Here is a 141,038-nt window from a genome sequence, read left to right as displayed (position 1 = left end):
CAGTAGCTGTGGCTCCTGGGCTCTAGAGCACAGGCTCAACAGTTGGGGTGCACGGGCTTGGTTGCTCCTTCCCTGAGCAGGGATCGAACCTGTGTCTCCTGCATCGGCAGGTGGATTCTTTGCCCCTGAGCCTCCAGCTGTGGCCTTCCTTTCTTTAGTGCTATAAGTTTTTGTTTTGAAGCCCCGATTGTAAACGCACACATGTTTATAATTTTTACACCTTTCTGCTTATTGATTCTTTTAGCAGTACTACTGAAATCCAGTAGTACTGGATTTCACTTCAGTACTACTTCTTTTTGTAAAGTCTATTTTGTGTAATGTTAATAGCGCCACCCCACCTTTCTTATACTCACTATATGCGTGGTACCTTTCACGCCATGACTTTACTTTCAAACTATCATTGCACTTAAAGCACATCTACTGCAGACAGCGTTTAGCTGGATTTTGCATTTTCATCTAGTCTGACAATCTTTGCCTTTTGATTTTAGTGTGTGACCCATTTTTTAGAAAGCTAATTGCTAACTTGGTAGGGGATAGGTCTATGATTTTGGTATTTGTTTTCTGTGTATCTCTTCTTTGTTGTTCTGTTTTTCTTTTGCTGTGTTAACAAAATTTTCTGATGTTTTATTTGAATTCATCTTTATAGCTATATATATCAACTTTGTTTTTAATGGGTGTCCTAGAGATTACACTGGGCATCTCTATCTGCTTAGAATTTGCATTTCTATACCAATTTCAAGGTAAAGTGGAAGAACCTTGAGACAGTGGTTTCCTTTAATGCTATTACATATATTACATCTGTATTCATTATAAACCTAATAATACAGTGTTGTTAGCTTTGCTTTAAACAATTATATGCCTTTTAAAGCCATTAAGACAAGAAATAAATACGTCCTAAAATTTACCCACATGATGGCCTTTTCTGGTGCATTTTATTCTTTATTCTTTCACATAGATATAAATTACCATCTGGTGTCAATTCCCTTCAGCTTCCTCTAGCATTTCTTGTAATGTTGGACTGTTTCTTTTCTTTTTGGCTTTTTTTGCTTTCATTAAAAAATATACATATATACTTGTATATATTTTTGGTTACTCCAGGTCTTAGCGGCAGCATGTGGATCTTTAGATGTGGCAGGTGAACTCTTAGATGCTACACACGGGATCTAGTTCCCTGACCAGGGATGGAACCCAGCTCCCCTGCGTTGGCAGGCAGAGTCTTAGCCACAGGACCACCAGGGAAGTCGCTGCTTTCATTGGAAGGACAGGTGTTTTTTTAGTTGGTAGTTTTATTTTTCTTTGTGCACTTTGAAAATGTAATTTTAATATATTCTAACCATCACTGCTTCTGATGAAAAGGCATTGTTTACTTTTATTCTTTTTCCTTGCTATATAAGGTACCATTTTTCTTGACAGCTTTCAAGAATTTCTATCTAGACTTTCAGCCTTTTCATTATGACGTTCTTGGGTGTCATTTTCTTTGTATTTATCCTGCTTAGAGTTTGTTTAGCTTCTCTCTCTGTAACTTAACATTTTCCACCAAATATAGGAAATTTTAGATCATTATTTCTTTAAAAAAATGTTTTTTTTTTTTTAGAATTTTCTCTCTCTACTCTCCTTTTGAACTCCTTGATTTGTATATTGGACTTGATATTTTTCTGTAATTCTCCTTTTCCTTCAATTTTTTTTTCTCATTGCTTTGGATTGTATAACTTCTAGTCATTTATTTTCATGTTCTGTGATATTTTTCCTTCTCCCATCTTCAAATGGCTGTTAAGCACATGTAATAAATTTTTCTTTTCAGCTCTGTATTTTTCAACAGTAGAATAGTGATTTAACTTTTTAAATAGTTTTGTTTTCTCTGTTGAAATATCCTATTTGTTTACTTATTAAGGTCACATTTTCATTTACTCTCTTAAAACACCAGATCTCTGTTAAGTATTTATAATAACTACTTCGAAGTCTTTGTTAATTCAACTTCTGTGCTCATTTGGAGTTGTTTTCTAGTGACTAACTTTTCCTGGATATATGTCATATTTTCTTGCTTATTTGCATATCTAAAGTTTTTGTTGAAAACTAGATACTATGCATTGGAGAAGGAAATGGCAACCCACTCCAGTGTTCTTGCCTGGAGAATCCCAGGGATGGGGGAGCCTGGTGGGCTGCCGCCTATGGGGTCGCACAGAGTCGGACACGACTGACGCAACTTAGCAGCAGCAGACACTATGGATAACACATTATTTTAGATTCTGTTATGTTCTTCTGAAGATTGTTGTATTTTGGTTCTAGCTCATCAGCAATCTAGGGTTTTCCAGATAGCTCAGTTGGTAAAGAATCTGTCTGCAATACAGGAGACCTGGGTTTGATCCCTGGGTTGGGAAGAACCCCTGGAGAAGGGAATGGCTATACACGCCAGTATTCTGGCCTGGAGAATTCCATGGACTGTATAGTTCACAGGGTTGCAAAGAGCTGGACACCACTGAGGGACTTTCACTTTCACTTTCATCAGTAATCTTCCAGGTCTCCATCTTAAAACATTATCTCTATCCTTAGTTTTTCAACTTTCTAGCTGCTATAATTTTAGATTGGATTCTGGAGTCTTCCCTGTACCAGCCTAAGTTGGTGGTTAGCCAAATTATGAAAGTTCAGTTCAGTTCAGTCACTCAGTCGTGTCCAACTCTTTGCGACCCCATGGACTGCAGCACACCAGGCTTCCCTGTCCATCGCTAACTCCTGGAGCTTGCTCACACTCATGTCCATCGAGTCGGTGATGCCATCCAGCCATCTCATCCTCTGTGGTCTCCTTCTCCTTTTGCCTTCAATGTTTCCCAGCATCACGGTCTTTTCCAGTGAGTCAACTCCTTCCATCAGGTGGCCAAAGTATTGGAGTTTCAGCTTTCAATAATATCAGGACCTTCCAATAAATATCAGGACTGATTTCCTTTAGGATTGATTAGTTTGATCTCCTTGCAGTCCAAGGGACTCTCAAGAGTCGTCTCCAACACCACAGTTCAAAAGCATCAATTCTTCGACTCTCAGCTCTCTTTAGTCCAACTCTCACATCCATACATGAATACTGGAAAAACCATAGCTTTTAGACACACCCATAATTTGTCATCACTCTTTCTCTGACTTCTTTGCTCCTATGGTTTCTGTCTTAAATTTCCAGCTGTTTTTCCAACCTTGAGCTCTGATCTCTATATTCAGTAACAGTTCAACTTTCTAAAGCCTGCTCTGCATACTGAAGAATAGCCTTAGTAAAAAAAAATGCAACAAACTTTCAAATTTCTTCCAGAGCAGTTCTGTCTTTCAAAGGGAGGCGCTTCTCTGATTTCCAAGTGATTTTTCACTAAGCTCCTTGGGCTCTTCAGTATGCATGTAAAAGTGAGCAATCACCCAGGTTTTTGGGCAGAGTTGACACTTAGATTTTGAGCCTTGTTTTTTCTGTTGTTCTCTTGCTTCTAGGAACTTCCCCCACCCCCTTTAAATTTTTAGTTACTCTGCTGTCTCTGAAATAGCTCCTCTACCTCATCAAGCCTGGAAATCTGAAGTTTTCTGCCATAGGTTGTATGGGGATTTGGAGATCACTCTCAGTCACATCAGGGAGAAAAATCAACATATTTCCATTTTTATCCCATTGCAGTGGGCTCTTTTCTAACCAAAGTCTCTTCCTGTCTCTGTTTCCTTTTTATCACTTTAAAATACCTTCAAATAGATTTCCTTTTAATAAATTTTGTGCAGGCTTTACAATTGTTATCTTTGGGAGTAGTTGCCAAACCAATTACCTCTGCCATTACAACAGGCCAGAAGTATAAGTGGCATCATTTCAAAATTTCATTTTCTGATTGTTTGCTGCTGTTATATAGAAGTAAGAATGATATTTGCACACTGAGCTAGTATCTAACAGTCTTGTCATCTTCCCTTCTTACTTTTAACAGTTCATATGTGTATTTGGATTTCTTACATATACTGTTGTGTTATTTGAGAAAAATGACAGTTTTGTTTCATCTCTTCCAATTCTTATATCCTTTATTTCTTTGTCATTCTTTATCACACTGTCTAGAATCTTCAGAGCCATGTTGATATAAATGGTAGTGAGATCCTTGTCTTCTTTTCTATATTAAGAAGCAAAGATAAAGATGATTATAACTATCAGTTTTTTATAGATGATTTTTATCTGGATATGAAAGCTGTGTTCTAAGAATTCTAAGACTTTTTTTTCCTTAGGAAAGGATGCTGAATTTTATCAAATGATATTATAATTTTGCCACATTTTCTGAGAATTTAGTGAATCAAATTGGTTACTTTTCAAACATTAAACCATCCTTGCAATTTTGAGATAAATCACATGTTGCCAGTTTATGAATCACTTGATTCAACTTGCTTAAATTTTGTTTAGGAGTTTAGCATCTCTCTTCATGAGAGGAATTGACTTAAAATTTTATATTCTTGATATGCCTTCATCAGAGTTTTGACATCAAGATAAAGCTGGTCTTATAAAATTCGTCGGGAAGTAATCTCCCTATTTTTGTTCTCTGGAAAAGTTGGTGTAGTGTTGATGACATCACTTCTCCTTTAAATGTTCAAAAAAATTCACTAGGGAAGCTATATGTGCCTGGATATTTGTTTTGGGGAAGATTTTGAATTACAAAACAATGAAAAAATATTAGTATACTAGCCACATTTTCTATTTCTTCTTGTGTCATTTTGAAAAGTTGCACTTTTCCAGGGCTTTGGACATTTCATCTAAGCATTCAAATATTTTGGAAAATGATTATTCTATGCCTATAAGATCTGTACTGAAGTCTTCTTTTCATTTCTAATGTTGGTAATTAATTTTCTCTCTCTTTGATTCTTGATTGATTTTTCTGAATGTTTATCCATTTTAATCTTTTTCCAAAGAACTAATTTTTATTTTTGCCAATTTTCTAGTATATGCTTGTGTTCTTTTTATTTCTGCTTCATTCTTTACTAGTTAGTTCAGTCGCTCAGTTGTGTCCGACTCTTTGCGACCCCATGAATCTCAGGACGCCAGGCCTCCCTGTTCATCACCAACTCCCTTGCGTTTAGTATGCTTTTATTTTTCCTAACTTGAAATAGATACTTAGGTCATGAAGTTTCAACCTTTCAATGTCTTGCTTCGTTTTCAGCATTTCAGGTTTTTCTGTTGTTATTGAATTCTGACTTAATTACACCATTGTTCAAGAACAAACTGTAAATGACTTTAGTATTTTCAGATTTGCTGAGAATGGCTTTACATTCTTGCCTATAGCCATGATGCCTTTAAGAAGAATTTCTAAAATTTTATCTGGATTTTATACTTGTTCTTAACAGACACATTGGTCTCCTGAAAGCTTCTCCATCCTGAGAGCAGAATCCCACTGCATCGTAATTTAATGAATCACTCTTTTGTTGGTAAACATTTAGTTTGTTTCCAGTACTTGTAATATTGGAAAATCCTGTAGTGGACATCCTAGTAATTACTTTTTGCACCCTTTAAAAAAAATTCTATTACAAGAGCATAGCATAGTGGTTGAGGGCATGTGCTCTGAGGCAGATTCCTGGATTTGAATTCTGGTCCTTTATCTTGTTAAAAATACACATTCCAGGACTTCTCATTAGACCTATTGCATCAGTATCTGAGGTGTATCTCAGTTCAGTTCAATTCAGTCGCTCAGTCGTGTTCGACTCTCTGCGACCCTATGAACTGCAGCACACAGGCCTCCCTGTCCATCACCAACTCCCGGAGCTTACTCAAACTCATGTCCATTGAGTCGGTAATGCCATCCAACCACCTCATCCTCTATCGTCCCCTTCTTCTCCTGCCCTCAATCTTTCCCAGCATCAGAGTCTTTTCAAATGAGTCAGCTCTTTACATCAGGTGGCCAAAGTACTGGAGTTTCAGCTTCAACATCAGTCCTTCCTATGAACACCCAGGACTGATCTCCTTTAGGATTAGACTGGTTGGATCTCCTTGCAGTCCAAGGGACTCTCAAGAGTCTTCTCCAACACCACAGTTCAAAAGCGTCAATTCTTCAGTGCTCAGCTTTCTTTATACTCTAACTCTCACATCCATACATGACTACTGGAAAAACCATAGCCTTGACTAGATGGACCTTGGTTGGCAAAGCAATGTCTCTGCTTTTTAATATGTTGTCTAGGTTGGTCATAACTTTCCTTCCAAGGAGTAAGCATCTTTTAATTTCATGGCTGCAAACAGCATCTGCAGTGATTTTGGAGCCCCCAAAAATAAAGTCAGCCACTGTTTCCACTGTTTCCCCATCTACATGCCATGAAGTGATAGGACCGGATGCCATGATCTTAGTTTTCTGAATGTTGAGTTTAAGCCAGCTTTTTCACTCTCCTCTTTCACTTTCATCAAGAGGCTCTTTAGTTCTTCTTCATTTTCTGCCATAAGGGCGGTGTCATCTGCATATCAGAGGTTATTGATATTTCTCCCGGCAATCTTGATTCCAGCTTGTGCTTCATCCAGGCCAGCATTTCTCATGATATACTCTGCGTATAAGTTAAGGTGAGTCTCACAGCCCTACAAATTGGAGAACAACTGTTTTAAAATAGGAGTGGAGGTTATGATGAGAAACTGACTAGGAATGCTAAAACACCAGGAATTACAAATTTTCTGGACAGGAGGGGAGACAGCGAGGAGGGAGCAGGTGTTTTTTTCTGCTACCTTCACTTCCTTGGTTCCCTTTGCATCTTCCCAAGCTGTTCCCCAAATTGTGCTAGAAATCAGGCATTCTTAGATCTTCCTTTGCCCTCCAGTCGTGCCTACTAGGAGAAGCAGTGAGTACACTCAGAGAGAATATTTGGGGAGGTTTGACTCATAGTCCTGGGATTGTGATTGGATCTTGGTGAGTTCTGGTGGCTGCTAGAGAATTTATTTCCATTTCACCTTGGAAGCTAAGGACAGCTAAGTCTCAGACATTTCTTCTGGGGCTAACAGTGCCCTCGTGGAGGTGGGAATAGACTCATCAAAGCCAGGTTTAGGCAGCAGCACTGGAGAGCAAGCTCCAGGGACAGGATGTGGTGTGTGTGTGCGCGCGCGCGCGCTCAATAGCTCAGTCGTGTCCAACTCTTTGCGACCACGTGGACTGTAGCCCGCCAGGCTCCTCTGTCCGTGGGATTCTTCAGGCAACACTACTGGAGTGGGCTGCCATTTCCTCCTCCAGGGCCTCTTCCCTATCCAGGGATCGAAATTGCATCTCCTGCATTGGCTGGCGGGTTCTTTAGAGATCCACTTGGGAAGCCCGATGGAATGTGGAGGGTGCTTTCCATTAACCTTTGCATTCAGATGTTAAACTTGAGGCCACATGAATGCTGCATTCAAGCCCAACTTAATTCATTCCCCCCCACCCTACTAATGCGCTCAACAATTATATGTTGAGCACAACTCTGGGCAAATGATTTATTTAAACGTTTATTGTTAAAATTCTGTGGCAATCCCTGTTTTAGTTGCTGGAGGCACAGCAGAGAACAAAATAGATCGCACTTCCTGCCCTTATGAGCTTATATTCTGGCAAGTGAAGACAGGCAACAAACAAAATTAGTAAAATATACTACGCTGATATATGTCGATATCTGCTACAGAAGAAAAGAAAGCACAGGAAGAAGATGGAAAGTGTCAAGAATGGTATTCAATTTACTATATCGACTAATTACTTAACAAAACTTAAGAGTTACAGTCCATGGGGTCACAAAGAGTCGGATGTGACTGTGTGACTGAACAGCAACAAAGATATACAGCAAGATTGTAAGAACAGTACAAGTAATTTTCAGATACTACTCATCCAAACTCCTCAAATGCTAATATTTTGCTACATTTACATTTCTCTGTCCCTCTCTTTCTCTCTCCTGAATTATTCAACAGTAAGATGTAGATATGATGGTTTTTTATCTCTAAATATTTCAGAGTCTATACTTCCTAAAAATAAGAATTTCTCATGTATACATATATATACAGATACATATCAGTGTATTTATATATCTATCTATCCATCTATACATATGTATATGTATCCACGGTCCGGTCATCAAAATCAGGAAATGAATATTGGTGCAAAACTGTTATCTAAATCATCGTTTAGATTTCACCATTTCACAAATTGTCCCTATAATGTCCTTTATTCTAGAAGGAAACCCAAGGTCATCTACTGGACAAATTTATCACGCCTCTTCAGTCAGCCTCCTGTTTTATGGCACTGATACTTTTAAAGAGCACAGGTCACTTATGTTTTAAAATGGTTTTTATTCTATGCATTTATTCTACTGATAGAATGGGTTGTTATCATTATTACTACTACCAAATAGTGATTTTCTAACCATGTCTTCTTTCTTTATTAGTTGACTTTCTACTGTAAGGGAGTCCTTCTTTTTGTTTATTTATGAATCATATGGACTCAGAGTCTTACTTTATTCTGTAGGTTATAATCATTTGTTGTCATTATTTATTTTGATGCTTGGATTGTCCCAGACTGGCCTAGTGGAAACCGCTTTGGTCTGGTTTTTGTACTTTTGACATGCCTCCATCATTGTTTTGAACATTTTCTTGCTTTTTGCTGTAAGTTGTTCCTCTGTGCTTCCCTTGAACCAGTGGAATCAGCCAGTGGTAACTTTGAGTGGAGAATATTATTTATAAAACAAGATCTCATCTTGGTGTATGCTCATTGCTACTCAGCTCTGTTATCAGCAGAGCTGGGAAATTTTGTACACACACACACACACACACACACACACGTCCACATGGCTTTATACTTCTGTATTTAACTACCTATACATATATTAAAAACTATGAGTTCACACTAACAACTCCAATTTCCACCAGTATCTCATATTCATGTCCTTTCCCTCTTTCCATATTTGTATTTTTAAAATACTTATATTTTTAATGACTTTCCTTATTTGACGGCACTGGGTCTTAGTTGCCACATGCAGGATTTTGATCTTTGTTGCGGCACGCAGGATCTTGAGTCGCAGCATGCAGACTCTTAGCTGTGGCATGTGGGATCTTGTTCCCTGACCTGGGATTAAACCTGGGCGGCCTGCATAGGGAGCCTGGAGTCTCAGCCCCTGGACCACCTGGGAAGTTCCCCTCCCTCTTTCTATATTTGTAACTCCCTTCTCAACAGTGGAAAGCCTGGCTCCTGTTATCAATAATCTACTCACTTATTTGTCCCATCCTAGAATGTGCGGAGAGTAGTTTCAAAATTGCTAACCCACACTGAATTGTAATTAGTAAGCTTCCTTTTTGCAGAAGCGGTTGCTGTTGTTCAGTTGCTAAGCTGTGTCTGACTCTTTGTGACTCCATGGGCAGCAGCTGCAGTCCTCGGGGTCGCGACGAGTCGGACATGACTTAGCGGCTGAACGACAACAACCACCTCTGCAAAAAAGGAAGTTTCCTAATTAGAATTCAATATTTGCTTCAGATTCTTTTTTCTATTGTCTGTGGGCATGTAATGCAAATACTGGGTCCAGAAGTTACTTAGTTCTCTCCCTTCAGTGTAGTTATTTGTTTTAAATACAGCTCTTGTTTGATTTCTATTCTAATTTAGGTCTCTCCCTCCATCCTTGTTGATTTTCATCTCTTTTTTGAGAGTGTGAAACATTAATATGGTCAGGATTATATAAAATAATATACTCAGAGAAGGGTTTCCCAGTAGCTCGGATGGTAAAGAATCTGCCTGCAAAGTAGGAGACCCGGGTTCCATCCCTGGGTGGGGAAGGTCCCTGGAGAAAGAAATGGCTATCCAGTCCAGTATTCGTGCCTGGAGAATCCCATGGGCAGAGGAGCCTGGTGGGCTACAGAACCTGGGTTTGCAAAGAGTCAGATGTGACTGAGCGACTAACACACACACATACTCAGAAATGTTCTCCTGCCATCTGCCATCCCCTCCATCCTTCCCACCCCATTCTCACCCAGGCTCTGTAGGTAACTGTCACGGACTGAACTGCAAAACTTACAAGTCCTATGTTAAAGTCCTAACCCTTAGTACCTCAGAATCCTGCTGTATTCAGAGACAGAGCCTTTCAAGATATAACTCCGCTGAAATGAGGTCGTGTGGATGGGACTAGTGCCCTTCTTCAAAGAGGCGAGTGAAACACAGACACGCCTCCAAGGGAAGGCAGCCGCCCACAAGCCAAGGGGAGAGGCTGCAGAAGAATCCAACCCTGAGGACACCTCGATCTTGGACTTCTGTCCCCCAGATTGGTGAGGAAATCAATGTCAATAGTTTGAGCCCCTCAGTCTGCGGTACTTTGTGATGACAGTCCGAGAAAGCTAGTACAGTAATCAGTGTTCTTGGTCCCTGGTTTATCTCTCCTGTTCTTTTTGTTCAGATGAGCAGATGAATGTATATTTTCTTATTTTTCACTTTCTTTTACACCAAATGTAATATACTATAGATACTCTTTTACTTTATCACCCTCTACTATATGCTAGACATCATTCCACATCAGTACATCAATTGCTGAATAAGGAGGCAAGTACACATTACTAGAATAAATTCCACTTGGTCATGGTGTATTTTCCTTTGAATACATTGTGATATCAAGTTTTCTAATAATTTGTTTAGAATTTTCACCTTTGTGTTCATGAGGGATAAAGGACTGTCATTTTTTTTCTTATAGTATCTTTTTCAGGTATAATTATGAGCATTATTTGTCCTATTGCTTCTTGGCCTTTTGTCTAAGATCAAGTGTATCATTATATTTATCCTTATCAAATGAGTTAGGAAGTGTTATCTCTTACTTTGTTTCCTGGAAGAGTTTGTGTGAAATTGGTACCATTTCTTCCTTAAATGTTGGGAAAAATCCACCAGTGAATTCTTCTGGACCTAAAGGTTTGTTTTTGTTTTTGCTTGGGGTGGGGAGAGAAAGGGGAAGAGGCAGGAGGGGAGAAAGATTTTAAAGTACAGATTTAATCTTTAATAGACACAACTGCTGAGATTTTCTGCTTGCTTTTATGTCAATTTCGGTTGTCGTGTTTTTAAAGAAATTAGTTCATTTCATCTAAGTTATCTGTGTTTCAATGTAAAAATAGGCCGGAGGTGGGGAGGAGCAGGGCTCACTGAGCAGAGACCTGAAGGAAGGAGGCAGATATTGGGGAGGGGGCCGGGTATAGCAGAGAGAGGAAACAGGAGGTGCAAAGGCCCTGAGGCCTGCATGTCCCCTGTAAATTGAAAACAAGAATGCAGGCCAGTGGAGAGCAAGAGAGATGAAGAGTGATGAGGTGAGGTCAGAAAGGTAATGGAGTCCAGACCACCTGTGAGCATCCAGGCCACTGCAGGGTCTTTGGCTTTTACTCTGAGTGACTGAGGGCTTTGAATAGAATAAGCTGAGATCTCACTTACGTTTCAAACAGTCAGACTGGCTATTGGGAGCAGACTCAAGGGTAGAGAGGGAAAGCTTAGAGGAAGGCTCTTGGTCCAGGGAGGTAACAGAGGAGGTGGTGAGAACTGGTCTTGTCTGGAATGACTTTAAAGGTAGAACTGATAGGATGGACTGACAGAGTGGATGTCACGTCTGGGAGAAAGAGAGAGGTCAAGATGGACTCTCTGGACTTTAGCCTGAGCTATAACCATTTGCTCCGTTAGGGGGACAGGTTTGGGGAGGACGTTCAGGACGTAGTTTTGGAGAGCTTAAGAGTCAGGTGCCTGTTAGGGACCCCGTGAGGAGATCAAGCAGGTGTTTGGGTGGATGGAGTCAGAGTGTAGGGGATGGTGATATAAATTTGGGAGTCAGTGTCATGTAGCTTTGAAAGGACTTGTAAAGTTGATGTCACCAAATGGGTGAGTGAATTGAGAAGAGGTCCAAGACATGAACCCTGGGGTTGTTCTGTGTCCAGAGGTGGAGAGATGGGGAGGGACCAGAAAGAAGACCGCTGGCTAGTGCAATGGGTTTTAAAAAGACTGGGGCCCCGTGGCCTCCTGGAAGCCCACGGAAGAACGGGCAGTGGTTGGCTGAACTGTAGGCTGCTGAGGGGTCTGGTACCATGCGGACCGAGCGTGACCACTGGGTTTAGCAGCATGGAGGGCAGTGTGACCTTGTCAAGAGCAGCTGGCTGGAGCTGACTGAGCCAAAGCTGATGGAGTGGCTTCTGGAGGGGATGGGAGGCAGCAACTCAACTGAATAAGAGTAGATCTGCATTTCTTGGAGAAATGGGGTGGTCCCCTGGGAGAGGTGTGCGGAAATCACAGCATGTTTTAATTATAACCCCCAATACAGGAGCTGTTTACTCCACACCTAGGATGTGTCATTCACATGAGACTCTGGGGACTCAGAGGTAAGGAGACACCATCTCTGCCCCTCCATGCACTTCAGCAGCACTGATGGGCCTACAGAGATTTACACCCCAAGGCGGGTTGGGGTGAGAGGGAAGAAGCCCAGGGGCTGGCGGAAGCCCTGTAGAGGGGCCTGACCCAGCTGAGCAGGCACAGAAGTCTTCCTGGAGGAAGTGGCACTGTGCTGAGTCTTGAAAGGGAGGCAAGGAGCCCCCGCCACCAGGAAGCCTTCCCTGACCTGCCTACGCAGAGGTATCGTGCCTTTCCTTTTGCACAGCATCCCGCATCTTCAGCTACTTGGAACTTGCTTCATTCTGCGGCCTACGTATGTGTACAGGACCTGCCATACCCAGATGCTTAGTACGTTCCCCTGTTTTAGCCTGGTGAGTTCTCAGGGGCTCTGAGGTCTGGTTAAGACTCTAGCTTTACAGATGAGCAAACTTAGATGCTGGAGGTGAAGTGCCTTGTCCGAGGTCCCCTTGCCAGGCAGTATCAGCTCTGATACGAATTCGGTTTGGTCCCTATCTAGCAACCTTTGTACTTCACGTCAAAGGAATTTATACATAGCAGGGGCTCAGGAAATGGTTTGGTTTTTTTTTTTTGAGATGACACAAAAACGAAGTGAGGCTTTTTTTCAGAGGCCAGAGGAGGAGACTGTCTCCTGGCTGCACAGATACAGCTCGGAGGAGGTTTGCATCCCTGGTAACCCTTCACAGGACCTGCTGCGGGGAGCTGAGTGGTTTATACCTGGTAGCCTGCGCCAAGAGGTGAGTGAGCCTTGGGGAAAACTGAAGCTAACTCCAGGGGGCCCCGTGTGGCCTCTCCCCATCCCTCCCCTCCCCTCCCCTCTCCTCCATCCCCTCCTTTTTCTTAAAAAAAAAAAAAAAAAGTTTACTTTTATTTGTCTGCACTGGGTCTTTGTCGCGGCGCGCGTGCTCTTTGGTCTTTGCTGTGGTCTGCAAGACCGCTACTTGCTACTCGCGAACTCCTAGTTGTGGCGGCGGGATCTGGTTGCCTGACCAGGGGTTGAACTTGGGTCCCCTGCATTGGGAGCTTGGAATCTTAGCCACTGGACCAGAGGGGAAGTTCCCTTCCTTCCTTCTTTCCTTTTTCCTTCTTTCTGCCTTTAAATCTTGCTCTCCCTTTCTTCTTTTTCTTTCTTTTCCTTTTATTAAAAATGACCGAGAAGATTTTCCTTCATACGCTTCTTTTTCTTAGCTGCGATCATGCGGGGTGTTGGGTGCTGTGTTTGGTGAGGGAGCAGACTGCCTCCTCCTCCAGGGAGGGCAGCCCCGCGCTGAGTCACTCCCGTCCGGCCCGCATCCGGCCCCGCCCCCGCTGGCGTGTTGGAGCCCCGCGTCCTGGCGTCCACCTGCTGCCCCTCCCCTCGCGGCTCCCTTCATTAATCCTAGGGGCCTCCTTGGAAGGAAGGCTGGCCACACGCAGGCAAGTGAGCCCTGGTCTCTGCCCGCGGTTAATCTGGGCCGAGGGAAAATTCTTGAAGACTGGGAAGGGGTGGGGGTGGCAGCCCCCGGAGCGGGGCTAAGAGGTTTGGAGGCAGGAGGATGGAGCCAGCCCCTGAGGAGGGGGGCGGTGAGGGGGACGGGCTTCCAAGGTGCAGGAGCAGGGCCGGAGCCCCTTGCTCCACCCCAGGGAGAGGGAAGGCGTGCAGGAAGGAAGGCCGGGCTTGGTTTGCAGGGAGGGTGTGGCCCGGCTGGGGATGCGGCTTCAGTGGGCCTCAGTTTCCCCATCTGTCACCAACTGAGGCTCAGCCACTCATCCTGGGACTCCTTCAGCTCTCAGGGTGTCCATTCCGACCCGTCAGGATGGCGAGTCTGGGGCAGTCTGGGGGTTCAGTTTCTCACTTGGAGGGATGCTGGGCCTCATGACCCTCAGGGACATGGCAGAGTGGAGAGGCTCGCCTCTGGGTGGCCTGCGCGCCAAGGCAAGACCCCTGCCCCGACCCGGATATCACCCCACCCCCCACCTCCATGCCCTTGTCCCTCCTGAGTCAGTTCTCGCTTCTTTAGGACCTGGTGGCCTCCCTGAAGGCAACACCCTGCTCAGGTGAGGGCTGCCTGTCTGACCTCGAGCAGGGCGCAGGTGGCACCCAGGGGTGGATGCGGGGGGACGTAGGGGGAGGGAAGCCCTGTGTTGAGTTGCCCTTTCCTTCCCCTGAAGATGGAAGGTTCCCATCACGCCCTTCATTTTCCTGTCACCTATTGTCATCCGAGGTGGCTGAGGTTTGTGAGCTTTCCTAAGCTGTTGTCAGGCTTACGGGAGACAAAGTCCTGTGGCTTCTTAAGCGATCATTTCTCATGTGTTGACTGACAGTTGGAAAGGGGACTTGGGGCCTCTGGGGCTGCGGCCACTGCCTGGGAGCCAGGGGCGGGGGCCACCCCCAGAGCTCGGGGTCTCCCTCTGGGGGTGAGCCCCTCCCCGGCCTCAGATTCCCTCTGAGGTAGGTGGACTGCATCATCTCTTGGCTCCTCCCAGTTGAAAAGTTCTCTGATCTAAATCCATCCATCAAACACTATTTTGAGGGTTTTGAAGTGAAGCCTGGGTGTTTTACATCAACCTACACACCTACCCTGAATATTCATCGGAAGGACTGATGCTGAAGCTGAAACTCCAATTCTTTGGCCACCTGATGCGAAGAACTGACTCATTGGAAAAGACCCTGGTGCTGGGAAGGATTGAAGGCAGGAGAAGGGGGTGGCAGAGGATGAGGTGGTTAGATAACATCACCAATTCAGTGGACGTGAATCTGAACAAACCCTGGGAGATACTGGAGGACACAGGAGCCTGGCGTGCTGCAGTCCATGGGGTCGCAAAAAGTCTTACATGACTCTCAGACTGAACAACAGCAGTTATCTCACACCTTCCAGAGTTTGAAAGTCTCTTTTGACAACCGTCTCAAACGAACACAGTTCTGGACCAGAGGGGCTCTGTCTCGTGAGCCTCTTCTTCTGAGGAGCTGACTAGTCCCCTCTACATCCTGTAGGTTTGTTTGCTCCCAGTGGGAAGTTGCACAGTGAAGAAGATCTCTGTGTTACTCTGAAGGCCCTCATGTCTTCAGTGTGATGGGGGCAAGCTTAGTGAGAGATGGATAAAAAAGCAGTGCCATCAGTAAATATCAGAGGATGGGGGGAGGGGTGTGAGGAAGCTCAGAAAAAGCATCCTAAGTACAGTTATGTAACAAATCAGGCATTCTATTATTCTCGTGGAGCCATACTTCTGCTCCCCAAATTGACCGGTGGAGGTATTTCCAGTTAAGGTCCATTTGCCCTTTTATTCAGGCTTATGCTATTTCTGGTTATGGTGACTGACAGGCACAGCCCTGCAGCATTCCAGATGCTGGTTCATGTTTCCCAGCCTCCCTTGAGGTTATGTTGGGTCACGTGACTAGCTCTGACCAATGGGGCTGTGAGTAAAAGTGACATGTGTGCCTTCTGGGTTGTGGCACTTAAGAGCCAGTGGGACTTTTTGATATCCCTCTTCTGCTATGGCCCTGGAGGCCACCAGGAGTGGCTTAGAGAGTCAGGAGGGCTGCTAACGTGCAAAGTATAGGAAATCAGTGAAACTGCCTTTCTTGTGTCAAGCTCTTACCATTAGCGATTATTTTTTTTCTGCATCACAGCCTGTCTGAGGCTGACTAATGTGAGGATGTAGAAATGAATGGTACCCACATCACCAGACTGGGAGTCCTAACTCTGAAACTCTTGCCTAGAGCACTGGGCTGGCTGTGGAACTTGGTTTCCCCTCCTGGAAACTAAGCGATATCCAACTGGTGGGTAAGGACATTGGAAGGGTAGATGTCAACAGTCCAGCCCATGCTTGGCGCATAGTAGGGGCCCAGATTGTTTCTGTTCTTGTCTGGAAGCCCATCCCTGTGTTTCCACTCCTTCGCAGCCTAACAGGAAGACAGTCCTGTTACATCCACGTCATTCGTGCCTGCGTTTGGTCAAAGCTGCAGACGCCTGTGTCTGGGCGTGGACCCAGCACTTCTCAGAAGTGTGAACTCTCCAATCGGCTCCCCTAGGGCTGCACACACAGGCTGGAAGGTGGCAGAGCCATCCGGATCAGTCCTGCCCAGGCTAAAGCTTTCCTAAGAGGGGTCCATGGGAGGTGAAGGGGGGAGGGTGCTGGGAAGAAAAGAATTTTCTTTCCCATCTGGCACGTGTAGGAGCTGGGCTGGTCTTGTTGGCTTGGATGATTCACTAGTGTGGGGGGTGGTGGGGGAGGAGAGGGCAGTGGGTCTTCTATTTCACCCCAAATACTTTTCAGTAAAACTCCAGAGACCCACCTCTTATCCAAACCCATATCCTTAGTCCTGCGTGGTTGTCGGCTATACTGCAAAGTAGTTAGTTCTCTGTTGTCTCTGACTTTTAAAAATTCTTTGTTTATTAAACCCCCAAATGAAAATGAAACCACACGCTAAGCTAACACCTCGAGTGGCTGAAGGATTTCAGAGGAGCAGGCTCATGTTTTAGACTCAACTTTGTGGAGGTGCTGGGTGCGAGTTTACTTGGGGGGGGTGTGATCTGAAGGCTGATGGGAAGGCCCTTCTGCACCCCTAGAATTTCCCCCACTGACTTTCTGCCCTTCCCCAAGTTCTGCCTTTATAATGGGAGTCTGAAGTTCGTGCAAGTGCCAAGCGGGAATAAGAGGTCAGCAGAGGTGCACACCTGAGGGTCCAGGATGGAAGGAGGGACCTGCCGTACATCATCTCAGCTTCTGCTCTGTTCTCCGTGCCTCGATCCCGGCTTGGCACAGGATGGGAGTGTGTACCAGCTTCCGAGGGCCACCGTGACAAAAGTGTCACAGACGGGGGGGACTTACAACAGCAGACGTTTACTGTCTCACCGTTCTGGGCGGGGAGGCAGAAGTCTGAAATCAAGGTGTCAGCAGGACCATGCCCCTGCTGAAGGTCTAGGGGACGATGCTTCCTTGCCGCTCTAGTTTCAGATGGCTGCTGGACTGATCTTTGTCTCCATGGACATCCTGCCTTCTCTGTATTTCTGTCTGTGCGTCTTCTCCTTTTATTATAAGGACTCAAGTCATGTTGGATTAAGGGTTCACCCTAATCCAGCGTAAGGTTGCCTTAACTAGTGATATCTAAAACGACTCTTCCCAAATAAGGTTACATACCCAGGTACAGGTGTTAGGATTTCAACATATTTGGGGGTGGGCGGGGACACAATTCAATCCATAACAGGGCACAGCCCATATTTACCCAGTGAATGATCAGACACCAGGGGAGCAGAGAGGGCTCTGGAAAATGAGGGGCAGCTGGCTCTAGACAGGGGGGCTCTGCAACTAAGAGGCTCAGATATGTCCAAACACCACACGTGCTCGGATGCCTGAGAAAGGCTGGCCTTCACCCAGTTCACCACGTGGAGGCCCAGGGTCCTTCCCCTCCGAGAGCCACGTGTGCCCTTTTCTAGGCCTTTCTATTCATTAAGTGACTATAGAGAGACCAGACCCCAAGCCGAGTTTTAATGAGACGGAGAAGTAAAAGATACAGTTTCGACTTCAAGGAGCTCCCAGCCAAGCAGGGAAGATGGCTGGGATGGTAATTTTGATACCACAGGCTGCAGATGTAAGTCTCCAATTCGAAGTGGAATCACGGGAAGATGTGGCAGAGCAGGGTTTTTTTAAAAATTGCGGTTTTAAAAAATTTTATTTTATTTTATCCAAGTCAGGCCCCCCTACCCTGATCTGAAGAATACTTGACCTCACAATCTCTGGGGAAAATCTGGGTGGCCTGACTAGGATCCGGATTTTCTCTGCAAATACCAGGGCATGGGTACAGCTCACAGAAGCTCTTCCGCACGATGGCTTGGGGCTGGAAGCAAAAGCATCTCAAACGCTGGTTGTGAAGCTTCCAGGGGAGACTGTCCTCTGCAGGAGGAACAAGAGCCACCCTGTAGCCTTCCCAGTTCCAGAAAGATCCACGGTGAATACATAATTAGGCCCTCTGTAATTACCAGTTTGAATCTGCCTAGGACACTAGGGCTCCCACCCCCTAATTTACCTTATAAATTTATTCTGCTAAAAAAGTCGAAAATGTCAGTCTTCTGTGAAAGCTGCATAAATGAATTATCTCCCCGGATGACAGAAGGTGGGAAGGAGGGGGAAGCTTCGAGAGGACATTCTTTATTGTGCATGTTTAAGAGCACCCCTCCACCCCCCGCCCCACTTAGCACAAACCCTGCACAGAGCCCAGCCAGGCAGCGGATGCTGATGGGTAGGGGACAGCCCCAGCTTCTTAGTGTCCCTGGCCAGTGGGGAGAAGTGCTTTTAACACCTGCCCCTTTGGACTTCAGAGAATCTGGCATGCGGCATCAGGCAACGGAGGCCCCCAAACAGAAGGGAAAGAAGCTGGGAAAGGCAGCTTTTTAAAAAGGGTCCCACCTAACCTCATCCCTCAGTGGCCCCTGACCCCAGGATGGTACCCTGCCAGGACAGTGTTCACTGCATCTCAAAGCCAGGTGCATGCCACACTCCCCCCCCCGCCCCCGCCCCCCACCACCACAGAGCTCTTCAGAGTTCAGTCACTACTCCCCTGATTCTTTTACAAAAAATGCAAGGTAGGTCTTCTATGACATTTTAGAAGGTTTGAAATAATAAGTTCTTATAAAAGCGCTGTTAGTCACTCAGTAGTGTCCAAATCTTTGTGACCCCATGGATTGTAGCTCACCAGCCTCCTCTGTCCATGGAATTCTCCAAGCTAGAATACTGGAGTGGGTTTCCATTCTCTTCTGCAGGGGATCTTCCTAACCCAAGGATTGAACCCAGGGTCCTGCATTGTAGGCAGATTCCTTACCTTCTGAGCTACTAGGAAGCCCCTTTTAAAGCCCTGCTAATCCCATCATCCTAACACAATCTTCCCTTCGCTCAGTCATGTCCGACTCTTTGCGGCCCCATGGACAGTAGCCTACCAGGCTCCGCCATCCATGGGATTTTCCAGGCAAGAATAATGGAGTGGACTGCCATTTCCTTCTCCAGGGGATCTTCCCAACCTAGGGATCGAACCCGGGTCTCCTGCATTGCAGACAGACGCTTTAACGTCTGAGCCACCAGGGAAGCCCTCCTAACACAATAGTGGTTGTCACTCCAGTCTTTTTTTCATAGGTGGTCAGTTTTTCTCCCTTCCTGCTCCCTAACACAAAGTATATAGAAGCCACAACTTTTAATTTTTAATTTCTTGTGGCTGATTATCAAAACGTAAATGTCGACTCTGGGGAATTTGGAGATTAACAGAAGGAAGTGAATGGTGAGCCTCTGGTCCCCATCTCCGAGATGACGCCGCGCAAACCTCTCAGCCGTAGTTCTGTGCGCTTGGCTTTTTCAGGGCCCCTGTGCAGGCATTTTTAGGTCTTGCTGCCTCGTTCGTTCAAAGCCACTATGTGTCTGTCACTGTCCGAGGAGAGGAGGCAGATCCTGCCATCTGCTTTGAGGAGCTCAGAGCCCAGTGATTTGCAACAGCCTGCGTGCTGATAAAGACACGGTCTCCAGTACATAACAGGTGCTTCACCAACATAAATATGCTCATGAATGAAGTCCAGGGAACTTTATTCTTTTCACTTTGAAACAAAATACTCCAGTGTATACCAAAGGTTGGGTTGGATGTGAGTTTCCTCTTGACCTCAGCTTAAGGCTCCATGATAATAATATCTATAATTTGCTCTATTCCTACTATGGGCCAGGTCCCATGCTCCAAGCTTTCAAACAGATTATGTGATGTAATCCTTGCTGAGAGTCTTGGAGGACTGGGATAGGAGGACCTGGGACGCTGGGAAGGGAAGCAGCTCGCTTGAGGTCTCCCAGCAAACATCAGGGGTAGTGGGGACCCAACCCCTGTGCTTCTCGGAGGTGTGGATCAAGAAGCTTGTGCATCTTGCGAGGTTGCTGGAAGGCACAGATCCAAGTCAGGGAAGGGACCGGGCTGTGCACTCTGTAACAATCTGTGCCAGGATTAGTGATTTGTCTGACCTAGACTTTAACCAGCAGACCCCTCTGTCCACCCCCATTCTCTTGTGCTGCACGTCAAGCCCCTTTCCTCTGCTGAGTCCTTTATGACACTCAGCATCTCCAGACCTTATTATTATTTTTGCTTATTATTTTCCTTATTATTTTTGCTCCTTCGTCCCATTTCTAGATGATTTGGTTTCAGAGCCGTGGTCATGTTTTCTGAATTTTGCTGTTTCCCCAGGGTATGTGTGGGGGATTCCTCTCCTAACCTCATCTTTGGTCCTCTTTACATTTCCTCTTTCTCCCTGGGTCCTGGTCCTGCCTGCACTCACTTTCCTTTGCTGACTTAATCCCACACCCAGCGGGGCCCCCAGGGGCCGCCTTGCAGGGTGGCTGGGAAGCCAGTCTGGCCGGAGGCTGGTGGCATGTTTGTACCAGACACCAGCCCCGCAGTGATTCTTGCTCTGTGTCTTCGAGACTGGCCTTGGACTTCCTGGGGATGAAGGTCCTTCTCTTCCCAGGATCAGATAAGATAAACTTCTCGAGTTTCTGACCTAGCAGGCCTTGAGGGTCTGGGAAGAACTCTGTACTCGGTGTTTAGGACCCCTGACCCCTTCCCTGCTTTGCTCCCATGGCGCTTGGGAGGCACGGCAATGGGAACCTTCGGTGGGCTGTGACAGGCCACTGTGGTCCTATCCTGTGTCTGCTTCCCTGCACAGTCCTCGGAGCAGGGGTGGAGAGCAAATTCAGGTCTGTCTGGATGAGGAACCATATGGCTGTCTCGGTGCCACGGACGTGCTCGGTGCGTGGCAAGCCCCCCATCCACGCCATCCACGTGTGATGTCGATGCGTGAGTCACAGTGATGCTGTGGGCTGACTGCTGGGTGCCAGCGACCCGGCCAGTGCTCACCTCTGCTCAGACAGTCAGCCCACAGGTGCTCTGGAGCTCCATCGGACCAGGGAGGTCACTGAGCTGAGAAGGAAGGTCCTCTCCCCTCTCTCTGGACCAACCGGCCCGTGGGCACCTGGTACACAGCCCAAGACCCCAGGTCTGCCCCCCACCCCCCATAGCTGCACGCAGCGGCAGGATCCGAGGGAGAAACTTTGAGTTGGAGGTGGCAGACAGCTCTCCTGGGCACCGACAAGAGGTCTGGCCTTCTCTCCTGGCAGGCAGCGTTTAAGGGGCCGATGACTCATCCAGAACCAGCCTCCATTTTTCGTGTGGAGGAGAGCCTTGATGGGCGCTGGAGGCTAATTGCACAGCGCTGGGAGCGATGCGGCTGCTGTAATTCCTGTCACCTCTAACGACGCAGTGGGAGCTTCCGGGGGATCATGCCAGGCGTTCGGGGGCCATCTGCATTCTTGGTGAGTGTCACTGTCAGAGGTCGGGCAGGGCATGGGGCAACCAGGGAAGCGGCACCTTCTGGCCACGTCTTTAATTAAACGAGGCCCTCTTGTGACCACTGCTCAGCCTAATAAGTTGTCTCCAGTTGCGGAGAAAGTTGCTATTAAAGACCTGATGGGAAGCAGCAACTCAGAACAGCCCAGCTCATCTCAGGACGAGACTGTCTTTCCTAACAGTTTCCGGGAACGACATCGCCACCGGGTCTGGATATTCCAGCTTTTGGGGGTGTGGGGGGGAGTCTCCCTGTGGCCCTCTCCTGGGAACCTGGGGGCTGGCCTGCGTTCACCCCTTTACTTAGGAAGTGTAACCCTCAGAGATCGGAAGAAACCTGGGAATAAGACAATTCAATAAAGTCACAATAAAACATCCAAAGCCTTTCATACTTTTTCACTTTCTTTAACTCAATTTATTTTTCATTTTGTGGACAGAGATTTAGTCTGGGTATTAGTTTATGATTCTTTTTTTTTGCTGAAGGAATTACTCAACACACACACATATAAAAAGGAAATATTATTTTTATCATTTATTTTGTGCCATGTATACCATAGAAGAAAAAAAGACGGAGCGAAATCACTTCAGTACCGCTGTGTTTTTCATTACAAAGTTATTACATATAGAAATTACTCCAAATTATCTGAAATGAATGGAAATTATGAGGTTTAAATTCCCCAGGTTACTGCAGGCACAGCTCTGGAAATTTATTTTGTCATCTTGCTGAACATAATTGCTACAACAAAATTTCTTCCATTTTACAACTGCAGCATAACTTATTTATACCGGTGTAGCTGTAATTTTACATCAATAAGTTGCATGGGAAGGAATACACAGGTGGTAATTGAAAACAATAATTTGTGCTGAAGTCCAGGTGGAACGGCTGGCTGAGGAAAAGACTTCAGTTACCGTCGGCAACGGCGCGTGTCACTGTGGCCTCTTCCCACCCTGGTGGCGTACACCCATCAAACCGTCCAAACACCCTCCAGCTTGTCCCCTGTGGCTGTGGCGGCAAGAGCCAGGGCTGGTCTGACTTTGCACCATGGCCTGTGCATCCTAGTCCCCAAACTGAGGCCACGGGACCCTGGGGAAGTCAGGGAGGCTTGGGCACCCCTGCACAGCTCCTGCCTTTGTCTCCTCCTGCTATCTGGCTTGCTTTGGGTTGGGGGCCTTTAGGTGTGTGCGGGCCACGTTGCTTCAGTCGTGCCTGACTCTTTGTGACCCTATGGACAATAGCCCACCAGCTTCCTCTGTCCGTGGGATTCTCCAGGCAAGAATACTGGATTGGGTTGACATTTCCTCCTCCGGGGGATCTTCCCCACCCAGGGATCGAACCCACGTCTCTTCCATCTCCTGCATTAGCAGGCAGATTCTTTACCACTAGCGCCACTGGAGCTAATTAAGGTGTTTGATAGATATCAGTTGAAGTATGAGTTCTTGCCAGAAACAACGACAATTCGATTCCCCAAACACGATGCAGAGCGTTAAATCCACTAATGCTTTCTACATTACTGTGTTCCTACCCGGCTGGAATGTGTGGTCTGGGTACAATACCGAAGCGGTCCCCAAACAGGCGTCCTCACTCCTCAGTTCTCTAATTGTTCCTGTTAAGCAGATACAAATAATGAAACTGCAGATGCCTGTGCTAAATCCTAGCAGCTGATGAATCTATGCGTTGGAATCCGGAGGTCCAAATTCAGATGTGGCAAAAAATCGACCATAAATCTGCCGTGTGTAGATGGTAGACCATCAGAGACAGGTCAGAGATCGGTGTCTTTGCTCCTGTGCAGGGTTCCATTTCAGGACACGTGGGAGGGAGAGAGAGAGAGAAAGATGGGCAGAGGGAGAAGCAGAGTGGCTTTGTCGCAAGTTCAAATGGGAAACGTTACTGCCACATCCATATTTTAGAAGCCATTCTTGTTTCAGTGATTCCAAAGGCTTAGAATCACACCGAAATAATTTTTTTTTTAAAGGACCCAGTTTAAACTAATACCAGAATGCACAGCAATCCAGCATCTCAGTTTTCCCTGGGCAGCATTAATTACCTTTTGTTGTTGCAAATTGTCTGCCTTGTAAATTGAGCTTTGTAGATTGTGCGTCTTCAAGAAGAGGCAGCGTTTTAGAATGCACACAATGCAAGAACTTTGACAACTTCCACCTTCTGTAGACATATTATTCCATCTCTACCAATGCGTCTGCAGTTCAAACTTTGAGTTGCAGAGGTTTGTTTATTTGTCAGCTTGCAGCCTTCACCCTCCTCTAGTGAGTGGAGGGAATGGCCCTTAAATATTTTCTAGGATACAAGCTACCTTTGTTGAATTCACTCGAAAGCGTACGTGGCTGCTTCTAAAACTACGAGACTGCAGATGAGGTCTCCCAGATCCCCCTGTCTTTTTCAGCTCTGGAAGGCAGCGCCGAAGCGAGGTGTTGGCCGGTTTTTAGTTTTATTTTTTGGTAAGCGCCCCCTTGCAGCATCTTCAGTAGCGGTGCCTTTGCCTGACTCATGCCTCGCTCTCCTCCGTTCCTGCTAAGTGAGTGCTTCCCCCTCACTTCCCTTTTTCACCACTTCCTTTGTAGAGCATCACAGCGCAGACAGGAGTGTTCAAAGCCTGCGTTCAGATTGGGGGGTGGGGGGGCGAGCTCACAACTGACTCAGACGCATCTACAACTCCAGCTTAGCATTTACTGAAACTTCCTCTTTCTCAAACTGCTTAAGGATACAAACTAATTAATCCTCACAGCCTCATAAAAGCCTTGTTAAGAAGGTGATCATTATTGCCTTCTTTGCCGGCCACCCCCACCATTTCCTATCACCAGACACCTCACTGTGCTCCAGTTCCAGCGACAGCCTCTGACAGCCAGAGCTGGGTCTGAAAACGCTCTTCTGAATCCCAGTTCTTTCCCCAAATGAACCATTTTAACTCTCTCTTCCTAGTCCGTGCTCTAAAGAGGGTAGATAGACGGTCACTAAACCACTGACTTCAAGCTGGTGTCTGTGTGTGTGTGTTTTGCATTTTCAGATATGCAATTTGGAGAGTTGATGACAAGACAGAAAGCAGCGGAGAGACCCTTTCTGTGCAACACACACACACACACACACACACACACACACACTCACCACAGCCGCACTGATCTCTGTGGACATGGTGGGTGGGGTCTGGTGAAGTCTGACCATCCTTGTGAACAGTATTCCCACCAAAACGACCAACTGGGTGATGCCAATCCCGACCAAATTTGAATTGATGACTCAACTAAAGAATTAAAATTAGCAAGGCAAGAAAATTCCAAATGAGGTGAGAAAGCTGTAGAAATAGTTCCAGATCCCCTAGTACTGAGCCATTCAATATCATTTCTGATGACAGGGACAGAGCTAGGAACATTCGATGTGGGTGTAAGTCTTTTTCATATACGGAGAGCTGGGTAAGTATTTTTTTTAAGGAAAATAATACATGAATCAGGAACAGCGACTTTGGTTTAACCCCTCATAGGCTGCAGCTATCAAAACAGCAGGCAGGGAAGCCTCACAGATTTCCAAGAGCTTCCATCCTTCCGGGAGTCAGAAATCTATAACTGTATCAAGCCCAGGTATTACTGCAGAAACGAAGAAGGTGTGAATGATGTCATGCTTTAAGAAAAGCAATGCTGCTACATTCGGTGGATGGAAAGAATCAACCCAACACTTGTTGGAAGGCAAGTTTTGTGGTTCAGCCTCTGCTATAAGGTGACAATGCAAAAAAAAAAAAAAAAAAAAAACCAAAACAAAACAAAAACCAAACTCCAAATCTAGCAAAGCTTTCATTGAGAGCTATTGGGTCGCAGAAATTTGCTGTAATATTCAGAAATGGCATAAAATAATTCTAGAAGATATGCCAGGAAGCTTAAGGTATCTTTTTTGTCTTTTGGAATTGAAAACTCCTAGAGATTCGCGAACAGTGAGGAAGGGGATAAGGACCATCTTGGGGGCCTTATTAATATGTACGTAAATATGATTTGCTTAGGACTTCCACTGTGGTTTCCTAAAAAGTTTAAAACAAGTCAATCCACTGATCAGATGGATGCATTTTATTTATCGTCACCTTCACAGTCAATAGCGTTTATAGACGCTGAGGAACAGAAATCACTAGATACAGTTTGCTTCTCAGTTTGCCCACCTGTGAATATGAAAAGATTTGCCTTCTCTTTGCCTGGATTTTTTTTTTTAAGCACCAGAAATAAAGCCCAAGATAATTTGATAAGACAGGACGTTGAGTTTTTATGTTGCCACAAAGTTATCTGACTACATTTTAGAGGGTGGAGCCTTGTGTAAAAAAACAAATGAAACACCCATTTTCTTTCTGCAGAAATTTTGAGAATTCCCATTTTTACTGACACTACACATCTTTATTGGTTCCGGTTTTTTGGTAAAGCCGTAATACAAAATATAACTGCTCAGAAGGCAAAGATAACATTGCAGAATCTCAAATAGTGCTAAGAGTTAAGTACTGTGAATTGTTCAAAGAATTTTTAAAAAGCCTGGCTTGGGGGTAGGGGGTGTCATGTGACTGTTTAATCTGCCCCCATTGCATGGCCTGGGCCCTGCAGCCACACTGGGAACCAGAGCCCCACACAAGGTTAATAAAAATGCACTTTGATTTGACAAAACGATTTATGATTCTCGAACTATTCCTCAATAAAGAAATTTAAAGAGACTGAAAAATATGAAGGATTATCTGCTGGAGTGCATTGCGAAGCTAGAAATATTTGTGAGTTCAAAAAGCTTTCTGACACCGTCTTCTTTATTTTAAAAGAGTGCAGAAAATGTGGCATTTCTTTCCATCTGATTCCTGTCTGCACAAAGACCCAGCTCTGGGCCCGGCACACAGTAGGTCTGCAGCAGGTTTTGGAGAACCCAGTTGGAAGTATTGTGGTATTTAGCGCCATATTTGTACTTGCACTTTCCCCTTTTCGTTTCATATGTTAAGCACCTGCACCCCCTCCCCTCCATTTTGGGGAAGGGAGTGACTTTTATTCTAAACAAAGCCTCGGTAGATCAGGGTATGGTGTGTGTTTGTGTGTGTGTGTGTGTGTGCGCGCGCGCCCGCGCGCGTGTGCAGTAACCTTCTCAGAAGGATCTTGGATCGCTGGCCTGCCAGGGGTCCTGGGGAGGGTAACAGGGCTGGGGCTGGGGCCCGAGCTCCGCCACCCGCCTCCCTCTCCGCCTGCCTGTTGTCTGGGCATCAAGCGAGTGGGGAAACATTAGCGCGGGCCAGCTGCCGAAGCCGAAGTCGGGCGGGGTCGAGGGAGAGGTCAAGGTCGGCGGAGAGGCGGCTATTGATCCGGCTTGGAACGCGAGACAGGGAGCCCAGCAAGACTAAAGGGGGAGCTGTGAGACCAGACATTAACAGCTTTCAGCGCTAATGATGCCCGTGCCAGACGGGCAGAGGGAAAAAAAGGAGACTGGAGCGGCAGCTGGGATCGCTTGCTGCCTGCGCCCGGCCGCCTCTCCCGAGAGGAGGAGGAAGGCGAAGGGGCCAGCGCAGGGGCCGGGCAGGGGCAGGGCAGCCTCTCCCCGGCCGCCGCGAGGTGGAGCGCGCCGGCGGGCGGCGGCGTGTCCAGCCCTGCGCCGGCCCGCCCGCGCGTCCTTCTTCCCGCCGTCGGGGCAGCGCGGGGCCAATGAGGAAGTGCTCCCCGGGTCAGTCGCGGCCCGCGCCGCCCCTCGCCCGCTACTTCCTGCTGGGGGTGGGGCGAGGTGCCCCCTCCCCAGACGCCGCAGCTCGAGCGCGCGCGACTTGGCAGCTGCCGCTGCGCCCCCAAACCCCCGACCCCGGGCGCCTCGTGCAGTCCACAGGAGGGGGGGGTCCCTTTTTAGGAGGGGGGGTACCCAGTCCCACCCCCACTGCCCGCAGACCCGAGTCCCCATCCTTGCAATCAACCCCGGGAGGGCGAGGGTCGGCATGCTGGGATTTCGGGCGCCTGGGCGCAGTCAGTGGGGAACCGCCGGCAATTTGAGTCCAGACCTGCCTCCGTGCGCTGTGTGACCTTGGGCCACACGCTCACCCTCTCTGGACTTCACACCGACAGTTCTCAGCTTAAAAAAAAAAAAAAAAAAAGCTCTCCCAAGTTTAAGAATGTGGGCGAGTTGGGATGGCCGGTGTATGGTATTCTTGAGAAGTTTATTAAAGGTGCGTGTCGGCTTTTTTTTTTTTTTTCTTTCTTAGGCCACTTTCCTGGAAAGATTTTCGTGGCGGGGCTGGATGGGAGGAGAGGGAGGTGCTTCCAGACTTTGGACCACGTGGAGGTGGGGTGTCGGTGGTGGGTGGTGGGCATGCAGCCCCGGGTGGGGAGGTCATGCGGACTGGCTCTTCGCCCGCCCCCTTTCACCCCCCTCCGCCCAGGCTACCAGCTCGTCCCCCGACCCTGCAGCCCGGTCCGCAAAACTGCCTGCTACAACATATTTTATTGTTATTTTTTAGTGGGGGGTGGCTTGGGCAGGGAGCTCTTTCTGTCCTCGCTAATGGGCGCTGCGCTCCGGTAAGTTGTTGGTGCCGTCGCCCCACCCAAGACCTTGGGGGCGAACAACGCCCCCCTTCCCGCCCCCGCCCCGTACCCCTCCAAGGAAAAGGCCCCGAGGGAGGCGGCGCGCCCGGAGGCGTCACAGCCCAGCCTCGCGCTCCCAGGAGGCCGCCAGAGCCCGGCCTGGGGGCGGGGTGGGGTGGGTGCAGCTGGGCTCGCCCGCGAAGCCCAGCCCCGAGCCAGGCCCCGACCCGCCCTGGCCGCCTCCCGGCCCAGACCCGAGAAACCTGGGAAGGGCGAGGGGGCCGGCCGCGTGGCTCGTCCAGCCGGGAGGTCAAGTCGCGAAACGGATGAAGTTGGCCGTGGCCGGAGGAGGGACGGGGAGGTTGGGGGAGAGGGTTGTGGATGTCCCCGCGGACCGCGTCCTGGCCTTGTCCCCGGGCCACGGACAGGCCCCCACACCTCCTCTCAGCCTCGCCGGCTGGAGATCAAACGGCTGACAAGGCAGCTGTGTCCTTCCTTTCCAGACTGACGGGCGATTTCAAGTCCTGCCCTGGGCGGAGGAGCCCTGGGGGTGGGGGGCGTTACTTCCAGGCTGCAGTAATTGTCAAGGGGTGGGAGGGGACTGGGGGACGAGGGGGGTCACCCACGCGAGTGTGTCCAAAGATCGGCCACACCTACTTCTGGGTCGGCAACTATGAGACGCTCTCCCACGTGGAGCACTCCTGCCCCTCACCCCCATGCTTCCGAGAAACCTTGGCGTTAGGGGTGGGCTCCGTGTTTGACCCCGAGACTGAATGGGATGAGGTGCAGGGAGCGCAAAGATTTCGGGTGGACATGCCTTCGGAATGGGACTCAAACAAGGTCTCACGTTTCCCCGCCCCTCAATGTGCCCCGAATTCTCTCCTCTTAGTATCTTTTATCTTGTCCCCTTGGCTCTCCCAGTTTGAAATATCAGGATTTATATGGAGACACTTTTTGGAAGTTTAACCCCGACCCCTCAATAAAATCAAAGTGAAAACAACCAAACTACTTTCCTAGGGAGACGGAGTAATTGACCATGTGGTCCTAGTCCCCGTGTAGACCCCAACACTCTTTCATAGCCATCCCCCACCCCCCAAGAGCTTTCTAATGAGGGGGTGGGGACTTGTGTTGCTTCAACTTACTTCCACGCACACCGCACTCCGCCCCCCTTCTCTGGGGGTCCAGCTCCCTAGAGGGGAGGAGGGATGGAGAGGATTTTCTTTTATTTAAAAATACCTTGCCCACGGCCCTCCCTCCCTCCCCCCATTTTGCGCTGCCAGTGCACCGGGAGGAGAGGAGCGCACACACACACAAAACGCCGCACGTGTGGCCGGCCTGAACTGCGGGTGTGCGCACGGGCGAGTGTGTGTGTGTGTGTGCGCGCGCGCGCGCGCGCGCGAGTGTGTCTCTGTGTGTGTGTGCTTTCTTGTTCTCTTACAGGGTACAATGTTAAAAAGCCACCGCTAGTCGCCCCCAGTGCTCCGACTCTCTGGGTCTTTTTGTCTCTAGTGCAGATTAAACGTCACGTCCGCACTTGAACTTGAATTTTATCCCATTGTACAGAGGCAGCCCCAGCCATAGAGAGACCGAGAGCTCCCAGAGAACCCGGACTCCGCCATCTTCACGTTGCAATCTATAGCTCCCAGTCCGCGCCCGCACCGACCCAGGCGCACTGGGCGAGCCGCCCCGCAGCCCAGCTCCCCCCGGGCCAGCGGCTCCAGGGGAGCGCTGGGGAGCGCTCGCGGGGACCCGGCAGCCTCTCCGGCCGGCGCCAGCCTGCCAGGTGAACTGGGAAGGAGCCGCTCCTGGAGTCCCCCCAGAGCCTCGGAAGGGTCAGTCTCCGAGAAAAAAACAGGCAGCCCGCAGAAAACCCAGAAACCACCGAACCGGGGCAGTTTTACATTGCTTTGGGTTTTTTGAGGGGGCGGGGTGAGGGGGTACGAGACAAGTCCTCAAGTTTTCTTGGCTTTTTTCCTTTTCTTTTCTTTTTCTTTTATTTTTTATTTGTTTGCATTCCCCCCCCCCTCCCTTCCCCCCGCCCTTCCTGGTAGAAGTGCGCTTTACACCTACCAGACCCTGAAAGTGTCAGGAGCCGGTGCAAAACCCGGTTTAAGTTCGAGACATTTGGAAGTCCAGGAGGCCAAGCAGTTTGAAGAAGTGTATGCAATTTTTTTTTCCTTGAAAAGAATATATTTTTGAAGAAGCCAGCCAGTCCGCGGCAAGCAGCAGCAGATTTTTTTTTTTTTTTTTTGCCTTTCTCCTATTTTAGATCGAGAGGTTTTGCTTTTTCTTTTTCCTTCTCTTTTTCTTTTTGCAATTAAAAGAAAAAACAGCATAGAAGAAAGCGCAAAATAAAGAAGAAGAAGAGGAGGAGGAGAGGGCAAGAGAGGAAGGAAAAAAAAAAAAAAAAACCCAAAACACCAACCCGGGCAGAGGAGGAGGCGCGGCGGCGGCAGCGGCGCGGCGGCAGCGGCGGCGGCTCGGACCCCCTACCCCGGCTCCCCCCATCGGTCCAGCTCTCCGGGCGATGTCAGAATAGATGCCGGGGCAATGTCCCGCCGCAAACAGGGCAACCCGCAGCACTTGTCCCAGAGGGAGATCATCACCCGTAAGTGTCTGCGGCGTGCGTGCGAGGGGCCGGAGCGTGGGGCTCCGGGCGCCCAGGGCTGGGGACACCGAGCCGGGCACAGCCGGGCCGGGTGCCCGGGCGGCCCGCGGGCTTGCACAGGGGCAGCGGCGTCGGCCCAGAGCCTGGTTGGGGGGGCGGGAGGGCCTTAGGAAAGTTTCGTTGCAGCCCGGGGAGTCCGGGCGCTGCGCAGTCCGATGCGCCCGGGGCTCGGGGGCCTGCGGAGCGGGCTCCGGGGCCGGGGAGGGGGCGCGCAGGCTGGAGGAGGTGTGTGTGCGCGCGGAGCCCGGCTGGACGCTCGCCCCTCCGAGCGGCGTGTGTGGCGGCGGCGGCGCTGGTGGCGGGGTTTGGAGAGGAGGGGGGAGGGGGTTGGGGGAGCGGAGGGGGAGGGGGGAGCCGGAAAGTGGGGAAAAGTTGGCGAGCGCGTGGGTCCGCGCTGACGGCGCGGGCGGAGGGGAGCGGGGTGCGCTCGGGCCTGGGGGAGACGCAGGGCGAGGGGTGGCCGCCGGCTCCGAGTCCCCCCAGTCGCGGCACCCGGCCGGGCAGGGCGCCGGCCACGCCGGTTCTCGGATTCCGCTGCCGCCTTTCTCTCCCCTCCTCGTGCTATTTGCAAAAGAATCCAGCTGCGCGGCTGTTTGCTGGGCTCCTGCACCCCCACCCCCATTTCCCCACCTCCGTCTGTCTCCTGGGATGTTCTTGTCTTCTTTCCCCCCCTACTCCAAAAAAAAAAAAAAGGTGGGGGACATCGGGGGCTGGTGAAAAATCCCCGCCACGAGGGGGCTGGGGGGAAAGGGTTGTCAGCTCAGAGTGGGAAGAGAGGGACGTGCTTATAAAATAGTGGGGAAAAAAATGAAAGAAAAGAGGAAAAAAAGGGAAAGAGACCTATCCATCTCTTACCCATCCGCCTATCTCAGATCTTTCATCTTCCCCTATCTAAATAAACAAGGCAGGTCGCAGTGGAAATCCACCCGCTGAAATCGTGTGGATTTCAAGCAAGTGGCGGGGAAGGCAAAGTCAGGCAAGGGGGCAGAGACGCAGCCGCTTCCAGCGTCCCGGTCGGGTTTATTTAGCGAAGGGAAGAAGCGTGCGGGAGCGGGCCAGGTACGGGGTTGGCAGGGGAGCTCGCCCGGGTGCCTGCAACTTGCACCGGGAAGGTCGGCTCGCCGCTCTCCCTGCCCACCGCAGCCCTCGGGGCCGCTGCTCCGCCGCGCGCAAACCTTTCCCCGCGGTCCTTTCTCTCGCGGTGCCGAGTCGCCGTTGCTTTTTTTTTTTTTTTTTAATTTTTCTTTTAAATTGCAATAGAAATAAAACATCCTCTGGGTGCCATCGAAACCGCGGGCAGGTTGTGTTCCTTGCCATCCTCAGATCACCTTGTCAGGCTGGGGCCCGGCTGCCGGCGCGGAGCTGGAGAGGGCTGTGCGCCCATCCGTCGCCGAGGACTGGCTGCGGGGCGGCCGAGAGCCGAATATTTATGTTATATTTTAAAAAATTTAAATAAATAAATAAATATATAAAGGGGTTCTCCCCTCCCCGGAAAACCCAGCATAGGAGCCATCTGCTCGGAGCCTCCGCTGCTGCCATCTCTCCTTTGTTACAGCACATACATTAGTAAGAATTTGTGGATTTATGATTATTTTTTGGGGAGGGGAATAGATATGAAAGTGGGCTTGCCTTGGGAGAAGGACGCCTTTCTGGAGGGAGGGAAGAGGGCTTCTCCTATATTTTTCACCATTGTTACATCAAAGAAGACTTGCTGGTTGCATTTAAAACAAAATGTTCTGCAACCAGATTTGAGCCTGGTTTGATCAAGGTCCTTTTCGCCCATTGACATTTAGTCCTTTATGGAGCCTTTAGCAATCTCTTATTCTACACCCCCACTCCCCCCTTTAGATGGTGGAGCGGCTGTTAGGATGTCTGTAGTTGCAGACACCTAATTTCTCCAGGAGACAATTTGCCCCACAGAACCTCTGTATAATTGCAAGGGTTGTTTTTGAGGAGGGGGAAGTTGGGGGGGGTGCTCTGGTAAGGGGGAGTTATGGGGGGGTGCATTGCCAAGCTGGCAGCAGCGAAGAAGCCAGGAGTGTTTGCACTCGTGTGTAAAGGGGGAAAGAAGCAGGTAGGTTCGCTTTGCTTTTACTCTCTCCCCTTCTGGCATTCCTGGGACCTCGGGAACAAGCCCTGGCCGGGAGCACTGGTGGCGGCTGGGTGGCGTGGGGGGCCAGGGGTGCCTGGTGCGACATCCTTCCCTCCTTCGTTGGCTCCATGGCTGTCTCAGCCTTGCTCAGAGCAGTGCTAGGGAAAGCCCGGCTGACGCTGGAGCAGTGGCTGGGAAGGAGAGATGGGGAGAAGGAGACCAGGGGGTGGGGGGCAAAGGATATCCTGCCTGCTTTTCAGGGGCCCATGGAGTCCAGGGCATGTGCAGGGGTTTAAGAAGGGAGAGTGGTCCAACCAGTTCTCAGACAAGGCTATTTATTATCCCCAAAGCAGCTGGCTTTTCTGTCTGTCCTGTGTCACCCAGGAGGTGGGAATGCAGGCAGGGGAAAGGCAAGAATGGGATGCAGTTTAGGCTTAGGGCCTGTTCAAGTGTGTCTCCTCAACGATGCAGGAGTTGTGGGTCTCAGGTGCTCTGGAGCCCTGGCCTGCCAAATGGGTCTGTCACAGCCCTGATCGGGGACCCACGTTTTAGCTTGTAAATGTGGAAAGAAATCACCTAAAGCGTGGTACATCTTTAGTTGGGTGGCAGCCCGCTGGCTTCAGGTTCTTTCGAGATGATGCAACTTGGGATAACCGATGGCCTGAGACACAGAAGAGCACACAAACGGCGTCGATAATCTTGGGGGTGGGGGTGGGGGGCTGGCAAGGCGGAGAAGGACTCCATAATGAGCTAGTTAAATTTACAGACAGGGCCAGAGAGAAGAGGAGCCCGGGAGGAGAGTGTGGGAGACAGCTGGGGATGAAGACCTAGGCTTCTGGTTTGTTTCAAAATGTTTGACCCAGATGGATGTGGCTTTTAAAGCCAGAGGACAGACACAGCTATTAATAAAAACAAACACAAACAACTCAGTGACAATAGTGAAGAGGGGAGGATGAGGGACAGTGGACTGACCAGGCAGAGAGGGAAGGGCCATGAGCCGGCTGTGCCAGGCAGGGCGAGTGGAGAGGCAAATGAGCCCCAGCCTGAGACTTCCCGAAGGAAATAACAAGCCCGGGGTAGATAACTCAGCTCCAGTGCAGGTGATTTTATTTTTCAACAACACCCCCCCACCCCCGCCCCAACAGGTTTCCTTGGAAGATTAGTAATTTTCCGTATGAGTTCACGATTTTGCAAAACAACTAGAGAGACCCAAGATTTGATGCAGAAGTTAGGCTCACCGTGTTAATTCCATGGTTGCCTTTTAAATTAGGTTTTGCTGTAGCTGTATGTTTTGAAGGCCGCTGTGCTTACAATTATCTTAACTCCCCAGGGTAGAGTGTATCTCCAGGTGTCCACGTATGTTTCAAAATTGGGCCTCTGATAAATTTCATCAGATCTGGGCCCCTCTGTTTTTTTGATAATTCTGGGAGGCGGGGGTGAAGTTTGTCCCCCTTCTGCACAGAAGGGAACCCCATATCATTAGAAGTGTGACATAAGTCAGCTGCTCTGATTCTAAGGGAGAGTAAAACCGCGTTCATCCAAGGTGTTATGCCAGGCTGATTTTATTCATTTGTAATTCACACCTGAGAGGAGACGGCCATGAGCATATTTTAACAACCCCTAGTATTTTTAATGGGTAGTCTTTCCCTCCCTGAAAATTATGTACAGTGGCATTTTTTTTTTAAATTGAGGGTGGGAGGTCAGGTGGGGGGGTGGGGTGTTGCTCTCTGTCTGTGCTTTGGCCTTGGCGATTTTTGTCTGGCCTTCAAAATATGTCGTAAGAGAAAAGCGAGTCATTTCTCAAACGCCGGAGTGAATACAGCTGCTTTGGGGAAGCCGGCCTTTGGAACATGGATGGAGGCTGAGGTCAGGGATGCTTTGGTGGCCACTGTGCAGGGCTAACTGGGTCTTAGGGTTCTAAAGGGCAGGCCAGCTTCGGGTGCACTGGGCAGTAATTAGCCTTCTGTCTCAGGGGAACTGGAAGCAGGCAGAGCAGTTGGGTTCCCACTTACCAGTTTCCCGCTGCAGAGCGCACCAAGTTTCTAGCTGCTTGTCAGAATCGAGCTCTTGGCGCTTGCCTTTGGGCTCAGAACACGGCTTGCCCTCACCTTCCCTTTTTCCTTTTCATCTCCTTTCTCCGATCGCTTTGCATTCTCTGTTGCTTGTTGTGATAAAAAAGACTTTCCAAAATAAACTTTCAGTTGAATTGGCTTTTGGTGGATGGCAAGGCTGCAACGCCCAGCGACGCCTGGCGCCACTTGGCAGCTAGGGGGAGCTCGGTGCCCGTGTCATGCGCGGAGCCAGCGCCGTGAGGGGCCGGACCGGGCTTCCATCAGCCGCGAGAGCCGTTTACTTGCTGCAAAATGTCTTAAGTGTGAAGTTGTAATATTGATTTTCCTGCAGAGAGTCGAGCAGGACAAAATGAGAATATAAGTTTGAGAAATCTATTTTCAAGCTATCGGCATTGATTTACAAGCCTTCGCTAGGCAGATGGGGGGACAATTTTCTTTTTAATTTTTTTTTTGGAAAACAATTGCAATGCTTAGTTTTGAACGGGTGTGTTTCCTCTGGTTCCTCTGTGGTCTTGACTTTATGAATTCCATTAGGTCGTCGAGGCACACGGGATGGGCTGTGGGGGAGTGTCTGGGAAACGTGAAGCTTGTTTTGTCCGTTCCTGTGTTGTATGTCACAGACCCCGGGATCTGCCGCTGCCTTGGGGAGTCATGTGTCTAAAACAGCTTGATGAATGGAAATCCTTTCAGCTCAGATTTTATAACACTCGGATTCTCAATTCCATTTATTAGGTAATGTTCCCACTGTACTAAGGGAAAAAGCATCAGTCCCCAAAGAGATAAAATGCCAACTCAAATAACATGTAAAACTTTGTTTGAGAGGAGTATGTGCTTGCGAGACCCAGCTTTGCTAATGCTTTTCACCCTGAACGGTGCCCTTAATGGACGGCCTTTAATGAGACGATTTCTCCCCTAACCGTGTAATTTCGTGCTAGGGAATATGGGTGCTTTTGATCACAGGATTTCTGGATCTATAATGTCTTCTTCTCCAAGTTCAAGAAATCTGCAGACAGCACAGTTAACCCTGAGTCTCCTGTATTGAGTTCGGTCCATGGGCAGAAGAGGTTACGTGGAGACAGGAAAGGAGTGCTTTATTCTAACCTGAAAGAGAAATAAATTAGGTCAGACAAAAGCCTAGCGCTGTCATCAGCCGGGGAAAGAGCCTTCACTCTGCAGTACAGAGGGCCAGCAATTTATCTGATGATTTCTCTACTTCATTTAATGTTTGAATCAAGCCTGTTGTAAGCACAATGCGGCAGTGAGCTCATTTGACAACTCAGAGATAAAGCACCACTGTTGTCTTGAACCCTTGGGCTGGGGCCGTGGCCTCTGGCCTGCAGAAAACCGTTAAAAAAAAGAAAGTCATTTCAAAAATCCCCAATCCTTTGCCTTGGAACTTGGGGGAGTTTCACAAGCTGTAACTAAATACAGACTACAGGTTCGACAGCGTGTGAAGAAAATAATTATACGAGGAGGAGGGTCAGTATGGGGTTCCTGACCTTTGGGGACCATCTCCTGCATCTCCTATGGCTTAAGGAAGGACCCTCTGGCTGTCTGGTTAGGCCTACCTTTAGCTAAAACTCTCCAAACACTTTGGACTGGGTTTGATGCTGTTGTCACATTTGGGAGGACGAGGGAAAATAAATGCTCTTTGGGGACTGTGGCCACAGTCAAGTTGTTGATGCTGGCCACGCATCCTTCTCTGAAGGTAGTGTTAGCTTTGGGCCTACTGGCTTTTTTTTTTTTTTTTTTTAAGGGAGAGGGCACGGCAGAACATCAGGGGTGGATGTCTGTGTCACCCGGCTGCTGTGAGTGTGGCTTTGTCACTTTCCAGCTCTCTGTTTAATCCCACGATGGGGCCTGGGGGCTTGAGTGTTCTGTCCTCCAGCCCCTGTTCCTCATCCCACAACCCTTCCTTCCGGGACAGCCAAACGTCAGTGAAATCTACCCGAGCTGTGGTCCCCTCCCCAAGAAAAGCCATTTGCTGACCAGCTCCCTTGAGCAGTGGTTTTCCCCAGGCATGTATAAAAAGTGCCGAGAGCAGGCTGTTTGGAGACGCGAAAGCAGAGGGGCACACTTGGAGCGTCTTCCGCACGAGCCAGTGAGGGGAGCCAGGGGAGAAGCACCGTTTTTTACTGGCAAAAGGGACAGCAGATCGCGGTTTGATTAATGGTGCTACATTCACGGGGACTCTCGTCCGGCATTTTGACATATGCAAGTCTTTTGTGTAGTTGCTGAAATTCAAGAAATTCATTCTTTATTTCTTTTTTTCTGAGGCAGCTGATAATCTGCTTGGGTGTTGAATTAGCCAGCCCGAGCTCTGCTACGATAATGAAATCCCAGACCACACCGAATTAGGTAACTTCAAAGTAAAAAAAAAATCCTCTGTTTTACACAACTTTTTTATGACCCCCTTCGACTGAACTGCTGAAATGCAAATACAGTTGAGAATGTTCTAACGAGTTCTATACTAAAACAGCAAGCAGAAATGACTCAGGAAAGTTGAGTGCCAGCGTTATTGTGATGAACGTGCGCCTCAGAAATGGATGCACTGCTGAGAATTAAAAAGCGGGGGGAATCAGGTTTAAATTTCTACCTTGGAAACGAGATGTTGGAAGCAGCTTCCACTCTTGCTGTTCTGCTGTGAGCCTCAGAGCCTCGCCTCCAGTTAAAGGCTCTCAGTTCAGCATCCTGTGTGGATGGTCCTTCTCTTCTGTTTAACGCCTTTGAAAAGGCGCAGCATTAAATAAAACAAATCTCTTCATTGGGCCTCGAAGAGTGCTTTTCTATGTTTTATTATGAGCTCTGTCGTGTCTGAAAATTTAAGGTGTTTGCAGGTTTATTGACTCTTCTGAATGTGTTTAGAAGGATTTCTATAGCAAAGCATTTGTCTTTAAAGAACTATCTGATTTCTCAAAACATAGGTCACTCCATGCTCTGGCATCATGGGCTTGCCTTTTTTCTCAGTCATCTTGTAGGAGTGGATGGGCTCTGTGAATACACCTGAGCGGTGCTTTCCTTGTTTGTGGCATCTTTTTCCTGCTTTTGGATGTGAGACCCGGCCTCTGGAGCTCAGTTTTGGGGGATCTGGAGAGGCGGGCACACTGGGGGAGGTGGGGAGTTTGGACTAAGTCTGTCGAGCAAGTTAGGGGAGTTTTCAGGGAGCCGATTTTAACATGCTTAAGTATCCTGAAACCAGGCTGGGGGCATAGAGGACAGTGTGTGTATGTGGTGGGGGGTGTTCCTCTTACCCTCAGAACGCTCCCCCCCCCCACTTCTTGAAGAGTGCTGACTGGGTTCTTCCTGCGTCCCAAACATCTCCTCGGATCAGGAGTCCCTACTTTCCTGAAATGCAGGTCAAGCCTGGGTCTTGCAGCGACAGGCCCGGTCAGCCAGACTCCAGGTCATCTTCACGGACAGGGAAATCCACATTACAGAGAAGGTTGTGCCCCGGCCTCCTTCTTTCTGTCCAGATGTCAGAAATATGGAAGATTTCACTTTGAGGCGGGTGCTGCTTTTGGCACGGAGCAGGCAGGACCTGGTGGGGTTGGTGGCGGGCCCCGGCCTGTGCCCTTCCCTCCAGTGTGAATGTGGCGCGGGGCCTGGGCCCCCAGTGATGTGACACCTGGGGCAGGCTGGAATCTTCGTCCTGCTCCTCCCAGGAGGACAGGTGGGCCAGGAAGAGAGAGCCCAGACCTGTGGGACCTGCCTGGGACCAGCCTGGCTGCCCCCTCCCCGGGTCCAGCAGCAGCCCCAGGCCTTTTCTGGAGGCCAGACAGGGCTGCGTTGGTGGCCCCTTGAGGACATTGGAAACACGTGCCTGGCTCGGCTGAGGCTCCTCTCCGACTCCTCTGCCGGCCCCGCGTGATTCCCTCCGAGCGGAGAACTTCGTAAACCTCTTGTCGAGCCTTTAGGCGTCCTCTAGTCATAGATTATTTTCTCTGCCAGGAATTGATTCCTTCTCTCTCCCGTCTCCACTGCCCCCCCACCCACCCCCGACCCCCGCCTGCAACGACTGTCATTTTCTCTTGGATCCAATAAATTAAACGTTGATGGCGGTTCAGAAAGTGTGCTCCGTCGAGGGGTGCATTTTGGTGGCGTTTAGGGGTTTCGGCCCCTCCTTGGACGTTCACGCGGAGGAGAGTGACAAATCCTTTCGCAGATTGTTGGTTTGGAGCTGGCTGGCAGAGGCTGTCTTCGTAGGAAGCAGGTGTAACGTGTCCTCCCTTCGGATGCGGCGCTCCGGCGCGTGGATGCTCGTCTCTTGTAAACATGCGTACAAATAGGATGGCGGCGGTGACGTCGGTGGCAAAGGATTTTGAGAGCCTGGCACCCCTCCCCCCACCTCCTTCCCCTACCCACCCCACCCCCATCACCGAAACAGTGATTCTCCATGGGTTTCTCCTGGTCTGTGGCTTAGCCATTAAGGACAGAGATTTGGATTTGAATCAACGCAGGGTTAAGGGAACGCAGGCCTGTGTGCTGTGTGTGCGGCAGGGCACATGCTCTGGGCTCTGGGGACAGCAGGAGGCCGGCCCCTTGGTTGGAATTCCCCGAAGGGCAGCTGCAGGGGCAATTGTTAGAGGAGACCCAGGGCGGGCAGGGCCCTTGGAGCCCAGCGTGTGAGGGGGGTGGGGGTCCCTGGCCAGGTAAGGCCCGCTAAGCCTCTGCAGCTGCTGGGGGGGCCTGTGGGCTGCTTGGCCTGGTTGGTGTTAATGATGTCTTTCCATTTCTGTCTTCTGCCCAAATTCCTTCCTGGCCAGCCCAAGGCATGGGGGAACTGGTCCGAGGGTCAAGTGTTTCCCCGTCCACTTAACAGGAATGTCCATTAGTATCTGTGAACCCTGATTTCACTGCTTCTAAGTGTATTGATGAGCTGGGAGGAGGCCTCGCCTTGTAAATGAAATGTGGTTTTGTTGTAAAAGAAAATGACAACAAATGTGTAACTGTGTGTGTGTGTAAATATATGTTTGTCCATGTGCTTCAGGATGTCACGTTTCAGAACCCATCAGCCAGGTACCTGCTGCTGGGACAAGTCATCAGCTGCACTCAGTCATCTTTCCTCCTGTTGAGTCAAATGTCTCAGCGATCCGTCGACTTTATTCGGCTCATGACAGTGAGGGCAGCAGGGTTTTCCAGAGCTGCTGACTCTTGGGGGAGCTTTGCGTGAAAGCGGAAATCCTCTCCGAGGAAAGGACCTCATCTTTGCCTTCTTTTTTTATTTTTATTTTTAAAAGGCTGGAGTCTGTGGGACGAGGCAGCCAGAGGGGCTGGTTGGTAGGGTCTGGGAGTTTGAAAGGCTGTTTTGTGTATGTGTGACTTTTCTCTTTCCTGGTGCTTTTTCGTCTCTGGGTGGCAGTTTGGGCGACTCTGCCTGTCAGGCAGGGGCCCGGTCCTCTGAGCCTGTGCGGGATAGTGGGTCTCCACCCGCGCCCACAGGACTGAGGAAGGAGGGTTTGGGGGGGCAGGCCCCATCTCGCTGTGCCCTTCTCTGAGCCTGGGCAAGTGGTTCTTTCTCCTTTTATTTCTTCTGTGAGCGGTCGGCTTCTAAGAAGGGACACAGGCACACACGCACACACATGCACCCCTACGCCCAGCTCGGTATCCGCCTGCCAGCGGAAATGAAACCACAGCCCGCCTTTGGGGGTGTCTCCGAAGGCCTCAAGCATGAGATTCAGCAAACTGTCTTGGTCCACCCGCTCTGACCTAAAAGCTTGACAGTTTGGGGGTTTGGGGTGACGTTGCTGCCTTCCTGGGAAGTGCCTCCCACAGCAGCCAGAGCCCAGGGCTCCACGCCCCGAGGGGGTGGGGTGGGGTGGGGTGGGCAGAGGAAACCCCAATCCTTGAAGTTGGGTGAACACCCCCTGTCATCTCCAGGAGTTTTACTTTCAGCACCGCACGTGGGAGGGGAGGGAGATGTTTTTGTTTCTTTTCCTCCTGGGTCCCTTTGGAGGAGGCGGAGGGCTGGACCCTGGGTCTAGGGACCTGAGTTCAGAGCGGTCTTAGGGATAGGACTCCAGCGGAGCCTGGCTGCCCAGGCTGGCTGGCTGCAAGAGGCCTGGAGGCAGAACTCAGACCTGCAGCCCAGTCAACGGCTTCGGATACTTTCAAACTCAATTACTGGGGCTCACGAGGCTTGCAGCAGGAGGAAAGTGAAAAGGCAGAGACTGCCAAATAAAGGAAGGAATACCAGATGTTACCAAAACAAAACAAAACAAAAAAAAGGAGGAAAATGAAAAAGTGCTGGTACAGAGTCCCTTAGCAAAAGATGGAGAGGAGAAGGATGAATACCTATGAACAGGCCTGCGTGAACTTTGCTCATTTTTAAATTAGCCTGTTTCTTTTGCAAGAGAAAAGAAGTTTGAGATTATGTAGTTTAAAATCCCCCAGCAGAGAGGAACTATTCAGGCTTCTTCTCAAAATTCCCACCGGGGAGAACGGACTGATGGACTCGGCTGAAAAAGTTTAATGAAAAGCAAAACCAAGACGGGGAAGCCAAGATGAAATTAGACGACAGAAAACATCTCCCTGTCCACAGAAAGGATGATCAGGTTGCGGTTCGGATGGATGAACTATTGTCTTTTATTTTTTATCAAATGCCCTAACAGATGCTGCCGAGTGCCAGGTCCGCTCAGGAGGGCCAGGTACCTCCACTCTTCCTACCACAGAACTCACCCCTGTTTGATTTGAATTCTCAATTTCATTTTGTCCTTTTTTTTTGCTTTTTCAGCTCATTTCCTTTGTGCCTCTCTTTCTTTCTCTCTCTCTTTTTTTTAACAAAACAATATTTTGACATCCTCCTCCCATTTATTAAGAGTTCCTTCTCTAGCAATGGTGCACAATACGTCCTTATATTTCTAAAGAACTGTTTTCACAGCCTTTCTCCTTTGGCTCTGAAATTATGTATATGTAATTGGTAATTAAAGGTGCGAGCTTTTCAATATAAACAGTATTGCTCAATGTTAGATCATTAAAGGGAAAAGAGGCACCGAATAATTACCTTTAACATTCTGACAAATCGTGTGCGGGGAACCGGGTACCCCTAGAAACACTGTTCGGCGTGAGGGTTGTGATTACATTTTAACCATAGCAAAGCATCTTTTCATAAAATAAATTTGTAAATTAATTATGTAGCATTGTCTTCCAACTCCCTTTTAAGTAAACTCTGGTTTCTTTTTAAAGTATAATTAATGGTTTCTGGGGCCGCCTTTGTGCACACTGTTTTCTCTGACCTTCTAGGCTCCTTTTTTTTTTTTTTTTTTGTTAGAGGTATGCAGACAAAAGATTTTGGATTTCTTCGTCTGTGGGGTGTTTTTGGGCAGCCACATTGCCAGTGCATTTCTACATGTAATTCATCGAGGGCTCTGTTTGCTTTTCTAGAAGCACGGGTGGGATCTCAGATTGTCACCTCCCTTCTCCGCAACACCTGGGCGCCTACCCGTGCATGCATGGTTCATGTGTGTTCCGTGTCCTGTGCCGTCTGCTGGGTCTTCCACACAGACTCTCACAGGCCTTGAAGAAGCTTGTGCTCAGAACACACAGAGCCGTGATTTATAATGTAGGATGGAAGATGCCACAGGATTTTTTCCTTAAATTATCTGTTCTTTGGCTCTGGCCCGTCAATAACTTCACTGCCACGGAATGTGTTTTCCTCCACTCTGTTTCTTCCCTCTGTTCTTCTGTGGTTTTCATCATCCTTTCTTAAATGCCACACAACTTAAAACGTACCTGCCTCCTCGGGTTTCAGACCCCTGGCTGCCCCCTGGCTTCTCGGAAGACCCCCCCCACTGGTGCTGTCTACACGGCCATTGACATTTGCTCTTGACAAATCCCACCTCGAGTTTGTTCAGACCCTGAGCGTGGATGCAACCTTGCTGTCCAGTTGCCTTATTTATGACCTGTTGGTTGGCTGCGTCTCCCAGGTTTTCCTGAGGGGGTTGCTGCTTTTTGAGGTGTTTATTAGCTTCAAAATATTTGGGTCCCTTGCCCCCTACAAAACAAAAATGAAAGGAGGTAGGTAGATCGGCTGCTAAAGAAATATGAAAACGTTCAGCCCATTGCAAGTGTGGTTTGTCATCTGCCAAGAAATGCTTTTGGAGTCTGAAGAGCTTTCTTTTCTTTTCTTTTTACTGGGAGTGAAATAAAAACCGACCAACAAAAAAAGACAGTAGGGAGTTGGTGAGTGTCGGCAAAATCTACAAAGCGATGGAAGTCTGACCAGGAGCAGAGTGTTTGGCAGGGGAGCCGGCTGCCTCGTTCAGCCGGCTAGCCGCGTCTTTTCCCTGCTTTTTTTTTTCCCCTTCGATATTTCTTTCTGAACCAATGCTCACTTGTTGCTTTCTGAGCCCCGGTCCTTTCTTTCTCTCGGAAAGACCAGCCCCGGGACGCCCGTCTGGGTTTCTGTTTTCCTGTCTGGTGTGCAGCCAGGTCTCAGGTAGAGGAATGCGAGCAGGGGCACTCATGAATGGGGAGGACCTGAATGAAAGGTGGGAGGGAAGAGGGGTGTGCGACTCCCGCCAGAGCAGGGAGAAACAGCTCTGGCTCACTGTTCTAAGCCTTGGCTGCCCATTGGAATCACCTGAGAGCCTTTTTTTTAAAAAAAAAAAAAAGACAGCCTGAAGCTTGACTCCCAGTGTCATTGGTCTGGGGTACTGCCTGGGTGCCTGGGGGTTTTCAAAGCTCCCAGGTGGTTCTGAGATGTTGCAGAGTTTTCGAGATGCCTCTCCATCATGCTGCCACCAGGCTGGGGATGGTCCAGCCCCCGGTGGAACCAGGATTGTGCGGATGTGCAGGTGGTCATGCGCGTGTCCCTATGCTGAACTGAGGGGAAATTGGCAGGAAATAAACTAGAAAGCCGTAAGATCCGTACCGCTTAAGGGGCAACCTCTGGGAGCTGCAAGGGCTGTGCCCAGAGCCTCAGTTTGCCCATCTGTGGCACGCAGGATGGCGAACCCCTTACCTCCAGGAGTCTTGGGTGGGGAACGTGGTGAACCCTTCGCATCCCGCAGCGGAGGGGCCTGCCTCTCGGTGGGGAAGGGTTGGAATGAACGATGGGTCTTGTGACTCCTTAAGCCCATCTTGTCTTCTCTGCCCCTCCCCTTGTGCTTTCTCTCTCCAGCAGAGCCTGAGCATGTGGAGGCCGCCATCCTCGAGGAAGACGAGGGTCTGGAGATAGAGGAGCCCGGCAGCCTGGGGCTGATGGTGGGTGGCCCCGACCCTGACCTGCTCACCTGTGGACAGTGTCAGATGAACTTCCCCCTGGGAGACATCCTGGTTTTTATAGAGCACAAGAAGAAGCAGTGTGGCGGCAGCCTGGGGGCCTGCTATGACAAAGGCCTGGACAAGGGCAGCCCTCCGCCCTCCTCACGCTCTGAGCTCAGGAAAGTGTCCGAGCCGGTGGAGATCGGGATCCAGGTGACCCCCGATGAGGATGACCACCTGCTGTCACCCACGAAAGGCGTCTGCCCCAAGCAGGAGAACCTCGCAGGTATGGAACGTTGCCCTCGCCCGGCCGCTGTAGAAGCCACCCCAACCCCTCGGGTCCCAGGCCCGCCCTCGCCCCTCGCTGTGCCGGGGGAGGGGCTCACCCTCTGTCTGAGGGTGGCGGTGCTGGGAGGGCTCACGGGGCTACCAGGATGGGCTTGCCCTTGCCGAGGGGCTGCCATCCGGGTGACCCTCAGCGGGAGAGAGGCCTGGGGCTCGGAGAGGCCCAGCGGGCTGAGGGTTGCTTTGCTTTTGGCAACGGACTCCGTGGTGGGGGCCTTATTCACAGCTGGCCGGGAGGGCAGGACGGACCTTGGGAAGGCTTGCTGGCCCTGACTTTGCTGGTGTTCTTGGCTTAGTCTCTGGCTTTGGAGCCCGAGCGTCTCGCGTTGGAATCTCTTCTTCACATCTTGGACAAAGTCAATTTCCCAATCTGTGAAATGGAGTGAATGAGACCTATCTGTTGGGGGTTGTTGTGAGGCTTGATGAGATGTTGCGTGGGGGGAGGGCCTGCTGGGGGCCCTCATTTTTCTCATCCACTCTCTGGCCTCGGTTTCCCATCTGTCTAAAGAGGCCCCTTCTGATGTTGCCTGGTGCTAGCAGTGGGCCCAGGGAGGGCTCGTGGGAGCCTGGCTGGAGCCGGTGCTCCTTGGGGGAGGTTGGCCATTGCCTCTGGCACGCCTACCTGGTGGGCCACCTGGATGGCTGGCTTTGATCACCTGAAGAACAGGTGCAGGGGCTGGTGTCCTCGGGCAGGCCTGGGGAGTTGGCCTCAAGTTCTGTTCGGGTCAAGGCCACGGCACGCCAGGGCCTCCTCCAGGGAGCTTGTGCTCCATGCAGCACAGAGTGGTGGCTTCCGGTCTGTCCTCCTGAGCTCAGGGCCCAACTTGGCCCGGGTTTCCTAGAAGCGGCGGGACGCTCTCGGAGTGCGTGCAGGGCGCTCTCGGAGTGCGTGCAGGGCTCAGATCCTGCCAGGAGACTTCGGACGAGCTCCTTCGGGGTCTGAGCCTCAGTTTCTCCTGGTGTCACCAGGAGGGACAGTCCTGGCGGGCCGGGTGGGTAGGTTCAAAGAGCAGGAGCTCCATAAATGCTTTGCCAGTGGGGCTTTTCTCCTGGGGGTACTTTCTGGCACCGCACCCGCAAGCAGGTGGCTGGCCGAGAAGATTGTATCCATCTCCACTGCGTCTGGGTCATGGAAACCAGCGGAGATGCTGGGCGGACTGAGGCTTTGGGTGCTACTTGGGGTGGGCGGGTGAACTTGGTGGAACCAGGACACTCTGCTCCCATGGGTGGGACATATGAGCGTGGCCAGGAGACCCCCACCCCCACCCTGCCATCACCCAGGAGGCAGTCAGTCTGGTGACGCAGCAAGCCCAGCTGCTCTAGGGCAGCCACCGGGCAGCTCTGTGACCCTGAGCCTCCCTTTGCCCATCTGTACAATGGGGTTAATGAACTCTGTCTCTGGCCTGCAGTGGAGTGCCGAGTCCTGCAAGCATGGGCTGGGCCCTGGGGAGACCCTGTGCAACCAGACTGGCCTGTGGGGCTGGCCTTCTGGCGGGCGTCCTAGCGTGAAATCTCCCACACTCTTAACTTGCCCAGGGCGTTGAGAAAAGTGTCCGACGTGTTCAGGCCAAAGTCCCGTCAGCCCCGGTTTCTCAGAGCGCAGAGCAGGTCTGAGTGGTCCCGCCTTCCTTAGGGCCGGAGCCCTGACGCGGAGGAAGGTGTTGGGCCCCTGTGTCTGTCTTTCTTTTCTTTGTCCGACGCTGAGAGACAGTTTTCACCGGTGGCACAGACACCTGGCATCAGGGCACACAGACCTTTCGGGAGTGGCTTCTGCCTGCGAGAGGGGCCCCATTCATGGTTCAATGGGAAGGCTTTCTGCTTTCGCCAGGGCCCATCCAAATCCTCATTTCACAGGGAAGGTATTTTCCAATGAGAGGCTGCAGATCATTGTGGGTAGGTTTGTTTAAGAAAGCGACTAAATATGATTTCATAAAAGGCAAAGTTAATCTCCAAGGCGGCTTTGTCCTCAACCCCCACACCCCCCCGCCGCCCTCTGCACCCCTCCCTTTTTCGGGGTTGTAATACTGCAGCGGCCTACAGTATTTTTATTCTGTGTGTGACGAAAGATATTCTTGGCCTTTTCTGTTCAGCAACAGGACGAATGGATTTCTTCATCCTCGAAAAAATATGTAAAATAATCCCTTAGAAGTCTAAGGAGATATGTTTGTTCAAAGCATTTAAAATGTTATTTTAATCAAAGGCACGAGACAGTCTCCATGCTGTGTCAGCTAAAGACGACCATTCCGTTTTAACAGCCCGTCATGATTTTTCCTTCCCAGGCTCCTTTTTTGCCTTTTCCCCTCCCTACTTTGACACCAAGTTTTTCCTTCTTCTTCTTTTTTTAAAAAAAATTTAATAAAAAGGAAAGATTAAAGAATAAAAACTTCAGTAGCTAAATGTTTAAAGTCATTTAATATGGTGGGAGCATTAATTATTTTAGCTTTAATTGAATTCTGAGGACTGCGGTGGTTGCATTTTTGTAGACAAGCCCTGTTTATTATTTCTCTGTGTAGATTAACAGTAAAGGAAACACAGATAACTTTTAGTTATTTATTGTAAAATAAATGTGTCAATTCATGTGTAAAGCAAGCTGCTCAAAGATAATTGAGTCTTTATATTTTAAGAGGGGGACTAGGAATTCCAGGCGCTTCTCCGCCCGGGCTTCCGGAAATCTACACAGCTGTTGCCCCAGCCCCGGGCACTGCTGGCCTTACCCAGGCCTTTCCTGTCCCTGCTTCCTGGCCGTGGCTGGGAGGGGATGCTCCAGCCTGTCCATGCACCCCTGTGGTAGCTGGTGTGGGTGGTGCTGATTCCTAGGACTTGGCCTCTGGCTTGGTGGTCTGAGGCGGGGCACCCATGTGGCCGTGAGGGTCCTGCTTTTCCTGGAGCCCACAGTCTGAGCGTGGTCCAGACAGGCAGGTCCCAACTCTCTTCCTACCAAGTGCTTCTAGAGGCTGGGCTCCAGAGATGGGCTGGGCAGGGCTGATCTGTAAATATGTGGGGGTCCCTTCCACTGTTAGGGGCTTCCCCAGTGGTTCAGTAGTTAAGAATCCGCCTGCCAATATAGGCAATGCAGGAAACATGGGTTCGATCCCTGGATTGGAAAGATCCCTTGTAGGAGGGGGCATGGCAGCCCACTCCAGTATTCTTGCCTGGAGAATCCCATGGACAGAGGAGCTTGGCGGGCTGTGGTCCATAGGGTTGCAAAGAGTTGGACATGAAATGACTGAGCCACGCGTGCACTTCCACTATTAAGGACATCCCCAGGGTGAGAACTGAGCTGGAATTCTGTGAGGCATTACCCCAGAGTGGCACTCGTTCCTTGGGATGGTATTCTGGAGATGGGTATAAAGAGATTAGTTAACTACTTTTTTTTTTTTTTTTTTAATGATAGAGGGGTAGGAGAGTGGAGAGAGGGTGTTTCTGAAGCCTTGTTTCCTAGGGCTGCGGTCCCCAACCTTTCTGGCCCCAGGGACTGATTTCGTGGAAGACAGTTTTTCCGCTGACCAGGGTGGGGGGGATGGTTTGGGGATGATTCAAGCACATTGCATATCTTGTGCACTTTGCTGCTGTTATTGTTACATCAGCTCCACCTCAGCTCATCAGGTGTTAGATCCTGGAGGTTGGGGACCCCGTCCTATTGCATTCCTTCATTCGTTCAACTAGAACCTCCTGCCCTTCCGCCACCCTGGACATCCCCACTGGAAAGAGCCCCCATGGGGCAGGCGCGTGGTGGGAGCAGGGTGTGAGCTGCCCCGCCTTGATGTGTACGGTCGAGTTCTGGGGTGCTGCTTTTTGACAGTGTGCCGGGGCTGGAGAAGGTCCCTCGAGCTTCTGTCCAAGGTCCCCCTGCAGATGGAGGGCTGGTGCTGGCCAGAGGTAGGGGCTTTGGCTGGAGATCTGACCCAGGGGCAGGCATCTGATACACATCTACCTGTATAGGAGTTCTTCCTGTTTCTTAAGATCCCTTCCCACCACGTCATCCCTGCCTCTGAGGAGGGTTCTGATGGAACTCGGGGACCCATCCATCGAGGGCAGCAGGAGCAGTGAACCCTGGGAGGGGAGGTGAGCAAGGTCCAGGCTTTGCCAAGAGCATGAGTCTCTGAGCTCTTCTCTGGGATGAGCGTCCCGAGGAGGGGTGTCGTGAAGCGGGGTTAGGGGTGTCTGGGTTTGCCACCCCCACTGGGGAGCTCAAGTCTGCGGCCCACCCTGCTTTCTGCCGGCCACTTGCAGTGTGACGTGCCCTTCTGAGCTGCAGGGTCCTCATCTACCTAACGATAATTGTGACATTTAGAAAGGACGTGTGTGTGGCATGCATGCTGCGAAAACAAGTGGGCCCCTCTTCCTTCAGGGATGCTCTGCTGTCTCTCTCTGGCTCCATCATCTCCCAGTGTTAGAATGGTGACTGTTGGTCTCCCTGGGATCTGGGAGAAATTTCCACTGGGTTCTGAGGCTGCCCGTCGGAAACAATGGGACGACAGTTGCGTGTCCCATCTGGTGTGTGGCCCCTCCTTTCCCGTCTTCGGTCACATTACTGGTCATCTGGTGACAACTTGAGGGCAAGTTGCCTGGGAGGAGCCGTGTGGAGGGTTGAAGGTGAGAGTGCCAGTCGCCCAGGGTGGGATTTTTGAGCCCACCCAGGCAAGTCGCTTCACTTTTCTGGATCCCAGTTTCCTCGTCTGCACCTGCTTTTTTGGCTTCATGCTTAGAATTCAATGAGATGAGAGTGTTAAGCGCCCACCCGGCACAGGGTCTGGGCTCAGATAGACCCCTGAGAAATGGAAGCATCTGGAGAGCTTTGAAAAGAGCGTGGACCCCGCCTGGTGGTGTGAGATGCTTGCCTTTCAGAGTCAGTGTCCTTAAAACTTTTAATGAATGTCTCTCAGCCATTCCCTCCACGTTCCGCCTTAGAATTCCCACTGTATCGCCCCTGATCACAGGTATTTCATTTTTGCGCGTTATCACCCCTACCACAACCAAATGAAGCTATCAAGGGAGGAATGAGCCATCAGCTGTCAGCCATAGGTGGGCCTTTTCTTTGCTCCTTCCCCCAAACGCCAAGTGTCAGATTTCTGGAGGAATGCGGAGACAAGCAGCAGGTAACAGCGGGTGGCAGGCCCCCCTGGGCTGGAGGTGGCGGGCAGGTCCGTGCCGTGATGGCTCCACCTGGTTCCTTTATCAGCAGCAGGGAAGGACTGGAGATGCTCCTGGGGGTGGAGGGCAGCGTTCACGTGGCGGGCAGGGCACGCACCAGGGCTTCGGTTTGGGGTCCCGGTGACAAAATGCATTGCAGAAAAGGGCTTCTGCTCAGCCAGGGGATTTACACTGCTGCTTGGAGAACGTTCGTTTCAGACTGTAAAAAATAAATAAAATAAGTGTGAGAAAAGAATATTAGCTTGGCCAGTGGGAGAAACTAAATAACTTGCTCGTGCTGGAAACTGGAGATAAACCCCACTTGCAGGTTGTCTTAAAAAAAAAACCCTGCATTTGATATATTTAGAGTTGTTATTTTTCCTTCAAATTAAGATTAGTTAAATCCATGTGTGTTGTGGCATGGATTATATTTTTTTATTATTAAATCGTGACAGCTAATTATTAGTTCTGTCTGCACCAAGGGGTTGTGGACTGTTCTGTCTGACGGACATGGCCCTAGGTTCTGGCTGGGATAAGCTGGGCATTGCAGGACTGACCTCAGAGCTTGGGCAGGGCTGGTGGGTGGTGGGTAAGAGGGGCCACCCACTGAGCTAGGTGCTTTTCTTGGGTTGAAATCTCACCTTGAAACAGATACTGTTAACCTACCACTCTGAAATAGATGTTTCTAATCCCACTTTGAGTTGGGGCTCAGAGAGGTTAAGGACTTGCCCGAGGTCACACAGCAAAGTGGAATCAGACTTGGGTCTGCCTGGCTTCTTCATATAGCACAGAGTATGGAGGCTTTTAGGGAGAGGGATTCTAATTTGCCTGGCTGGTGGAGCCATTGACGGCAGGCACTATCTCCAGACCCCATTCAAGGTGTTCTTTGAAGCCTGTCTCAGGTGTGACCCTTGGAAACACTGCCAGGAGACCTGAGGCCCCCAGAAACCTTGATGCAGTCCCAGGCATGCTCAATACAGTTGCCCACACTTGCTGGTAAAGGTTTGGAGAGACAGGTGGCAGAAGAGCAATAACATAAAAGCAATAATTCAGATGGACCAGGGTTAGAACTGGTATTTTGCCGGTGACTTCTTGTAGGACCTTCAGCTAAGTGTCCACCTGTCCAAATCTCAGTTTCCTGTTAGATGGAGTTAACCTTTCTTATCTGTCAGGCTTGTTCTAAGGTGTGGTTTAGACAACGTATGTGTATACTGGCTTCCCAGGTGGCTCAGTGGTTACGAATCTGCCTGCAGTGCAAGAGACGCAGGTTCGATCCCTGGGTCAGGAAGTTCCCTTGGAGAAGGAAATGGCAACCTGCTCCAGTATTCTTGCTTGGAGAATCCCATGGACAGAGGAGCCTGGCGGACTACAGTCTATGGGTTTGCAAAGAGTCGGACGTGACTGAGAACACACCCATACACACACAGGAACACACACACACACGCCTATGGCTAGGTCCCTATGCATTTGTAACTGTTAAATAGTAGTCGCCAGTGGAGTGAGCGGGGTTCTGGCCTGAGCTGGAAAGATCTCTGCCTTTGCCCATCCTCGCCTGTTAAGAGACATGTCTGAGCTTGCATACTTGGTTGTCGGCAGGGCTCTGGCCACACCAGGGTGCCCAGCCCTGCAGCTCAAGCCAAACTGTTTCCTCTCTTGGAGTCTTGGTTTCCTCTCCTGTAAACGGGGATGGGTGGTCTCAGGGAGGTGGGAGACAGCAGGTAACCTTTGTAATCTGTTCACACCATGGCAAAGAGTGTCAGTAAGCTCCACAACATGACTGTAGTACTACGTCGTAGCTGGAAGTTGTATTGAACTAAGAAGGAGATGCAAAATACTGGTCAGTGAAAGGGTCAGTTCCTCCCCCTTTTAGGTTAGGGACCTTACAATCTGATTTATATAGGTGGATCCATACTTCCAGCAGGAGTGCAGAAAAGGGGAAGGAAAGTAAAGGAAGAGAGAGAGAAAAAGGCACTGGGCTCTCAAGAGGAGAACCTAACCAACATTCAGCCTCAATTATTATTATTATTATTAGGGTTTTTATTTGGCAGTAAATAGTTAGCAGTTGACTTAAGTTTTTTATTAGCCTTTTGACAGCTCCCCACCCCCCATTCCCTAATTTTCATGGCTGACTAATGCATAACCAGCAGCTCCAGAATCTCTCAGGAGTGGGCTAAGACAGCTCCATAAATAAGGCAGCCTGGATGTCACCCTGTGCCCTTGGAGTCCTCTTTCACCGAGGAGACAAAAAGATCTGAGTTTTTCGTATTTGGATTTTTAATTTAACACATCCTCATTAGAGCTTACAACGTGCCAGTCACTGTTTGAAGGGCTTTACACATGTTAACTGATGTGACCCTCCCAGCAGCCTCACTGTGCAGAAGAGGAAGCTAGAGCACAGAGACCTGAAGTCCCTGGCCCAGGGCCACATAGCCAGTGAGCGAGGGCCCCGGGTGTGAACTCCGGCAGTCGTGTTCTTTCCTGTGGTGAAGCCTGTACTGCCCGTGGTCATATTTCATCCCGCGTTCCCATCCACTGTCTCCACCCCAGTAGGGCGGTAAATCAGACCTACTTTCATTTTGTAGATGAGGAAACTGAGTCACAGTGAGGGTAGGTGCCTTGCTCAGCCACGCTGTGCTGTGCTGAGTCGGAGGGCGAGGGACGATGCCTGCCTAACCTGCTCATGTCCTGTGAGTCAGCGGCATGGTCGTGTCTAGAAACCAGGCTCCTGACTTCCAGCCAGGAAGTGACCTTCACAGGGTGGCATGGGGGTCCTCACCCGGTCATCTCCGGGGAGCCCAGGCACCCGGGGTTCCTGTGGGTCTTTGTGGCTGGCAGGGCCCCTTCTGCTCCCAGTTTCCCAAGGATGCAGATGAGGGAACCCGGGGTGCAGTGTGGGGTGCACCCCACTGCCGTCCTGTGCCTGTCTGTGGATTGTTTGTGCCTTCTGCCATCTGTGCAAAAGCCATCTTATTAGGAGCTGACCCCCAGGGTCAGGATTGGGTTAGCAACAGCCCTGTGGATTTATTGCATGAAGCCTGGGGAAAGGCAGGCCCCTGAATGCTGTGTGACCTTGAGCAGACCCTCCCCCTCTCTGGGCCTGAGCTTCCTTAGTGGAAAAGGAGTGACCAGCGGTTTCTAACAGGTGCAAGAGCCTGTGCAGGGTGAGGGGCGGACTCCAACTTCCCACCTAAATTCCCTTCCCCCCCCCCTTTTTTTTAAAGAAGCCTAGAAGTTTAATTTTATCGAATAAAGAAAGTTCATTCCAGGACTTTCCTCATTTGTTACATAGTGGGCTTAGGAAGTAATTTTTCTTAGAAGATATTGGTGACTGAAAATGATAAGTATTACATTAAAGGATACATAGGGTCTCTTTCTGCTCCAAGCTGTGACGATTCTTCTGGGAGGATTTGGTGCTGCCCTGTGACAGGCATCAAGTTTAGACTCGGTCCCTCGAGTGACCTGGCCCCTTCTGGGCACTGTCCCTCATCCTGTAGATGGGGGCTGGTGGTGTGGTTGTTAAGAGAACCTCTCCTTCCCCAATTGTATAAACCTCAGGCCCCACAAAATCTGGACCCACCCTGGCCCAGGCACTGCTAAGCGGCAACCAGTGACCTAAGCGGGTAGGAGTGTCAGCTTTGCTGGAATTGAGCCCAGGGAGGCGCTGCAGATGGCACGGTGGATCAGGCCTCAGGGCTGGGGGAGGCCTTGTTGGAGAATGTAAGACTTCATCTTGTTTGTTTGTGGCAGCGTACAAGATCCTGGTTGTGGACCAGGGGTCTAACCCACACCCGCTGCGTTGGAAGCACAAGGTCTTAATCGCCAGGGACCTCTCAAGGCTTCGATTTATTTTGTTTTTAAGTGGGTTTCCTTAGGGTACTCTTCATCTACTGGTTTTGATCTGGAGGCCTCCTCCCTCCGCCCCTGGGGGAGGGGGCCGTCCCCAGGAAGGAGGAGTCTGTGGGGAGGCTGGATCTTGTGGGAGGGGGAGGCCTGGGGAGGAGAGGTGGGACCTTGTGAATGAGAGACCCTTCTGGGAGAGGGGTTGCCTGTTGCTGTTCAGACAGCATGGAAACTGGGACCCCCAGGCTCCTTGGGGTGGAAAAATAGCAATGCAAGGGTCTTTGGTTGAAGGTGAGAAGTCAGAATCCTCCCTTCCTGGTGGAGAGGAGAGGGCAGTTACTTGGATGTGACTTCCAAAGCGGGTGGACCCCCCAGCCTGCGACAGCCAGCTCAATCTCTAAGTCAGGGCACTGTTTGATCAGGGCTGCTGACCCTTGGGCAGCATCCATGGCCTTCATGTTGCCAGTGTGGACACAGCCTTAGGTGTAGGCAGGTGAGTCCAGATTCAAAGGTGTAACAGGTCCTTGCCCACCCACGATGAACCTTCATGTGCAGAGACCCGCAGCCTGTCAGCCCCAGTGCCTGGGAAGCGATGGTGTGTGGGGGAGTACGTCTGTTTAACCCAGCCGCGTCCAGAAAACATGCTTGTCACCCCTGACACCAGGTACCAAAGGGATCCAGGAAAGTAGCAGAGGAAGCACTGGCTTTATTTCAAAAAATAAAGTGACCAGGGATCTGACCCACATCCCTTGCGTTGGAAGCGGGTAGCCCGCCTGCTTTTTTTGGTACCTGGTCCTCTGGCTTTTTTGGGCCAGAGAATGGCATCTGGAGAGTTTAGCACAAACCCCGCCCCCCCCCCCCCCCCCCCCCCCGCCCCTGCCCCACACAACCAGCAGGGTTCTAGGGGTCTTCCCCTGGGGCTGGGGGTCAGGGACTGCCTGTCCTGGGTTTAGTATCACCACAGTCATCTAGGGTCCTTCCTCAAAGGAGAAGCAGGACAAACCTTTGATGGCCCCCTCCCACCCCAGAGACTGGCTGAAAAGGTTGAGGCTGCTAGACCCCACAAAACCAAGTTCTCCAAGGGAGCCAGTGGAGTCTTTCCCCCTCCTACCCCGAGTTCAAAGCCAGCCAATTAAGAAATCTAAACAGTGCGGTCTTCTCCCGGCATCGTTGACATCACTGGCTTGTAAAACTTTCCCTGCAGAAGGAGGCGAGGCGACTTGATTCCCCGGGGAAAAAGAAGTATGTAATTTTCCTGACCTGGCCTTTGCTTGAGATCGGGAAGGAGGGGAAGACACGCAAACGGGGCCTAAGACACAAACAAGATCCGCGCTCTGGCGTCGGGGTCGTGCCGCCCGCGGCCCCGCGGTCTCAGATGCAGAAAGCAGCCTGCTGCGTGCGGGGAATGCCTGGCTCCCCTAGTCGGGCGAGGCTGCCCCCGCGCTTTGGGGCCGGGGTCGCTGGTGGGGCCTGGGTCGTCGGCCTCAAGCAGGGAGGGTGGGAAGATGGACATCTTAACTCCGCCCAACTCTTAAGACTGAACCTCTTTCCCGCTCTCCTAAACCGGGCGCCACCTGCCCCACCACTAATGCAGTTGTCCGTGTGTCCGGATGGTTGCCACGTGTAAGACGCCTCTGGCCGCGCCCCCCGCCCCTCAGGGTCTCCAGTGACTCCCCCACCCCCGGGCCTGGTTCCCTCCCCTCCCCCGACGGCGCCCACCACCTGCAAATCATCCGCTCCCCCGTGGGAGGGGGGCGGGGACAGCACTTGAGGCCCCGCCCCCCGGGGGGCCCTCCAAGGTGGGGGTCCCTTAGTCCCTCTTCCCAGCCGAGACCAGGCACACAATAGCCTTTTCCGTGGCGGGTAACGCCGAGCTCCGGCGGGGGCGCAGGGCTCCACCTCGACCCCGTACGGGAAATGGGCGGACACTCTGGCAACTTCTTGATGGCTCCGGGGCCTCCCCTGCGGCCGGTGCCCCTCTCCTGATCCGGCATGCCGAGGCTCCGCTCGAGGGTCTTTAGGCGCGTCTGGGTCCCGCTCTCGGCAGCCGGGCTGGCCGACTCCCGCGGCCACTCCGGCCTGCGCCCCGGGCGCGCGGGCTGTGCGACCAGCAGCCATTCCTCCCTGCCCTCCAGGTCCCGGGCCGCGGCGGCGCGCGTAGCCTGTGTCTTCCAGGGGCGGGAGGGCCGAGGGGGGCTCCAGGCCCATGCATAATTCGGGGGCTTAATGGACCAGCTGCCCGAGCTGGGCGGCGAGGGGCGGGCGGAGGAGGCGCAGCTGACCCTGCCCGCGTCTGGCCTCACCGGGAAGGCGCGCTCCTTTCTTCCTCCCGTGACAGCTCCCCTCCCCCCTCGGGGCCCGGGGTCCGAGGAGGGCGGGGGGCGGCCGAGTTCTCGGGTCGGCCTAGGGGAAGGGGGCTTCCTTCGCGCCTCCAGGCCACTTTTCCCTGGGGGCGGAGGCGTGCAGTGTATCCGAGACCCACCAGGCGCGGAGTTGGAATGCAGGTTTCTTGGGAGCACTTGGCTGTCCCGGAGTCTTTCTTTCCGAGACCCTCCCCCCCACCCCACCCCCGGCCCCAGGCGGCCCCCTGGCGGCCCCCTGCTCCGAACCCGCCCAGCGAGCTCGCCCCTGGCCCCGGGCCAGCCCCTTTCCCTGGCAGCGCTCGGAGATGGATGGAGGCGGAGACCCAAGGTCAAGGGCGGGGAGGCCGCCGGCCGGGGGGCCCCTTTGTGCGCTCTGGGCCGCCCCCTCCTCCCACCGCTGCCGCTGCTCCCTCCCCGGACCCCTGGCGGGCGCCCGCGCTGGTGACCTTCCTGGGGCGTGGGGAATTGTATTTCAGGACCCATGAAAAGTCCTGCGAGCGGCCCCCCTCCCCGAGCCGCCGTGCTCAAGGGGCGGGCCTCCTGGGCTGGGGTGGCGTTCCTTCGCGGGCTTTGGTCCCGGATCTTGGGGAGGGGCTAGGGGGGGTCCCCTCTCCTCCTGCTGCCCAAGCTCTGGAGGGTCGTGCCGCCCTCATCCACCCGCCTTGGCCCAACAGAGCCCGGCGGTTCCCTACATTCAGGTGAGGCTCGGTTGGAAGACGCCTTCCTCAAAGAGTCCCGTTGTGCATAATTTGTGTCCGTCCGGAGCCAAAAAGCCCTGTCCAAAAGTGGTGTTCTTCGTAGTGTGTGTGTGTGTGTGTGTGTGTGTGTGTGTGTGTGTGTGTGTTTGTGGGGGAGGAGAGGGAGCCTGCTTTTCTAGAGGGAATTCCTGGGGCTGGGATTTAAAACACTCAAGAACAAAAGTGTTTTCCCAATTGTGTGGGAATGCAACCCTCCACCAGAATGGGGCACAAAGCCTCCTGGAATTACAGGGAATTAATGTCAGCCCTTCCTCCAGGCCGACCTCCTACAATAACTCCCCCAAAGAGAATTTGAATGCAAATGGTCACCTTGCTAGGAGTCTCTCTTTATTTTTGCTTCCTAAAAATTGGCCTCCAATTGTTTAAAGCACTCCAACAGGCCCTTAAAGACCCAGAAAAGCATTGGTTGGACGCCCAATGTATTTACCACAAAGCTCTTAAGAGAATGTTCAAACATTTTCCCAAAGCTGTTGCTCTGGAAATAAAAATGTATGCTGTTTGCCTATAGAAGATTAAAAGTTTACCTTCACCATGACAGCTTTTCTAGCTAGAATTGGAACCATGTCTCTATTTTCCATTATTTCAGAAATAGGTCTGAATCAAGCAGAATATATTTGCTGTAACGAGAGTCAAGATAATTTGAAAAAATATGTATATACATATATATTTATGATTTGGGCTGGCCCAAATCATAACAGAATATTAATATGGCACTTTCTCTGCTCTCAGAAGCTCACGTTTTTTGTAAACAATGCCTTTATGGCATTTTGAGTAAGAGTTGATCTTAAAAAAAAAATCTCATATTTAGCTTACCCGAACTTTTGAGCAGCTTGCTTTTTTTTCTGCTGGAGGAATCTGAAGGCATTTGTCAATTTTTTTTTTGAAAGGCCTACGGAAAAGGTAACAAATTCAACACTTGGGAACTCAAAGCCGCTGCCAGTCCTGGACAGGAAGGTTTTCTTATGTGCCTGAACTTGCTCGTTGATTTCTCAGACGTCCATTTATAACAGTTCTAACAAGATAGAATCTGCCTTTGAATATCTGTAAATACGGGTAAAGATCACAATCCCGCACGCATAATGGTCCAAGACTGAAGAGGCAGATTCTCGTGTTTGATTAATATTTATGTTACCGGATTCCTTTACAAAAAGAAAGAAGAAACACTAATTATGGGTGTGTGTTCCAGGGGCCCCGTCCTGGGTCTGTGCAGTTCCTTTAGAGAGATGTCCATTTCGGGATTTTTGGAGACAAGGTGTGTGTGGGGGGCAGGGGCGTGGGGTGACTGTTCAGGTTTTGCTTGCGAGACAGGTAAACGTGCGATTGGTGATTTAATGGCTGTCACAGGGAGGGGGAGGCCACCTTGTTTCTGTTTTCTTTATTTTGACGACTCAACAGTGAGGAAAATTATGAGTGATTTCTCCCTCTCGATTTCGGTTAAGGTTTGGGGCAGAGTGGTGGAAGGTTCTTGTTCAGAATCCTCAGAGTGAGCCCACAGCCCCCCGAGTCCTCGTCCTCCTCTGGTGGACACACACCTTTCTGTGTCCAAGTGGCCGGTGGGCTGCCTTTGAGGCATGTTGTTCTGAGCCGTGGGACAGGTCTGCAGGGCCCAAGTGGCTAGCCTTGTCATGTGTGGAAGCTTTGCTTGAGAATGAGGGATTTTGTGGGTTGGATCGTGTTGAAATACCCGTGGAATTGGTAGCCAGAGGGACCCAGGGAGGCCTCCTCCAGAGGTACATTAAGCATCTTCAGTGTTACTACTTTGAGCAATCTAGATTTTCTTAGAGGGTTTTCTAGGAGCGTGGCCTCCAAGGCAGCATCTGACTCTGGGTTAAGCTTGTCTTTGCCCTGTGCTGATGTGTGCAGGAGCACCCCTGATGTAGAGACACAAACACCTACAGGGCTGAAATGGGTTTGTTCTTAAACAACCCAGGGCAGACCAGTTCATCTCTTCATTTCTTCATCTGTAAAATGGGGCTATTCCATTGTTTACACTCCTGCCTCCGTCCAGATAGGAAAACACACCATTCTGGAGGAGTGAAGTACAGTAATTGCTGATTGCAAAGACATCATGAAAGTGTTGATTGTTTTTGTTTAATCCACGGGGGCAGGGTGACTAATTTGCAAAAGGGAAAGGAACCAAACAGCTACTTGTATAGCCTGTCATTCTCTACGAGGGGAAGGACTTAGGGGGTTGAGGAGGGGTGTGAGGGGCAGGACTTGAATTTCCAATTGAGGGACCTGATAGCAATAGGAGACCCCTTTCCTCATCTTCTTTCATTTTAAGGAGCTGCCCCCTTTCCCTCAGCTCCTGGTTGTTGTTGGGGGCTGGCATGTGACTCAGAAGCCTAGTACAGAGCTGTTGTCCTTGACCTGAGCACCTCAGAAAAGGTGTCTTTCTTGATATTCTGTGTCTAGCTCCAGGAGAGGAGCGTAAAGAGAGTGTAGATTTGGGTTGGGGAGGAATGCATACAGCAGGCAGCCTGTAAGTGCACAGTCTTGCTTGGTGCAGGTGAGGAAAGTGCTCGGTGCAGACTGGTGAGGAAATTCTCGGTTTGCTATGCCACTGCATTGCAAAGCTAACAGAAATTGGCATTTATGCCCACTGAGCACACAGCTGGCTCCCCTGAAATGGTACCTTCACAAGGGAAATGGGAGGCCCACGTGTCCTGTTGGGGCTTCCTCTTACATTTTTGTTGTTGTTTTTCTTTCTGTGAGGCTTTGAGTCTTTTTTCCAGCAAATCCTGAATGACCTGAATTCGATTTTTAATAGGAATCACCTCTGGCAATGCCCCAAACCTCTGGCTTTTTAAGTTTGCTAGTTGGAAAATACCAATGCTTTCTTGGTATATCTGGTTGGTTCCCTCCAGGAGGGCCAAGACCCCAGACTTGAGGGTGGGATTGTGGGGAGTGTGGCACTCTGCTTTCTCCACGGGGGACATAGTGGAGCCCTGGTTCCCTGGCATCGGCGTGGGAGCTGGAGTCGGGTGGCAGGGGCATGGCAGATCCGCGTAGCCTGTGTTGGTGCAGGCTTGGAGCCAGAAGCTGGCTGGTGCTCCTTAATTGAATACAGATCTCAGTCAATTCCACATGGGCATGCAGGGGTGGGCAGCGAAGGCACTGATATTTCCCCTTGGATTTGGAAGCCCAGAACCTCCCAACCCGGAGGGCTTCCTCCCTGGTCCCTGCACCCAGCTCACCTGTTTTGCAAAAGAGGAAGGCAAATGGGTGGCTGGGTGGGTGGGGGGGCGGTGTACAGGATCGTGCTGCACCCGTGTAAATACTGTTTGTATGAACTGTGTCTTCTATCTTTTGTTAGTGGCAGCTCGTTAATTAAGCAGCCGATTACTGCTGCCTTCTTTTGACACATGCATGTATTTTGGGGCAAAAAGAGTCTTGTTCTCCTAAAACTCTGAACGAAACCATTCAGAAAGTCCTCATCTATCCTGGGTTCCGGGCTGCGCCGCCACCCCCCCCCGCCCCCCGTCTTCTCTCTGTCCCCCACTGTCCCCCTCCCTTCCCCCCACCCCCTTCCTCCAACCCAAGTGGGCTCGTAGTTGCGTGGAGGACAGACGCTAAGCACAGCTAAATAAATCATGTTTACGCTTGGCGTTCTTGGGAGTGAAAAATCTGTTGGCTGTTTTTACTTCCTTATTTCTCAGCATTTGCTTCCTACCTGTTTTTGAGCACATGCCCAGAAATAGTAGTTTTCTCAAACGAGGGGATAATGCCAGCCAGCCTCTCTCTCTGCCAAGGAAGCTGCTGCATTTTGCAAAACAGAGTGACGGTTTTTAAGTGACACTAATTTTTTTTTTTTTCCTCCCCAAAGAAATTAGGATGTAGACTGAGGGTATTAAAATGCACTTTAGGGAAGGGGAGGGCGGAAAAAAACCCACCCAGTCACTCCCACCCCACAGCATGGGGACCTGCGGCTAGCAGATTTAGAAAGGGTCTCACTTTTGTTCGCACTTGGCCGCCCCAGGGGCCAGAGGCAGCCGGTGGATGAGAAGGGGCTGTCTCGGCCCGGAGAGCTGAGTCAGGTTCATTTCAGCCCCAAGACTTAATTTTCTCTGCCATTTTGGATGATGTGGTACACGATTTTTTTTTTTCCCCCTGTTTTTGGGTTGGTTTTGTATCTGTTTAGTTTCAGAGGCCTCCTGAGCAGTGCTGGCTCTGATCACCCTCAGGTTGTAAGCTCGAGTCTGGTCCAGGTTCGGAGAGGGGAACTTGTTGGGATTCTAGCTAAACTATCATTGTTTATACAGAAGAGCAGCCAGGGAGGCGTCCCTTCCTCTGGGTTTTTATCCACGATGCTGTTTGGTCGGTCTCTGAAAAGTCATTTTCACCGTGTGAGGCTGTTTGCTGGGCAGAGAGTTACAGCCGAATATATTAACTACAGATTAAAAAAAATACAGGTTTTTTTTTTTTTTAAAGTTTCAAAATCAAAACAGTGGTACAGAAATGTTGGGTGTTCCTGCCAGGAGGTCGGGCTGGTCTTATCAAGGAGTCTTTGCAGTTAATTCAGTCTGAGTGCAGGACATCGGCTCTGCTTCAAAGACAGCCGAGGGGAAAAAAAAATGACAACAAAATCAAAGTCAGCGTGCTCTGATTTCCCCCCAGTTTCTAATGGGAATACTCTGCAACAGAAATGATATTTCCATTGAGGACCGCATTACCGGTTTCTTTAATTACATTAAATAGCGGTATAAACCTCAGCTGAATGTAAACCCCTGTTACAGCGGCACTGCGAGTGAGGCTAGATTGAATCTCAAGGAGCAGTGTTACTGGTGTTAATGTGCTAACAATCTTTATTAAATTAATCCTGCGAAGTGTTAATTTTTACAAATTTTGTTGTGCACACACTGTACGTCACTGTTGGTGTGTTGGGAGAGGAAAATGATTTCGTGTCAAAAAGGAAGTAAGAAGGTGGCTGTCAGACGGCTCCCTTAGAAGAGAAATTTGTGATTTTCGCCATCAAATGCTACCTGCGTTGAAAGGAAGGCTCACAATATGTATGTGAAATGCCATCTACATACAGAAAACTCAGTTAAAGGGAACTACTTTGTTGAAAGTAATTACAGGCCTGTTCACGTTTTAGTCGGTGACATTTCAGACTTGGCTTAGAAACATAAAGAGGCCATAGAAAGATTTTGTTCTTACGTGATGCAAAGCATTGAACCTCACATTCTATATGTCCATTAGCAAAAGGTAAAAAAGAAGTGAAAGGAAAAAAAAATAGACTCAGTCAGCAACAAATGAAGTGGGGAGCTGGGGTTTTATTACAACAGTAGAGATCAATTGCATGTAACTCTAATAAATAGAGCTAAAACCAGAAAAGGCATTTTTGCTATAGCAGGTTTAAAAAAATTTTTTTAATACAATTAGATTTTTCTGTTTTTTTTTTTTTCCCTTTTCCTTACTCCTTCTCTTATTCCCTTCCTTTACTATTTATTGTTTTTTAAGCATTCCACTAATCGAGTTAAATTTCTAGTCCTTATAAAACAAGGACCTCTGCTGGCCCTTGTGGTTGCGTATTCTCTTACTTCCCAGGTAGAGAGTTTTGTGGTCTGATCATAAAAAGCGGTTGATGATGCTCGTGTGTGCAAGTGCGTGCTCAGTCGTGTCCAATTCTTTGCGACCCCATGGACTGTAGCCCGCCAGGCTCCTCTGTGCATGGGATTCTCCAGGCAAGAATACTGGAGTGGGTTGGCCATTTCCTTTTTCAGGGGATCTTCCCGACCCAGGGATCGAACCTGCATCTCCTGCATTGGCAGGCGGATTCTTTACTCTTGAGCCAGCTGGGAGGTTCACGATGCCTACCTTCTTCAAACCCACAACTCCATCTGCACCTGCTGGTCCCTTTGCCTGCCTGCTCCTCTGGACTGAGTGATCGTGGGAACCTCCTTGCTGGGCGCTGCACTGACTTGAAGTTCTTCTCATTGGTTGTGCTGCTTTGCTTTTGTTCTTAACTTCTCTGGGACTTTCACAGTTCAGACTCCGTCCTTGTGATGCCATCATGCACTCTGTGCGTGGCAGAGCCGGTGTTGGAGTTGGTGGGATCTGCAAACCATGACCACCCGTGAGCTCACCAGCTTGTGAACGAGTGTCAGGATTCAGTATTCCCAGGATTCCCTCACGTGCCAGGCCCAGTGGATGCTGATGCAAAAGATAAACATGCCCTTAGTTGAAAACCCACTGTAGGCACCAAATCTGAAGAATCACTTCCTGGCTTACTTCCCTTCATGTGACACGTGACTTCTGCCTTGGCTGTGGATTCCTCCCCACCCCTCCCCTCTGCCTTAAATGAATGGGGACGTGTCTAAGGCCTGCCTGGCCAAGCTGGTCATTGGACCCTGGCCATCAGGGAAAGAGTCACAGTGTCCTGACCCCAAGTCCCAGATTCTTCCTGCTTGAAATCCGAATGATCTAACCGGTTTCTGATTTCCACATGTAGACTGAGCTTTTTGGCCAGCGTTGCTTTGTGAAGATACGTGTAGTCGACTGTTTGTGGCTCCTGATGCCGCCCAAGAAAAAATTGCTGGAGGCTCTTGGATGTGTTGTGTTTCAGGGCAGAAACCGCTAAAGATGGAAGCCACTGCCCAGCTTCTGATCAGAAGGCCCAGATCAGGGGGAAGGGGACGGTCCTCTGCTAGGTATTGGTCGGCTGTTTTTGCTGGCGAGACTCATAGAATCTGTCAATTTGGGTTTGTCGTTGGCCTCTGTAGTTTGCATGGAATACATGCAGACATTTTAACATGTCCATGTTGCTGATGCACGCGTGCGTGCGTGTATGCGTGTATGTATAATCTCTCTATAATAGATGTGCATGCATACATTTTTCTAGCTAGTGAGACATGTGGTTTCACCTTCTGTTGTCCCCAGGCCTGCCCATTCCAGGACTGTGGGTCCTCCTTTGGCCGACCCTTCCTGCTGAGGTCACCCCAGAGGATTCATACCTGTTGATCTGTGTGTGGCTGGAAGCTATGGTACACAGGCCTCACCTCCCAGTTGGCGGTCAAGTGGTTGTCTTTACTGGCGTGCCAGCAGTTCGCAGAGCTCCACAGATTTCTGCAAAAGACAGCAAAAGGAGAGTCTAAGCTGTGTGCTCTCTCCTGCTGGTGCCCGCTGGGGGCTGGCCTGGTCAGCCCCGAGTAGTTGGTCAGCTGCCTCTGTCTTACCCCGAATGGTCCTCAGGGTGTGGTTCAGCCTGCCTCCCCAGCAGCGCCTGAAGTCTCTTCTGTCCCTCACTGGGCCCTTTGGAAGGGCCATCGAAGGTTCTGGAATTGGTGATCTCAGGTCGTGGGAAGGGTTTCGCCGCCCGGTGTATTTTAGCAGCTGGCGTCTTGCGGAGATTGGGATTGGAGGCGCTGGAACAGTTGCTTCTGGAGCTGGCGGGGGCGGGGCGGGGGCACCATGTGCCTGCTTCTAATTGCAAGACGCAGCTGCTGGGGGGGGTGTTCCCGTTTTGAGCCCTGATGGAGGGAAGACAGCGAGCTTGGTGGTGGGTTTGGGGGGCACGGTTGTTCCTGTCCTCGCTTCTCCCTTTTCTGGGGTGCGGGAAGCAAAAATAGTTGAAGCGGGTGATTCAGCGTGTCGGATTTCGGGAGTGCACGGGGCGGGTGGTGGGGGCGCACACAGCGGGAGGCTGCCTGGCTTGGGGTGTCAGGAGGGCTGTGCTTCTGACCTCCTCGAAGAGGCCGGGTCTTCTTGAGAATGTGCGGGCAGGTCACTGTGGGCTCCGAATGGTCTCTGGATGGTCCTTGGGGGAATGGCAGTGGACGGGGCCTTAAGCCCAGAGATGTTCTTGCAGGCTCCTCCCTCTCTGCTGCCTGGCATCGGGTACCCATGGTTTTTCCTCGCTAAGCCCGGCCCAACCCAGGCTGCGATGAGGGACTCCAAGCAGCCCCTTCCACTTGCATTGGGATTCCCACTTCCCAGCCAGGTAGAGGGTGGCTGTTTGCAGCACGGGGCCCCAGTAAAGGCCAAAATGGATGGGAGCTATGTTTTTATGCCCCTCCTGGAATGACCCTGAAGGAACACTTGAAACATAGCTGTGCACACTCCGTGAGACTTCATTTCTCCCTTTCCTTGCTTCTTTTCTAAAGGATACTTACCCATGTATCCCCAAGCCCAAGGCCATGGCAGTCAAGCACCTGATGGGTGCTCAGACTCGCGTGACTAAATTTGAATCCAGTAGTGGGAGCTGGGACTCCCCAAGTCCCAGCTCACATAGAGGGTTTCCGGGTCCCCCAAACGCTCTGGTGCAGTGACCCAGCCGTGCCTCACGCCCACTCACCCAGGGTTGGGGACCTGACCTTGGGCTTGCAGGTTCTCATGGTGACTTACCACGTCCACTTCCCTTTCTGCTTTGACTTACTGTTACATATTTTATAATGAAATGCAGAACGAGTTCTAGTCTTTGCTGGTTCCCAGAACTTGGTTATTAAAAACTAAGAAAAAGACATGAAATAATACCTGTAGAGTGAAGGAATTTATTTTCCGAGTACCCCTCCCCGGGGACCCATATAGCTCTGAAACTGAGTAACAAAGACTGCTTAGGCTCTGTCTTGTCTCTTCCCCCGTCTCCGCCACTCCCCGACTCCCTGCCTCCTCCCTTGTTCCTCCCCAAAAAGAAAGACAGAGAAAGAACACAGAGGATGGGAAAGCTAGGGCTTGTCGGGTGAGTACCCGCTGCCTGTCTCATTTAAGGTAGCACTCTGCTTCTTTCAAATAGGAAATTGCCAAAGTGGATGTCATTGGCTGCTAATTAGATGTATTTTAACTGCAGGATCGTTTTACCAGCTAATACCCTTATTATGTGCTTCACTGTGAACCCATGGTGGAACTGTTAAAATAGGAGCCTGTGGCCCTGGCAGACAGCTCAGGGAGGCTGCGGGATCCATGGAGCCCTTTCCCTCTGTGGCCCCATAGGGGCCACGCCGGACTCCGTGCTGGAGTCTGAGTCCACTCGCCTCCCAGAGAGGTCCCCATCTTCCCCAGTGACCACCTACCTTAGGTGATTTGACCAGGGCCTCAGCAGAGGAGGCCCTGAGCTCTCCGGGTTGAAGACCCCGAGAATCACACCCTCTCTTGCTCTAGACGTCATGGTCCCCTGCCTTTGGCCTTGAAGCAATAAATGACCATGTGCTGCAGATAGACCTGGCGACCCCAGGCTGTATCCCCGCCACGAGGTGCCCCAGACAGGCAGGCCACAACCTCCAGCGCTGGGTTTTCAAGTCTGAGCTGGCTTCCCTCTGTCTTCCCTCTCTACCAAACCGGACCAGCGGCTCGCTCAGCTGGGTCCGATTCCTTGCGACCCCGTGGACTGTAGCCCACCAGGCTCCTCTGTCTGTGGGAATTCCCAGGCAAGACTACTGGCGTGGGTTGCCATTTCCTTCTCCACTACCTAACCGGAAGGAGTCCCGATTCCCCATCAGGGTTGGAGGGGGGCTGGGCTAGGACCAGAACCAGGATTCTTCAGTGAGAGCGCAGCATTTGACTTCCTGTGGTTCCTCTTTCTTTCTCTCTCCCCTCGACCCCCTCTGCCCTGCTTAATACATAGCTTTTTTTTTTTTTTAAATCATCCTTAAGACAAAGTAGCTGGCAAAATATTGAAGCGATCCGAAAGAAATGTTTTTATTTGCCCGCGTGCGAATTGGGTTATCTGCCTATCTTGTTTATGAAATTCGGGGCTGCCTTTCCTGCAGTCTGTTCGCCTCTCAAATCTTTCCCGGCTCCCATTTCCATATTTCTGCGTGCATGTTCTTTGTTAATCACTTGGCAAGTGCTTATTTGAATATTAAAAATTTCTTTAATCATCAAAGGCAGGAGCACAGTCTCATGAATATTCATATTTTCCCCCTCCTCAGACTGGTGTCTCGTTCATTACCCTGCAGTAAAAGCCAAACAGCCATCAATCGCCCTCATTATAGGCTCTGGCGTTGTGATTGGCTGCTGCTGCCCAGAGCTTTTTTTTTTTTTAATTTTTTTCCTCTTCTCCTATGAGCTGTCTTGTACCTGCCAGCAGCAGCCCCCCCACCTCTAAAAAAAAAAAAAAATCAACAATGCAAGAATAAATTTCTCTGGTTGAAAAACAACTCTGCAAACTTGTCAAACAGTCCTCATGGTTTGCTGCCACTGAAGCGGCCACCAGCGCTACCTGCCCCCACCTGCAAAAAAACAAAACAAAACAAGAAAACCAAACCAAACAACCAGGGGAAAAAAAGTGTGTGTTGCGGGGGGGGGGCGCAGAGAGAAATTAAATAAATAAATAAAAAGGAAGAAACTTGAGCCTCAGAGATGAATATTTGTCAAGAGAGTTGACGTAAGTCTCATTTGCATAATGACTTTGTACTTCTGCATTAATAAAATTTGCATATGAAGCCATGTTAATTACTCCTGATCATGCTTTTTGCATTCATGCATAGTAATTTTCTCCGACTTGTGAGAATTAATGTCTTGGCATGGGGGGAGGGGGCGCGGGGACTGTCAGGTCTCCTTGTCAGTGGTCCGCACTCACACACACTCGCTCCCTGTCTGTCTCCCCTCCTTGATCTATGACTCATTTTTGCACTACGGGTAGGAGTTCTTGGCTTAAAAAATGTATCAATTGAAAGGCAGCAGTAGGGAGAAAAATATACATCTCCTGCACCCGTGTATTCTACAGCTTCTCTTTGCTAGCTAGAGATCTGTAATCCTCCCATGTGGGAGGGGATACGAGGATGCAGCGATGGGAAAAAGGCGAGCCTTCGCCTTGAAACCAGGCTGGGGCTTTTCCAGGCAGTTTTTTGTGTCTGTCTCAGTCGGTGTGGGCGTGTTTGCTGGGTACTGCGCATGTGTGCGGAGTGAGGGCGGAGGACCATCTGCAGGGCCCCCCTCCAGAAGGGACATGGTCACAGACTCCCCCACCGGAGGGAGGCGTTCAGAATCTCCCAGATTTGAAGCTTCGGAAACGTTTTAGAGGTCCTGTTTCTGGACATTTTGTCCCTCCTTGTATGCATGGAGCGAGAGTCCCACCCCTCTGGGCTTTGTGGTTTCGGACATCCAGCCTCAGTTTCCTTGTTTGTGGACAGGAGGCGTGTGATAGCCATCTGATAGGAAAGCTGCTGGGCTTCAACGAGATGACATGCGCAGCCATTGTTGGCTTCTCTTTCCTTTAAGGAAAGTGAACTTCCACGACAAGGAGTGGAGCCAGCAGAGGTCTTATTTCTAAGCCACCTTGGATCCCTCGTAAAGCTGAGATGGCGTCTGGGCGTCCCTCCACCACATACTTCGGTGCACGTGTGTCTTTAACAGGTCCAGAGGGAAGCCGGCCTGGATCTCAGAAGAAAGCGTCTTTTTAAAAGGAGTGACTTGCAGGGCTTCGTAGGGGGCCATCGCTGCCAGGTTGTAGTGGCGGTGGTGGTGGTGGTGGTTCGGGGAGGGGCATAGGGAGTTAGGGAAAGTTCCAGAACGGAAAGTAAATGAATGATAGTGACGGTTATTGGGTGTTTACTGGCAGCCTGGCTCTGGCCAGGCGTGTCCTGACCTTCCTTAAAAGGCGAGGCTCTGAGACGGTGACTCAGCCCAGGTCACGAGGCCGGGAGATGGCAGGGCAGAAGCCGGACTCCGAGGCAGCTGGGCCTCTGCGCTCAGCGCTTGCTCTGCCCACCTGTAGGTGCATAGTCTGGTCACAGGGTCTCGAGGGCTCTGTCCAGGGCATTCTGGATTCCCTGGCTGCACTTTGCGAGGTAGCCACGCCCAGGGATGGGAGATGGTCTGGGACAGATGCTGTGGCCAGTCTTCATGTCGAGCTTAAAAAAAAAAAAATTGAGATAAGGTTCACATAATGTAAGATGCACCAGTTCAGGGCGCGCAGTCGGTGGTTTGGAGTTTGTTCACAAGGCTGTGCAGCTATCAGCAGTCTCTGATGCCAGATGTCTCCATCACCCCCAGAGAAATCCTGCGCTCTTTAGCCCTGACCTCCCGAGGCTCACCCAGCTCCGGGCCCATGACAGCTACTCCTCTCCTTTTCCATCGTCTCCCTGAATTTGTTCTTCTGGACACTTCCTGTCATCATACAATAGGTGGCTCCTCGTATCATCTTTGGCTTTTGCAGCTTCAGATAGAGGCTGTTTTGGAGTTCCGCCTGTGGGCGGGGTTCTGGTTTAAGCTGGTCTGGGTGGAATAGGGGGACCTCCCCCAGGGCAGAGGGGTCTTGTGAGAGCACCCTGGGGGGCCTCTGTGGGCCACTTAGAATTGGAAGCCCCCTCACCCTTGCTGCGCCCTCCTCTGCCTCCATGAAGCGGCTCCTCGGAGCAGGTGGACTTCTAGGAGGCCAGAAGTCTAATGAGGTCACCCGGGAGCCCCTCTGGGGGCCGACCCGGCCCCCCGCCCCCGTCCGAGTTGGAGGATGACTTTGCCTGTAGACTCTGGCCTCCCGAAGCCCGACGTTTCCAGAAGGAGAGGGGTGTGACTGGACTTGCCCTTTGGCCCTTCCTCCCAACCAGGGACACACAGGCTCTGCTCCCTTCGAGCCTGGGACTGGATGCTTGTTACCTGGATGCTCCAGCTGGTTTTCTCAGCCGTGGGAAACAGTGGTGGCTTGTGTGCTGTGGCCTCACCCAGAACCTGGGGGCCAGAAGTTGTTCTTTGCAAGCTCTGGAGGCCCGACTCAGCCCAAGGACCCTCTGGCTTCCTCCCAACCCTCATGGCCCTGCCTCTCAGGATCCTGGGGTGCCCTGGTCCCCCCATCCATGCTGCAGCACTCTCCTCACCCCCTAGGGGAGGCAGGGCACTTCCGTACTTTGGAGACACTCCAGGTTCAAGTCCAGACCTCCCCAAGCCTCAGTCCCCCTCAGCCCCACCCCCTAGATTGGAGGTGGTCTTCTCTGTGGAGCGGGGTGTTCGTGGTGAAATGAGTCCAGCTCCTTGGGACAGGTGCTTGGCACAAAGCCACTGTGTCTTCCGTGGTGTGAGGGCAGGTGTGGACAGGATGAATGTGCTGTCTCCAGCCCCAGGGACTTTCGGGCAAGGGTCGGGCAGGGCAGGCTTCTGGGAGGAGGCCGGGGACACTGGTTTCAGATCAGGTAACCTTTCTTGAGGTTCCTGCATCAAATCTCGGGCACGGCCTTCTGCTCCGCATTTGTGGCTGGAACAGCACACGAGGTCTTGGCCACACCTTCCAGGGCTGTCATGGGCTCAGAAATGGCTCGGCCCAGAGCCTAGCCTAGCACACGGTCCTCATTGGCCCAGAAGGACTGGGTGTTGGTGTGGGTGTTAAGCTCTGGCCTCTTGGCAGAACACGTGCAAGCGGTCTTCACGTGCTCTGATACCCCTGGTCCAAGATAATACCTATTTTGGAGACCCATGAGGTACTGAGAAAGAGCCCTGGTTCTGGAGCCAGACAGCCAGCAGGGTTTTGGTGGGTCTGGCTGCCGCTGTCTGCAGTTTTCTGTGGTCATGTCATCAGTTTCCTGGTCTGTGCAGTGGGTCTGCTGAGCCCTGCCCCCAGGGCATGCTGGGAAGCTCCCTCATGATGAAGACTGGCAGGCTGCTGGCTGACAGAGGGTTTGCAGGGCTCTGTGGCTCCCTCATGATGGCTGTAGAGTGGGCACATCCCCACCCCCCTAGACCTGTGCAGGGCACAGAGCAGCCTGTGGGTGAGGGGAGCGTCCCTGGCAGAGCCGGCCCTGGAGCCCAGCTGCCCGTCATCTTGTTGATGTTTCCCTTTTGTTTCTCTGATGCTTCCCCGCTCAATTATTTACCCAGGGAATTTGGGCTTCTTCACTTGTGGTTTTGGCAAGGGCTTCACACAAATGTTTTGCCCTGGTGGTCTCTTAGCCATTTAAGATAAACGGCCAAATCAAATGCAGGCCTTGCCGGGGAGCCCGGGCTAGCTGTGGGGCTGGGTGGAGACTGGCAGGCCCCTGGCTGGGCGTCTCGACTGTCAGAAACGGGGAGGTGTGAAGAGGGGGTGCTGAGTGGTGCCAGGGCTCTCTGGGGCGAGGCGGTGGACGGGGTTCAAAGCCTTCGAAAAGACCTTGGGGCTTGGGTGCTGTGTGTTGGTGTCAGTTGCTCTGGGCTGGAAAGGGCACTGGCTGGCCTTCCTCCAGGCGGGAGGCTGGGCAGTGCCCAGGCACTGGGAGGGGACCACCTGGGGGTGCCCCAGGCTTGCACAGACAGCCCATCCTGACAGAGCGCACAGTGGCAGCTTGGGACTTCCTGGCTCTTCCAGAGGGGGTGGCCCAGATGTGGGGGAAAACAGTATCCCAGTGGAGTCTGCTCCGGGACACACCAGAAGCCCCCACCTGGGGAGACCTTCCCGGGATCAGGGGTCCTGATGGCCCCTGGGTGCCCCAGCCCCGGCGTTAGACCTCCCGGGGATGGGAGTCTGGTACCCATATGGCAGCTGTAGCCGCAGGACCCCGTCAGGCCCCGCCCACTTCCCTGACCCCGCCCCTAGTCCTGGCTGCCCCCCCCACCCCGCCCCCACGGCAGGGGCTGGCACCCTGCACCCCTACCCTGCAAGGGCGGCCTGCAGCCCTCTCTGCCCCGGGCCCCGTTCCTTCCACTCCCCGAAGCCCTCGCACAGTCCAGGGTCCGACTGACCAGCCTTTTCTATTGTTTTCTCTCCAGGGCCGTGCAGGCCTGCCCAGCTGCCAGCGATGGCCCCCATAGCTGCCACCTCCTCCCACCCTCACCCATCCGCGATTACTTCGCCTCTGCGCGCCCTGGGCGCTCTGCCGCCCTGCGTCCCCCTGCCGTGCTGCAGCGCGCTCCCTGGCTCGGGTGACGGGACTCAGGGTGAGGGTCAGACGGAGGCTCCCTTTGGATGTCAGTGTCAGTTGTCAGGTAACCGACCGCCGCGGTGGGGTAGGGGCGGGCTCCCGGGGGTGCGGGGATGCCATGGGCAGGGCTGTCGGCTGCCTCTCTCGCAGGTGGGCTGGGGCAAAGGTGTGGGGGCCCAGGGGAGAGATGCCAAGGCTGATGACACAACTCTACACCGGAGCCCCGGTCCCCATTGGTCAGGTGGTCCTCCCCCCGAACCATGCCTCCTCCCCTTCCGAGATCTCACTCCCAGTCTCCAAATTTCATCTCTTCCGGCTGTTTAGCTAAAGTTTAATTGGATAACGCTCAACATCTGAGGTTTTCTTTTGCCCTCGCCACTGCTCTCCCCACTCCAGCCACTACCCACCGCCCCCGCCCCGCCCCTCCCTCCAATACAAGGTCAGGAGATGATCCTTTGGTTGTCTGTGTACATCGCCGGAGCCCTCCAAAATGCTGAGTTTCTCTTTGCGAGAATATGTTGCCCATTAACTTTTAGAAAAAAGTTTATCTGGAGGAGCCTTTTAGCTTCGGCTCTGGGAGGGAGTGAAACATTCTGGGGTGTGTGGAGTAAGGGGGGCGGCGCCCACAGGGCAGGGGGCGGGGTTGGTGTAGCCACCTATTATACAGATGGGCAGACAGGGCAATGCAGCTACTCGACCTGTGCTGTGATACCTCCCTTCTCCCTCCACAAACAAAACCCAAACTCTTGTTCCGGCCTGGGGTCCCTGGAATGTGCAGGCGGGGACCCCTCATCCCAGCCTCTCCTGCTTAATATCTCGGCAGAACCTGATGTAAAAGACACTGAGGCTGCAGGAGCCTTGATGCTGATACAGACATGGGTGGTGGCGGGTGCCCCGCAGGGACCAGGAAAGGACAGGGTGAGTGCCCCGCCAGGGCAGGTTCCGTGTGTCCCTGCTTTGGCACTAGGCGTGTTGCTGGCTTTCTCTTGACTCGAGCACTGAAAAAGAGACTTGTGTTTTTTGGGGGGCAGGTTTTACTTTTAGCTGAAGCTGTCCCAAGGGGTGGCCCCTGTTAGAGACGCAGCTCTGCAGAGGACCGTGGGCAGCCCAGCCCCAGGCCTTCCTGCTGGTGGGATGGTGGCCTGAAGCCTTCGGTGCCCCTTCCTGTGACAGATGCTGATGTCATAGGTACTGGGCTTGGGTCCTGAATGCACAGAGCAGAGACTGAATCACCCAGGAAGGCATCTGCACAGTTTGCAAAGAGGGTGGCTCCCTGTCCCGAGCCGCCCGGGTGCCCAGGGCGATGGGGCATTCTGTCCTAGCTCCGTGGGTCTGTGCTGTGACCCCTGCTTGCTGAGTGCAGGGCACCTACTCCGTCTGGGTGGCTGCATGGCTCTCTTGACTTCCCGTAATTCGTGCTGCAGCTGTTGGGCGGGGGGTCGTACTGTTGACGGTCAGCCTGAGTGTTCATGACTGGACTCGGTCAAGTTGGTGCAGGAACAGGCTCTCCCTGGCAGTGGAGTTGCCTAGGGCTTGGCTCAGCCTTCCGCTGTGCTTAATCTCTGGCTCTGCTTAGAAGCTATGGCTGAGCGCGAGTTAATTAATCCCTTTTTACAGATGGGAAAGCCAAGGCTCAGGGGTGGGGGGGCCAGTGGCTGGGCCGGGCTGCGACCTGGGATTTGCCACCAGGCCGTCTCCCAACAAGGCCACCCCTCTTCCCACTGGGCCATGCCCCTCTGCTGACGTCCTGGGGAATGTTCTTACTCTGTCCCGCTTAGCCACAGTGCAGCCTGCTTTCCTTGTAGGGAACGTGAACTGAGGGCCTACTGTGTGCTGCCTTGTACTAGGCATGTGGTGTGCCTTCTTGAATTTAATCCTCACAGTCACCTTAGGAGGTAGCTTTCCTGTTCCCACTTTGTGGATGAGCCCCGTAGACGTGAGGTATCGAGGCTCCCATTCATGCGTTCACTCATTCGTTCACTCATTCTTGTGCAAACTGAGGTGCAGTTGGCGGGTACCAGCCCTCCTGTAACTTTTGCAGTGTGATGGGCCAGGTGGTGGAGCGGGAATGGGGACCAGAGGGAGGGGCTGGGAGGGCAGAGGTGGGCTTTGATCCCCGGCCGCCCATCCTGCACCCGCTTCCCCTTTGGCCTTGGCTCACCTGGCTCAGAGGCCTTCCTGGACTTCAGAACTTGATGCCATCAGGGCTCAGAACTTGGGAGCAGCCCCTGTGGTTGTTGGCAGTGCTGGGGGGTGCGGGGCGAGATGGGGCCGTGTCTGTCCCTTGGATCCCTGGGCCTCTCCTCATGGCCTGCTCAGGGGTCGGCTCTCAGCTTCGGACGCTCTGCCCCGATCCCTAGTCCCGCTCTTTCCTCCTTGGATCTTCGGTAATTAGCCTGGGTCAGGTTGTGCCATCATGTTTTCAGATCAGTGTCAGTACCTGAAAAATATCCTATTCCAGTGATGCTTGTCCCTTTGTGGTTTCTGTCCCTGGCACTGGACTGTTTGCTAAAGTGTTTTTAGTGCCTGTTTAATTAGTAGTTTGAAAGGAGTCATTAAATTCCCAGTAACCCGTTAGGAAGAAGCGGTCCTCTGTAAAGACGGAAAGGGGCTGCCGTCCTTAACTTTGTTTTGTCCCTTTTTGGATCAGGATGCACTGAACCTCTGTCTTCAAATTAATATGGGAAACCCTGGTGTAACCGTGTTCACCCAGGTTAATCGCATGCCTGTGAATGCATTCAAGGTTATTTATAGGAGGATGAGATTTTATGGGGGCGAAAACCACACAGGTGTGTGTGTGTGTGTGTGTGTGTGTACCTTTCCCTCTGGGAGCATCCTAAACAGCCCTGCCTCCCAGGACCCCAATGCCAGACCTTCTGATCATCACAGGAAGGAGAAGGGACTAGGGGTCCCCTTTGCTTTATGCCTGTTGACTTGGGGGTGTTCCTGGAAACTGAAATGTGTTCCCTGGGAAATTCCACATACAAACTTCTCCAAGGTGCCTGGGGAGTCAAAGGTCTGGGGCTCTGGTCCGGACCCTGACTCCACCTGGCTGGTGACCTTGAATAAGTCATTTCCCTTCTCTGGACGTCAGTTTCCCCTTCTGGCCTTGCCAGGTGGCGCCTGTGGTAAAGAACCCGCCTGCCAATTACGAGATATAAGAGATGTGGGTTTGATCCCTGGGTCGGGGAGATCCCCTGGAGAAGGGCATGGCAACCGACTCCAGTATTCTTGCCTGGAGAATCCCTTGGACAGGGGAGCCTGGCAGAGTCGGACACTACTTAAGTGACTTAGTATGTGTATATATATATACATATATATACATATACATATATATATATATGTTTGTATATATGTGTCCGACTCTTGTGACCCCATGGACTGTAGCTCTCCAGGCTCCTCTGTCCATGGGGTTTTCCAGACACGAATCAGGCACTGGGTTTCCATTTCCTTCTCCAGGGCACTTTCCCAGACCAGGGATGGAACCTGTGTCTCCTGCATTGGCTGGCAGATTCTTTAGCACTGAGCCACCAGGGAAGCCCATGTGGTACATGCTGCTGCTGCTGCTGCTGCTGCTGCTAAGTCGCTTTAGTCGTGTCTGACTCTGTGCCACCCCATAGACGGCAGCCCACCAGGCTCCCCCGTCCCTGGGATTCTCCAGGCAAGAGTACTGGAGTGGGTTGCCATTTCCTTCTCCAGTGCATGAAAGTGAAAAGTGAAAGTGAAGATGCTCAGTCGTATCCGCTCTTTGCGACCCCATGGACTGCAGCCTACCAGGCTCCCCCGTCCCTGGGATTTTCCAGGCGAGAGTACTGGAGTTGGGTGCCAGTGCCTTCTCTGCATGTGGTACATGTGTAGCATTTAAAAGCAAGGCTCCTCTCTCATACTGATCTTCAGTTTCGATTCCTGAGATGCTGGGGTTGCCTGTGTGGGATTTGGCTAGGGCTCCCGAGGTGGGGCTGGGGTTTTCAGAGAACCACTGGGTTTTGGACTCCCAAACCTTTCCCTGTTCTGAGGCTTCCATGATGGGGAGGCAGTCATTAGAGAGAGTATCAGACTGCAGAGTGAAGACTGCTTTGTCCTGTATAGCTGTGTGACCTTGGACAAATCATTTCTACCCCTCTGCCTCAATTTCCTCACCTGTAAAATGGGGTCATTGAAAGCATGTTCTGAAGTTTGGATGAGGTCATGCTCGCCAGGTGCTGAGAACAATGCCTCTTGCTGAGCGAACCCTCCAGACATTCTGATTCATGCACAAGCAGGATGAGTCTCACATCATTATATCATTACCTGCCTGGCTCCATTTGGAATCTTACTTGAAGCTGGATCCCTAGTTTCCATTCTTAAAGGCATTTAGCCTCTTGGCTGGCTCAGGCGGTGTACCAGCTTTGGGAGGTGGTGAAGGAACCGAGAAACTTCATTGCATATTTAAAAGCCGCAAATGGTCATCAGCCACAGTGATTAATACATGCGCTTGGTGAAGTTCAAGGTCTCCAGCAAGAACACACAGGATCCCGGCTCGGGGAAGTGAAGTGTTTGGATTTAATAGAAGGAGTCAGTTGCAGTCATTAGTATATGCTGAAATCACAGGGCAATCTTGTAAAGTTAAATTCAATTTACTTTTCTACTGAAATTGTGCTTGCTGTGTTATTTAACCAGTCTGGGGTTTCTTGGCATGGGTTAAAAGGACAATAAAGATAAAAGAATACCTGTAAGTAAATAGTAGGGTTTCACAGTAGAATCTATCGTTTTTCTCCTCCTTCAATTATATCCCAGTGTTCATTTTGTGTTGGTTTTTATAACTGGAGCCTTCCAATGGGACGCCGTGAAGGAGACCACCCTAGCTGTGGAAGCTTGATGCAATTAATACAGTCTGTCTGGAAAGTGGCCTTATTTCTGGAAGTTTTATGTTAATGATATGGTCTGCGCTTTGCACATTTCATACTAGAACGAGAAGCAAGCCGTAGTTTCATTTCGGACTGGGTTTGATTAACACCGGAGGATCAGTGGGCAGCCACAGGGCGACGTGGACCAAGATGGCAGTGCTCATCAGGCCCCCGCTGGGGCACCGCCTCCATTCTGGGGCGGGGGTGGGTGCAGAGGCGCACTGCTGGGGCATGGGGGCCTCCATGGAGACCTTGGAGGGAGGGGTGAGTATGGGATGAGGAAGAGAAGTTGAGTGTGGGCGCACGTGTGTGGACAGAAGCCCTCTGTCCCGGAAGGTTCCAGACACACCCTTGCCTTTCTCCTGATTCTCGCTGCAGAGTCACGTGCCTTGTGGGGTCTTTCTGGGCTCACCAGGTCCCAGGGGCTGTGGTGGGGTTGGCTCACTGTTGGAGGAAGGGCTCTCAGGGGAGTTATTAAAAATGTAAAGAGTCATCTGTATGCCCTGCGCTGATGTCTCCATCGCTGGAGGGGGCCGGCTGTCCCACCGTCAGTGGTGACTGGCGTCTGCTCTGGTGTCTGTCTGCCGGCTTCCTGGGGGCTGCACGGCTCCCCCGGTCAGAGGAAGCCGCCCCTCCAGCCTGGGGGAGGTGGCCAAGGGCAGCAGGGCTTGAGTGGACTCCAGGGAAGTCCCCTGTCCCCCAGAGCTGCAGACCCAGATCTCGACACCACCAGGCATCAGAGGGGGTTTGAGGGCCAGGAGGGGCCCATGCTGCCTAGTAGGGGTCTGGGGCACCTACTCGTGTGACTGTCCTTAGATAAAAGGGGGGTCCCAGCAACATCCCCAAGTGGAGACTGCTGCACTGCCTCGCCAGATTCCACTTGCCTCTCTGAGCCGGCCCTTCAGACGTTCTGAAGGCAGAGCTAAATCAAAGAATTCTGTTCAAAATCCGCACAAGATGTTGCTGTTTTTCTGCTCTGACAGGAGAGGCATTTGGAAGTGCAGTTTCTTTCTTTCTTTCTTTCCTTTTTTTTTTTTTATAGCTGTCTTAAAAAGGAGTTTGGCTGTTTAGCACAGCTGGTGCTCATTACATTATGCACTGGCAATAAAATAGCATGTGTAATTAATTTTTAATGCAGCGCTGGGTGCAGCGCTTTAAAGCTGTTAGTGGATGAGAAGGACCAGCACTGGCCACCGACATCACAGATCTCAGAGCAGGGCGGCCACGTTCTGCAGCTTGAAAGGAAATCCAAACAGGGCGGAGGAGGCTGGGCGCCCTCTGCATGGATGGAGTGGCCCAGAAATGGGTCTGCCTCCAGTGACCTGAAGACTTGAGTTAATTTTTTAATGATCTGGGACCAGGGGTTCTGAGAGATCATCTTACCCAACCTGTTCATCGTCCGGAGGGGGGGCACCGAGGTATAGATGGGGGAAGAGGCCACAAGATGTGCTGTGGCACAGCTCTGTCCTTCCCCAGCCTCTGCCCACTAGACATCACTGCCCGTCTTGAGTTCATATTGGAAACTGGAGAGGGAAACTTATCATCTAGCTGAAGCCATGTGATACGTGCAGTTAGATTTGGCAGCTGCTAGAATTTTTGTTTTGGGGAGCCCTGAACCTAGCCTCTTGGACCCCCAGTTTTGCCACCTGCGGTGGGGACCTGCGTCCATGCGTCCCAGCTTTGAGACTTTCTGTCATTGTCCTTTGATTGCTGGCTGCCCTGTCCCTTCTGTGGCTCATCTCTTCTGTGGCATGGATTTATGCTTGAAATTAAATGCCATTGTGGACACACATTGGTGGAAGTGCTGCAGGCATCGTGGGAGGCTCCAGAGACGGAACCGCGCTCGTTCCTTGTTCTCAAGGTGCGCTGGTGTTACTATGTGACCCTGGGCTAGCCGCTGTCTTTCTCCAAGCCTCAGTTTACCCATCTGAGAAATGGGAACCCTAGAAGTACCCACTCTTCATCCCTGCCTTGGAGGGTCCCCTGATTGGCCTCCATCCTGGGGTGGTCACAGCTGATTGCCAGCATGTGGGGAAGCACAGACAAAGGGAAGTTTGGGGGGCAGGAAGGAGAAGCCTGGCCTTGGGTGCTCTGTACTCCGGTGACTTGGTTGCTATCTCTTTGAACGTCTGTCCTGGGAGGTTTTCTTAGCAGGAATGAAAGAGGAGGAAGGCCCAGTGCCATCACTGCCCCTAAGACTTGCCACTGTGTCTCAGGGGCCTGACAGGACCCAGCACCTTTCTGGGCACCGTATGTACCTCACTCAGGCACCCATCCTCGTGACACCTGGAAGGAAAGGCAGCCACATCTTTTCTGTTTTGCAGACTTTTTTTTTTTTTTCTTTAATGTGACATGTGGGATCTTAGTTCCCGGGCCAGGGACTGAACTTGCAGCCCTCTGCAGTGGAAGTGCAGCGTCTTAACCGCGGGGCCACAGGGAGTCCAGCCCCATCCTTTTGCTCATGAGGATACTGGGGCTCAGAGAGGCTGCGCAACGCACCAGGGCTCACACAGCACACAAAGAGCCGAACTGAGACTGGAACGTGGGTCTGGCCCACCCTGGAGTCGTGTTCTGGGCTGTCCCTCCAGCTTTGCCTTGTTGGGCCGCTTGGTGGCTCAGAGGCAGGCGACAGAAAGGCAGGTCACCCATGGGAAGCCAGGTCGCGTTCGGATATGGTCCTGGGAGAGTCCCCTGTGTCTTCCTTCCTCCGCGGGTCATGCCGCTGCCTGATCTGGGCTGGACGTGGAGGTCCAGGAATGAGCGCCCTGGGGACTCTGCCCTGGAGGACCTCACAGTGGTGGTGGGGGGTGGACAGACACTGGGAGGCACACCCTCCTTAAGGCCTTTCTCTGCTTGAGGGAAATTACGCAACTGGGCTCGTGGGAGCTGGGAGGGTCTCGGAGGACCACTGGGTTCTCCTCGTGGAGGTGAGGTGGGGGGGGACAGACTCCTTCCCAGGCGTGGCCGGGTGACAGATGTGTGCGTGGGGATCCCACTGACCCCATGAGCCCCCCGGTAGCCCCAGCTGGCCCCCAAGGGGTCCGACTTGTTAGTGACTTATGAAAGCACAGAGTATCGAACCCTCAGACCCCCCATGGGGAAGTTTTGACATTGAAGACGAGGCCTGGAGTGTGGGGAAAGATTGTGTCACCAGATTGCCCTTGAGTTCCTTCACGTGCCGGGTTGGCTTGGAGCCCCGTCTCAGTCTTCCCAGCACTTGAGCTGGCCCGGCCCTCTGGAGCTGGTGGACGCTGAGACCCCACAAAGGCGCGCTCACATCTGTGAGCGCAAGCAGACTGAGGCACGCGCGAGTGCGATGCGCTCCTGTTTTTGCACGTGGTTTCCTGGAAGCAATTTCTCCTCCAGAAGAAACCCACTTTTGTCGTCCTTATAGCTGGAGGTGTTCGTGGCTGCTTTTTTTTTTTTGGTAGGGGGAACAAGATGTCCTTGACTTTTCAAACCCGAGGGCCGGGCGGGGCAGAGGAGGGACTGCGTGCTGTACATATTTCACAATCAAACCAAAATCGTCTAAACCATGAAATAAAGTTTATCCAAACATAATCAGGGCTGGCCAATTTAATCCAAAAAGCAGTGGGAAGAAACCCTTGGCGGGCAGGGGTCCCTCTGTGGTGTTCTGCCACCCAGCGTTGTACCGGCGGGGGTGGGGGGGTGGAATCTGTAGCCTGCCCGAGGCGCCCACCCCCTCCTTGGGGGCGTTATTTAATAATAATCCGAGAGCCGGGGTGGGGGATGACGTGTGACCATGTGTGTGGTCGGGGTGGGGGAGGCGACCACGGTGAGTTCCTCTCCCTTTGGGGTCCTTACGTGCAGCAGGGGGCCATCAGGTCACGGCCAGGTCATCATTTCTGTGTGTCCCTGCCCCCCTACTCCCCAGCCTCAGGCTCTCTGCTGGGGGCCTTCCCACACACTTAAGCATCTCTCTTAGGAAGGTAACCTACTCTGTAGGTCACCCGTGAGGTGACCTCGACTAGAGAGGTGATTTGACTTGCCTCACATAGCACAGCTGCCAGAGGGCAGAGGTGGGATTTGAACCCAGGTCCCCTTGGGTGTGGGGGCCACACGCTGCTCTTCTCCCTTTCTGGCTCTGGACTGCCCACCCCTCTGGCCTTCCACCTGGCAGGTGTGAGGGAGAGGGGCAAGGTAATGAATCAGGGGAGCCGCTCGGGGCTGGCCCAAGCCTGGGCCGATTGGAGGACCTGTGTTTTATGGTTTCAGCACGAGGGGTCAGAGGGCTCGGGAGTTCTTCTCCAAGGAGGTCAATGCAACAATGGAGTCACTCCCTGCAGAGACGGGAGCAGTTGGAATCTTTTCCTAAGCCCAGACATTTTTAATGATGGCCTTTTGTTCACGACAGGTGAGGAAGGGCTGGTGGGACCAGGCTCTTGGCGCCTGAGTCGGCCTTGGAGCCGTGTGTAACCAGTGTTTCCTGATGCAGGCGCCCTCTTCGTGAATTTCCTGGTGTTTTATGAACCAGCATCCAGTTTTTTCTTACTTCCCTGGTGGCTCAGTGGTAAAGAATCCGCCTGCCAATGCAGGAGATGCAGGTTCCATCCCTGGGTCGGGAAGATCCCCTGGAGGAGGAAATGGCCACCCACTGCAGTATTCTTTGCTTGGAAAACTCCATGGACAGAATAGCCTGGTGGGCTCCAGTCCATGGGGTTGCAAAAAGAGTCGGATGTGACTTAGTCAGTGAGCTGGCATGCACAATTCTCTCTTGCTTTAACAGCAGGGAAACCATGGCCTGAGGACCCACTGTGTGCTCGGGCTGCATACAGTCGTCTCCACCGATTCTTTCTCACAACAGTGTGAGGCTGTGTGTGTTGAAAATATTTTTTTATTATTGTGGTAAATGACACAAAGCATGAAATTTAGCATCTTAATCATTTTTAGTCAAGTGGCATTAAGTCCATTCACCTCCTTCTACTACCATCACCGCTGTCCATCGCGGGCACTTTGTCACCCCAGATCGAAACTCTGCCCATCCGCCCCGCTCCCAGCCCGCAACCACCTTTCACTCCTTCCTGTCTCTCTGAACTTGACCGCTCTGCGGGCCTCCCGTGAGTGGAATCATGCAGTACTGGTCTTGCGGGTCACTCAGCACCGTGTCCTCAAGGTTCATTCATGTTACGGCATGTGTTCGGATCACCTTGCTTTTTATCTATCCTTTTAAACTTTGCTTTGCTGAAGTATAGTTGATTTACAATGTTCTCTGAGTTGCAGGTGTCCAGCTAAGTGGTTCAGTTGAGTGCATGCCTATACCAATTCTCCTTCTGATTCTTTTCCCATATGTGTTATAACCTTCCTGTTGAAGGCTGACTCATACTCACTGTGTGGATGGACCACGGTTGAGCCATTCATCCTGTGCTGGACACTGGTTTATTTCCACCTCTGGCTACCGTGCATAGTGCTGCTGGGAACGCGGGTGTGTGCGTAATGGTTGGAGACCCTGCTTTCAGGGTGGTCGAGTACCCAGGGTGGAATTGCTGGATCACACGGTAATTCTGCTCATTGAGGAAACACCCACCTGTTTCCCACGGCGTCTGCATCCTCTTACATTCCCGCCGGCAGTGCTCAAGGGGCCCAGTATTTCCACCTCCTCACCCGTAACTGACCATTGGGGTTTATAGCTGAGGACTCCAAGCCTCAGGGATGTGGACACCAGCTGGCCCAGGTTATGTGGTTAGTAAACCTGAGAGTCCGGGCAGGAACCGGCGTCCGGACTCAGACTTGGTGCCTGCGGCTGTGGTCCTGGGCCAGTGTCTTCGGTCCCTTTGAGGGTCTCTAACGTCACTCGTAAAGGCTTCCCCACAGTGGCCCCATCTGCCCGGGTGCTGGTTTTCAGCGGTCAGCTACGCATTCTGTTAGCTTGAGCCTTGGGGGGAAGATTTGCAAATGGACAGTTTACACTGTCCTTTCTGCTGTGTCCTTAGGGTGTTGATTTGGGTTCAGGTCAGCAGGAAGAGCGTGTATTTAGGGTGGGGACCCTTGGGGGCCAGGGAGAGCCGGCTGGTGTCTGAGGATCTGCGTGGCCCCTCTCTGAACCTCTCCTGTCTGCAGGGGTCCTCGTCACACCAGCCTTGCTGGCATGGGAGGGGTTGAAGAACAGGCATCCTGAGCTGGACTGTGGGCAACGCCCTGCATCTGCTCCTCTGATCAAGAGGCCTCGGGTCCTTGTTAAAGGCGGAAGAGTGAACGTGTTAGTCTCTCAGTCGAATCTGACTCTTTGTGACCCCGTGAACTGTAGCCTGCCAGGCTCCTCTGTCCATGGGGATACTCCAGGCAAGAATACTGGAGTGGGTTGCCATATCTTTCTCCAGGGGATCTCCCGGGTCCAGGGATCGAACCTGGGTCTCCTGCATTGCAGGTGGATTCTCTTCCTCCTGAGCCACCAGGGAAGCCCTGGTGGGATAGGGTGGGGGTTATCACGCAGAGCTGTGATCTCTCTCTGTGGCCCTAGGATTGCTGAAGCAAATGACCACAGTCTGGGTTCCTTCGAACAGTAGAAGTTTGTTATTTCACAGTTCTGAACGCTGCCAGTCCGCAAGCACGGTGTCAGTAGGGCCGCGCTCCCTCCAAAGGGGAGAATATTCCAGCTTCCGGGGGATCCAGGCGTCCCTTAGCTTGTGGCCGCATCCTTCCTGTCTCTGCCGCTGTGGTCACGTGGCCTCCTCCTTGGGGATCTGTCTGCTCTCTGGGATAATTAAAACGAAAAGGGCAACTGTCATTGGGTTTAGAGCCCACCCGGATAATCTGGGATGATGTCGTCTCACATCCTGAGCTTAATTCTGTCTGCAGTGACCCTTTTCCCAAATAAGGTCACATTCACAGATTCTAAGGATTTGGTTAGAAACATCTAAGAACGTTTCATTTCAGGGGTGGCCGTGCAACCCACAACACGTCCCCTTCCCGGGTTGTGAGCCCCTCCAGGGCAGGAACCCCAGTTTGGTGCCCTCTGTGAACTCCCAATGCCTGGCACAGATTCAGGCACAGGCAGGGCACCCCCCCCCAAATGTGTGGTGGATTGAACTTGGAGCTGACCTTCAGTGGAATGACCACATGTTCTTTTCCCCAGGAGGTGATGATTCTCTGACAGGGTCCTCTCTGGACAGCACTCAGACCTGCGTGGTTTATGGAAGGCTGTGCGCCCCTTGCCCCCTGCCCCCCCCAATTCTGGCCTCATGCCAGTTCAGAACACACATATTAACAGAGGGGGTGGCTTTAAAAACTAGTCTGCAATGACTGTTATGAGACAAAAAATTAGTAGAGTTGAATAGAAGCTAAAAATAGCTGGACACATACTTGCCTATAATCTTATTATTTTTTTTTTAAAGAAAATACAATTATTTTTGTAAACCGCCTCTAAGAAGCCAGGAGTATTTTTAGTGTGCATCTTCTAAGACGTCCAGCATCTTTTTAGGAAGACGCACATGTGTGATGTCACCATGTCAGGCTGCAGGGGCCTTGGGAGCAAGGCGGGTCGTGGGTGAGTGAGAGCGTCGGCAGCCCAGCCATGTAGCCGTGCGGGTCTTTGCTGGGAGGATAGTCCCTGCGTGGCCTGACTGTGACCACACCTGGTCCACTGGGAGGACTGACGCTGGTTCAGCTCTGGGACCAAGATGGTCAGGGCTGTGATAATCCGGGTCTGAGTGGACCTGCAGGAATCACCAAGACCAGAGGGAAAACGTTCCGTGGCGTTTTCACTCAGAGCCAAACGTTGCCTCATGTAATTTTCTCCCTGGTTTTTCCCATTGCCTCTGCCAGGGTCCTGGGGCCTGGCACAGACTCCGTAATAGAAGGCCCTGAGTGTTTGTGCCTTGGTGTGTATTTGTGTGTATGTGCCTGTATGTGAATGTGTGTCGTTGTGTGTTCATGGGTATGCGGGTATTTGTGTACACGTGAATGTTGTTGTTTAGTGCTAAGTCGTGTCTGACTCTTTGAGACTGTTGAACTGCAGCCCACCAGGCTCCTCCGTCCATGGGATTTCCCAGGCAAGAATACTGGAAAGGGTTGCCATTCTCTTCTCCAGGGGATCTTCCTGACCCAGGGATCAAACCTGTGTCTCCTGCATTGAAAGGCAGATTCTTTACCATCTGAACCATGTGGGAAGCCCTATATGTGAGGGTAGGTAAGTGTATACGTGTGTGTTTATATGTGAGTCTATGTGTCTGTACATGCATTTGGCTGTACATATGTGTGCGTGTGTGTACATGTCTGTGCATATGTGTGTGTGTGTGTGGTGGCATGGAAGCACTGTCAGCATAGAACAGGGCCCTCCCCTGAGCCCCTGTTTCGCCCAGGACTGGGTGTTTATGGTGGAGACATTTCTGATTATTTTTCCTCCCTGAACTTTGCAGTTCTTCCTGGATTGCGGTGTGTGTGATCAAGTTTCAGCTGTGAGGCCCGCTGAAGACTTTGAGGGCAAGTCTCTCCCTGTGGATGAAGTGCCCTTCTCTGGGCCTTATGGAGGAGACTGCGTCCCTAGCCCCACCCCAGTCTCAGAGGGAGCCCGAAGTTCCCAGTCCTGGGAAACCTGGCCAGTCTGGAGGGTGCCCCATCCAGGAGAGCGTGCTGGGGTGAAGGGGGTGTCCAACTTTGCCCTTGGAGAGCTGGGTTCAAAGTCCCGACTCTGTTAGGGGTGCTTTGCTAAATGCTCACTGTGGGCTCCATCCTCAGTATCCCTCAGCCCAGCCCTGTGAGGAGGGCAAGCTGTTATCCCATCTTGCAGACTTGGAAACCAAGGCGAGTCTGACTTCAGAGCCCTTAACCGCTTGATTAGACTTGAGAACCATCCCTGCTTTATCAACTCTATACTGGCTTCAACTGCAGATGATATATGAAAGGGAGGGGTAGTAGCAGGTATTACTCTACTATTTTTATTGTTGCTGTAACTCTACTTATTATCACAAGGCTTACCATTGCCGTTTCCCCGGGTGGAGGGACTCCAGCACCCACGTGGCTTTCCCCCGGTGGCCGAGTCCTGCCTCCTGTTGCCTCTGGTTTCCAGGGGGACCGTTTTCATCCTTCCAGTGCAACGGGCATTCTTCCCTTGCATCGCTCAGTCCCTCCTGCGTCTCCACCTCCCTTTTCAGTCTGTGTGTATTTGAGGTTTGATAATCTTTCTCCTCTAATCGAGATAATGAACACAGTATTTCCAGAACCGCTGCACTAAAAGTCAAGTGCAAAGTGATGGTTTTCATTTCTTGTTCTCTCTCTTTCTCTCTCTCCTCATATGCATCTCTGAAAGGAGGGATTGGCTGAAAGCAAACAGCTAATAACCTATGGATTTATGGAGCCAGCGCAAGCCCAGCTTAATAAGCTTTTATACCTGGAACCAGCGTTCTGTCTCTTTAAGTTGAGACTCCAACTTGCTTGGTATTTTACAGTGCCTGGTTTCATTTATGCTGGAGCCAGACTTACTATGTGAGAGCCGTCCGCATGCTGGAATTAGTCTTAAGCTTGCTTCTGTGGCGTTGCCAAATTCCATGTTTGTGTTTTATTTAGAATTCTTTTCACGGCCAGCCGATTCTGTTCCGGCGCACACAGGCGCTCTCGCGCCCCACGGAGAAAATAAGCAAGCTTGCGTTTTCCTTGGCAGAGGCCGTGGCCACAATAGACTGCGGTCTCCGAAACATTTTTTAAAAGCTATTTTAACCCATAACAGATGCATAAAGTCGGCACAGGCATGCCAGTTTTCTTAGTTTTAATTAAAAAATAATTACAGTCTAATGGGATGTAAGTGACACATTTGGATGAATGGTGGGTGACATTATCGGCAACTTATAAATGAGTGCCTCTCCCTTGGCCCGAGCAGAGGTGGGGAAGACTTGGGGAGGGGGTCTGGGTATCTGTTCTCCGTTGCAAGGTCGGGGCAGGGGTGGCGGCCCCCATCCTGGTCACCGTTGGGTCCCGTGGAAACCTCGGTGAGTGGTGGGCAGGATATAGAAGGGACCCTGGCTGCAACTGGCCAGGTGACAGAGCTGCCAGGATGCGGCAGTGAGCATCTGAGGACCTGTGGTATCTTGGAGCATCCTGTGTCTAGTCATGCTTGATGGGAAATTCTCACCTGCGGGGCCCTTCTGTGGTGTGATGGTGGTACTCGGGTGCTGTGGCCTCAAGCTAGCTCGCTTGATCTCTCCTCCCCTTCAGGAACCATCCCTCAGCTGGAAGCTGTGGGCACGGGGACCTGCTGGGGCCATGTAAATAAGAAAATACAGCTGGGATGGTAAAGAGGCAGGATAACAGGGGCCTGCCAGGTACCGCTGCTTGCAGAAATCTGCACCCCAGATGCTCACCATGGGTCCAGTTTTTCCGTAAAATTCGATGCTCACTGGAATCTGGAGCAGAGTTGGGCGGGTCTGGAAGGTCCCTGGGAGGCAGGGACGTTGTGGGTGTGGGCACAGGGACTGAGCCAGGAGGGAGGGGTTGGGCGTTTCTCCAGCTTCTCGTCATGGAGGTGGGAAATCCCACCTCCACTAACTAGATAGCTGGTGGGTGGTGACAGGTTACTCTGACCTCTGAGCCCTGGTCCCATGGGCCCCTGTTGTGTGTGAGGACCAGTGTCAGGCAGTGAGGGGGTGGGGAGTTTGGGGCTCTGTCTCCTGGAGCCGGTGCTGCTGGGAGGACGGTGCCTCGGGCTCTAGGCACTGAGCCCTTCTGTCTTCAGGAGGTGCCGGGAGCTGCATCATCTGGAGCCTTCGGGCATCAGGAGGAAGATGCCCTTGTGCCTGTCGTGCTGGTGGGCAGCCTCGCATCCTGCCCACATGGTGCGCTGTGCCAGGGGCCCTCCCTGCGCAGGGTTGCCAGGTGCCTCCAGGCGGGCCAGCCTGAGCAGTGCCTCCGAGACGGGAAGGGCTTGGTCCCCGGCCACCCCATCGAGTTAGGACCTGCCTGGTGGACCTCAGACCGCACCCTTTCCTCTGACACCCTGGCCTCTGCCCAGGCCCATGGAGGGTCCACCCGGTGGCTGACGGTGGATTCTGGGAGGCAGCGGGGAGGGGACCAGCTAGGGAAATCTTTATTTTTACTCTCGAGGTGGCGGTACTTGTTGTCAGCGGAGCAAAATGAGTGTTTCTTAGACAATGTTTCCCGGAGCCCAGATTCCTCAGAAGTGAAAATTAAGTTCCTCTATTAAATCATGAGTCATACCAGCCCAGATGAGAGTTGCTTTGGCGTTCCTCGAATTTTTGGAAGGGAAACCTCGCATTCACGTTAATCCTTTCAATTACACCTTATTGCTGAATAATCCGCCGGGCGTTCTGCATCGCAGCCCTCTGCCATCTGATTACAGTCGGGGCTTTGCAGGCGGCACCTGAGCGGAGCAGACCCGGGGCCCCTCTTTCCCTGGGTGTCAGCGCACCTAGGTTGGCACGGCCCTGCTGTTCAGCGCTCCAGGGCCTCCTGCTTTCCTGGACTCATTGCACACCCACTGCGAGGTCTCGGGGATCTAATTGCTGCCAATGATTAATGTCCAGTTGAAAAGACTCCCTATCTTGTCTGCTTATGTGAATTGGAAGCAGATGGGCGTGGGGTGCAGTGGGCTCCCTGCTCCGTGCCTGGCCCCGACACAGAATCTCAGGGTCCCCTCTCCCTCATGTGTTTCCTGCTCAGGTGGTGGGTGCAGAAAACAGGCTAGGTTTTGTTCCCTCTAAGAAACTGGTCTTGGGAGTTTCCTGGTGGTCCAGTGGTTAGGACTCTGCTCTTTAACCGCTGGATCCTGGGTTTGAGCCCTGATTGGGGAAGTAAGATCATGCAAGCTTCCAAGCGCAGCCTTAAATAAAAAAGAGAAAGCGAACAAGAAACTGGCCTCTGGATTTGGTATATCTTTCTTGGGAGTTTCCAGTGTTCAAGTCCTAAACCAAGGTGGAGAGGTGTCCCTGGAGGGAAGGGGTGGACCCAGAGACTTCTTGTCTGCACCCCACTTTGGGGGAACAACACCAAGGCGGGCGGGAAGGATGGAGAATGCAGTGAGGCTGGGGTTAGCAACCCGGGCTGTGGTCTCCTGTGCTGCCCACCTGCTCACCCTCTCACCAGGGGCCCGGGCAACAGGCGGGCTGGCCTCCAGCCCCACATGTAGCTTGCAGGGGCAGGGAGGGAGGGAGGCGGGGTCCTCGGGGGAGTCTTGGCTGGGCCCGGGCCGGGTAAACGGCAACCTTGCATATTGAAGAAACCTGAGATTTGAGCCCCGTAGGGTGCAGCTGTCAGACCAACCTGGAGTTGCGTCTCCGGCTTGGGTGCACCGCTTGATTTTTTTGAAATTTAGTCTTTGTGTGTGTGAGTGTGTGTGAGGGGTCCATTCTGCTTCCGCTTCCCTTTATTCTGCAAGGTGCTCCAGCCTGCCCACTGCTCAGGTGAACCCCCAGGTATGAGGATGGTGCTTTGGGACACATTTGAGACAGACCGAGATGGAAGGGGACAGGGAAGATGGACCTGAAGTTAGTGACCAGGATAGGGGAAGATTCTTGCTTTGGAATTGGACATGGAGTATGATTTCTTAAGTTTGGAATCATCACATCTTTTGGGGGATGTATGTGGTGGAGTAAGAGTGGGCACAGGTTCAAGTTCATTTACCTCTGTCAAGTTGAAGTTTCCTGGTTTTATGAGTAAGAAGAAATGTAGACCATGAGAAGCACAGGCTGGCAAAGCAGGTTGTTTATCCATTAAATTTCCCAGAAAATAAACAAGGGTTTAGAACGGAGGTACCCACGGTGGAGGATGGAATGGTGGGTTAGTGTTTGAAGAGAACCTCTGGGTGGGAAATGGGCCAGCATGTCAGAGCCTTTGGACCCAAAGCAGCAGGTCTATTTATGTTAGGAAGGTCAGCCTGGGGAGTAAGGGCTGTGGACTTGAGTATCCAGAAGGAGGCATGTGTGTGTGCTGCATGTACACATAAGCGTATGTATCCGTGTATCCGCGTGTGTGCATGTCTGTGTGTTTGCATGCATGGATGTGTGTGTGTGCATGAATGGTGCGTCCACGCTCCACCCTGAGGACCAGGATCCGTTGCCGGCTTCTCTGATGCTTTGCGAAGGGCCAGGGAGCAGTGAGACAAGCACAGGACCAAGAGGGAGTGAGGTGCCCAGATGATGCCCTTGTGCACGACTGCAGGCCCTCCTGGGAACCCTGAATCTTTCTCTCCTGGTGCACGCTGGCTGAAAGCACCCTGCTGGTGTGTTCAGGGGCAGAGCTGGGTGAGCAGAGAGCCCTACCGGGGAGTCTCCAGGCGTGGGCTTGTCCTAGCTCTGCCCCTTGCTAACTGGGTGAGGGTGGCCCTTCACCTCGGTCTTGCAGCCTGGGTTCCTCACTTACTGAATGGAGGGGAGGCAGTTACCTAGGTTCCAGTGTGTGCACGGCACTTAGCACGGGGCCTGCCACTGAGGCCCCAGGAAGGGCATCTTTGCCCGTTCTCCTAGGATGATCATTGTCATTGTCGGTAGAGGGGAAGCTGTCTTCTCTTTCTCCACAGTGACCCTGGCTGGGGGTAGCTGGGCTGAGGGAGGGCGTGGTGATGAAGGCTGGGCCGCTGCCCCGGAATCTGCCCCCATGCTGTGTGTGGAGACCCCAGGCTTTAGAGTATCCAAGTGTCCCCTGCTGGACCAATGTGAGCTGCTCTGAGGGGCTCGCCTGGACCTCCTCGTGCCCCTTGGGAAGCTGTGCCCTCAGTACCCTGCTTGGGAGCCCCTGCCCTCTGCCAGCTTCCCAGTTTTGCTGCCTGTGTCTCTACCCTTGAGAGGCCATCTGTACTTTGCCATGAGCCCAGTTCTCAGGATGGTGGTTTCTTGGTCCTTGGGTGCAAGCTGCTTGAGTTCCTCTGGGAGCCTCTTCCAGACCCAGAGTGAAGGGGCTGGAGCCAGGGAGGTGGCTAGCTGAGCAGAGAGGTCTATTCTCCAGGGAGAAAACCTTCTCTGTAAACACCTCTGCAGGCAAGATGGACTAGAAAACCCGTGGCCTTGCGTTTATTGTTGGCTGGTAAAGTTCAGAACTGATGCTTTTGAACTGTGGTGTTGGAGAAGACTCTTGAGAGTCCCTTGGACTGCAAGGAGATCCAACCAGTCAATTCTAAAGGAAATCAGTCCTGAATATTCATTGGATGGACTGATGCTGAAGCTGAAGCTCCAATACTTTGGCCAGCTGATGCGAAGAGACTCTGAGGCTGGGAAAGATTGAGGTAGGAGAAGAAGGGGCGGGCAGAGGACAAGATGGTTGGAGGGCATCACTGACTCAATGGACATGAGCTTGAGCAAGCTCTGGGAGTTGGTGATGGACAGGGAAGCCTAGTGTGCTGCAGTCCATGGGGTCACAAAGAATTGGACATGACTGAGCAACTGAATCACAGTCGTTCAGAGATTTATGAAAATTGTAGGCAACTCTTCTTCCTCCCCTCCCTGGTCTTGGCCATTCTTCTGGACCAGCTGTCCCAGCTTTCCTATTTTCTGTTATCCGTGTTCTGTCTGTGTTTATTTCTCCCTGAAGGAATGCTGTTGTCCAGAGATGTGTTGAGATCAGGTGTGTATATAGCACGTGTGCCTGCATTGCCCCTTGCTGTACCCGTGGCAGACATTACTAGTCAATCATAGCACCTCTGTCCTTTGGGCCTGGGCCTGGAAGGGCAGTCACTACTAGTTGACCACATCAGCCCAGAAGTTGAAATTTCATTTCCACCCTGGCATGAGTTTGCTGTGAGGGAATATGATGGGAGAGGAGATGCACCTTGCCCCATTTCCTCATTGCCTGAGGGGAACCTCTGGGTCTTGTGGGTCTTTCTGGGTTCACTGGACATCTTGGAGGAGGTAGTTGAGAGGCCTTGGCTTAAATGTAGTTGTAAAGATGATGGCTGCCCCGCTGTGGGCCGGCGTGTGTTGGGGCCAGTCTGACCCTCTGGGGCAGCGATGCGGTCAACATGCAGAGAGGGAAAGGCCTGGCCTTTTCTCCCACCTCCCAGAGCTGCCGCTGGGCTCTACGCCTTGCTCCAGGCCGCCTGTTGTAGCTTCGTTTGATAAATTACTTGAATGTTCTGAAGGGCACTGACCGAGAGGCAGAGAGGATGGTTGACCTGGCCAGTTCAATCCTGGGCCTCTCTCCTCAGCTGCAGGTGAGCTCATTGGCGTCCTGGCCCCAACCTTGCCCTCCCGGATCTTGCTCTGACTCGGCTGCCTGGAGAAGTGGGAGGCCTGGAGAATCCACCCGAGGCCGAGGATTCCCCCGACCCGGCACCCGGGGACCTGTGTTCGCCGGTCCCTGATTGAGATTACCATGAGCCCTAGGGGGCGGGTGCGGGAGTGCGGCCTCCTGCTTCTCTCTGCTGCTCGTCATAGCTGCTGCGGGCTGGGGAGGCCCTGCCACTGACCTGATCCTGGTCTGGGACTCGGCTTGTTCTGTCACGTGGCCTCCATGGTCTCCAGGGGTTTCCACCCCAGAGCTGTGGCCTGCTCTTCAGTCGCCTGAGAATTCCCTGCTGATGTCAGCGGAGGCTGTATGTTTTGATCAACAAGAAGAGTTTTGGGGTCCAGTAGGAATGTGAGCTGAGAGAGATGGGGGCTCCATGGGGCCCATCTTTCCAACCCTCTACCTCCTGAATCCTCATCATAGCCTCCCTGAGATGCGGTGGCCACTCCCATCTTACAGATGTGGAAACTGAGGCTCAGACAGGTCAAGGATTTCCTGTAGAACCACAAGGGTATGAGGAAGCAGCAGAGGGAGGCTCGTCCCAGGTTTCTAGGGCCCCAGCCCTTCTTTCCCTCCCTCTAGACGTAGTAAAGAATCCACCTGCCAACACAGGAGACACAAGAGATGCCCGTTCAATCCCTGTGTTGGGAAGATCCCCTGGAGGAGGGCATGGCAACCCACTCCAGTATGCTTGCCTGGAGAATCCCTTGGACAGAGGAGCCTGGTGGGCTACAGTCCATGGGATTGCAAAGAGTCGGACACGACTGAGAACACACTCACTCACTCACTCACTCAGACCTGGTTTGAAGCTGCCTCCCTCCTGTGCAGCTGTCTCTGCTCTCTGCCTGCAGGGAGCCGCTCCTTCTCTCCTCTTGGGTGTCCTGGCCTGGCTGCTGGCTGTAGTGTAGGTTCCTGCTTGTGTGTCCCATCTCCGCTCCGCCCCCTGCCCCAAGACTGAGGCAGGGACCACTCAGTCACTTCTGCCTCTCCGACATGAGCATCCTGCCTGGCTCACTGAAGGGGCCTGCTGAGGTCTGGGGGACGAGTGGGTGGACAGGCAGAGTGGTCCTTCCATCGAACACCCCTTTCTCCCACCCATGGTGCCCTGGGCCAGGAGTGCCGCAAACAAGTCTGGCTGAATTCTGGGTGGAGGCTGTGCCCCCAGCCTCCCTGGATGGGATGGAGGCAGCTGGGCAGGTCACTTCCCAGGCAAGCGCTATTAACCAGAATTCCCAAGTCGAGCCAGAAGGAGCCCAAAAGCCCCTCTCCTCTTGTTAAACACAGCTCCATGCTAGGCTTTGCTTGGGTTAGTCTCCCTGTCTGCGTTGCGAAGGAATGGCTCTTTTATTACCTCTGCACTTGGGGAGAGCTGGAGAAAGCTAGGTGTAAACAGAAGAGCCTGCCAGCAAGCAGTGGCAGCAACCGCCTGATAAACTCCGAGTAAGCAACGCGGTGATTGGTGGACGATGGCCCCGGAGACGCTGGCCTCTGTGGGGGGTAGGCCCCTGTCCACACCTGGGATCCGGGGCTCAGTGAAGTCCCAGGGCCTGTGGCTGACACCCTCGTGACTCCCTATGGGCTTTTCTGCAGGGGGAAGGGATGGCAGCCTTGGCTGAGCTCAGGTTCAAACTGTACTGCTTAGGAGGACAAGGGACTGGACCCTGAGCTCTTGCTTTTAAGTGTCAGGACCCTCCAGGGTGCTCAGGGGGAAGTAAACTTCTCTGGAGCCTCTGGAGTTCACCTCCCAGAGCTGCCGCTGGGCTCCACCCCTCGTACCAGGCCGCCTGTTGTAGCTTCGTTTGATGAAATACTCTAGTGTTCCGAAGGCTGCTGCTGTGACATTGGTGTGAGGGTGTTAGCTCAGGGTGACCCCATCCATGCACCTGGTTTCCAAGTGGAGCTGTGAGATGCTGGAGCTTGGCCAGAACCCCATCGTTCTTCCCTGGTGGTGGTTGGGGAGTGTCTGAGCTTGGCCTCCGGGGCTCCTTTCTGGGCCCTGGGTATCTCTGCCCTTTGGCCTGGCTGCACTCTGCCCGGCGAGCTCCGGAGTCACTCTGGGCAGCCCATTTACTCCCACAGACACGCATCTCTGGAATGGGATTGGCTCCGCTGGGCGGCACTCAGTACACACCTCTGGACTGAGCCCTTCACTGTGCGCCCTTGTGGGGAGGAGCGGGAGGCTCCCAGGGCGTGGGCTGTGTTTGTGTCTCTGTGTTTTGTGTGTCTGTCCCCGGGTCTTATCCCCCAGGCCCTGCCCAGGAGGGTCTGAGTGCATGAGTGTGCCCTTCAGAAGCTGGTAGGGCACTGGAAAAGACCACTAAGTGCCCGGAGCCCACCCAGCTTCATGCAGGGTTTCCTGGTCCAGCAGACTCAGCTGGAGGGAGTTGAGATTCAAAGGGAAGGAATGGGGTTCCTGTCCCTGGGTGAATTCTGAGAATGGGGTCTCTGCAAAGGCTTATCATGGGGTGCAGAAGGACCCCTGTGCTGCAGCGTCTTCCTGTCCCCATGCTCCTTCTCTGTTTAATATTTACACCATAGCTGCTTCCATAACGAAGGAATATGGAGTCTCTTACTGTAAGTAAACCAGTAACAGAAGTGTTAGAATGATGATGAAACAACAGGAGTCCTACCTTCAAGGGATGGGAAAGGTTGTTCTAGTAACCCACACTTCAGTGGAGCACAGACTTTAGTTCTGAGCTTCCTGGCAGCCTTGGCAAAAAGGGAGACATCATGAGTTCTGATTTGTTTATGTAAGGAAGCATAATGGTTTAGGATAGAAAGATTTTTTGCATCAACTTCAAGTCTGATCACAGGGCTTTTTTTTTTTTTTTTTTAGATAAGATAGGGCTTTATCTGAGATAAAGTTCCAGATAGTATGTATTTTAGGCTCTGTAGGCCCCAACCGTCTCTGCTGCAGCTACTCAGCTCTGCCATCACAGGGCAAGAGTATCTGTGGATGATGTGTACTGGATGAGGGTGGCTGTTTCAATAGAACTTTATTTGCAAAAATAGCAGCCAGTCCATGACTTGTAGTTCGAGGATCCCCGAGATAAGGAACAGTGAGTTTCACAGGGACGGATCGCGATGGCATTTTTGCACACAGAAGTGGAGACACGTTCTCAGACTGACGCCGGCAGACGTTGAGACGAAACGTTATGCACGCACTAAATGGCACCGTCAGAGCCGTCGTGTTCTGGGGGGTCTGGTGCTCTTATTCCGCATCCCCAGACGCCATTCTGCTTCTTCATCCCTAGAGAGAGAATCCGGTGAAGGACTCCAGTGGCTCCAGCTCCGGGCAGGTGAACCTCGCTGGTTCGTGTGCTCCCTTGCCAGAGCTGCAGCCCCGGTCCTACAGGCTTGCTTCCTGGCTCCCCTCGCGGGGTGACCTTGACGTTCCTTCAACAACTTGTTCTGCAAAGGAAAGGTGTTTGAAGGAAGACCTTGGGGCTGGCTTTATGGCTCCACAGCGATTAAGAGGTAGTTGGGCTGGTATTTTTTTTTTTTTTTTTTGGTGGTTAGAGGCAATAGATTTCTGTGAATTCTGCTCATTACCAGTTACACTCAGTTTGCTTATTAACTTATTCCTGACCTCATTCTATAAGGGCTGCGAAGGGGCAGGACTGCATAGATATACTTTGAGCTCCTTTTCCTTCTCTGGAAAGTGGAGGTTTGTAAAGCTTCTGGGGTGGGGCCTGGCACATAGGAGGTGCGGGAGTTGACTTTTCCCCTTTCCCTAGATGTCCGTGTGGCCGACACCCTGCAGAGTGGCTGCTTTTAGCTAACTGTTGTCAGAAGTGGCTGGTGCAGGCTTTGGGGAAAATCCGTGAATTTCCCCAGACTGTGTGCAACCTGGATGGGGCACCCAGAGTGGATGGGAGCTCTCCGTGGGCCCAGCTGGCCCTGGTGTCTGTGTTAAGAGTTGTTCCCCGATTCTCACTTTCGGGGTCTGGAGAACCACTGGCCACACCACCCTGAAGAGAAGCCCGAGAATAAAGCACAGTCAGGGTTACCAGCCCCAGAATTCACGCTCACCTTCCCGGGACAATCCCACTGTTCCTTCAAGGACCTGTTTTAATTCTCCCTTTCTGCTGCTGTGAAAAATCACATTTCATTAAGCAACAATCATTTCATCCTCCCTTTAAAAGTAATTTGATGGAGGTGCATCTTCTGAACACCTGCCCGCAGGTCTGGGGCCTGGCTTACCTGTCCTGTCCCAGGTACCCTTGATAAGAGAGGCTGTCACACCACGTGGGCTTAAGTTAGGGCCCAAACCAAGTAACTGTTGTACTTCCCTAGTGGCTCAGACAGAAAGGCGTCTGCCTACAATGTGGGAGACATGGGTTCAGTCCCTGGGTCCGGAAGATCCCCTGGAGAAAGAAATGGCAACCCACTCCAATACTCTTGCTTGGAAAATCCCATGGACGGAGGAGCCTGGTGGGCTATAGTCCACAGGGTCGCAAAGAGTCGGATACGACTAGGCGACTTCTCTTCAGGTGACTGTTCATGTTCCCCGTGTGGCCTTACTGGGGATGAGTTCATGAGTTTATTAAGGTGTGGTTTTTTTTTTTTTTTTTAGCGTTTTTGACCTTTTTGAACAAGGAATGTACTTCATGACCATCTTCAGGGGCCCAAGGGAGTGAGGAAGATGTTAACTCTCAGTTTAGTCTGAAACATTTCTTCCCCCACTTGGGCTCAAGCTCTCCCTCTGCCTGGGTTCATGGGAGGAAGGCAGTCAGTCACCTTTCAGGGAGAAGGGTCAAGACTCTGTTAGGCACATGACCGTGTCTGGCTCCCAGCTGCTCAGCCTTGGCCCCGTCACTGAGGATGCACTGAGCAGCTCTGGGGTGAGCAGCTCAGGGGTCAAGGTGGGCACTGGCTGGACATGTGTGGAGCCTTGTTGGGCGGGGAAAGGGGTCTCCGTGTAGCCCTTACCTGTGTGCTGCTGGGATGAAATGCCAGGGTGGGGGGAGCAAATTCCTTGGTCCCCCACCTGCCTCCCTGGCTCCACGCCTCTGTGCCCACCCTGCGCTGTAGGGTGAGATGTCTTCTGTCACTGCAGACAGGGGGAGCTCAGGGCACTCAGCTCAGGGCGCTCAGCCCAGGGCACTCAGCTCAGGCCAGCTGGGGCTTCACCGGAGCCTCAACCTCTGTCCTGTGCCAGGGAGCATGCAGCCTTCACCCCCAGACCCCCGGGAATGGCCAGTTCTCCAGAGTTCCCCAGGGGCCACTCCACAGCTGAGGCTTGAATCCTGTCTACAGCAACCGCCCAGGACCGAACTATCACCCCCTCCTTTATCCGCACACCCCACCATCCTGCCCGACGCAGACTTTCTGTTCCAAGGTTAGCTTGGACTGAGTGGGGTCCCAGAGGGCCCACGCTCTGAGGACTGGGCAGAGCCTGGAGGTTGGGGGCAGGGCCGGTGATCCCAACCAGGGGGAAGAAGCCTTTCCATCTGCAGGGTCTTGGGAAGACTGGGTGGCTGCGTGGTACCTGGGACCTTTTGGCCATGTTCTTTGGCCCAAAGATGGGGGTGAGAGGCGCTGGGGTGGGGGTGCGGCAGAAGGATGTATCAGGTCCCCAGGGGCAGAGGTGCTTGCCTCCTGCCGTGCTGTAACGCGTGTGTAATGCGTGTGTGTTGGGGGGGTGTCCTGGTATAATTGCATGCCCTGCCCAGCTCAGAGCCCGGGGACGTCTGTGCTGTTTACACACGGTTTATACCCATGATGCTGGGAAGCACTGGAGGTGGGAGGAGAAGGGGACGACAGAGGATGAGATGGTTGGATGGCATCACCGACTCGATGGAACTGAGTTTAAGTAAGCTTCGGGAGTTGGTGATAGACAGGGAGGCCTGGCGTGCTGCAGTCCATGGGGTTGCAGAGAGTCGGACACGACTGCGAGACTGAACTGAGTAATTAACTGGCTACACCTGTGACGGTGGTATGTGCGGAGGCGGACCATCTGATGGGTCCTTGCTCACGTGGCCGTCGAGGCCTCTTCTGCCTACTGAGGCCTCAGGGATGAGAGGGGGCTGCTGGGCAGTGGAGCAGCCGCTGCCTTCCCCCTCGGTGGCTGGGAACCTTTTTCCCATCTCTGAGCCTCAGTTTCCTCCTCCAGGAAGTGGGGAGTTAATTGAGATGACGTATGGAAGGCCCCAGCCTGGTGCCTGGGTGTGCTGGAGGCTTGGGGAAGGCAACTGTCATCTGTTCTGTCCAAGACCCAGCAGTATTGGACGGCCGAGGACAGGGACCAGGGGTGCCCCCGTGATTCTCCCTGGACATAGCTTTGCAGTGGCTGCCCCTGCCCCAGAGCACTTGGGCTGTGGGGCCCTGGGTTCGTCTGCCTGGCTCCCTCTGCAGCCAGAGACCCAGGCCCAGGGAGGGGAAGGGTCTTGCTCAGGCCCCTCTGTGTTCTGGGCAGTGGGATGCGGAGACAAGGGATGTGATCCCTGGAGACAGCAGGTACAGGACCAAGAAACTGTGTGATGGGTCCAGGGACCATCAAGGGAGGCTGAGAGCTCTGCAAGCATGTCTGACCTGGGACATGAAGGCAGCCATGAGTCCCTCCCCAGTCTGCACGGAGGATGGGAGGCCGCTGGAGGCAGAGGGAATGAGTGACGGCTCACCGGGTATGAGGGAGAAGGCTCTCCTACTCTACATGCAGCCTACTTGACTCCGGGGCCCGGCCAAGGTGCAGAGGGGGCGGAGCAGGCTGCTGGCAGCACATCAAGAGGTACCCAGGTTCCAGGCTTGGGGGGTTCTGCTCCAGGGGGCAGCCCTCCCATGGGAGATGGGCTGCCCCCAGCTGTGTGACTTTGGATAAGTCCCTGCCCCTCTCTGAATCTTAGGTTGTCGTCGGAAAACTGGAGGATGATGGTGATATGGTGATGCGTCCTCAGATTGTTGCAAGGCTCGAGTGAGGGTCTAGGTGGGCTCCAGCCTAGTACACGGGAGAGCTGCTGTATCTCCAGTGTCTTCCTCTGCCCCCGCAAAGCCCCAGTGTTTCACGTGTTAATTATATGTGACGACTTTTCAACTACTGATCCGCTTTAAGCAGTGAATGGTCAATTTGTTTTTTAGGCATTCTTTAAAATGAGTCTTGGTTTGGCTTCTAGGGTTAGAAATCCCTGGCTGGAGTTATGTTTTCCTCTGTAGAAATATTTGCCTGGGCCGCTGGCCACCTCTCCTGGGAAACTGGATGCTCTGTGGTGTTAATCCCATCCTTAGGAAAGTGCTGGAGGCCTGGAAAGTTGGGACGATGTGTGTCCATTCTCTGATCTGTCTCAGTGCCCAGGCCTCTCCTCACCACGCCGGGCCTGGCTGTGCCCACTTCCCTATGTCAGCAAAGCTTGGTGTGGGTGGAGGGCCTGCCCGAGGCAGCTGGCTGTGGGCAGGGAGGCCTGGCTCCGTCTGGCCGGCCCGTGGACAGCTGGGAGGCTGCTTCCCATTCAGTATGGGTCAGCAAATATTGACCGAGGGCCTCTCTGTGCCAGGCCTGGGGGAAGGCCCTAGAGGTGACCCGCATGCAGGCCCACCCTCGGGGAGCTCCCAGTCTGGACTCCTTGCTTCTGATTCTTTTCTGGGTTGACCTGGAAGCGGTCATGCCAGCCTCCTGCCCTGTGCCCTGGGGCATGTGGCCCCGGTGGGCTGAGGCCCAGGCCTTTGCAGGGCAGAGTCCTGACCACGATCCTGGGTGGAGGGGTGGGCCTTGCGGTGTGAACACAGACTCCACCCCCACCCCCCATGCCAGCTTTATGGGCAAGGTGTCTTCCTGGGGCCCTGGGCAGAGCTTCGTCCGTCAAGTGCCCAGGCCTCTGGAGGACGTCTGTCGTGGTGGGAGGGCTTCCAGATGTGGGTTCTCGAGCCAAGTGCAGGGAGCAGACCCCTGGCCCTGGTAGCCGATGTGGGTGGGGTCTCAGTCGCCACCCACACCCCCTGGTCCTGGCGGTGCTTGGCACCCACTCAGCCGTGGGCTTTCAGAACAGGGACAGGAAAGCTCCAAATGGGATTTCAGCCGCCCCCCATCCCCCTCCCCTGCCCACCTGCCCACCCAGGTGGGATTGGTCCTCCCTTCAGGTCTGACCATCCCTGGGCTCGGAGCGGGGCAGGGAAGTGGGTGGGCTTTCTTCTCCGTGACGCGGACCCCCACAGTGTCACAGGTTTCTAAACACTCATGGGTGGGCCTAGCGGGTTTCCGAGCTCACCCGTGCTGTGTGTTAATAAGACTGTTCAAAAACAAAACCAAACCCACTGAGCTGAGAGTCCCTGTCCGTGGTGGAATGTGGTGCCTTCCGAAGCAGAGGGATGGAGAAGTAAGGGGGAGCTGTTTCACAAGAAATAGACATTCATATCTTGGGATTTGGGGAAACGGAACTGGCGAGGGCTTTTTTTTTTTCCTTCCTAGGCACTCCGTATTATTAAGACACTCTGTCTTATAAGGGATGTTGGATAATTAATCCTGTGGCAAGACAATAGCAACAAGCGTTCGAATATATTTAAATAATGAGGAGGCTCTTTAATGTGGACCCGTAAAATCACTGTGGGCCAGTGGATGGGGGGGTCAGGATTTATTGAAATGTACTTTTCCCCTTCAGAAGATGGGGTTTTCTTTTGTGTACACACACACACACAGACACAAACGCACACACACACACACAGAACATTTAGCCAGAACCCTGCTAAGTTTTTTCTCTTTTCATTCGAAAAGAATCAATTATGCCTTGTGGTCGCTTTCCAAAAACCACTTTTGATGGTGTGATTTTGTTTCAGTCTAGAGCGCTCCAGTCAGCCCCTTGGAAACAACAGGGGGGAAAAAAGCCCCTCTCACCCAATATCTGGGCATCTGCGCGATTCTCAGCAATTGAGAATATTGACAGCAATCAGAATTCCGCGGCTGTTGAAACTTCGCCTCTAATTGAACTGGGAAAGGTAAACCCAGATTCAGGGCTCTGCACGCTGTAATTGCAATAATTTAATTTAGCTATTTAACCTGTAATTCAGTGGTATTTATTAAGGAGCATGGGAGAAAATGAGGCCATTAGGAGCCAGAGATGAATACATTGAAATGAAAATGAACACTTCTAACTGCCAGTTGACCTTCGGTTTGTAGCAGTTTTTATTAGGCTGGTCACGGTAATTACCAAGACGTGAATCGGGGAGGAAAGTGAATAATTCCGTAATGAACGTTTTTATTCATTATCTCGCATTTTCAGGAAGCGGACGAGTTATCTCGCAAAAGTATCGGGCCGACATGCTCCTTCTGTTTGTTTTTTGAAAAGTGATTGTTTATGGACAATGGTATCATTCCGTGGGGAGGGAGGCAGTGTCCAGGGTGTCCGGAGAGGCACACTGGTGGGTCATTGGGGCTAGGCGTGCTTCCGGGGTGCCCTGGCACACTTCCGGGGTGCCCTGGCGTGCTTCCGGGATGCCCTGGGGAAGACAGCTGTCCTGCACGATGGTGGTGGTGTTGTTCAGTCGCCAAGTCGTGTCCGACTCTTTGCAACCGGGCTTCCTTGTCCCTCACCATCTCCTGGAGTTTGCTCAAACTCATGTCCTTTGAATCGGTGATGCCATCCAACCGTACCATAGATGTCAGACTGGCAGGGACCAGGAGCGTGCGTGCATGCCTGCCAGCCCTGCTGGGAAAGTTTTTCTCCCAAATTTTCCATCAAATGGAAAGCTTTCAGGGATTTCCCGGTGGTCCGGTGGTTAAGAGTTTGCCTTCCAACATAGGGGTTGCCGGTTCAATTCCTGATCAGGGAATGAATATCGCACATGTCTCGCAGCCATAAAAAAAAAGACACTAAAAAACGGAAAGCTTTCTTGACTTGAGAACGTGTAGGTATTCCTGTGCCCTTTAAGGGTGAGTTGACAAGCAGGGCAGTATTTGGAGGGTCGGAGGCATAACTGGGAATAAGAAACGAGATCCCTTAAACCCCTGGAACCAGGAATTCTATTATTACTTCAGGGCCACCATCCTGAAGACTAACCGGGGATATGCCTGATAACGTGGACATGTCCCTGTGGTGTCCTTGTCATGTCCAACCCTGGGACCCTGTGGACTGTAGCCCTCCAGCTCTGTCCATGGAGTTTTCCAGACAAGAAATACTGGAGTGAGTTGCCATTTCCTTCTCCAGGGGATCATCCCAGCCCCAGGGATTGAAGTTGCGTCCCTTGTATCTCCTGCATTCGCAGGTGGATTCTTTACCACTCGCTCCACCTGGCATAGTGGAAAGTTTTGGAAGCAAGTGGATTCCAAAAGGAGGAGAATAATTCCATGAACGGCATTCCAGCCACACGACAGGACATCACGTAGCAATGAAAAGTAATGAGCATTCCAGCCATACGACAGGACATCACGTAGCAATGAAAAGTAATGACATCACAGTGTTTCCAGAGATGTGGGGGAAATGCGTCCAATGTAATATCAAGAGAGAAAAGCACAGACCAAAAATGTACACAGTAAGCGCTCAATCGGTAGCTGTCTGTGTGTCTGAGTCCACTGGAAATGGACCTGTAGGGACAGCCAAATTGTTAACGGCAGTTTACTTTGATGGTTTCTATTTTTCTTCTGTATCTGGTCTATATTTGTAAAGTTTTCTATTAATACAAGAAAAAAGTGTCCCTTTAAAAATCAGAAGATGCAGTGACATTGATTTAAAGTTGTGGTGGCTTTGGCTGATTGGAAAGAGAAGTTTTTAGCCCGGCACCCTGCCTCAGGCTCTGCCAAGCTTGTGGTTTTATTAGCTCCTCCCACTTCCCAGAAAACCATCCAGCCCTTAGATGAAACAGGGGGATACAAGCTGAAAACACTCGTGTCAGCCCGGTGGTGATGGATGGCTCACCAACACGGAAGGCTTGGAGGCATGTGCGTTTGGGAGGTATCTTCTTTTTATTGCCATGATTTCCATTCCCTTCTTGTGGCCCCAACTTGGGAGTCAGAGGGCCTCCTCTTCTGGGGCTGTCTGGTCCAGAGGTACTGGGGCGCATATGGTGAGGACATTTGTGGAGTTGATGGACCCGAGTCTCTGCTTCCCCTCTGCTCCAGCGTCTGCTCAGTCTTTGGTCATTTCCATTTCGATAGAGATGTTAGAAAGATTCGCATCTATTCATGCAGCTCAGAAGAGGGAGCGTGCGGGGCTGTGTGTGTATCTTAGCATCGTCAGAAGAGCCTTATTAGATACTTGGATCATATCCACCCCCCAGACAGGGTCTTCATTTCCTCCCTGAGTGCCCCTTACCCTCTGATACCCACAGGAACCTCCTACAGGCTTGCCTCCTGGAAAAAAATTATTCTTTTTCCAATTTTCAATTTTCCGACTTCACTCCTTTTCTTTATTAAGTGCACCATGGTTATTGGAGAGAAAGAAGGAAAATGACAGCTCTGCCCTGAATTCCGAGCATCTGGACCCTGCTTTGCATACCGACTTCAGCTAGCTGGCAGGAAGGGGCTGAGGGTTCTTTAGACCCTGGGGTGGTGCCTGGCGGGCGCTGGGCTTTGTGTACATGTGCCCGCCTGCCCGTGGTCTTCTTCTCACTCCTCTGTTCGGTGCCACCAACGATAAACCTGCAGTTCCCTAACCCAAGATGACTGACTGGTAGCAAAAAGCTCTGTCCTGAACTGTGGGAAGGGCACAAGTGAGGAAGGCAGGAAGCCATGCAGTTGCCTTCTGGTTGTAGATCTTGGGTCTCAGCATCGTCCCAGGCTGAGAATAAAGTTCACGAGGTTATGTATGCAAATCCCTCCAGCCAGGTTCCTAACCAGTTCCTAGCTCGTGCTACATGTTCCTTCTCTGCTCTCTAGCCCCGATCCTTGCTGTTAGCACCATCAGCGTGATAACCACGACACCCACCTAACCCGTGAGGACCAACATCACCTTGGATGTGAAGACACCTGGCTGATGCCCAGCGAAAGAGCTCTCGAGGTGTCTAACACAGCCTCAAAAGTACTTTGACTTGTCAGAGCGGATGGGCATATGTGCGCCCTGCTCACAGAGCTTCCGTTTTCATCGGTCTAGAACCCCGAGAGCCTTTTTCTGTCTCCTCCCATGAATCCTGGAGAAGGGTATGGCAACCCACTCCAGTATTCTTCCTGGTGGGCTACAGTCCATAGGGTCGAAAAGAGTTGGACACGACTGAGGGAGTAAGCATGCGTGCTCCCACGAACACAGAGTGCTGTCTTTGCAGTCACGTATTTGCTCAGAGTGCAGCTGACTGGGTTGAGCCTTTGAGGCTCCCTGGGATCCTTGGGAGCATTTGTCAAGACAGCTGCAGGTGGCCGGGCCGCTGCAGAGCAAGAGTCTTTTCTGGAAGGAGTGTGGCCTGGGACCTTCTGTTGCCAGTCCGTCAGCAGCTATGCTTGTCATTGGGTTGGGGACACGGAAACCTGTCTCCCTGCAAAGCTGGCCTGGCTCAGGAGGTGAAGGAGGAAGCCAGAGCACTAAAGTTTTCATGGTGGGGGGATAGCTTGTGCACCCCTCTCCCCCCCACTTTTTAAAGTTCACAAAAGGGTGTCACGGCCCTGCATCCCAGGAGCGCCCTCAGCGGAACGCAGCCGTCCGCGTCCCAGTGGAGGAACTCGGGACCCTTTCCTCCTCCTGGTTGCCTGGTTACAAGATCATCTGTCACGAGTTCCCGAGGAGGGGGCTTGGCTGGGGAGAGACAGGAGGGGGAGTAGGGAGATAGTGTCTGCCGTTGGGAATGCAATGAGTACGTTCGATCATATCTAATTCCCATTTATATTACGCTGGACAGCCCCACTGCCCAGCTGCCCTCTCGAAGCCTCGGACTGCTGGGGTATTTTTGATGCATGAATGAAGACTGGGACGTGGGCCAGGACTTGGCTCCTGGGCTTCTCCATCATTTATTAGCTTCTAGTTTTAATTGTTTCCCGACTTCTTTCCAGATATTTATCTAGGAAGAATTGTCAGTTCTTGCTGCGCTGTGCAGACGCGCGGGGCAGGCGCCGGCTGCAGAATTTTAACAGCTCTTCTGGATGGTGGGCAGGATTCGGTCCAGCCAGTGTTGGAAGAGCACCTATTATGTGTCAGATGGTGCTGAGTGATGAAGGGATTCAGGAATGGATGGATCGAGGCTCCCACTCTGGAGAGACCTGTTGTCCTTTAGGGGAGAGTTGGGAGTGCTGTTATTGGGAAACGTATTTGCATTTGGTTTTGAGCGTCATCCGGGCTGTTGGCCCCAGGATGGGTTCCAGCTGTGTGACCTCAGGCAGGTTGCTTTACCTCTCTGAGCTTTGGAATTCTCCATCTGAACCCAAGGCAGTGACCCTAATAGGAGTTAGTGAAGAAATGTGAAGATAATGCAGGTCATAGTCTCAGGGATTCCAGGGAAGAGTCCTGAGTCTCCGTGGGTGTGGAGTGGGGTGGTGACAGGGAGCTGGGTGGGAAGCGCAGGCTGTGGGCCTGCTGTGCGCCTTCTTCTCTCATGTCTCACCTGTGAAATGGGAGTGCTGAGGGGAGCCTCACAGAAAAGGCGTGGGGAGCCATTGGTGACCTCACCTCCTTTTCTTTGAAGGGAGCCCTGGGTCAGAGTGGACCAGCCTATTGGTGCCTGGGGTGAGTTTGCCAAGGGATTCAGAAGGCCGGGTTAGGAACCAGAGCTTGACTCGCTGAACACACGTGTGACTTGGGAAGTCTTTCTTCCAATGGACAGCCTCAGTTTCCCCACCTGGTACCATGGGGAGGGCTGAGTGACCTTGCGGTCACCTCCTTACTTGTACACTTCGGGTGGCCCTTGGGCAGACACAAATAAACCCTCAGGGGCGGGCTCCTCACCCATGGATTGTAGTGAGAGCACAAACCTCGTGGGATGACGTGAGGTTCTGCTGACGTGGTGCCCGTGGGTGCCCAGCACCCCCGAGGGTCTTGTCGGCTCCAGGGGGCTGCAGTTGGCCCCGTGGTTAAGAAGACAGGCTCTTGGGCCATATCGTCCAGGCCTGGGTCTCTTATTTCCTCACTTCCTACAGGACCTCGGGTCAAACACCTAAACCTTTTGATGCTCACTTTTCTTCTTGTAAGAGAAACTTGCTTCCTCTTGGGGCCGTTTCACAGATGGGGGCTGTCTCACCGGATGCTGGATCCAGAGGAGTCGGGCACCTCGCCCAGGGTCGCCCAGCTAACTGCTGCCATGCCAGTAGAAGAAGCCTGGTGCCTCGTGTTTAGCTCAGGGTACAGGGGGCAGCACTGGACGGTGCCCAGAAGGGCCCAGAGGCGACCTCCGTGGTAGGATGCATGTCCAGAAGCCCCAGCCCCTTGGCCGCCCAGGTTGGGAGTGGGCTGTTCACTGCCTGCCTGCCCCGCATCTGGGCATAGTCTGGGGCTGGGAGCGTTTGCTCTGTGCTCGGGTTTGAAGGAGGGAGGGCAGGTGACCAGTGTGCTGGCTTTGCCACCAGCCCTGAGCTTTCCCATGTTGCTGCTTCTCCATTATTTTGGGAGAATTATGGTGAGGACCAGGTGCTTCATGTGTAGGGACATGCACGTTTCTCAGACCTCTCAGGGAAAAGGGAACTCTTTGAACTTCCAGTTTGCTGGGGCGCCATTTTGGTCGGCAGAAACCATCAACATAGGGGCCCATCAGTCAGTCAGTTCAGTTGCTCAGTCGTGTCCAACTCTTTGTGACCCCCATGGACTGCAGCACGCCAGGCCTCCGTGTCGATCACCAACTCCCAGAGCCTGCTCAAACTCATGTCCATCAAGTCAGTGATGCCATCCAACCATCTTATCCTCTGTCATCCCCTTCTCCTCCTGGCTTCAGTCTTTCCCAGTATCAGGGAGTTTTCCAATAGGGGCCAATAAATTGACATAAAGAAATTATTTGGGGTGGCTGCAGGAAAAGGAGGAGAAGACAAAACCCTTTGATTTGTCAGATTGCTTCTTGAACGTGAGGTTAAAAATCCATTTTAGATTTGGGTTTTTTTTTTTTTAAAGACAGATTCCTTCTGAAACTTGGTTGAAATAATTGAAATAAAATGATCCCAGACATGATTAAAAAGTGCTGATGTCAAGCTCTCTTCAGGGTCTGGACCAGAACTTCTGTTAATGGTGGAGTTTGTAAATGTGTGTGTTTGGCTATTGTTTCTTCACTTCGTTTCACTTATTATGTTAGATTTGGGTTTAATCATTTATCTTATATTTTAGAAGGGAAGCGGTTTTGCAGAAAAGGGTGGTGAGAGGATTTGGGGTGGGGGGAGGTCAGCCCTCTGCAGCCAGAATCTGAGTTTTCTAGCATGTTGTGCCAAGTTGATGGTTATTATTCCCCCAGAAAATAATGACCTTTTTTTTTTTTTTAAACTTGCTTTTAACATTCTGCCCTTGGCATCTGTTCCAGGCATTGTGGACGAATGTAGACTGTGTTCTGACAATGGGTTAAAGCAAGCACTTATTGAAAAGCATTCTCTACTTAATTACATTTCCTTCTTCTGGAAGCTATTTTAATTTTTTTTTATAATCACATGTTAATTGTGTATTAGCGGGGCCTTTCTGATTAGTTGAAAACATAATGAAACCTTTGTAAACAACACAGAGAGAAAGAAAGAGGAACGTGTGAAGCAGAGACAGTGATGATGAGCCAGTTCTAAGAGGCCAAAATAACTACGTTTCTTGAAGCCAGGGCAGGGCGGAAATGGTACCTGAAGTCCCTTTTTTGAGTGGCAGCTCCCTGATGGGGAGGGCGGGACCCTGGCTCCTGATCAGTGATGGAGCAGGGTGGGCTCCTGAGGACTCCCTCTCCTCCTGCTCCTCCCCCTGGCCCCTCCTGTTGCCATTCATTCACTCACTCATTTATTCACTGCTCACTCAATTCACTCCCTCACCCAGTCATTCATTCACTCACTGGTTTATTCATTCACCTGCTCATTCGTTCGTTTGCTCATTCACTCATTCGTTCAGTTACTCATTTATTCATTCATTTATTCACCCACTCATTCTTTCCCTCATAAATTCACTTGTACTTCCATTCATTCCCTGACTCACCCATTCACAGCCTTACCCTTGAAGAGCTTCCTCTCTTGGGCACTGACCCGATGCTAAGATTCTTGACACGCCTGCTCTAGATCCTCAAGACAGGTATTAACCCCATTGGTGGAGAAGGAAACCAGAGCTCAGTGTTGAGTTCACGCATTCATGTTCAGCCAAGGCCACCAAGCAGGAGAACCAGATCTGTCAGACCCCAGGACCCAGCCTCAGTGTGGTTCTGCAGCGGCCGTGTCCCTTCCCATCCAAACTTCAGCAGATCCAGAGATAATCTGGTGCCTGTGTGGGCAGCGGGAGGGACGGAGAAACCACTGGGGTTGGGTGTGTGTGCGTGTGTGTGTGTGTGGCAGGGGGTGAGGCGAAAGGTAGCCAGAATGCGCTGGCATTGTTTTCTTTTCCGCCTTTTAGTAGTTTTGTTCAAAGCACCAGCCCCAGTTTACAGTCCCGATTGTGGCGAGAGGGGCCCCGAAAGCCCTGCTCTGTTCCCCGTGCGAAGGGCTGGGCTTGCAGGGGTTTTGCAGCTCCCAGGCTGTTATTAGGGAAGCGTGGCCCGGGCGCTTCAGATGAAAGTGCTACTGTGTGAGCGCCAGGTTCGCCGTGCGCGCTCCAAGGAAACGCTGCCAAGACAGCGTTGTGAACAGCCGCCAAGCAAAACACACACATTCTGTCCAGTGGAGCCAGCTCACTTCTGCAAATAGAGGAAAAATTGACTTTCTGATTTGGAGTGTTTCTGCAACTAAGAAGAATCACTCTAGTGATTGTTCTAAAAATATTCTGGAGGCAGCACGTCCTCCAAGGCCTTGGGATTCTGAGTGGTCCTTAATTGTACTTTTTATTTAATCTCTCCAGATCGTACGTGTGTGTGTATGTGTTTAAATGGACTTAAGCTTGCGTGGTCATCCTCCCCGCTCCCCCTCCCCCTGCTCCCCACGTGTCAGGATTGCTGCCGGCGTTAAAGAGTGGTGTACGCAGCAGAAATTGTATTTTTATCTCTTTGACTTCAGGAAGTATATTTGGGTTTTCATCTCCTGCAGCCGCTGTTGCAAGGCTCACGTCTGAGCAGCCGAATCTAGGGCAGCCCCTGACATCCTGGCACTCATCGGTGGCTGAGCCCTGTTCTGGAGGGAGGTGTCCGTCACTGATGGATTTTTTTTTTTTTTGGTGGTGGGCTGGGGGGAGAGGATGCTAACACATTGGCTGCTTGCTCTCCCTCTGCCTGTCCAGGGTGGCATTTCCCCTTTTCGAGGCACAGAGCTCCCTAGGAGCCCCGGATATTTGCATTCTCCAGGCAGTTCTGGAATTCACATGATTTCTATAATGATGACATTGACTGGGATTCCACAAGTCTGCTTACTGCCAAAAGCCAGTGATGGGGGCCCCTCCTCTCTCTCCCCTCCGGTCTCAGAGCTTCTCTGCACCCTCCCTCTCCTCCCCTGCTCACTCTGCCCCACCCTGATTCCCACTTTGCTCTTGCAGTCAGCTTTCCTAGGTGCAGCCACGGTGCTCCTGGGAAGCCCTGTTAACCTAGGTGGAGCATCTCGCTCAGGACTGGCCACCCCAGCACTGCTGTCCTTTGGGGCTGGACCGCTCTTTGCCACAGGATGTTTAGCGGCATCCTTGCCTCTGCCCATTAGATGCTGGTAGCACCCCCAGCCTCCTAATCACGGCAGTCGAAAATATCTCCAGACATTGCCAAAATCCTAGACAGGGGCAGAATAGTCGTCACTTAGAACCACTGTTCTAGCTCTTCCCCCCCACCCCCAAACCGGCAGTTGTTGCAACCAGGAAGAGAACTGGGGAATATTAGCATCTATTTTTAGGTTCACGAATCACCAATAATAATAGGGTGGAATCAAAGGCCTTGGATATCGAGAGTGAGTTCCCACTGTTGAATTTCCCCCCTCGAAGTATGTTTTATAAAGAAGTCACAGGATGATCCCACTCTGAGGGGTGGTGGATGGTAGGTGGTGGACGGCGGGTCAGCTGTGGTCACACTGGTACCTGCAGGATTTGGAATAGCCAGAATCTGCACGTTCAAGTCATCGAGCAGTTTTCCTCGAGAAAAAATTTTCGCTGACTGCGCTTACGAGGCATATCTGCTAGAATTAGGTATCTGATCGCCTTATTGGTAAATGGACAGTTCTGAGGAATTTGCTAGTGTTTCTGGTGATACATGCTAGGACTGTCTCAGTTATATTGCCTCTCTTTCTTTCTTCTGTCCCCCTACCTCTTCCTCTCTGCTCGCCTCCCTCCTTCCCTGAGAGGCGGTTCCCCCCCACCCCTCCCATGCACGTGTCAGGAGTGGAACCTCGCCTGCTCGCAGGCTGGAGTCTCATGTGGATACATCTGTTGTAACCGTCTCCAGGAATCCTGTGCTGTGCCTTTAAATGCTGACTCGTTCACGGGGCACCCAATAGGGTCAGGTGCCAGGTGCTGGGTTTGCTTTCGCCCATCAGCAGCCCATCTTTGAGAAATCTCGAGTTGGGCCGGCAGCGGGTTTCGTGCTGGGCCTCTCTGCAGCGCCGTGTGGCCAAGTCTGCATGTGACAGCGTGTGAGCGATTTCCTGGGCTCAGCCAAAGCCCAGGCTTCCGCCGGCTTCTCCCCGCCAGCTGGCCGCCCGAGCCAGCCCTTGAGGTGCCGAGCCACTCAGAATCCACGGGGCTCCACCTCCCCTGGGGCCTGGGCTCCTCCGCTTCAGACTGTCCGGCGCAAAGCCCACAGGACTGTCCTGGGGGCCTCGTGCCTGCAGGCACACAGGCGGGTTGGGTGGCAGCCCCCTTGCTCCACATGCCTGCCTCACGCTCGCTCTCCCCACCTCCTTTGTCACCAGACAGCCTCCACTCGCCCCTGCGTACTTCCTCTCACCCCTGGCCTTGCTGCTGCCTCCCTCTGCCCTCGTGGGGCCGGTGGGTGGGCGGTGCTGTGCCAGCCACGGGGCAGGAGGCATGTCTTGCCAGCCTCCTTGCTAGAGCCTTGGTTGGGTCTAGCTACTGGGCCATCCAGCCTCGATGCTGGTGTTTGGAGAGTGGCTGAGGGTTAGCCTGGTATAATTCTGTCCCCTTCCTGAGTGTGTGTGTGTGTGTGTGTGTGTGTGTGTACACCTGCATTTTTGCGTGAACCTGTGTATAGCAGGTGTGTAGCTGGCCTCCTCTTTGCCCTCACCTCCCGAGGTGTCTGGCGCCTCTCCGAACCCTCTGACTTCCGATCGCGCCGGGCAGCTCCACTGTGCGGAGGGCATCCGGAAACCCCGGCGCTGGAAGCCGGGCCTGGCGAGGATGACCATCTCCCCGCTGCCCGCAGGTTGGAGGGAGCTGGCACTGTGGCAGAGGCGAGGCGTCGCAGAAGTGCCGCAGGTTTTTCATATGGAAATGTGAAATAATGGGGTGATTAAATAGAGCTGTATATTAAAGTACATCTGACATTAGAATTACCATAATGTGCTGTAGCCTTAGGCTGAGTACTTTATTTGCCATCTGCGTCGGCCCAAAATCCCCCGGGGAAGCGCTAAAATATTCTGAATAAACTCAGCTCGAGTTCTTATTGAGAGTAAAATACCATTTGTGGCACGTCGTATTGATTCGTCTTAATTGTGGTGCAGAAAAGAACATTCACTTGCTGATGACTTTTGTGCTCGGTGACAAGCTGGCTGCAGTTACTCTAACACTGCAGTTGGTTAACCTGGTTGGGGCCAGCCGGGCACCTCGGTTCCAGCCCAGAAGCCAAGGTGCCTCCTCAGAGGGCAGCACAGCTGGGGCTCCCTGCAGGGCCCCCTGCTCTCCTCCAGGGAGGGCGCCGGGGAGTAGGCGCCCACGTTGGGGTGGAGACCTCCCGCCCCCACCACCCTCCTGGCCTTGGCTCCCAGGCAGCCCAGAGGCACTGACCCGCCGCCCGGGAAAGATGAGGCCTCGGAAGTTGTCCTGGAGAGTCATGACCTCAGTCTCAGCTCTTGGTTGCAGGGACGTACTAGGCATACTTAAGAAAACAGAACTAAAAAGAGAAAAGAAAAGAGAAAGAAAGGAATCTGCTCACCCAGGCAAAGCCCAGCTTGGTTGGTTACCGGTTAGTGGTGGTGAGATCTGTTAACAGTCCCTCCAAGCTCTTTGGTGGGGTGGGCGTGGGGGAGACGGGTGGGGGTGGAAGGGGGAGGGTTGGAAGTGCTTATGCATTAAATATAAATGAGTCGTTGGTTGGGGAAACACTTGGTGATCCAGACAGCGCTGCCCCATTCATAAGGTCCAGTTTTTACCCTATAATTGCCCATCATTATACACAATTTAAATATTCAAACATTCTCCACAAACCTTGGGCTAGCGTGTTTTTATTACAGATTCAGAACAAGGGAATAACCTTTAACTTCAGAGACAAATGAGGCAAATTTACAAGTGCGTGTCTGCTGTTTCCTTGTGTTTTATCAATCCCCGCGGACCCGAACACTTTTGCTGTAACGCCACTCAGAACAATATACATATATTACTGCTTGTTTGTGGTGTGTGGCTATGAGTCCCCTCTGCGTCAGCTAACCTATATAGCTCAGCGTCGAGGCTCTCCATAACGTCAATTATCTCCTCCGAGCTAAATGTACACTCCATTAAAATGAGATTTACTGCCCCTGTAATACTTCTTGGGGTGAAATGTGGAGATTTTTGTGGATTTAAGGAAATGGAGGATGGAGGCCTGCTGCATGAAGGAAGTCGTGAATTTCAGAGAGAGGAGACTTCCTGTGTCAGCCAGAACGTGTGCGTGAGATGTGCTTGGCCTGTGCACACGTGTGTACATGCTAGCATTCACGCATGCAAGCAGCTCACCGCATGATTGGTTTTGCCTCTTAATTTCTTAATTTGCTCTGTATTTTTTCATTAAGTGATAAGGATGATCTGCTCTATGCTTCCTCTTCATGTTCTGTGCTAAATTCCTGTCCCTAGCATTCTAGAATCCTTTCAGAAAACCTTATATTGGGGTGGGGGGAAGAATATATACATCTGTCAGCTTATCAGCACCCACTGGGAAAGTGTAGGTTCTTTGCAGTGAAGTCTACAGAAAGCAGATTTCAGGGGAGTCTGATGATGTATTCGTCTGTCTCAGGGAAGACATGTTATTCCCAATGCCTTTGCATGCCTATGCAACGTGGGGCGTGGGTACTGTATAAAGATGGTCTGGGGGAACGGGCCACAGGTTTCTGAGAATGCTGTAAGTGAGTTGCCACGTACAAAATGACTCCGTGTGTCCTGCCTCCGGCTCTTCCGTCGAAGAGCGAACACCACAGGTCTCACCCAGCCCCAAGATGTCCCCACAGTTAGCCGTGTCGCTTTGTTTTGGGGCCGGCCGGCTGCTTCCTGAGCCTGAACTGCACACCTGGTGTGACCACAAAATCGAGCAGTTGAAATCGAGACTGTTTGGGGAAAATCTGGGGTGCATGGTGCTTGCAGCTGTGGTTCAATTTTCATCCTTCCCTGTTCCGCTGAGAGTCTGGACCGAGCCATTCCTGAAGGTGGCTTCACAGGCTTTGGTGCTCGGATAAGTGGCTGGCTGGCATAACAGAACTGACACGGGGGAGGCTGATTTAGAAGCCTCCTCGCTTCCTAGGCTAGTGATTCTCACAGATGGGGTTTGAAATTCTCTCTTTGTGTTTTCTACCCGCCCCTCTCCCCGCCCCAGTTTCATGTCTTTATGCCTTACGGTTGGATACTTTGGGCAGGTCTGGTCTGAAACCAAACTCTCCCAGAGGTTCACCTCCATCCTTTCGTTGCCCTGAGATTTTGTTATACTGAACAGTTTGTGATTTGAGTAAGGCCTCTAGTATGGGCTTGAAAATCTTCATTTAAAAAAAAAAAAAAGTTTTCATCGTGATGGAATTCGCTGCAGTGGAATGTGGTCTCTCTGCAGCTCAGTGTCTTGCCTGTTTTCAGAGCCTCCGCAGACAGATTCCCACGTCCACTCTTCAGTTCCACATCCAGGCCCTCCCCTCCGTCAATCCAGGGTCCCACCGCCATGCCTTCGGGCCTGCAGTTTCCTCTGCAGGGCACACCCTTTCTTTTCTTTCTCTGCAGCGTGGACTCACGTTTCCTTCTGAGATCAGCCCCAGGGTCTCCTCTCGGGAGAAGTCCCCCTCGTCCTCCCAGCCTGTTACCTTCTCCTCCTCTGGGTCCGGGCACATGCTTTCTTGGTGACCTAGTGGTCTAAGCCTTAGTGGATGCTTATGGAGTCAGTAGCCTCTTGCTCTGGAGTGCAGGCTCTGTGTGGGCATCCCTCTGCTCAGCTTCGGCCTGGCACACAGAACATACTGCCTGCCTGTGTGAAGGAAAGAAAGGAGGAAGGAACAAAGGGATAGACGTGTTGAGAAGAGCCTCCTGGCTTTTGCTTCCTCAGTATGGTCTCTGGGTAGAGATGGAGTGTGACTCTGGGTGCTGTCCTGAAGGGCTCCTGGCTTTTTAGGAGGAGACTAAGAATACTGAAAGCTGGGCACCTTCTTCACACTGACCGTTTAGCCCTGGCTTTGGATGGCGTGTGTGGGTGAGGGCAGACAGCCCTGCGCTGGAACCCTGCAGAGCCAGCGGGGGATGCCTCGTATGAAAACGCCCGCAGAATTTTCCGCAGAGCCTGGCCTTCCTCATCATCTCTCCCTTGGTGCTCCCCTTTGCCTCCGTCTGCAGCCACCAGAGCTGCTTTCTGTTCAGTTCACCCAAAGGTACTCGTGCGCGGCCCCCCACCCTGGATCTGGGCAGGTGACGCTTTCCCTCTGTCTGTCTGGAACTCACCTCCACGTGGTGTTTCCTGCCTGCCTGCTCCCTGGATGCTCTGAGGTCACTCGGCAGGCCCTGGTGTGCCTCAGAATCCTTTGTGTCACTGCTTAGCACACTCCTGCTCCCCGGTCCCCACCTATGGTCTCCTGGGGGTGGGGAGGGGTCGCGGCTGATCCCTCCAAGTAGGTCCTGCTGTGGGTCCTAGCACCCAGCACATGGCGACTGGATGGATGAGCGAATGAATGAATGAATGCATGGGAAAGGCCTGTCCCTAAACCGTTTGGGACAAGATTAGATTTCCTTGGGTGGAGTAACTTCCCAAGATGCCGCTCTCGCTCCGCTGGTGTTTCTGTGCACCTGGGCCGTCTCGGGACGGTGGGGCCTCAGTGTGAGGCTGTGGTGGAGGCTGGAGGCCCAGTCCCCCAGCCCGAGGTAACTCCGGGCACCTGGAGCACAGAGGTGACCTCTGCCACAGGATGCTCTCAGAGTGAGTGGACTGCGGTGGAGTGAGGTTTCTCACATGTTAGGCCGCTCTGTTCTCAGCCAGGCTCCGCGTGGCATTTCCTGCACACAGCCTGCAGCTTGCGGCACCGGTCAGCTCGCCGGGGTGCACGGAAGCCGGTGGAATGGTTTGCCGTGGTGGGTTCAGGCCCCACCTCAAGGCGGGTTACAGCAGAGTCTGCAGGCCCGGTGGAGGGGCAGCCAGGTGTGTGTCGGATACAACCCAGGCCCGGGGCTCAGACCCAGGTGTGAATCTGGGCTCTGCGACCCAGCTGTCTGCCCTGGGGCCCCTCACTTAACTGTGATGAGACTGAGTTTCTTTTTTATGCAGAACCTGGATTAGAACCCACTTTTCAGAGTCTCTGTGAGTGCCCCTTGGAGAGCACAAGGCCACCACTGGCTCGTGCGGGTTGTATGTGGGTCAAGCCCACCAAAGTCAAGGAAAGGTGATGGCAGGCAGTGATGAACGTCAAGTAGCAATCCCCTGAGGCTGTGGGGGCGTCCCAGGTGGCTCAGCGGTGAAGAATCTGCCTGCCAAGTAGGAGACACAGGAGACCCTGGTTTGATCCCTGGGTTGGGAAGAGCTCTTGGAGGAGGAAATGGCAACCCACTCTAGTATTCTTGCTTGGGAAATCTTATGGACAGAGGAGCCTGGCAGGCTATAGTCAATAGGGTTGCAAAGAGTTGGACACGACTGAGCAGCTAAACCTGCAAGGCTGTGGGGATACAGAGGGGCTGTCCTGGGGCCGGGTCTCAGAAGATGCTTGCAGGGTGAGAAGGAAGGGCAGGTCTTCCAGGTGGCAGGGATGGCAGCTGCACGGAGCTGTGAGACGCACGGGCAAGGCAAGCACCAGGAGGGTTGGGGGGGGGGGCCAGGGCAGTGGTGGGCAGTGAGTCCAGCCATATGCTGAAGGCTGAGTGCCTGGTGCTTCCTCTGGGCAGCAGGACCATCAAGGCTGTGACTCAGGAGGGTTGCTGGCCCGCCTACCTGCCCACTCTGCTGGGGTGGCTCAGAGGTGGGTCGGGGCGATGGAAGAGTGTCTAGATTCTTTGGAGTCACCTGGATCCCAGCGTGCTCCGGTGGGTGGAACACAGCCAGCAGAGAGGCGTGGGTATGCTGGGTGGGGCTCTGCCTGGCAAGCCAGGGGAGCGGGGTGTTGTTGAATGCTGAGCTGAGCCCTGCTCCCCAGGCGGCCTCGCCCAGAGGACCTCACCTGGAGGGCAGGTTCACCCAAACCCGGGCAGATGCCCTTCTCCTACCTTTGATGACTCCAGGGACCCCGACTGCAGGGGAGCAAGCAGACAGAACCCAGCTAACACAGGCACGCCTGACTCTGCAGCACGTGTGCGTTCATCACCCTGTGCGTGGCCAGAGTCCTGGCAGTGGACAGGGTCAGCTCGGTTCTCAGGGAGCCTGGACTCCCGTTCCGGTGATGGATTTTAAATAACCTCGCAGAGCTTGCTTGCGCTCTCTGAGCCGCCTCTATCGCAAATGATCACAGGCATAGAGTTGGCGGACTACATGGAGTGATGCAGGTTCTCAGCCCCCAAGTCAGCCAAGCCCTTGCATGCTTCTCTCTCCCGGCACCTTGAACTTGACCCTAGCACTCATATTTTTCATGAAATGATTGAGAGGGTTACCAGGCACTCTCATCTCCTCCGGGATTCGAGAGCTGCATCCCTGGAGACCAGCAGAATAGCTGGTGGATCCAGGGTGGCCAGCTCCTGCTTGTTCAGTGAGTGAATGAAAGGCAAGTGTAGGCCACACCCTGCTTCCTGCCCATTCAGCCCTGTATCCTGGTTCCCCACTTCCTGGGCTTGTGTGAGCTGAGGTCCAGGGATGGCAGTCGCAGCTGTCCAGAGCTCTGGGTTCAAGAGGATTCCGAGGGTCCCAAGTCAGGGGACCCGGGGCAGGAGACAGGGCAGCCGTGTACACCTTGGGATCGCTTACCTTTCCTCCCAGCCACATGCTAGGCGATGTGGAGACGTGTTGTTCTTGGCGAGAACTGCAACAGCTCAGTGAAACCCTGCTGACTATCGAGTGCAGAAGCAGTGGGTGTGCTCTGCTGGGTGTCGGTGCCGGTTGGTGGTAATGGCAGCAGCACCACTGCCGTGTGTGCCAAGTCGCACAGCCGCGTCCGACTCTGTGCGACCCCATAGTCTGCACCCTTTCCTCTCATGACCAGGCCTTTATCCAGACCACAGCTGGCTGTGTGGCTCTGGGCGGATCACCTTCTCTCTTCCAGTCCTCAGTTTCCTCATCTGTGAAGTGGTGCTGATGACAGTCCTTGACCTCAAGGGTTGTTGTGAAGACAGTCCGCCTTAGTTGTGTGCGGCTCATGGAAGGGTTTAACGACGGTTGATTGTTACTGCTGCCGTTATTTCCCCCCATCTCCACCACTTCTCTTGGAGAGGCTGAGGTTTGTTTGGTAGCGTGTGTTGGAAGTACTGATGCTGAAGCTGCAGCTCCAGTACTTTGGCCACCTAATGCTAAAAACTGACTCACTGGAAAAGACCCTGATGCTGGGAAAGATTGAAGGCAGGAGGAGATGGGGATGACGGAGGATGAGACGGTTGGATGGCATCACCGGCTCAATGGACATGAGTTTGAGCAAGCTCCGGGAGTTGCTGATGAACAGGGAAGCCTGGTGTGCTGCAGTCCATGGGGTTGCAAAGAGTTGGACACGACTGAGCGACTGAACCGAACTGTTTCAGAACGAGCAGGGATGCTTGTAGATTTTGTAGATGACTATGCTCAGAAATGATATGAACATGAAACTTACAAAGGTTCCCCCTGACCCAAGGAAACCAATTGACAGTTTTATTTCTGGGATCATGAAAGGGGAGACACTCTTTAATAAGGGGTGTATGTATCTAGAGATAATGTCCTTTGATTGCTTCAGTTGTGTCCGACTCTTTGCAACCCCATGGACTGTAGCCCAGCAGGTTCCTCTGTCCATGAGGTTCTCCAGGCAAGAATACTAGAGTGGGATGCCATGCCCTCATCCAGGGGATCTGATAATAGTGATAATAATTATTATCATTTTGGGACTGAAGAGACGGCACTGTTAGCAGGCATAGATTCTGTTGGAGGACTAGGTGGTTGGCCAGTAAATCCAGCCCTCTTCTTGGGCATTGGGCATCGTAAAACCCAGAGAGGGAAAGCAGCCAGGGTGGGGGACCCTGGATCCAGCAGCCTGCCCTTCCGTCTGACTGCCCAGCATCTCATCACCTCTTCTCCAGGTCCTGAGTGGCCTCTTGTCCTGGGGACTCACCTGCTCTTGTGAAACATCTCCACTCCCGGGACAAGCCCGTAGTGGACCTGACTGGCTTCCACCAAAGGGTAATTGATGTCCTTCACTGGGAGGACACACACAGTGTGGCAGGAGGACCTTTTCATTGTGAAACAGGCCCCAACAAGTGTGCAGAGAACAGTCCATCTCTCAGGTGCTGCTGGGGGGCAGCTGGGATGGAGCCAGGGGTGGGGAAGCCTATGCAGGGGCGTGGCCCTCCCTTTGCTCTTGAGGGGAGAGGGGGCTCTTGCTTCTCAGTTGCAGCATCCTTGTGTGCGGCAGGGATGTGGACCTGGCCTGGCCCCCTCAGAGGTCATATGTGAGCGAAATGCCTTGATGGCTGTTAAAATGCCAAACCAACTGTCAAATGCTTCACAAGCCATAGAGGGACATGTGAAGCCAAGACTCAGTTCGTTCTTCAGCATTCAGTGTCAGGACTCTCACTTTTGCCTCCACCTTTGGGTAGAGGAAGGCCCTGGCTGACGATCACTGCAGGCCCCACTTGAGCTGGGTGGCGGTGTCTGCTTGTGGCTCTGGAGAAGCCCTGAACCACTAAATCCCCCGCAGGCAGCAGTACCCTTCTAGCTGGTATCACTCGGCCTTAGGAGAGCCCTTTTAAACTATTGCTCTCAATTACGGCCTTTTTATTGAATAATAACTCAATTAAAGGTGTGCTTTTTATTGAACATCCCTGATACCTTTATTGGTATTATTAGAGTAACCAGCATAATAGGAACAATTATTTCAGTGCTTATTAACACAAACACACACACACACACACACACACACACCCCTGCTAGCAGAGGGAGAGCAGCATTTCATTGCAGGAGCCCAGTTGTGTGTTGGTTCCCAAGAGTCACAATAAAAAATGATGTTTCCTCAACGTTTGCAAGTTTCTATTTCCCTGGAACCTCTAATGCATTAGGCCGGCTGCATTAAAATTCCTCCAGGGTTTTATTACAGCCAGAGTTACACAGAAGGGCACCATCTGAAACATCCACTGCGAGGTGCAAGGTGGATAATAAAACACGAAACATACGAAGCCCAACCATAATACGTGCATGCGTGGGGATGTGTGGATTTTATAGGGATCGCGTGGGATCTCATTTGCTCCCCCAGCCCTCTTCGGAAGCTGGCATGCTATTCCCATTCTGCTGCTGCCGCTGCTAAGTCGCTTCAGTCGTGTCCGACTCTGCTCGACCCCAGAGACAGAAGCCCACCAGGCTCCCCCGTCCCTAGGATTCTCCAGGCAAGAACACTGGAGTGGGTGGCCATTTACTTCTCCAATGCATGAAAGTGAAAAGTGAAAGGGAAGTTGCTCAGTCATGTCCGACTCTTAGCGACCCCATGGACTACAGCCTACCAGGCTCCTCCATCCATGGGATTTTCCAGGCAAGAGTGCTGGAGTGGGGTGCCATTGCCTTCTCCAGTTCTACCGATGAGGAAATGAAGCTCAGAGAGGTAAAGTGACTTGGTTGACGTCGTTGTTGTTTAATTGCTAGGTATGTCCGACTCGTTTTTTGCAACTCCGTGGACGAAGGCATGGCACCCCACTCCAGTACTCTTGCCTGGAAAATCCCATGGATGGAGGAGCCTGGTAGGCTGCAGTCCATGGGGTCAAAAAGAGTTGGACACAACTGAGCGACTTCACTTTCTTTATTTCTATAGTTCCTTTTGGAGAAGGAAATAACAACCCACTCCAGTGTTCTTGCTTAGAGAATCCCATGGACGGGGGAGCCTGGTGGGCTGCCGTCTATGGGTTGCAAAGAGTTGGACACGACTAAGCAATTAACAGACACAACACACATAGCCTGCCAGGCTCCTCCGTCCATGGGATTTCCCAGGCAAGAATACTGGAGTGTGTTGCCATTTCCTTCTCCTGACCCAGGGATTGAACCTGTGTCTCCTGCATTGTAGGCAGATTCTTTACCACTGAGCCACCTGGGAAGCCCCTTGATTGACATCTTCCTGCAGGGAATGGCAAGGTATGAACTCGTGCCGCTGTTCAGGGTTCTTGTAACAGTGATCTCAGGGAGGGTTTTGAATTAAAGAAAAACACAGGGTCTCTCTTGAAAGCCAGTACAGCAAAGAAGATCCGGTGTGGGTTTCTGCCAACGGATACCAAAAACGTCTGAGGAAGGAAAAGGGAAGGAAGCAAACAAGGAAACACGCTGGCCTTGGGTTCTGAGTCGCCAAGCCCGATGTAGTGATCCCAATGCAGCTGACATTTCTAGGTCTGTAGGCCAGGCTTGATGTTGCTGGGTAAGTTGCTTCAGGGCTTCCCTGGTGGCTCAGATGGTAAAGAATCTGCCTGCATTGCGGGAGATGTGGGTTCTATCCATGGGTCAGAAGGATCCCCTGGAGAAGGGAATGGCAACCCACTCCAGTATTCTTGCCTGGAGAGTTCTATGGACAGAGGAGCCTGGCGGGCTACACCCCACGGGGTTGCAAAGAGTCCTACACGACTGAGCAACTAACACTTTGCAACTTCCAAGTTGCTTCAAAATAATCTAGGCGTTGACCTCTCGGTTGGAACCTTGGTGGCAGCCACGGTGGCAGCGTGTTGGGGCATGGCCCCTGTCTGGGCCATCAGCAAAGCTGGCACCAGCTGGAGCTTCCAACTCACCTCTGGGCAAGTGGCCCTGAGCTCCAGGAGCAGGGACAGCCCCGCATCCGAAGCAGCCCTCTCACCAAGGGGCTTCTGCCATGTTTAAAAATGAGCCGTCCGTGACTGTGTGTTGCCTTTTAAAATATTTAGTGAGTTTTTGAATAGAAGAATGTTCTGAGTGGCTCTTCAAAGCCTTTCTGACATTGTTCAGTTTTCAAAAGTGAGCAGTCCCAGTGCTCAAGGCTACTTCTAGGCAACAGATAACCGTGAAGTGGAAGTATGGAAATGAACATTGTATGGAAATGAACATTTTATTTAAAAAAGAAAGTTACGGGGGAGAGTGGAAAGAGCATTGTATAGGAAGGGCCTTTGAGGACTGGGAGATTTAAAAACACTGGAAGCTGTCAGATCCTGGGATAGACTGTCCCCTGCTGTGAATCTTGCCCTGGTGTGGAGGGAAGTGAGGGGACCAGATTGTTCAAAGGCAAGGAAAAGCGTTTACCCTGGCATGATCTGGGACCCTGGAGTCCGATTTGGTGGGTGCACAGAGCTCTTCCCCACCTGATGATAAATTCCAAACAGGTTAACTTCCTCCTCTGGCTTCCCTGGTGGCTCAGTGGTAAAGAATCCGCCTGCCAATGCAGGAGACACAGGTTTGATCCCTGGGTCGGAAAGAAACCCTTGGAGGAGGAAATAGCTACCCACTCCAGTATTCTTGCCTGGGAAATCTCATGGACAGAGGAGCCTGGCTGGCTATAGTCCATGGGGTCACGAAAGAGTTGGACAGGACTGAAGGACGAAACTACAGCAAGCAAAACTTCCTCCTTAGACTTTTCTAAGATAGAGTCTTATAAATGTCTTCCACTCTTTTTGTTTTGTCTGTAAAAAAAAAAATACAAGAAATGGAAACCTCTGAGTTCTTCAGAACGTGCAGCTACATGCTTCTCAGCAGCTGCTGCTTGAGTTTAAAAAAATATATTTTAATCAGCCATTTCATTCCTGGCCTGCCTGAGAATTTTGCACTGTCTTTTGATACCCGCATTCCTCAGGGGCAATAGAACTTTCTAGAAAGTGTGTGGCCATCAGAACAAGAAACAGGAAGTGCTCCAGAGAGACCCAAGGAAATGAAGATGATGAAAAAAGAGATTAGGGGAAGGGAGGTGGCCCAACTTGAAAATACAAGGAACCAGAGCTGCTGTGTGTGTGGAACTCGGTTACTGAGAGTAGCTGGAGCCCAGGTGCAGAGTCCAGAGTGCTCTTTTTTATTTTATTTTTATTGAATTACAGTTGAAACCAATGGATTTTTAAAGTCGTTTATTGGCCGTGCCGGTTCTTTGCTGCTGTGTGCGCTCTTTTTCTAGTTGCGGTGCTCCGAATTCTCACTGTGGTGGCTTCTCTTGTTGCAGAGCATGGCTCTAGGGCGCATGGGCTCGGTAGGTATTTGTGGTTCCTGGGCTCCAGAGCACAGGCTCAGTAGTTGAGGTGCACGGGCTGAGTTGCTCTGCCGCACGTGGGCTCTTCCCAGATCAGGGATCGAACCCACGTCTCCTGCACTGGCAGGCGGCTTCATTACCATCGAGCCACGAGGGAAGTCCAGGGCTCTTTAATTGGAAGATCTATGGCCTTGTGGGAGGTGGTGCTTCATTTGTGTTATTAGCTCCTGATGTCAGAGAGGGATGTTTTCTTTATCGTCTTATTTATTACTTATTTATTCTGCCTTGTTTCCAGAAAAGGATTTGAGGAGGACAAAACACTATGGCGTCTGGCCAGCTCTCCCGTGAGACTGAGGTGAACCGTTCTGTTGTTCCCCACATATATCACCTAGTAAGCCAGGACAGGAGATGGCACCTCCAAGAAGGCTGTGCATCTCTGGGCTGTAGCATCATCATGTGCCAGCAGGGACGTGGTCCTGGCCTGGCCTCCCTCAGTGGTCATGTGACCATGAAATGCACCCCCCAAAAAATGGCCTTTGGTTGCGACAGTGGGGAGGCATGCAGGAAGGGAAGGCTGAAGTGTCGGTGTGGCCTTACTGCTCCCAAAGTGAGGAACACAGCTGCCCAGGGCCTTGGGAAGGCCTCCCTGCACGTTTCTGGGGGGCGGGGGGAGATTCTCCCGAGGGGCTCCAGCACGGGGAACTGAATTAATGCAGACATGCTGGGAGAAGGAAGTTTCCCAGACACCCTGGAGAAAGAAAATGGCCTCAGAAGTTCTCTTGGAGCTGGGTTTAAAAACGAGGGGAAGCTGAGCTTTGGAATCCTTTTTCCCTTTCTGTCCGTTCCCCCATCACCCACCCACTGGTCTCCGCACTACCAAACCTGGAGACACATGTCCTGTTGGACACGAGTGTGCAGTGATGACTGTGGACCACCAGGCTTGGAAGGCATGTCTTAGTTCCCAGCGGGGGTGATCTGGCCCAGTTGGTTCTGTGTTGCAGAGAATCTCCACGCGGACCCCTGACTCCTGGAGGCCCCCCCAACACTGCATGGCTCAGTGAGGTCCAGGCTCCTTTGAAGCCATCAAGTCTAACCCATAAGGAACTTGGGGTATTTGTTCTCAGAGTCCATAGAGTTTTGACTGCTAAGGGTGAAACCCCCAAGAAACATTCTTCTCGGGTGGGAATCAAAGAAACAAAAACTCCATCTCTGTATGGGATTTCGGAAATCCCTCTTTTGAGGAGGGACTGTACTTCCCCTTCCCTTCCTGATCCCGGGTTTGGAAACTAACACACACCTCTGGCTTCACTGGGGAGTTTGCAGCTACTGTACTTTATCAGTGTTAAAATCTTCCAGGTACAAGGAAGTCTGAAAAAACAAAAAGGGTTTTTTTTTTTCAAGACCTCGGCTGTGATGCCATATTCCCTTTCCCTTCTCCGGCCAGTGAGCGAGTCTGAGGGGGCAGGGCAGGGCAGGGCCTGCCCATACCTGTCCCGTTTCATGTGGAGTGTTAGGAGAGCCTCAGGCTGGAGAAGCAGCCAGTTTTACCCGCAAGTTGAGGATGTCGGCCACGAAATAGGTGCTGGTTGGAAGGTCCAGGCTCCCACTTTGTGACCGCCCCCAATGATGGACAAAGACAAGGGTTTTTCGGCTCCATGCCACCAGCGTCCACGAACACTGGGCTCCCAATGCCAGAGCCCAGTTTGTCACAAACTCACACTTGCCACTGTTCATCCTGATCGCCCTGTCGGAGGTGACACTCTTTCATTCAGCCTTCTGGCAAGGGACCTCATATAGGCCAGTGCCCCGCCCCGGGGGGTCTCAAGGCCAGATTCCATGCTGTGGTTAGGTGTGTGTGTGTGTGTATGTGCATGTGGGTGTATGAGGCCACGAGGGCAGTGATGGGGGGGGGGGTGGGCAGCTGTCCGCCAGTAGTGATGTTCTTACGATGCTGAAGTCCTGTTCCTACACGCATCCCTGTTTAACTTGGACGGTGCTTTCTGCACAGACACTGGTGTATGAAACCCTACGATTTCCGGTAGTTCAACTCCCAAATGACGCAGAGGTTATCAGCTAGTGCTCTTAAAATGTTTGCGAGGTGATTCAGTTTGATTTGTGTTTCTTAGAACTTCCTTGGATCGAAGATTTGCCTAGTCATGACTGGGTGGAGAGGGGGAGAGTTGTTTTGGCCCCCAAAGAGTTTTGGCAATGCCTGGAGAGATTTTTGATCCTCATGACTGGGAGGGGAGGGAGTGTGACTGGCTTCTAGTGGGTATGCCTCCAAACATCCTACAAGGCCCAGGGCAGTACCCCTCCCACTCCCCAGATCAGATCAGATCAGTCGCTCAGTTGTGTCCAACTCTTTGCGACCCCATGAATCACAGCACGCCAGGCCTCCCTGTCCATCACCAACTCCCGGAGTTCACTGAGACTCGAGTCCATCGAGTCAGTGATGCCATCCAGCCATCTCATCCTCTGTCGTCCCCTTCTCCTCCTGCCCCCAATCCCTCCCAGCATCAGAGTCTTTTCCAATGAGTCAGCTCTTGGCATGAGGTGGCCCACCCACCCCCAAAGAATTATCAGGATCTATATGATGGCTGAACTTTGCCTTGCTATCTTTTAGGCAGCCCAGCCTTTGTATACTTCCCATTGTTGGAATCAGGCTTTCTCACAAATAACATCTCCTTTGGCTTCTGAGATGATGGGTTTAAAGACACCATGTTATAAGGGCACAGAGCGAGGTCTACCAATTGGAGAAACAGCCACACAGAGGCTTCTCTAGCCTGTCCGCCAGGGGGTCTGCCAGGGGGTCGCTGGCCTGGGCCTGCTCTGCAGTGGTCTGGTGCCACCCCCTGAGAGCTGCGACGCCGCCGGCATCTCACGTCTCTCTTGCCTCTTTCTGTCCGTGTGTCTCCCCAGGTAAAGATGAGCCTTCCAGCTACATTTGCACAACATGCAAGCAGCCCTTCAACAGCGCGTGGTTCCTGCTGCAACACGCGCAGAACACGCACGGCTTCCGCATCTACCTGGAGCCCGGGCCGGCCAGCAGCTCGCTCACGCCGCGGCTTACCATCCCGCCGCCGCTGGGACCCGAGGCCGTGGCCCAGTCCCCACTCATGAATTTCCTGGGCGACAGCAACCCCTTCAACCTGCTGCGCATGACGGGCCCCATCCTGCGGGACCACCCAGGCTTCGGTGAGGGCCGCCTGCCTGGCACGCCGCCGCTCTTCAGCCCGCCGCCGCGCCACCACCTGGACCCGCACCGCCTCAGCGCCGAGGAGATGGGGCTCGTCGCCCAGCACCCCAGTGCCTTCGACCGAGTCATGCGCCTGAACCCCATGGCCATCGACTCGCCCGCCATGGACTTCTCGCGGCGGCTCCGCGAGCTGGCGGGCAACAGCTCCACGCCGCCGCCCGTGTCCCCGGGCCGTGGCAACCCTATGCACCGGCTCCTGAACCCCTTCCAGCCCAGCCCCAAGTCCCCGTTCCTGAGCACGCCGCCGCTGCCGCCCATGCCCCCCGGTGGCACGCCGCCGCCGCAGCCGCCGGCCAAGAGCAAGTCGTGCGAGTTCTGCGGCAAGACGTTCAAGTTCCAGAGCAATCTCATCGTGCACCGGCGCAGCCACACGGGCGAGAAGCCCTACAAGTGCCAGCTGTGCGACCACGCGTGCTCGCAGGCGAGCAAGCTCAAGCGCCACATGAAGACGCACATGCACAAGGCCGGCTCGCTGGCCGGCCGCTCCGACGACGGGCTCTCGGCTGCCAGCTCCCCCGAGCCCGGCACCAGCGAGCTGACCGGCGAGGGCCTCAAGGCGGCCGACGGTGACTTCCGCCACCACGAGAGCGACCCTTCCCTGGGCCATGAGCCCGAGGAGGAGGACGAAGAGGAGGAGGAGGAGGAGGAGGAGCTGCTGCTGGAGAACGAGAGCCGGCCCGAGTCGAGCTTCAGCATGGACTCGGAGCTGAGCCGCAACCGGGAGAACGGTGGTGGCGGCGGCGGTGGCGGCGGGGTGGCCGGCGTGCCGGGCGCGGGCGGCGGCGCCGCGGCCAAGGCGCTGGCCGACGAGAAGGCGCTGGTGCTGGGCAAGGTCATGGAGAACGTGGGCTTGGGCGCGCTGCCGCCCTATGGCGACCTGCTGGCTGACAAGCAGAAGCGCGGCGCCTTCCTGAAGCGCGCGGCCGGCGGTGGGGGCGGCGGGGACCCAGGCGACGACGATGACGCCGGGGGCTGCGGCGACGCGGGCCCCGGGGGCGCGGTCAACGGGCGCGGCGGTGGCTTCGCGCCGGGCACCGAGCCTTTCCCGGGCCTCTTCCCGCGCAAGCCGGCACCGCTGCCCAGCCCCGGCCTCAACAGCGCGGCCAAGCGCATCAAGGTGGAGAAGGACCTAGAGCTGCCGCCTGCCGCGCTCATCCCGTCGGAGAATGTGTACTCGCAGTGGCTGGTGGGCTACGCGGCGTCGCGGCACTTCATGAAGGACCCCTTCCTGGGCTTCACGGACGCGCGCCAGTCGCCCTTCGCCACGTCGTCCGAGCACTCGTCCGAGAACGGCAGCCTGCGCTTCTCCACGCCACCCGGGGACCTGCTGGATGGCGGGTTGTCGGGCCGTAGCGGCACGGCCAGCGGGGGCAGCACGCCGCATCTGGGCGGCCCGGGCCCCGGGCGGCCGAGCTCCAAGGAGGGGCGGCGCAGCGACACGTGCGAGTACTGCGGCAAGGTGTTCAAGAACTGCAGCAACCTCACGGTGCACCGACGGAGCCACACCGGCGAGCGGCCTTACAAGTGCGAGCTGTGCAACTACGCGTGCGCGCAGAGCAGCAAGCTCACGCGCCACATGAAGACGCACGGGCAGATCGGCAAGGAGGTGTACCGCTGCGACATCTGCCAAATGCCCTTCAGCGTCTATAGCACCCTGGAGAAACACATGAAAAAGTGGCACGGCGAGCACTTGCTGACTAACGACGTCAAAATCGAGCAGGCGGAGAGGAGCTAAGCGCGTGTGCGCGCGTGTGTGTGTGTGTGCGCGCGCGCGCGGGGGCCCGGGCCCCACCCTGCGCACCTGTACAGTCGCCCCGTCGCCAAGCGAGAGAATGCTGACCTGACACTTGCCTCCGCGTCACCGCCGCTCGGCGCCCCCCGCGGGTCCCCGGGGCCCAGGGGAGGTGGCCCTCCAACCTAACCTGTGTCTGCGAAGTCCTATGGAAACCCGAGGGTTGATTAAGGCAGTAAAAACAAAAAAAAATTGTGGAGCCTTTTAACTGTGCAATAATTTCTGTATTTATTGGGTTTTGTAATTTTTTTGGCATGTGCAGGTACTTTTTATTGTTATTCTTTCTGTTGAAATTCCTTTAAGAGATTTTGTTGGGTATCCATCCCTTCTTTAGTTTTTTTTTTTTTCCTTCCTTTAACCCAGTAGTAGCCTGAGCGATGACTCCTGAGCTCTGTAGAGGGGAAGCTATATTTTAAATTATAATTTGGGGGGTGGGGAGGGCGCTGCTTTTTTTGAAATCTAAGCTAAGCATGTGTAATTTCTTGTGAAGAAGCCAACACTTAAATGACTTTTAAAGTTGTTTACTTTTTTATTCCTTCTTTTTTTTTTTTTGTCCTGAAATAAAAAGTGGCATGCGTTTTTTGGGGGGGAGGGGGGTGGATGTACAGCGGATAACAATCTTTAAAGTTGTAGCACTTTGTTTCAGAATTGGAATGGAGATGTAGCACTGATGATGTCCTGAGTAAGGGAGGCCTTTTCTATGTTGACTTCAACCTTGCCATACATAAGGAAACCTTTGAATGGTGGGCCTTCCCTCCCCGCCGCCCCCCACCCCCCGCCCCCCAACAACAAAATACTCAGCACTGCCAGAGAAACAGGAGTTTTTGAGGACTTTGCCCCAGGAAATGGCCCAAGAGCATTCTAAAATTGTGCATTCCCAGCAGATCCCATCCGTTTCTTGGAATGTCGGTGTACCGTGGAATGCCATTTCTGCTATTTGCCATAGATTAGACTAAATAAAATAGGCTGAAGGTACTTTGGGGGGTAGATAGATGGTGGTGGCCTGCAATAACACAGAAAGGAAAGAAACCAGCCGTGTTCTTTCAGGCTTCTTCTGGCTTGACAGTTTCTTTCTCTCTTTTTATCACCCTCACCACAGAAATCCTAAGTCATACGTTGCTACCAGTGACAACAGACCGTTTCTCAAGCAGACAATGTCCTGATGGTGACTGGAGGGGAGTTAGTATTCCCTCTGCACACTGATGACATTATACAGATGGGGTGGGGGGAATCTTGCCAATTTCAGTTCCCTTTTACTGCAAAGTGGGAAGAGTTCCATCTGAAGGTGCCCAGCGCTACTTCGTTTTTGTTTGTTTTTTCTATCCCCTTAGGTTGGAAGGTACTAAACATTGGACTGTTCAGATTAGACATTTGAATTCTGTTGACCCGCACTTTAAAGCTTTTGTTTGCATTTAAATTAAATGGCTTCTCAACAAGAAATTGCAGCATCTTCTTCTTTTTGGCCCAGAGGTGGGTTAAACTGTAAGGGATGGCTGAGATTGAGTGTCAGTATTGCTAAGCGTGGCATTCACAGTACTGGCACTATAAAGAACAAAATAAAATAATAATTTATTGGACAGTGTTTCTACTGCCATTCAATTTGATGTGAGTGCCTTGAAAACTGATCTTCCTATTTGAGTCTCTTGAGACAAATGCAAAACTTTTTTTTTTCTTTTGCAATGAAAAGACTTTAAAAAAAAAAAAAACGAGAAAAGTACATTTCTTTAGAAACAAAGCCACATTTACTTTAAATAAATTTTCAAAAATCCTGGTTGAAGACGTGAAAATGCCATAAGACCCAATCAAATGAAGAAATAAACCCAGCACAACCCTGGATATCCATTAGCTGAATTAACCTCAGCCCCTTTTGCCTGTGGGACAACGCTGCTTAGATGTGGAGTGGAGGTGACTTACTGCTGAATTAAAACTCAAGTGACACAAGGTACAAGTTGATATTGTTGAATGAAAAAACAATTCAGGAACAATGGCTAATTTTTTTCTAAAGTTAAATTTAGTGCACTCTGTCTTAAAAATACGTTTACAGTATTGGATACATACAAGGGTAAAAAAAAATTGTGTGTATGTGTGTTGGAGCGATCGTTTTTTTCAAAGTTTGCTTAATAGGTTATTAAAAAAAATGCCACAGTGGCTGCGTGTATATTGTTTTTTTTTGGTGACGGGGTTTTAGTATATATTATATATATGAAAATTTCTTGATTACTGTAAAAGTGGACCAGTATTTGTAATAATCGAGAATGCCTGGGCATTTGACAAAACAAGAAAAAAAAAAAACCCTTTTCTTTTCCTTGAAAATGTTGCAGTAAAATTTAAATGGTGGGTCTATAATAATTTGTTCTTGTCACAGTAACTGTAAAGTCGGAGTTTTAGTAAATTTTTTTCTGCCTTGGGTGTTGAATTTTTATTTCAAAAAATGTATAGAAACTTGTATTTGGGGATTAAAAGGGGATTGCTACACCATGTAGAAAAAGTATGTAGAAAAAAAAGTGCTTAATATTGTTATTGCTTTGCAGAAAAAAACCCCCACATTTCTGATCTGTGCTTAATTCTCTCCTCCCACCTCCCTCTGGAATGGATATATTGGTTGGTTCATATGATGTAGGCACTTGCTGTATTTTTACTGGAGCTTGTAATTTTTTAACTGTAAGCTTGTCCTTTTAAAGGGATTTAATGTACCTTTTTGTTAGTGAATTTGGAAATAAAAAGAAAAAAAAAAAACAAAAACAAGCAGGCTGCCATAATATATTTTTTTAATTTGGCAGGATAAAATATTGCAAAAAAAAAAATTTGTATGTTAAGTCCTATTGTACAGGAGGAAAAAAAAAAAGGGTTGTTTGACAACCTTCGAGGAAAAGAAACAAAAGGAAGTAGCTAAATGCTTTGGTTCACAAATCATTTTAGTTGTATATATTTTTGTCAGAATTGGCCTCTACCAAGGACTGTTCAAAATAGGGCTTCAGTCTGAATGCCCTGAACCTTGCATCAAGGCTCCCTGGTGTGGCCACAGCAGACCGGATGGGAAATTCTTTATTCGCGTTGAGTGGAGAAATCAGTTTTTGTCAAGATGTCGGTACCATTTCACAGAGCCCTCCCTTCTCTACGAGGCATCTGTAAAGATGTCAGACGTGGGGGAGAGAGCGCACGCCTTCTCTTCACCACCACCACCACCACCACCACCACCACCTCTCCCACCCTTCAGAGCAGAAAGAAATGCAAACCGAGCTTTCTCTAGTCCTTGAGAGAACGTCAAACAAGCAAGCAAAACAAAACAAAATGTGATAAAGGGAGCTGGCGTATCAGCCAGGCGCAGGTGACGTGGTCTGCGGCTGGGACCAGTGCAAATTGAATTTCAGGAAGGGGTCCCCATCACAGCCGGGACCTTTTCATCCGTGGAGAGTGGTGGCCTGCTGTCTTTCTTACTTGCTCCGCTGCTTTCTCTCCAGAACCTACATTCGTCAGTCTCCAAATGCCTAGGGCCTGGGACGAATTCGGTGCCTTTCCATAGTTCTTTCTCTTTCCTTCCCACGTGTTTCCTCTCCATCTTCCCACCTCTGTCGGTCCTCGATGTGCTCATGTTTATCAGATTTATTTCTCCCTCTCTGTCCCCCCACCCCTGCCCCTCTTTTTTTTTTTTTGTAAAGCCAAGTAGCTTTAAGATAATAAAGTGGTGGTTTTTTGGATGAGGGAATAATACGTTTTTAAAAAAATACCTATATCAGGAAGCCATTTTTTATTTCAGGAACTCTAAGAAACCATTATATTTCAGGTTATGAAAGTATAAGCAAGCATCCTTTCGGGCAATTTCTTTACCAAATGCAGAAATCTCTCTTCTGGGCGCTTTTCTGTTTAACATGCTTTTCCTCCTTGCCACTTACCTTTGCAAAGTAAAAAGAAGGGGGGAGGAGGCAGAAGATCAAGCTGAGATGTTTGTTTCCTGCCTGTTTGACCTGAAGCCCCACGGGCTGCCCTTTTCTCCGGGTGCCCTGGGGAGGTCCTTGAGCAGCCTCCAAGGCAATCCTCCTGTAGTTACAAAAGCTAGCCAGCTCTCACCAGCTTCCGCAAAGTCACCACGATGCCAGAATCAAGCCATCCTAAAGCACAAAGATTGTGTCTCTGTCGACTGCAGAGAAATGAGCATTTTTGCTTCTCTTTTTTTGTGTTTAAAAAGCCAACACTGAAGCAGATGACCCAGTGAGAGAGGCCCCGGGCCCTGGGGGGACCCTGCCGACCCCAGGCCGGTTTTCCACACTGCCACAACTTGATTCAAAGATGCCCCCAATTGGAACCTGCCACTTGCCATTTGAGGGTCTTTCATGGGGGAGGAGGAGGAGGCTGATTTCCTCTAAGCAAAAATGTGAAAAGTAGGGAAGTCAGCCTTTCGTTCTGGTCCTAAGTGACGGTCAAGGATTTTTGTGGAACACAGGCAAACCCATGAATTTTGGTGCTCCTTGTATCAGCTCTGCGAAGCAAAGTTACATTGAGTTAAGTTGTTTGCATTTGTACTGGCAAGGCGAAATATTTTTATTACCTTTTCTATTACTTATTGTATGAGCTTTTGTTGTTTACTTGGAGGTTCTGTCTTTTACTACAAGTTTGGAACTATTTATTATTGCTTGGTATTTGTGCTCTGTTTAAGAAACGGGCACTTTTTTTTTTATTATGGATAAAATGTTGAGATGACAGGAGGTCATTTCAATATGGCTTAGTAAAATATTTATTGTTCCTTTTATTCTCTGTACAAGATTTTGGGCCTCTTTTCTTCCCCTTAATGTCACAATGTTCTGTTCAGCATGTGTCTGCCATTTCATTTGTACGCTTGTTCAAAACCAAGTTTGTTCTGGTTTCAAGTTATAAAAATAAATTGGACATTTAACTTGATCTCCAAACCTTGTCCTTTTCTGTGTCTTTCCAGGGTAGGGGATGGACAGCTTATTTCCAAGGGTGACTTAAAGGTCTCTCTCCATTTTTCTCCCGACGCAGGCCCGTTACTCTCGTATCCGAGAACACAGGCAGTAGTGGCCTGAGAGACCAGCTGTGCTTTTTTCTTGACCTCTGTGAGGCTGTGATGCGGAATAGTGGTTCTCACTCCTGGTTACACGTTGGAATCACGTGAGAGTTTTTCAAAATCCCTGTGTCCAGGCCCCGCCCCAGACCAATTTCTATCCGATTCTTTCGAGGCGAGATCTAGGCATCGGTATTTTTGAAAATGACCCAGGTGACTCGCAAACAGCCAAGTTTGAGACCAAGTGGTATAAAAGTAAAAGCCCTCGTCTGGGAATGACAAGACTTGGGTCTAGTTTCTTTCAGCTAACATTTCCTGAATTTCCAGGGAGAGCCACTGGGTGAGGGGTCAGAAATGAGTAGGACAGAGGTCTGGCTGCCCTGTGTCCTTGGTCTGGTACCCTTGGGTCCCCATCGTGAAGGGAGGCTGTTTGAGTACAGAGCATCTCCACCCATCCATGAGTTTGAATGGAATCACACAGGAGCACCACCTTCTTCCTGCCACCTGTGTGACAGGTTGATAGATTGGAGCATGCTTTTCTCGGGGATAATATCACAGATCCAGAGGAGGAGGCATGGTCTTTTGGAAGGAAATAGCCTTTCACTGGGCTTTTCCCAGTGCTGGGCTTGGAGCAGTCAGCAAGATGGAAGGGGAAGATGACAGCTTCCCATTGGGTTTCAGCCACTTAATAAACCACTGCTTTCCTTCTACGAGTGAGAGGCAGAGCCCAGCCCTGAGTGAAAAGGGATCAAAGACCCACCGAGTTCTCGACTATTATTTTTTTTTCTGGTCACATCCCAAGGCATGTGGGATCCCAGTTGCCCGACCAGGGGTCGAACCTGCGGCCTCCGCAGTGAAAGCATGAAGTCTTAAACACTGGACTGTCAGGGAAGTCCCCCTTGACTACTCTTCTCATGTTTCTGGCTCTTTAAGACACAAAAAATGTTCCACTCAAGTCACTTTTCTGCAAACTCACTGGACGCCATTCACAAACCAGGTGGGCAGCCTGGGAATCTTCGCAAAAGACTTTGCAAAAAATGAAAACAACACCGAGCTATGTTTATGAAGATGCTGTGTGGGTTCTGCCCACAGAGGTGATCACAGGAGTGAGGGCCATATGTGCCTCTGTGTCCTGTCTCCAGAAAGTCACCATTCTCCCAACATATCTAAGCACTGGACGGATACAGGGTTAAAGATGCACGTGCTGGGTAACTTTAAAGTCCAGCACCCAAAATGGAGTGGGTAACCATTCAGGAGAAGCCCTGCCCTGATTTCTAGGCTGTTTTTTTGTTTTGTTTGTTTGTCCAGTCGCTCAGTCATGTCGGACTCTTTGTGACCCCATGGACTGCAGCACGCCAGGCTTCCCTGTCCTTCACCATCTCCCAGAGCTTGCTCAAACTCACGTTGGTGAGTTGGTGATGCCATCTAACTATCTGTCTTCTGTCATCTCCTTCTCTTGCCTTCAGTCTTTCCCAGCATCAGAGTCTTTTCCAGGGAGTCGGCTCTTTGCCTCAGGTGGCCAAAGTATTGGAGCTTCAGCCTCAGCATCAGTCCCTCCAATGAACAAAATTTCTAGGGTGTAGAGAATAAAAACTCCCTGTGAAGAATTATGTTCTTTTCTGTAGGTCCTGGGCTCCAAGTCTATCTCTCACTGGCTTTAGGATGCCTGTCTGAGCCGTGTGTTTTTTCCTGCCTAGAAAACTGAGCAAATAGCAGAATTGAAATGCTAAGCTGCTTTCTGATTAGGGCACGAGGGAATGTGCTCATTTGGGGAAGAACCTCCATCTGAACGTTGAGGAACAAGCACCTAATCTGAGCACAAAAAGTGCTTGGGATGACGTGTCATTCACACTCAGCGGGGCCCTTCCGGCCCAGCCCTTCTAAAAAAGCCCAGTTTAGAGATCACCAGCAGGGCAAACACAGGAAAAGCTCCACTCAGTCCTCGTTGTCTCACCAGTGGCTCTGGGACCTCAGGCCAATCCTTTCCCTTTTCTGGGCCTCAGTTTCCCTATCTGTAAAATGGAGCGTTAAGGTCATCTGGAAGGACCCATTTAGCCTTCAGATCAGCATGCCGTGTGCACAGAGAGGAACAAAATTTGATGGGAAAGTTAAAGTCCGAAATGTTCCGTATTTAGCTGGTGAAAATCAGGGTGAGAATGGGTTCTCAACAGAAAATCCCGTGGTTTTGGTGGCTGTACCCCGGAGTCGCCAGTCTCAAGTCATAGAGTCTCGTCTCCTCTTTTTCCAGGTGGTCCCAAGCATGACAGGGACCTCAGAGCAGGCTGCTGAACAGCTCACTCTTCAGCTGTAAGTTCAGCAACTAAAGCTGGAAAACATCCTCTTCTACTTTGGAGGTAAAACAAAATGAATAGAGCTTTTATAAAAAACACTAATGTGATGAAACAGATAATGAAACTTGTGACTTTCAAGCCAGGGAAGATGAAATTCTGACTTTCTTATGTGCCGGTAAAATCTTAGTCACTAATTGCCTGCTCTGCCTAACCTTCAAAACAATTTTATAGGATTCTGGTTAAAGACCGTTTAGGATGTGCTAAAGAAGTCAAAGCAGAGCGAGCTTAAAAGTCTATTTAGTTCCCAAAGCCAAGACTGAGCTGCAGGTCAGGCCTGGGCACACAGGAGGTCAGGCCTGGTCTTTGCTCTTGGGGGCCTCCTTGTTTAATGAGAGAAATGCCTTATGAAACAAGGCTGCAGGATGGGGCAACGTGGGCAGAGAGGAGCCTGGAGGAGGGAGGCAGTGATCAGTTGTGGAGAGGGAGGATTCGGGAAATTGTGCTGCTTTTTGAAAAACGTGTAAGGGTTCACCAGGAAGATGAGCACAGGTGAGGAGAAATGGCCTGTCTTGCAGAGGCTATGGCACAGGAAAAGACATGGTTGTTGGGAAAGTACAGTAAACCCCACGGAGAAGCAAAGTCATATAGTTAGTTGGACCCTGAAAAGCATCTAGTACAAATCCGTCTAATACAGGTATCTTCTCCCAAACCCTAAAGTATAGTACATCCATCTGTTCGTTTATCCAGCCATCCGTCTGTCTACCTGTCTGTTTATCCACCCATCTATCTATCCATCCATCCACCCATCTACCTGTCCATCCATCCATCCATCCATCTACCCTCTTATCCTTTTATCCGTCCATCTATCCAACCATTCTATCCATCATCCATCCATTTATTTATCCATCCAGCCAACCATCTACAAGTTGTTCATTAATTAACATTTATCAAAGATCTATGCTGTGTCAGAGACTCTGCTCAGAAGTTACAGATCATCAAGACTCACACCTGCCTTCCTGGGGTTTACCTTTTAGTGGGCAGAAGGGGACATCCACCCATCTATTCAGTTATTTATTTCCTTAATGATCCCAGAGCTCCTCCTGAGTGCTCCATACTCCTAGGCCCTGGAGATGCAGTCCAGGGCTTGGATGACTCCCAGTTAGCTGGGGATGCAGTGAGTGAACCGACAGTAAGAGTTCTGTCTTTCGGATGGGAGCACGGAGTCCAGCAGGAGGCTGGAGGAGACGTGTCCTTCGTTACAGGTTAGGAAACCCCGTCCTTGTCCCAGGCATCCATGTGTCCTGCCGACATCCAAACTGTTTCCCTTTACTGTGGTTTCCTTCTCACAGGACATGATCGAAATATACCTGTGTCCCGTGACCTTCTATAATCAAAGATGTAAAAAATAAGAAACATCTGCTACTGCTAAGTCACATCAGTTGTGTCCGACTCTGTGCGACCCCATAGATGGCAGCCCACCAGGCTCCCATCCCTAGGATTCTCCAGGCAAGAACATTGGAGTGGGTTGCCATTTCCTTCTCCAGTGCATGAAAGAGAAAAGTGAAAGTGAAGTCGCTCAGTCATGTCCGACTCTTCAAGACCCCTTGGACTGTAGCATACCAGGCTCCTCTGTCCATGGGATTTTCCAGGCAAGAGTACTGGAGTAGGGTGCCATTTCTCTGGAGCTAAGAGAGGTTTAATGTGTAACTATGAAATTGAGAAACGTCTAGTGTGGGACATATCCCAGGAGGTGAACCCAGAGGTCCTGTCTAGAAGTGGGTGGTCACTGTCTCTGTTCAAGCCCCACGATGCTATAACGAGCCTGACATGTCGCTCATGGGACAAGCCATGTGAAATGTCTTTGGTTCAAAATGCATTGCAGGCTGAAATTTCCAAAGGGTAGGCAGGTCGTGCAGGAAAGCCAGGAGCTACTGCAGATCAGAGATGGTATCTCCCTCCCCTTCTTTCTTCCTAGCTCTTCTTCCTTCCATTGACAAGATTGTACAAAGCATCTACTCCACACCCCATGGTACGGTGAGGAGCTGGTAAATGAAAGAGAGAAATTCAGAGGCAGACCACAGGTGAGGCTCCCAGCCCTCCAACCCCATCTTTGACACCAGCCTGACTCAGGCTTTGGGCCTGCATTTGGTGCTGTAATTGAGGGTTCCATTTTGTTGCCTCTCTCATGTTTCAACCATGTTCCTCTATCTTCTTTTGAAAGCTCTGGGGTAGTGTGTATTAAGAGCTAAATGATATTGTGGTCATTTGATCTGGTCATGTTATTCTCAGCAACTGTACTAAGTATGTGCTGTGCTGTGCTTAGCCTCTCAGTTGGGTCTGACTCTTTGCGACCCTGTGGACTATAGCCCACCAGGCTCCTCTCTCCATGGGATTCTCCAGGCAAGAATTCAGAAGTGGGTTGCCATGCCCTCCTCCAGGGGATCTTCCCAACTCAGGGACTGAAACCAGGTCTCCCATACTACAGGGAGATTCTTTACCATCTGAACCACCAAACAATTCCTAGAGAGAGGAAGAGTTATATGCCTACAGATGGTCACTTTGACATTTCATTAAATTCTTTTGTAACAGGTCCACAAACTTCTGAGGAGGCCAATAGGAAGCATAATAAAATATAAATAAGCAGCAGGGTTATAAATAAATAAGAGATGAAACGATGAGCTAGGCATATACACCTATGTAAAATTACAGCCTAGAGAAGCAGGCTATATGCTGCTACACTCAAATCATAGATCTGAATCCACATTTCTTGGTACCTAAAGGGAAAAAAGAAACATAGACACGTCGCTTATTATTCATGAGGAGAAGGCATTCTGGTGAATGACATACACGATGGCAAGATGTTAGAAGCAGCCTCTGTATTCAACAAAAAAGGAGTGAGAGAATGAAAAAGAGTTTGTTCAAGTGGAATATTTATATCCATTGGAAATGAGGGGGCTGAAGACTTTGGTAATAGTTGAGATGATGTCAACTTTTAGAAGAAGAGAAAATATTCGTATGCTGTGATTCCAAATGATCTAGCTAAGTGTCGGTGTGGATCCGACTCCGCGGTGGTTGTGGTTTCCGACTGAGTTCATCTTTGTGAGTTCCCCTCTGGGTGAATCTGATGACTTCTGCTATAAAAGCTGCTTTAGCACACATTCATGGCTGCTTCTGCAGGGCCCCAGTGTCTTCAGCTGGTCTGGAAAGGTAGTGCAAACCTGGATCCCACATACACTTGGCCCCAGTGACTTCTTCCACCCAAAGTCCAGAGAGATCGCACACTTCTTCCTCGTGTTCCAGACGGTGTAGCATTTCTTGTCCAGCTTTTGTTGGCAGAGCAGTTCTTCAGAATCCAGGCTTTATGAAAAAGGATCCATTCTAGGTGCCCAGTGTCATGGGGACGGATGCCAGAACTCTAGCCCCTTAGTTCAGGTTCTGTTCCTGGACTGGCAACCCACTCGCTGTGGAGTCTGCTCTCTCTGCTTTGGCTGTGATTCCTTTTGCTTTCCAGGATTCCAGCTTTTTGTTGTTGTTGTTTGGTTGCTCAGTCATGTCCCACTCTTTCGAGACCCTATGGACTGTAGGCTGCCAGGCTCCTCTGTCCATGGGATTCTCCAGGCAAGAATACTGGAGTGGGTTGCCATAGCCTCCTCCAGGGGATCTTCATGACCCAGGGATCCAACCTGCATCTCCTCCATGGAAGATGGATTTTTTACCACTAAGCCACAAGGGAAGGCAAGTTACATCCAACTTCTTTTTTTTTTTTTTTTTTAAATTACAGTTGATTTTATTGTGTTAGTTTCTGGTGTATAGCATGGTGATTTATATATACACACAAGGAACTAACACACTGGTGGCTCAGATGGTAAAGAATCCACCTGCAATGAGGGAGACCTGGGTTCAATTCCTGGGTTGGGAAAATCCCCGGGAGGAGGAAATGGCAACCCATTCCAGTATTCTTGCCTGGAGAATCCCATGGACAGAGGAGCCTGGCGGGCCACAGTCCGTGGGGTCACAAAGAGTCAGATACCACCGAGCAACTAAGAGCAGCACACGTGTATTCATTTCATATTCTTTTCTATTATGGTTTATTGTGAAAGGATTCCCTTTATTTGAGTTTAGATACACACACAGATGCATGCATATGCTATATATAACTATATACTGTATAACTCTACAACTACAGCTGTATATAAAGCTATACAGGTCTGTACGATCATATATATGAAACTATAAGCATACATAGAGTTATATATACAAGTATATAACTACTCTATTGTTATATACATATCTTTTATGTATGTAGTTATGTATATGTAAGTGTGTATATAAAAATGTAACAGGAAAACACATGTTTGGGACATTTTATTCATCTGGAACCCTTATCCCTGATTTCCGGGACTTAGCATTGGGAAATAAATATCTCTTTTGATAAGTCCATATAGTTCATTTGTATTTGAATCATGTGAAGTGTTGCATTTCCTTTCATGCCACGGCTGCCAGGAAGCTCCGTATAAATTTAATGTTCAATCACAGAGTCAGTATTAGGTTGAGATTAAAAAGATATTCCTCCTTTGATCCATGTGGTGATGTAAAAACATATCCTTTCTTCAATATTATTTTTGAGTTTCTATTTTGGTAGCCTCACGGGACATGTAATGGCTTCCCAGGGGACTCAGTGGTAAAGAATCAGGGTGCCAATGCAGGGGACGCAGGTTCCACCTCTGTGTCAGAAAGATCCCCTGGGGGAGGAAATGGCAATCCACTCCAGTATTCTTGCGTGGAGAATCCCAAGGACAGAGGAGCCTGGTGGGCTACAGTCCATGGGGTCACAAAGAGTCAGACACGACTGATGCCTAAGCACGCACCGTGGACATATGATCTTACTGTAACCTCCTCAATACTTTTCAGAAGATAGTGAGTTAGAGAATTGTAAATAAATAAATAGATAACTCCCTCCACCCCTGGGGCCATCCCAAGACATTCTGCTGAAACTACTTAGCTTCCCCAGACCCCTGAACTTCTCTGTCTATGGTTGGTCCTGACTAGCTTGTGATCGCCTGGTATTGTCCATCTGAACTGTTTTCAAAGTCTCCTGTACTGTTCCTTGTTGTCTTGTGAACTTGGAAACTTGCGTGCAGTGGAAAGAATGTGGGATTTAGAATTGGAAGCACTTGAGACTGAGTCTTGGCTCGGGGTCTGTGATCTCCTGGCCTCAGTTTCATATCTGCACTATGGGGACAAGATCTCCTCACTGCAGAACTGTGAGGGTCGAATAGCATAAGGTAGCCAAGGCCCCTGATACCTGAAGGTGCCCAGCAAAATTCCACTTGCTGTCCCTTTCATTTCTGGGTCATGGTCTCAGCTTCCCAGCAAGCCCTCAACCGTGCCCCTTGTCACACCCCAGCCTCTTTGCCCCCTGCCTCCCACCCCTGCCCACACCCCTCAGTCTGCAGAGAATCCGCGGTCTCCCACCCTAGACTCCTGGGCTCTGGGAAGGTTTGCCCCCTCCTGCCCTGCCCCCACCGTGTGTGTGTCTGGGGGCGCCTCGCTGGGCATAGTCACGGAGACACCCACGTGGCCCAGTCCTGAGCGCCTGGCAGCTGGGCAGGGGGTGGCTGGCATGTGGGGTGGGGGCTGCTCTGTGGGCGGGGTGCAGGTCTGCCTGGCCTGCCCTTGCTCGTGGGAGGGGCCGGGGCCTGGCAGATGGGAGCCATCACGTGGCACAGTCTCCCTCTGTCTTCCTGTCTCTCTCCTGCTCCCCCGCCTCCCTCGCCCTCCGCTTTCTTGCTCTGTCTGTCTGTCATTGCTGAGTTGCCTCCGTCTCTCCTTCTGTTCTTGCGTCTCTGCTCTTTCCTCCCTCCCCTGCACCGCACACCCAGAGTGCATACACCTCAGGGAGCGTCCCTCTGGGCCAAGACGCTGCGCAACACCCATCTGGGTCATCCCGAGGGCTCTAGGGACCGGTGGCCCTGTCCAGAAGCCTGCTCCTCCCTGGAAAAAGCCCCACAGGCTCCCTGAGGACGTGGAGCCCCCAAGCTTGGTCCACATGCCAGTTCTCACACTCTTTCTTGTAGGAGTATGACCCGTGGTGCTCAGTCGCTCAGTGTGTCCAGCTGTTTGTGACCCCAGGGCCTGCAGCCCGCCACGCTCCTCTGTCCATGGAATTCTCCAGGCAAGAAGACTGTGGTGGGTAGCCATTTTCTCCTCCAGGTGATCTTCCCGACCCAGGGATCGAACCTGCGACTGTTGTGTCTCCTGTATTGTCAGGTGGTTCTTTACCACTGTGCCACCTGGAAAGCGCCCACACAAAAACCCATGGAGCTTGCACTTAAAATACAGATTCCCAGCTCACGCTGTTTGGAGATTCTCTATCAGCAGGTTTGGGGCCTGGAATGTGCATTTTAAATATAAATCCTGAGAGATTCTGATGCAGGATATTTGGGGGAGTTCACAGGTGAGAAGCCCCGTGTGGGCCAAATGAGTGCTCATCCTCAGAGCTGACCTCTCCCCAGACCCCGCCCCTGCCAGCTCACGCCTCCTGGTTCCTCATCTGTGTTTTCTCCCAGGTCTTGCTCCAGCCAGTCCCATCAGCCCGTTTCCTTCTGTGCAAACTGGGTGGATGTGTG

The 141,038-nt window shown here is 51.6% G+C and overlaps 1 protein-coding gene and 1 long non-coding RNA gene across 7 annotated transcripts; both read left to right on the top strand.

Moving 5' to 3' along the window:
- Positions 1-12,910: 12,910 nt before the first annotated feature.
- LOC132343386 (uncharacterized) lies at positions 12,911-22,041 on the top strand. The gene is made up of 3 exons (XR_009492221.1): positions 12,911-13,060; positions 21,441-21,635; positions 21,742-22,041. It is a non-coding gene; the product is annotated as an uncharacterized lncRNA (long non-coding RNA).
- A 7,718-nt stretch (positions 22,042-29,759) lies between these two features.
- BCL11B (BCL11 transcription factor B) lies at positions 29,760-131,994 on the top strand. Of its 6 annotated transcripts, none has more exons than XM_005222295.5 (4): positions 29,760-30,790; positions 44,136-44,501; positions 71,268-71,483; positions 124,970-131,994. In XM_005222295.5, the coding sequence occupies exons 1-4, from the start codon at positions 30,733-30,735 to the stop codon at positions 127,039-127,041; spliced, it is 2,712 nt and encodes a 903-aa protein (XP_005222352.1). In that variant the 5' UTR covers positions 29,760-30,732; the 3' UTR covers positions 127,042-131,994. The 6 variants fall into 6 exon arrangements, with proteins under 6 accessions (XP_005222352.1, XP_002696813.3, XP_024837906.1 ...); XM_002696767.7 differs by having other exon boundaries at positions 44,133-44,501; XM_024982138.2 differs by lacking the exon at positions 44,136-44,501.
- Positions 131,995-141,038: the final 9,044 nt, after the last annotated feature.

Source organism: Bos taurus, chromosome 21 (genome assembly GCF_002263795.3).
Source record: "Bos taurus isolate L1 Dominette 01449 registration number 42190680 breed Hereford chromosome 21, ARS-UCD2.0, whole genome shotgun sequence".
NCBI lineage: Eukaryota > Metazoa > Chordata > Mammalia > Artiodactyla > Bovidae > Bos > Bos taurus.
Note: the sequence above shows the minus strand (reverse complement) of the source record. Positions and strands in the feature narration are given on the sequence as shown.

Coding starts and splice junctions, on each gene's coding strand:
- BCL11B (XM_002696767.7), top strand. CDS start 30,733: ATGTCCCGCCGCAAACAGGGCAACCCGCAGCACTTGTCCCAGAGGGAG. Junction 44,502..71,267: donor CAAGCAGGAGAACCTCGCAG/GTATGGAACGTT, acceptor TTTTCTCTCCAG/GGCCGTGCAGGCCTGCCCAG. Junction 71,484..124,969: donor ATGTCAGTGTCAGTTGTCAG/GTAACCGACCGC, acceptor GTGTCTCCCCAG/GTAAAGATGAGCCTTCCAGC.